A 144,179-nucleotide genomic window follows, 5' to 3' on the forward strand; every position below is an offset into this window, starting at 1 on the left:
CGTGTTGGGGAACTGGAGAAGCAAGTGGATGACCTCCGGTTCGTCCGAGAAACGGAGTCGTTCCTCGACAAGTCCTACAGTACGATTGTTACACCTAAGGTACTGGAAGAGAGAAGGTGGGAGACAGTGAGAACGGGAGAGAAGCATGGAATGCCAACGTCCCCGGGTGTTGTACCACTTGTGAACAGGTTCACCCACTTAGAAGCTGTCGGGACAGAAGAGGTGTTTACACTGGGCGGCGGACTGGCTTGTGATGCGAATAGGGCTGTTGAGCCAAAACCAAAAAGGCCTAAGGCAGGCAACGCCATTGTAGTGGGAGACTCCATTATGAGAGGTACGGACAGGGGTTTCTGCGGCAACAGACGGGATGCGAGGATGGTGTGCTGCCTTCCTGGTGCCAGGATCCAGGATGTCACGGACAGAGTGCAGAAAATCCTCAAGGGCGAAGGTGAACAACCGGAAGTGGAAGTGCATGTCGGCACAAACGATGTCGGAAAGAAGGGGATGAATATTCTGCAGCGTGACTTTAGAGAGCTCGGAAAAATGCTGAAAAGCAGGACCTCCAGGGTTGTTATCTCCGGTTTGCTTCCAGTTCCTCGTGCTGCCGAGAGCAGGAACAGGGAGATACGGGACCTGAACGTGTGGCTGAGGAACTGGTGCACGGGGCAGGGATTTAGATTCTTAGATCACTGGGATCTGTTTTGGGGTAAGGGGGAACTGTACAAAAGGGACGGATTGCATCTTAACAGGTGTGGGACCAGCATTCTGGCAGGCAGGTTTGCCACTGCTACACGGGTGGTTTTAAACTGAATAAGGGGGGTGGGGTGTCGAATGGGATAGTGGAGGATGGAGTTAAAGGGAAAGGGTTTCTTAAATGTGTGAGCGTAGAGACAGAGGGGTGTAAAATGCGGGTAGAAGCAATAGGTAGCAAGGTGAAAAGTAAAAGTGGCAGGCACACAAAACCAGGGCAAAAATCAAAAAGGGCCACTTTTCAACATAATTGTATAAGGGGTAAGAGTGTTGTAAAAACAAGCCTGAAGGCTTTGTGTCTCAATGCAAGGAGCATTCGTAATAAGGTGGATGAGTTGAATGTGCAGATAGCTATTAATGACTATGATATAGTTGGGATCACGGAGACATGGCTCCAGGGTGACCAAGGCTGGGAGCTGAACATCCAGGGATATTCAATATTCAGGAGGGATAGAGAAAGGAAAAGGAGGTGGGGTAGCATTGCTGATTAGAGAGGAGATTAACGCAATGGAAAGGAAGGACATTAGTTTGGAGGATGTGGAATCGGTATGGGTAGAGCTGCGAAACACTAAGGGGCAGAAAACGCTGGTGGGTGTTGTGTACAGGCCACCTAACAGTAGTAGTGAAGTTGGAGATGGTATCAAACAGGAAATTAGAAATGCGTGCGATAAAGGCAAAACCGTTATAATGGGTGACTTCAATCTACATATAGATTGGGTGAATCAAATTGGCAGGGGTGCTGAGGAAGAGGATTTTTTGGAATGTATGCGGGATAGTTATCTAAATCAACATGTAGAGGAACCAACGAGAGAGCAGGCTATTTTAGACTGGGTATTGAGTAATGAGGAAGGGTTAGTTAGCAGTCTTGTTGTACGTGCCCCCTTGGGCAAGAGTGACCATAATATGGTTGAGTTCTTCATTAGGATGGAGAGTGACATTGTTAATTCAGAAACAATGGTTCTGAACTTAAAGAAAGGTAACTTTGAGGGTATAAGACGTGAATTGGCCAAGATTGACTGGCAATTAATTCTAAAAGGGTTGACGGTGGATATGCAATGGAAGACATTTAAAGACTGCATGGATGAACTACAAAAATTGTTCATCCCAGTTTGGCAAAAGAATAAATCAGGGAAGGTAGTACATCCGTGGATAACAAGGGAAATCAGGGATAGTATCAAAGCGAAGGATGATGCGTACAAATTAGCCAGAAAAAGCAGCATACCGGAGGACTGGGAGAAATTCAGAGACCAGCAGAGGAGGACAAAGGGCTTAATTAGGAAAGGATAAATAGATTATGAAAGAAAACTGGCATGGAACATAAAAACTGACTGCAAAAGTTTTTATAGATATGTGAAAAGAAAGAGATTAGTTAAAACAAATGTAGGTCCCTTGCAGTCAGAAACAGGTGAGTTGATCATGGGGAACAAGGATATGGCGGACCAATTGAATAACTACTTTGGTTCCGTCTTCACTAAGGAAGACATAAATAATCTGCCGGAAATAGCAGGGGACCGCGGGTCAAAGGAGTTGGAGGAATTGAGTGAAATCCAGGTTAGCCGGGAAGTGGTGTTGGGTAAATTGAATGGATTAAAGGCCGATAAATCCCCAGGGCCAGATAGGCTGCATCCCAGAGTACTTAAGGAAGTAGCTCCAGAAATAGTGGATGCATTAGTAATAATCTTTCAAAACTCTTTAGATTCTGGAGTAGTTCCTGAAGATTGGCGGGTAGCAAGCGTAACCCCACTTTTTAAGAAGGGAGGGAGAGAGAAAACGGGGAATTACAGACCAGTTAGTCTAACATCGGTAGTGGGGAAACTGCTAGAGTCAGTTATTAAAGATGGGATAGCAGCACATTTGGAAAGTGGTGAAATCATTGGACAAAGTCAGCATGGATTTACAAAAGGTAAATCATGTCTGACGAATCTTATAGAATTTTTCGAGGATGTAACTAGTAGCGTGGATAGGGGAGAACCAGTGGATGTGGTGTATCTGGACTTCCAGAAGGCTTTCGACAAGGTCCCACATAAGAGATTAGTATACAAACTTAAAGCACACGGCATTGGGGGTTCAGTATTGATGTGGATAGAGAACTGGTTGGCAAACAGGAAGCAAAGAGTAGGAGTAAACGGGTCCTTTTCACAATGGCAGGCAATGACTAGTGGGGTACCGCAAGGCTCAGTGCTGGGACCCCAGCTATTTACAATATATATTAATGATCTGGATGAGGGAATTGAAGGCAATATCTCCACGTTTGCGGATGACACTAAGCTGGGGGGCAGTGCTAGCTGTGAGGAGGATGCTAGGAGACTGCAAGGTGACTTGGATAGGCTGGGTGAGTGGGCAAATGTTTGGCAGATGCAGTATAAGGTGGATAAATGTGAGGTTATCCATTTTGGTGGCAAAAACAGGAAAGCAGACTATTATCTAAATGGTGGCCGACTAGGAAAAGGGGAGATGCAGCGAGACCTGGGTGTCAGGCATGCAGGTGCAGCAGGCAGTGAAGAAAGCGAATGGTATGTTAGCTTTCATAGCAAAAGGATTTGAGTATAGGAGCAGGGAGGTTCTACTGCAGTTGTACAGGGTCTTGGTGAGACCACACCTGGAGTATTGCATACAGTTTTGGTCTCCAAATCTGAGGAAGGACATTATTGCCATAGAGGGAGTGCAGAGAAGGTTCACCAGACTGATTCCTGGGATGTCAGGACTGTCTTATGAAGAAAGACTGGATAGACTTGGTTTATACTCTCTAGAATTTAGGAGATTGAGAGGGGATCTTATAGAAACTTATAAAATTCTTAAGGGGTTGGACAGGCTAGATGCAGGAAGATTGCTCCCGATGTTGGGGAAGTCCAGGACAAGGGGTCACAGCTGAAGGATAAGGGTTTAAATCCTTTAAAACCGAGATGAGAAGAACTTTTTTCACACAGTGGTGAATCTCTGGAACTCTCTGCCACAGAGGGTAGTCGAGGCCAGTTCATTGGCTATATTTAAGAGGGTTAGAAGTGGCCCTTGTGGCTAAGGGGATCAGAGGGTATGGAGAGAAGGCACGTACGGGATACTGAGTTGGATGATCAGCCATGATCATATTGAATGGCGGTGCAGGCTCGAAGGGCCGAATGGCCTACTCCTGCACCTAATTTCTATGTTTCTATGTAATGTCATATCACATGATATACGTGCACTCATTCATGTATTTATTAACCACAATCCAATCCATGGCGGTAGATTTCCCCCTGTTCCATTTTTAACAAAAATGAAATGGAAAAGCAGGACTCCACTTACCGCAGGAGTTAAGATTTCTTATGGGAAGACAGACCAAAAATGAAGGATTACCTCAGCGGGTCGGGCAGCAGCTCTGGTGAAAAGGAATAGGTAACGTTTCGGGTCGAGACCCTTCTTCAGAATCAGGGTGATTCCTTATTGATGAGCAACAAGACGAATTATTTAACTTTGTATCTCTCCCCACAGCGGCAATCCGTTGTTTTCGCGTTCTTGTTTTGTTTTGCTATTTATTTTCTGGCTGAATTTAGTAGTTGCTTTCGTTATTTATATTAAAAGAAAAATTGTAGGGTGGAAACGTTCGGGCATTTTCATCCCTACGGTGGTACCATGTAACCCGAGCCTTTGGTAGAAATCTAGCTGACTGACCGATCGGCCCCAGTTTTCCTCCGACGCTTGAGGCTTGACGCTTGACGGGCACGCGGCACAACCGACGCCCACAGTTGGGTGGGGCCCGACGCCATTGGCCGATTCGTGTCGACGCCATTGGGCTGGTACTGACACGTGGGCGGGGCCCGATGTGATTGACAGGATAGGCCCGCTGCAACAGGGCGGGGCCTTGTGTGATTGACAGGTGAAAGGCCGGCGGACGGCTGCTGTGTGGCGGCAGTTTGAAACAAACGGCCGAACTGCTAAAGCTCGCGTGGTGGGTGCGGTGCAGTGCGGGCGGTAGCCAGCCAGCCAGCCAGCGGGAATGGCCAAGACGGACGAGAGGAGGAAACAGATCTCCATTAGCGGCATCGCCACTTTGGAGAATGTGGCGGGGTTGAAACTTGGGTTTAACCGGCACCTGCATTTCACGCTGGCGAAGGACCGCAACGTGGCCAACACGAGGGACTACTACTTCGCCCTGGCCCACATCGTCCGCGACCATCTTGTGGGACGCTGGATACGCACCCAACAATACTACTTCGAGAATAACCCAAAGGTAAAAAGCACATCGAGTTGCACAATGATCCTTCACACCAGCAGGAGCCCAGGAAATGGGCAAGCACAGGCTCAAGGGTCTGAAGAAGTGTCTCGACCCGAAACGTCACCTGTTCCTTTTCTCCAGAGATACTGCCTGACCACCAGCTTTTTGTATCTATCAAGTAGCAATGTTATAACATTTTGAGATTTTAAAAATCAAGTCTGCAATTTATCCCATCAGATAAAGCATAAAAAGAAGTTTAATTTGACACCTAATTCATTTTCATATCTTCAGTATTAAAAAGGTTAGGGCCATTTCCATACTCGGAAATTGACTTAACACAAAAGCTGAGATCGTGGACAAAACAAAGCCCATAACTTTCTTAAAAATTAAGAGAATTGAATGAAATTTTCAGTTATTATAGATTGAAGCATTTTGAAACAAATATAAAACATCTTACTTGGATGACCTGAACTTAAAGCATATAATTAGTTAGTTACCTAATTGTAGCTAATTACAAAATTGACTGTTGGAAATAGTAATAAACTCCCAGACTGCCTTGAAAATTCAAAAATGTGATATTTTTAAGATCAGAAGTTTAATATTATTGTTTTATATGCTGCAAGTCTGTAACAGATAGGTAAATAAATTACAATTTCTAGCAACAGACCAAGTCTTTATGGAGAAGATCAGTTGCTAGCTGGTACATTGGCATATCATAATCAGTAGCATCACCTTACTCCTCAGATTGTAACTAATAAGAAAATATTCTTTTGCACAATATCCCTGTTGTGGATATTTAGTATAAAAATATTGACTATGGATAGACAATTACACAAAATATATTTAGATGCTCTTATGACATGATTGTCGGGAAAAAAAAGAGTATTTAAATCATCTTGCGAATGGGTGTTTCTGGAATGTGGTCGATTTGAACGTTGCATTTGCCGTGCATTTGAACCCTATATCGGCAAGAAAGACACTGCCGAATCATATGGGGCCCAAATAACATTTTCGCAAAGTAAAATTAGATTAAAGCCACCCCAAGAAGCAAGATTATATGTATTATAAACGACTTACTCTTTGTTTTGTCCTGTTTTTGCGATCCGTCATGTTGAGGGCGTTAGAAGTCGCTTTTTACTTTAATCCAACTATTAAATTGTCCAGCGATTTAATTAAAAACATTTTTTTTTAAATCCGGGAATGGAAGTTCGATTGATTTTTCTTCATCGACTAGCAACCCGAGGAAATCCCTTTCCGACAAGCGATACAAACCTGCATTTTAATCCCGCCCCCCCCCCTGCCTCAAAGGCGCCAAAGTAGCGCACACAGCCCGTGACAAATCTGCAGTGCCACTGAAGGTAGGTTTTGTAACATCGCTATATCAAGGGTGATGAACATGGACGAAGATGATTGATGTGGGTTGGACCGTGGATTTTGTCTATGTGGATTTCAGTTAGGCATTTGATAAAGTCCTCCAGAGTAGGCTGATCCTGAAGATTAAGATGCAATGGATTAATGGTGACTTGGTCGTATGGACTGAGGAAGGCTGTCAAGGTATACAACGGGATATAGGTCAGCTGCAGAAATGGGCGGATGTGGCAGTTGAAGTTTAATCTGAGTACGAGGTGTTGAACTTTGGAAGGTCGAACTTATGGGGAAAATGTAAAATTAATGGCATAACCGCATTGATGTACAGAGGGATCTTGGGGTCCAAGTCCATAATCCCTGAAAGTGGCAACACAAATAGATAGAGTGAGAAAGATGGCGGATGGTATGCCTGCTTTCATAGGTTGAGACTGAGTCAGGAAATCATGACGCAGCTTTTTGGGACTTTGATTGGGCTGCATTTGGAGTGTTATGTGCAGTTTTGGTTGACCCGCTACCAGGAGGATGTGGAGGCTTTTGACGGGCTGTGGAGGAGGTTTTGTGGAATGATGCCTGGATTAAGTGGCATTAGCCACAGGGAGGGGTTTGACAAATTGTATTGTTTTCTCTGGAACGCTGGAAATTGTGGCAAAACCTGATAGACATATACAATTATGGGAGGCATAGAGAAGGTAGATAATCTGAACCTGTTTTTCCCAGGATGGAAAAATCAAATTCTAGATGGCTATGGTGAGAGGGCCAACGTTTAAAGGAGAGGTGCAAAGCAAATGATAGTCTCATTTAAGGGACCTTTAGGTAGACAGATGGATACACTGGGAATAGAGGTAATATGGATTATTGGCAAGTAGAAAAGAGATGTTGGCATCATGTTCAGCACATATATTGTGGGTTGAAAGGCCTGTTATTGTGCTGTGCTGTTCCATGTTCTATAGAACAATACAAAACAGGAATAGGCCCTCCGTCCCAAGAAGGTACACCAACTTTACTTTGTCAGCAGACTGAGAAAAAATTGGCATTTCTCCAATGACCCGTACAAAGTTCCATACATGCATCCTTGAAAGCATAATGTCGAGTTGCATCACAACTTGGTTTGCAACAAGCTCCGCCCAAGACTTCACAAAATTGCAGATAGCTGTGGTTGTAGCCGTCCATCAAACAGACCAGATTCCCCACCAATGACTCAATCTACATTTCACTCTGCCTCAGGAAAACAGCCAATATAAACAAAGATCATTTCCACCCTGGTCATACCTTCTCCCTCCTACCATCAGGCAGAAGATACAGAAGCTTGAAAGAACCCACCATCAGAGTCTGGAACATATGATACTTGAGTTTGGCATGATTGTGTTTACGTAAAATATTGTCTATCCTCCATAGTAGGCTGATCCAGAAGATTAAAATACAATGGATTAACGGTGACTTGGTCGTATGGATTCAGAACTGGTTTACTGACAGAGTTATGGTGGAAGAGCAATATTCATGATGGAGGTCTGTGACCACCTCAGTGCACATGAAAATAATAATAAAACCTAATTAAAAAAAAAAAAAAGTTCAATGTTATTCCACTTTTGCATTCACTCTCTGCACACTATGGGTAATTTACAGTGGGCCAATTAACCTACAAACCTGCACGTCAATGGGTTGTGGAAGTAAACTGGAGCACCCAGAGGAAACCCATGTGGTAATAGGGAGAACGTGCAAACTCCACACAGACAGCACCCGAGATCAGGATTAAACCAGTGTCTCTGGCACTGAGTCAACAGCACCAGCCACACCACTCGATTGCCCCTAATCTTGACGTCCTTGAGGAATTTTTATTTGCCATTACAGCCCTCTTTTGGCATAAGAATCATTAATGATATTGCAATACTCACAACTCATTATTAGTAATTTTCCAACTCATTGGAGCAAAAGAACAAAAGCTCTGATTACAGAACCACCAGCTTTTACTAACCCTATTTCTCCCGAATCTACAGGACTAATGGGAAACTTCAAACTGTTTTATTTTCACTCTCAGAATAAAGGTTATCCTGATCTTGATGAGCAACCTGCAGGGAAGCAGACAATACTTGTGTCTTAAAAATGATCTTCAAACTGTTTGCCTGCTTGTTCACTTTCTCCGTCGATGCACTTTTTCTCTAACTCCCCCCTCCACTCATAACCCATCGACTGAATGATCTTATTAATATTTTACGCCCACAACAAACTGTTATCCTATCAGTGTATTTCTATTCCCAACTCTTTGTCTCACACCTTCTGCCTTTTCGTTTCTGTCCCATGTCTACATCTGTCTATCAAAAATACCCATCCCCTATATCAACCTATTACTTGCCAGGCTTTGACCTTCCTCTTTCAATCAGTCTAAAGAAGGGTCATGACACAAAATTTGCCCCTCCATGTTCTCCGAAGATGCTGCTTTACCCACTGAGTTTCTCCAGCATTTTGTTTCTTTTTATGCAAATTAGCATCTGCAATTCATTGTATCCAGAAATACTCCCTTGTTCATATCCATCACCTTACTACTCCCTCCACTGTCCATGCAATTTAGAGCTACCCTTTTTCTCTTTCCCAGTTCTGAAGATGAGTCTTTGCTCTGCATGACCTGCTGAGTTTTTCCTGTGACTTTATATTTCAGATTTTAGTGTCTGCAGTTTTTTAAGGGCTCATTTATTATTAAAAAAAACATTGATCCATGTCAGGATTACTCATCACCTGGAGGAAAATATGAAAAAATAACACGTCAGCATGGACTTGACTTGGGCATGAAGTTCAAAAATGGGTTTCATAAGACTCTGCAGAATACGCATATCAGCAAAGATGAAACGCATCAGATAAAAGGGACATTGGTAGTACGATTATGAAGTGCCTGAGTAAGATGTCACTGGGAATCTTGGTGCATGATTAATTCTTGGAGGCAGGTGCATAGTGGCATCCATTAGATAGTATTTCAATTAATTTACATTACAAAACCCTGTTTTTAATTCCATTAAATATGTGTATGGTATGATTTGCCTCGATTGCATGCAAAATAATGTTATTCACTGTATCTTGATGCATGTGACAGTAATAAACCAATTCCAAATTTTAATATAGGACAACAATATGACATCAAATCTATATTGGACTTAAAATAGCACTTGCATTCCCTCTCTCTTCATTCCTTCCCCCGTTCTCCCACCAGTCTTACTGTCTCTGACTACATTCTATTCCTGTTCTGCCCACTCCCCTGACATCAATCTGAAGAAGGGTCTCGACCCGAAACATCACACATTCCTTTTCTCCAGAGATGCTGCCTGTCCCGCTGAGTTACTCCAGCATTTTGTGTCTGCCATCTATATGACAGATGGAAAACCAGTGTTGAGGAATAATGAACAAAATTGATTGAGCTTTTATAATTAAGGCAATCCAGTTGATATTGTATATATAATATTGATAAAGAGAAAGATAATAAAATATTAGTAAAGATGAAGTCACAGAATTAAACATGTATCTTGTATACAAAATTGTCCCAAGAAAGCATAGTATGGTGGTGTGTATCAGTCCAAAGGAAAGTATAAAATAATATTCTGATGGTAGCATGTTACCTTTGATACAGTGCATTCAGAAAGTATTCAGACCCCTTCACCTTTTCCACATTTTGTTACAGTCCTATTCTAAAATGGATTAAATTCTTTTTTTATATATCAATCTACACACAATACCCCATAATAAAAAAGTGAAAACAGGTGTTCAGAAATTTTTGCAAAGTAGTTAAAAATAAATAACTGAATCATCACATTTACATAAGTATTCGGACCCTTTGCTCAGTACTTTGTTGAGGCACCTTTGGCAGCGATAACAGCCTTGTCTTCTTGGGTATGACGCTACAAGCTTGGCACACCTGTATTTGGGTAATTTCTCCCATTCTTCTCTGCAGATCCTCTCAAGCTCTGTCGGGTTGGATGGGGAGCATTGATGCACAGCTATTTTCAAGTCCCTCCAGAGATGTTTGATCGGGTTCAAATTCGGGCTCTGGCTGGGCCACTCAAGGACATTCACAGACTTGTGACAAAGCCACTCCTGCATTATCTTGGCTGTGGTATGGTATTGACCAGGTGATGAGCAGTGCCTGGTGACGCTTGGCATTCAGGCCAAAGAGTTCAATCTTGCTTTCATCAGACCAGAGAATCTCGCTTCTCATGCCTTTTGGCAAACTCCAAGCGGGCTGTCATGTGCCTTTTACTGAGGAGTGGCTTCCATCTGACCACTCTACCATAAAGGCCTAATTGGTGGAGTGCTGCAGATATAATTGTCCTTCTGGAAGGTTCTCTCATCTCCACAGAGGAACTCTGGAGCTTTGTCAGAGTGACCATTGGGATCTTGGTCACTGTGATGTAAATGCTAGTGCCATCTTAAAACATTTGTACTTCCGGTGGCGCTATGGAGGCTTGAGTCCAGCGCCAACTAGCTCCGTGCCGAAGAAACTAAAAACGGGAGAAAATCGTGTCTTACCTGCAGCGATCGCGATCTGAACGGCTGCCTGCGTGACGTCATCAGGCGCGCTACTTTATGGTATGTCGTTACAACGTACCCCCCACCGTGTGACACAAAAAAAAGCCGTTAAAGGGAAACCGCAGATGGAAGAGGAAGGCCCTACAGAGGCCTTGGCCTCAGTTACAACGACAGCCCAGGAAGACCCTCCGAAGAAAATGAAACAGAAAACGTCTGAAATGGAGGATCTTAAAACCTTTCTCGCTGCCGAAATGAAAACCTTTGGAGAGAATTTTAAAGAGGAACTTGACGCTTTTAAGGTAGATTTTAAAGCAGAAATGCATTCTACCGTTCAACAAATGCTGGAAATCTGGAAGAGGACGAGGGAGGAAGAGGTCAAGGATCAGATGGAAGTGCTGGAAACTGGAAACGAAGGTTAAAACGGAGGTGGACCCCATTCATCACGAACTTGATCAACATAGAACAGCGATAACCGAACTTGAGAAATGGGCGGCGACAAGTGCGGAAACTGTAAGTCAACTCCTTACTGAAAACCAACGCCTCTCCGATATGGTGATCAAATTAAGTGATAAATGTACCGATTTGGAGCGGCGTCAAAGACGTAAGATTTTAAGAATTGTAGGGGTGAAAGAAGGAAGTGAGAGGGAAATGGGCACTCGGGATTTTGTGGCAGACCTATTACAAAAAGCCTTAAAATTGGATCACAAAACCTTCACTCGGTCGAGCTCATAGAGCGCAGCGACGTCGTACACAAGATGATGCCCATCCAAGACAAATTATCGTAAAGGTGTAACTGGATCATGAATTTGACGATATAATGAAGAAAATTGTTCGAGGCGGACAGCTCCTTTTTGAAGGTGTGAGATTCAGTATTTACCGAGATTATCCGGCAGAAGTCTTCAAGAAAAGAGCGCTGTTTACTGAGACAAAAAGAGTACTGAAGAATGTACCTGATTTGAGATACGGCTTGCTTTATCCCGCAAGACTAAGAGTCTCCTACAAGTCCAAGGAGCACTTTTTTACAGACCACGAAAAAGCACTGGAATATGCCAAAGAAGTCGGTAACATGACCATAGACTGAAGAATTTACATTACTCCTTAGGAGTCATGGACTAACAGGACCGCCAGATCTAAAAGGACCTTTAAAGTTCTTTTAAGAGCTTTAAAGACATTCGGAAACCGAAATGGACGGAGGACATTGGATAAAACCGTGATCTTTGTATTTAAAAAAAAAAAAAAAATTTTGTTTTTTTTTGTTTTGTTTACTAATCATTATTATTATCATCTGTATATTCATATCTAACTATATATGTAACAACTAATACTTATTAAATATCCATATTACCACTAAAATTATTAACATTAACATTTCTCATAAAAATTTAATACTGTATATGATGGATAACAATGATTAATAATTAATAGTCTTCGATTAATGTAGAAATGAATTACATACTTATATTATATAGAAGATATGCAAGAGGTAAATTTGCCTACGTCATAATAAAGTTTGACGGTTTTTCTCTTTATTTTTCAATTTAAAATTAAATTTATAGATTTAGCGAAAAAATTAATATGATATGTAGAGAATAATAACGTTGTGAATTTTTGCTGTTCTTGAACTTTTCTGCAGGGTTACGTGCTTATGTATGTATATATATATATATATATATATATATATATATATATTGTGTGTGTGTATGTATGGGTATGTAAATAAGTTTGTTACTCCCAAAGAAGTTATTTGAATGTTAGAAATAATCTTTTTTTTTCTTCGGGCACGGAGCTGGGAATTTTTTTTTCTTACAAAGGCTACGGAAGTGTTTAGAATTCTAGCCACGTTAGTGTGGCTATCACTAACTACACTAATTGTAGATGTAGTTCTTTTTTTTTCACCCTATACTAATCAACTCTATCACTTTTTTCACTTTATATATTTTTATAACTTAATGTTTGAATGGAAAAATAAGACTAATACAAGGAGATGTGTTCGGAAGAGCGACGTATATGATTTTAAATTCATCTATTTGAGGTTCGGGAGCAGGGTCAGGTTCTATGTGTTGTACCTTCTGCTCGGTTATAGACCACCTTAGAAACAATATGCAAGATGTTAACATGACAAGAGGGGGTCAGGGAATAACATTTTGTAGTTGGAATGTCAAGGGAATCAATGAACCAATTAAGAGAGGTAAAGTTTTGGCACATCTAAATTTAATCAAAACAGATATAATATTTCTTCAAGAAACACACCTTAAAAAGGAATCTCAACATAGACTTAAAGCTAAGTGAATCGCTGAATCATATCATTCCTCCTTTTCCCATAAGTCCAGAGGAGTTGCGATATTAATTCGTAAAGGAATACCTTTTACGAACTCTTCAACAATAGTGGATATTGATGGTAGATATATTATATTAATTGGAGAGTTAAATGGAGAAAAAGTGATTCTTCTTAATGTTTATGGGCCTAATTTTGATAACCCCACGTTTTTTAATAAAACATTTAATAAAATTCCTGAATTTACACAATATAAATTAATAATTGGAGGAGACTTCAATTGTACATTAGATTCATACTTAGATAGATCATCAAGGCAAAAAAAATTAAAATCTCAATCAAGTGTATTTCTAAATTCATTTATTAATACCACTAATATTAAGGATGTCTGGAGAATAGAAAACCCAACTGGACGGGAATATTCATTTTACTCACCAGTACACAAAACATACTCAAGAATAGATTATTTTTTAGTTGACTCTACGTTTATCCCATTTATTTATAATTCAAAATACCATAACATTATAATCTCAGATCACGCACCTGTAACATTCATGATTAAATTAAATGGAATGTCCGAGAAACAAGCATATTGGAGATTTAACCCACAAATTTTGAACGAAAGATCATGCCAGGAATATATTATTAAACAGATTCAAATATTTTTTGAGGTAAATGACAACCCTGACACACCTACTTCTCTTATGTGGGAAACGTTTAAAGCGTATGTTCGAGGTACATTAATTTCTGCTCAAGCATTTTATAATAAAGAGAACAGGATTAAGCAACAAACATTGGAAAGTGAAATCAAGCAACTAGATATAGAAAATGCGAGAATGCCATCTACGTCAAAACAATAAAATTGCTGTATTGAAATATAAATTAAATAAAATGTATTCAGAACAAGTAATAAAACTTTATCAAAAAACCAAACAATTACATTTTGAATTTGGAGACAAACCACAAAAACTATTAGCACGTCAGTTACGAAAAATGGAAGGGGAAAAAACAATTCATAAAATTAGAACAGAGACAGGAGAATTATTAAAAATGCCCAAGGACATAAATGATAGATTTCTCCAATACTATCATAACCTTTATTCAACTAAAACCGTAGAAGGAATCAGAAGGAATAGCAGATTTTTTAATAAAATGTAATTTAAAAGGTTTAGATTCAAATGATAGAGAATTATTAGAAAGGGAGATTACGATAAAGGATATTGAGGAGTCTATTGGCTCTTTAAAAAATGGTAAAGCAGTAGGACCAGATGGTTTAGGCTCCGAATTTTATAAAAATATTTATGATTTGCTTTGCCCGCATTTACAAAGACTGTATGAGTATATCTATACTCAACAGAAACTTCCAGACACTTTAAATGAATCTATAATAACACTTATTCCTAAAGCTGATAAAGATCCGGAAGACCCGGGATCATACAGAGCAATTGCACTTTTAAACACAGATCAGAAAATATTAACTAAAATACTAGCGCATAGATTAAGTACAGTGATGAATAAATTAATACACCCTGACCAAACAGGCTTTATTCAGAAACGGTACTCATATTATAATCTAAGAAGATTATTTAATATTATATATTCCAAGAGAATTATTAATGAAGATCTAGCAATAATCTCACTTGATGCTGAAAAAGCATTTGATCAGGTCGAATGGTCTTATTTATTTTCGGTGATGGAAAATATGCAGCTAGGGGAGAAATTCTGTACATGGATAAAACTGTTATATACAAATCCCACGGCTAGAATATTTACAAACCAAAGGTTGTCATCTAAATTTAGCCTATCTAGAGGTTGCAGACAAGGATGCCCGTTATCTCCATTATTATTTGCGCTTGCTATTGAGCCACTGGCAGAAAGAGTTAGGGGGCATCCGGAAATACATGGGTATAACACAAAGGACACAGTGAATAAAATTTCTCTATACGCAGATGATGTATTAATTTACATTACAAAACCAGAAATTAGTATTCCAAACTTATTAAAGCTAATAACCCAATTTGGTTCACTTTCAGGATACAGAATAAATTGGAATAAAAGTGAAATTATGCCAATAAGGGAACATAACAAACAGATAATACAACAATTTCCATTTAAAATAGTAAATGAAAAATTTAAATATCTAGGTATTTATGTAACTAAGATATATACATCATTATTTAAAGCAAATTTTCCCCCATTACTGAACAAACTACATAAGAATATTCAATACTGGAAAACACTTCCTATCTCAATGGTTGGCAAAATTAATGCCATAAAAATGATTTTTTTACCGCAAATATTATACCTTTTTCAGACAATTCCGATATATCTGGCAAAAAACTTTAAAAAAAAATTGGACTCTATTGTTAATGATTTTATCTGGGATTATAAGAATCATAGGATAAACAAAAGACACTTGTGTAAATCAAAAATAAATGGAGGCTTGGTTTTACCCAACTTTTTGTTTTATTTCTGGGCAGTTAATATTAAAAATATGAATTTCTGGTTGGAAGAAATAGATCATCAACCAGACTGGTTAAAAATGGAAAAGGAAGATTGTTTACCTTTTGATATCGGTTCGATATTATTTGCTACGTCTAAATTAAACAAAAAAATTTATAGGGAAAACCCTATAATATTTAGTGCTATACGAATTTGGAAACAATTAAAAAAGACATTAAAATTAGATAATTTATCACTTTTTCTTCCAATTGTGAATAATCCTTTGTTTAAGCCTTCATGGTTGGACGGGGGTTTTACACAATGGAAGAATTATGGAATTAAAAATATGGGACAACTTTACAAGGAAGGCACTTTTCTGACATTTCAGGAGTTGCAACAGACTTATGGACTTCGAGGAAATGATTATTTCAGATATCTTCAACTTAGAGATTATGTAAAATCGAACTCTCAAAATTTTCGAATTAGAAATTCAGAAATTCTTGATGAATGTTGGAACAAACATCCTAATACAGAAAAATTAATACCTTATATATATAATATCTTATTAGACAGTGACATTCCTACGACGGACTTACACAGACAAACATGGGAAAAAGAATTAAATCAAGTAATAACGAAAGATACTTGGGAAGAAAGTTTGCAACACATACATCAGTGTTCACTAAACGCCAGACATTCTCTAATACAATTTAAAGTAATACATAGGTTACATTATTCAAAAACAAAACTACATAACATTTTTCAACATATCTCACCTATATGTGATAAATGTCAACATTTAGAAGCTACATTATCTCATATGTTTGCAAACTGTATAAAAATTAAAAAATTCTGGGTAAATATTTTCAGTATAATATCTAAAGTAACCAACACACAATTGGACCCAGATCCAAAATTAATAATACTCGGAATATTAGAATTAAATCAAACATTTAGAACAACACAAAGAAACTTTATTGATTATAGTTTAATAACAGGAAAAAAATTAATTCTAAAATTTTGGAAAGGCCCTACGGCCCCCACAATCAAAATGTGGATTATAGAAATGACGGAGACCTTAAACGTGGAAAGAATCAGATTTTCCCTGTTGGACAAACAGGAATTATTCGTTGGAACATGGTCTCCTTTTATTGATTACGTAAAGGGTCAGAATAGTTCAGCACAGGAACCTGACTAGCACGGGCTATAAAATGGATGAAATGCTATACTCTGAAATGTACGAATATATCTCGAATGAAGTTTTTTATTTTAATAAATTTTTCCATTCTTCTTTAACTATCTTTTTCCTTTTTTTTTTGTTTTGTTTGTTTTTTGTTTTTGTTTTTCTTCTCTTTCTTTTCTTTCTTTACTTCATCTATCTCTTTAGTTCTATCTAGTTTAAAAAAAAAAAAAAAGGAAGAAAAAGGCAAAAGGTATTGGAGACAATGTAATAATAATTGACAATATTATCAATTTAAAAATGTAAGACTGTAATGTAAATAGGTTATGTACCTATCTCCAATAAAAAATATTTTCAAAAAAAAAACAAAAAAAACATTTGTACTCATCATCAATGTGTAAATGCCAGTGCCCTCTGGAGGCCAGGAGTAGAAGCTGCTAGTTTTGCCTGGACCTTGTGACTGATGACGAGTAACCTTCTAGTAGTTTCTGTTGGTTGTGGAAATAAACTCTTCTTGCAAAATGTCGTCGGTGTCGGGCATGTATTCATTGTGCTAGCCACAACAGGATCTTACAGCAGACATTACATGGTGTCAGAGTAAACAAAATCGCAGGACTGACCACTCTTCCATACAAGGGAACAGCCAAGAATTGTAAGGACTGGATAAGGGTATTCCAGCTGTACGAGACAGAAACAGAGCTGACGAGTAAGCCAGATAAGATTTGGTGTGCAATATTCCTCCACGTGGCGGGGCCGGCTGCTCAGCAGATTTATGAGACCTTTCAGTTCGCCCCGGTAAATGTGACAAAATATAACCGCTGAAGGAGAAGTTCCAGACATACTGTGAATCAAAAAATAACTTAACTGTCACAAAATACATCTTTAATACATGTAATCAGTGGCAAGGGGAGACCTTCTCCAGCTATCTGACTGCAGTGAAGTCTTTAGCTAATGATTGCGAATTTGGCAGTCTGCATGATTCGTTGCTGCTTGACAGAATAGTCTGTGGCATCACCAGCCAGCCGCTCCTGGAGAAACTACTTCAATGCAATGACTTAACATTGAAAAAATGTAGACATGTGTATGATCGCCGAAGCATCAGCCGAGCACATGAAACAGATTGCCCCAACCGCCATCGCCTCCGAAGAGACAGTTGATTACTTCAAACGAGACAGCGGCAGTCGGCCATGGGGCCGAGGCAGGGATTCGCGACCCAGCCAACACATACAGAAACCCGTAATCATGGTAATTATGCCATCTGCCGGTCATGCACCCATGTGCATAAAACCAACTACTGCCCCGCTCAGGACATGAGATGTCACACATGCGGAAAGATCAGACATTTCTCCGGATCCCCCGATTGCCTGAGAAATAGAGCGCCCAACAGCCGTCCACGTTCCCGACAACATGATCGGCTAATCAGACAGAAGGCCAGGGACAGGAGCCGTGACGTCCGCGACATAGAGTTCGAGATGACCGCTTCACCGCAACCTGAGCCAGTGAACGACGACGTTGATGCATTCTACATTGATGCCGCGATTGATTCGACGTGTGAATGGGGACAGCTGGGCAGCATTAACAAGGTGGACATTGAGTTCAAACTTGACTCTGAAGCTCAATTTGACATACTGCCAGAGAACTTGTTCAGAAAGACTGGTCTTGCCTTAATGAACACTAATGTAACTAAGGTCGTACTCTTAACACACCATGAAGCCTGTGGGCCAGACAAAGGGGAACGTTAAATTAGGTTAGACGGAATATATTTTCAAATAGTGAGGGGGGATGCGAAACCCATATTTGGGAAGCACGTGAGAAGTTCGGGCTTCTTGTGCAAAATGAGGTGGTTGATGGTGTGAATGCGAGCCCATCATACACTGCGAAAAACATTGAGGAAAACCGTGAGCTTTTCCAAGGGCTGGGAAGGCTAAGAAAACATGTGTATAACATAGCGCAGCATGAAAACGTGCAACCTGAACAAAACCCGCCCTACACTATCCCGTGGATAAGCTCAGGGATAAGGTCAAAGCCGAATTAGAACGCATGGAAATGTTGGGTCATAAAGCCCGTGAGCGAACCGACAGATTGGGTGAATTCAATGACTGTTGTTAGCAATCCTAATGGCGAAGTCCGCATATGCCTTGACCCGCGTGACCTCAATGCGGCCTTTCGGATCGAGCATTTCCCGATGCCGACGTTCGAGAACATTGCAGCCCGCATGACGAAGGCAAAATGGTTCTCGAAATTTGATGCTACAAGTGGGTACTGGCAGTTCCCACTGAGCAACGACAGCTCGCGTCTGACCACATTTAATGCTCCTTTTGGGAGATACCGATGCCTCATGCTTCCATTTGGAATCTCATCTGCAAGTGAGATTTGGCAGCGTGCGATGCAGGAAGAGTTCGGTGATTTAGAAGGGGTGGAGATAGTTGTTGACGACATTCTCATTTGGGGTGAGAACGCAACCCAGCATGACACAAGGGTGAAAGTCCTACTCGCGCGTGTGAAACGGTCCAGCCTAAAGCTCAATCCCAGAAAATCGGTAATGCGCTCAAACGAGATTGAATATGTGGGACACGTCATCTCGCAAGCAAGCGTGTCACCAAGCCCATCTTGTGTCAGTCGTGTGCTACAAATGCCATACCCGACAAACAAGGCTGAAGTGCAAACGTTCTTTGACATACATGGCCAAGTTTATTCCAAACCTTTCGGAGATCACTGCCCCACTTAGACAGCTAACAGAAAAGGGTGTAGTGGCATTTTGAGCAGACATGCAGTAGACAAGCTGAAGCGTCTTCTCACATCGACACCCATGCTCAAACTGTACGATGTGAATGCGCCCGTTACAATTGCCACAGATGCTTCCAACAGCAGATTTGGAGCGGCCCTAATGCAAGACGAGAGGCCTGTTGCCTACGCATCACAGTGTGTGAACACGGCCAAGAGCAACTATGCGACTATAGAGAAGGAGCTGTGCGCCATATTGTACTTTTGCAGAAAGTTTCATGACTTCATTGTCGATCAGCCCACAGTAATCCTTACTGACCACAAGCCATTAGTAGGCTTGCTCGCTAAGCTGCTACACAAACTAAACCCCAGACTCCAGTGCATGCGAATGCACCTGCTACGGTACGACCTGGAGAGATGGTGGAAGCCGAGACATTAAATGTTTGTCCCCGACGCACTGAGCCGGCAGTCCAGTGCAAGCACGCCTACGGAAAAGCACCTCAAACTGCCGTACGTGATACATGCTGCAGAAGCCATCCTACACATGTCAGACGAGCACCTTGTGCAGTTCAAGGCTGAAACAGAAAAAGATCAAACCCTAACACTGCTGCGCGAGTACATAAAAAAGGGTTGGCCAAGTAACAGGCGTGATCTGCCCTCGGACTTGAATCCGTTTCCTGCATACCATGACGAGCTGGTTGAAGTAGACGGATTAGTCTTAGGGAAAACAGAATCGGCGTTCCCCAAAGCATGCGCCGGCAGATGCTGAATGCGCTACATGAATCACATCTGGGAGTAGTGAAAATGAAACAACGAGCCCGCAATTTATTTGCGTGGCCAGGAATGAATGCGCAGATCGAGGACACAGTGGGAACTTGCTCTAGGCGACTAGGAAAGCACAAGCAACCGAGCTGCTACAACTGCACTTCATCCCCAGCAGACCGAGGTCTAAAGTTGGGGCAGACATCTTCCATCTGGATGGAATAGACCATTTGCTAGTAGTGGACTATCTTCCAAGTCCCCAGAAATATCGCAACTACCAGACATGACGTCACATTCGGTGATACGAGAGATGAAGGGCATGTTTTCCAGGAATAGCATTCCTGACTTGGTGATGTCAGACAACACGAGACAATTTGACTGTGCCGAGTTTCGCAAGTTCAAGGATGAATGGGAATTTGCCCATGTCACCTCAAGCCCCATATATCCACAGCAATGGGCAGGTGGAGCGCTGTGTGCAAACCATAAAAAAATATGAAGAAAGCCAAACGTGGCGACCGTGACCCGATGTATGCCAACCTCGAATACCACAACACCCCCCTGGACGGGACATGCGGTTATGCCCCCTCACAGCTACTGAACAGTAGACTGATAAGAAACAAATTGCCGTTGCCTTTATCGCTCCTACAGCCCCATCCTGTCCCTCCCATGGGACTGCAACTGGCTGTCCGGCAAGAAAAATAGACAGCATACTTAATTGAAAAGTCTCCCAGACTCGAGAACAATCACAGCCAGCATCACAAGGTAATGTGGTGGTGGAACCTGCTCGCAGCGTGCCAAGCCACACTCACACACACAACAGAAATACAACACAGACGAAGTCGGAAATACGACTCGCACGAGAAGTGGGTAATTGTCAATACCCCCAACTCGATTTATGTAAAATAGTTAGGCAATGATATTGTGGTATAATGTTCGATGTATAAAGAGCACTGTGTTAATTGTGGTACTTTATCCACATTAAATTGATTAAAGGTTAAATTTATTAGCATTGAAGATAGTTTGTATTGTACATGAATTTGTGACCCCAAAGTTGAAGGGGGAGATGTGATGTAAATGCTAGTGCCATCTTGAAACATTTATACTCAGCATCAATGTGTAAATGCCAGTGCCTTCTGGAAGCCAGGAGTAGAAGCTGCCCGTTTTGCCTGGGCCTTGTGACTGATGACAAGTGACCTTCGAGTAGTTTCTGTTGGTTGTTGAAATGAACTCTTCTTACAAGGTGTCGTCGATGTTGGACGTGTATTCATTGTGCTAGCCACAACAGGGTCTTACAGTCACCTCCCTGACCAAGGCCCTTCTCCCCAAACTGCTCAGTTTGGCAAGGCGGCCAGCTCTATGAAGAGTCCTGGTGGTTACAAAGTTCTTCCATTTAAGAATGACAGAGGCCACTGTGCTCTTCGGGACCTGCAATGATGCAGAAAGTGTTTTATACCCTTCCCCAGATCTGTGTCTCTACACAATCCTGTCTCGGAGGTCTGCAGACAATTCTTTCGTCTTCATGGCTTGGTTTTTGCTCTGACATGCACTGTCGACTGTGGGACCTTATCTAGACAGGTGTGTGCTTTTCCAAATCATGTCCAATCAATTTAAGTTACCACTGGTGGACTCCAATCAAGTTGTAGAAACATCTGAAGGATAATCAATGTAATCAGGATGAAAAGCTCAATTTTGTGTGTCATTGCAAAGGTTCTGAATACTTATGGGTAGATTGGTTATTGCTTGTGAACCAATCAGAGTAGTATAGCATTATTAACTCCACCTTACTGTACACTTTATATTAACACCCATTTCCTACATTAGGTAGTCATGGAAGCAGTAGTGATGAACTAACAACCTACTGTACCACGCTACTATGTTATGATTAAAGATGATTTAAACTTCAGGCCTGTGTTTATTAAGTCATTTAAATGTGATATTTTAGTTACTTTTTTATTACTTTGCAAAAATTTCTAAACATCTGTTTTTGATTCTTCATTCTGGGGTATTGTGTGTAGATAGATGATAAAAACATGAATTTAGCCCATTTTAAAATAAGGCAATAACATAACAAAATGTGGAAAAAGTGCTGGGGTCTGAATACTTTCTGAATGCACTGTATTTACTTGCAAAGTCAGTTATTTAAAAGACAATCCCAAGAGGTTTTATAAATCTCTGTTTTTACCAAGGAGAAAGACAGGAGGATGGAGGAACTTGGGTCAGTCAATAGAAGTGTATTGAGAGCAGTCAGTGTTATGGTTGAAGAGGTGCTGAAGGTACTATCGTGTATGAAGGTAGATCAATCTCCAAGGCCTGATCTGATATATCCAAGGGCATTGTGGGAAATTAGAGAGGACATTCCAATATACATGTATTTAGGGCTGATTAGGGATAGTCAGCATGGTTTTGTACGTGGGAGGTGGTGTCTCACACATCTGAAAAGTTTTTTGAAGATGTGACCAAAAAGGTTGACTAAGGCAGAGTTGTAGATGTATATATGGAGTTCAGCATAGCACTCAACATAGTTCCACATGGTAGGCTGTTCTGGTTAGATTGGATGGGATCCAGGGAGAGAAAGCTGAATGGATAGAAAATTGGCTTCATGGAAGCAGAGGGTGATGGTGGAAGAATGCCTCTTGGATTGGAGGCTTGTGACTAGTGGTGTGCCTCAGGGTTTGTGCTGGGCCCTTTACTGTTTGTCATCTATATCAATTATTTGGATGTGAATGTACATGGCAAAATTAGCAAGTTTGCAGATAGTGAGTAAAATTGTGGCTGGACCTGTTTTTCGCCTTTGCTTTTTAAAACTGCCTTTTTATCTTTTTACTTGCCAAATTAATGCGTAATTTATGGATAATTTATGTTTTTTTGTGTTCGCTGAGTCTTGCCAGTGATGCACCTACAAGTAAGATTTCCATTGATATGGACCTGTCCCACTTAGGCGACTTTTTAGGCGGGAGCAGGAGACTATGTGGTCGCCACATGGTCGCCACATGTTCGCGAGTGGTTGCTGGGTAGTCGCCTTCATGGTCGTGAGGATTTCCAGCATTCGGAAACTAGTCGTGGCCTCATTATGGTCGCTGCGAATTTTTCACCGTTGAAAAATGAGCGCCGACCAGAATGAAGTTGCCGTGGAGCGTAGCGAGAATTTTCATGCCGTAGGTGGGTTGCCAGGAGGTCCTAGTGGCTTTGCCAGGAGGTTGAAGGTTCTCATAGGTTCTCGTAGGTTGTAGCCGGTGCTGACCGGTGAATTTCATTGGCTCATTGGGGAAAATAAATGTAAGCAGTAGTTCTCAGAACCAAGGATAGTGGAGCCATTCGGTAATGTTAATGTCCGCCGAGCTTCACAGCCGTGTATCTGTGGCTTTTTAAAAGTTGTCTCCACTCCTTCTCCCTCCTTCCCTCCCCCTCTCCCCCCTCTTTTAAAGGACTTACCGTACACTGTGTTCATCGCAGTGTGTGTCTGTATCACCTTGGCTTTGCACCATGTGAATTTCACTCTTGACAGCGCTCCCCCCGCTTGCCCTGTCCGCCGCCTGCATAACAGGCTGGTGAAGGAAGCGATGTGTGTGTGTGTTCCACTCTGACAGTCGCCGTTCCAGTTGCCGGTTTTTCAGGCGACTCCCAGTGACTTAACAGTCGCCTGAATATTCGCTTGAACATATGGCAGTAAACCTCACTACGCTTGAGTTGAAGTTCTTTGGAGAGAAACTGGGATTATTTCCATCCATGCAGCGAAGAGTAGTATGAATTTAGTGGAGCCATTCAAAATTATGAGGGCTTTTGATAGGAAAACAAAGTTTTCATTGATGGGAAGATTTATAACCAATAGCAACGTATCAGCAGTGTCTTTTTCACTCAAAGGTATGATAAGGAACCTACCACCAGAGAGGCTAATGGAACTAGATTTGAACAATCAAGATATCAATGGATACTTTCTAAAAAAGAAGAAAGTTTCAGGGCAACAGGCAAATAATAGGGGCATGGAATTAACTGGATAGTCTTTCAAAGAGTAGACAGAGGTACAATGGGCTATATTTGATTCTATAAATAAGTTTGGAAATACAGCTAAAAATTCTAAATTAGTTTTGCTGTATAATTTGCAAATGATAAATGACTGATAATGTATTTTTCAGCGGATTTACTATTTGTCTCTGGAGTTCTACATGGGTCGTACCTTGCAAAATACGATGATTAATTTAGGTCTGGAAAGTTCATGCGATGAAGCCATGTATCAGGTCAGTAAAAGATTTTGTTTTAAACAAAGAATTTGACAAAATGGTATAATATTTGCCGGTTCTTCAAACACTTGCTTTGTGAGAAATTTGCGCAACAGCAATTAGGCATATTCACTTTTTAATCATTACAGCCTAGGTGTGGCTGCCAAGTTTTACATTGAACAATCAGAGACAGCTGGTGAATGATGTATTTAGCTTTATTCAAATTCTTACTTGCAAAGACAATCTTCAAGCACAAACATTGTGCACAGTATACTATCCATCAAAACACAAGGTAATAAGTTAGACTTGTGTCTACTCTTTGTTGTTATGTGTTGTTTTTTGTTTCCAGGATCATATGCTGATACAGGTTCAGTAAAGCTTTAGATCCTGTTTCCAAATCATTTCCCTCATATTCCTTCTGTTTTCCACCAATGAGATGGTATTACATCAATAGTTCAGTCCGAGTCCAACCCATTTCATCCTACTTCATCCAATTGCAGCTGGACTATTGGCTGCCACCTCTCCTCCATTTTTACCTTACTAGTTGTGTAGCAACTAATGAGCTAAGCAGGTACAGAGGAGTATGAAATTGATTGCTCCTAATAGTTTACACAAATACCCTGTTTGCCACGTGTCTCGAGACAAATGCTGTTTTACTGTCTCAACCTTGACATCTTGTTATTTCTTATTACCTTTGTATAGCTGGATTTTCTGTCTACCTTGAGGTTTTGGAAGCCACTTGGTTTAGAGATAGATCATGGAAACAGGCTCATTGGCCCACCTAGTCCATGCTGACCATCGATCACTCATTCGCACTAGTTCTAAGTTATTCCACTTTAAATGCACTCCCTACGCACTCAAGGCAATTTACAGAGGCCAATTGACCTACAAACATGCACGTCTTTGGGATGCAGGAGGAAACCGGAGCACCTGGAGGAAACCCACACAGTCAGGGAGAACATACAAACCCCACACAGCACCTGAGGTCAGGATCGAACCCGGGTCTCTGGCACTGTGAAGCAGCAGTTCTACCAGCCATATATCTTATAAAGAAGCCTTTGTTTCTTATCTGATTACAACCAGATGGTTAGTCTTGTTGTTTCTGTTTTATTAGGCCACTGAGGCTTAGGTGTTAGTGAATAAGCTAACTTCCCATTTCATCACAGCTACTTAATGGGGGGGTGAGAAAATATTACACAATATTATTGTCCCTGATCTCGGGACCAGTTCTTCCTAAAGTCAATTAATCCCAGAGAATCACTCCTTCAATTAAATTATTACACATCTTGTTGCTTATATTTTAGTTTCTTATTTTAATATTGTCACATGTACCGAGGTAGAGTGAAAAGCTTTTGTTGCGTGATATCCAGTCAGCGGAAAGACTATGCTTGATTACAATGAAGCTATCCACAGTGTACAGATTCAGGGTAAAGTGAATAACATTTAGTGCAAGATGATGTTCAGTAAATTCCAATTAAATTTAGTCTTGCGGTCTGTGATGAGGTAGATGGTAGCTCGGGATTGCTCTCTAGTTGGTGATAGGATAGTTTAGTTGGCTGACTACACCTGGGAAGAAACTGTCCCTGAATCTGGAGGTATGCGGTTCGCACTTCTGTACCTCTTGCCTTATGGGTCAGGGGAGAAGAGGGTGAGACTTGCACTTGATTATGCTGATGACCTTGCTGAGGCAGTGTGAAGTGTAGATGGAGTCAATGGAAGGGATGTTGTGTGATGGTCTGGGCAGCATGATTGTCTGGGCTGTGTTCACAATTCTCTGTAATTTCTCTTGACATTCTCAGAGAATTTCATAAACCCTATATGTGGCAACTTTCAATGGTTGGATCAATTGAAAACCCTGTACATTCTTCTCTTACGGAATAGATGTTTCAAACTCTGTTTCCCACACAAGGACTAAAGAAGTGGAATCTCACTCAAACCCATCCTACCTCTCTTTACTACTCCAGGAGCTTCTTGAAACCAAACTTACCTGTACCAATATCGCATGATTCAAAATTATTTTTATTTTGCCAGTAAGGCATTTGGGACTGGTTTGCTGCATTAGAGGTATTTATATACATTGCTGTATAGGTAGTCGTGGGTACACGGAGATAGTCGTGGTACTCATAGCTCGGCAACTGGACAGAGAAAAAAATGTGAGTGAAAAAAAAAAAGCTAAAGTCAACGTCAGCAAGTGACCTCTGTCACTCCAAGGCTTTCCCACTCATTGCTGGAGAGTCTTTTGGAGCGGGAGCTTGTGTGGAGATGGCATCTAAGAGACAGCAACGAGGGGCAGAGCACAACCCTCCAGAAAACCTGCAATGAAGGTTTTGCCTACCCAGGAGGAGGAGTGGCAGGAGCAGATGCCACAGGAGGAGACAGCCCTGCATGAGTGCTCCCTGGAGCAGGAGACCAGGGAGGCAGGCAATGTTCCGACCACCACCCCTTGTGCTGTGTCTGACACAGCATCAGAGGTGGATGCCCCATTGGTGAGGGAAGGATGGAGGAAAGTCAAGCCGTATACCTTCAAGGGAGGTCTCTCTCTAGATCCTGCCATCAGCGACACTTCCAGGTGTGCCCACATCCACATACAGGAAGTTGTAGTTTGAATCCACCACAGCTAACAGTACAATCGAATGAAATTTCTTGTGATTAAAGTATTTTGACGCTCCCTTGGCTTGCCCTGCACTGCCCCACATGTGTGCTTAAAGTTCCATCTTTTGTCAAAGCCCAGTGCCACTCTCTTCCACTCATCTGGTGTACTGGGGCAGTCCATCACATTATCTCCATATACCTTGATAATGGCCTCACAGGTCTCTCGGACAATCTTGCTGATGGTGTTGTGGGCAACCAGAAAGTTGTAGGAGAGACTCTTATATCACTCCCCTGATGCCAAGTAGAGGAGGGTGATGGTTAGGCGCAGGCCTGGTTCCAGCACCTTTCTTATATAGGTGTCTTTATTTTCAGCAGTGGCCCCACGTTTGTCTTCAGATTAAACAGCTCAGGTGGTATCCTTGTGAAGTTTCTAAATGCAGAGAAATCTTCTTCATGCAGCACATTAATCAGGTTCCCATACTTGTCCAAGCCTGAATCTTCTTTGAAAGGGGCTTCACCCACTGAGACCTCTTCTTGTGCTTCCTCTTCACCCTTGTCCTTTCCTACTGCCTTTATGCTGCAGAAGCAAAAGGGATGCTGCATACAGCACTAGTACTAATTTCCCTGCCCTCCTCCTCACCAGTTCCCTACTTGCACGCATGATTTGCAGAATGATTTAAAAAAAAAACCTGGGATGCTTCCTTCAAAGGTGTCAAACAGATCGATTCAATTCTTTATCAACTTACCTTGCTGTGACTGGGCACAACATAGATTGATGATTGAAGATTCAAGAGGAAAAGACCCATGCTATGGCCATGTCATGATAATTTTCAGTCCTTCACGGAAAATATGCTTGCATCAATCTGTCGTGTGTATGGTTAAGCATATATGTTAGCATGCTCCAGGATTTATTGACACAGGTTGATAATACGCTGAATAATCCAACCACATTTTTGTTTGGAAGTGGAAAGAAATAATAGTAATTGCATTCATTGCAACGTGTGAAAAGAGTTGAGATACTGTATTATAATTTTGCTGCATGTCATTGTAGTATATATCATGTTTTGATTGGTGAATATGTTTAGTTTGTGGCTTTATTTGAAGCAGAAATAATATGTGAATGCTTCATTGAGCATAATTCCGACTTCGTCCGAGCACATTATTGCACACGTCATGCAAGCCGTCTTAAATGACCACCTAAACTGTCATTCGGCAACCTAAAAAGCTGTCTAGGTTGCCCAGCTGGCAACAGTGAAAAAAAGTTAAGTGAGAGCCCTGAATTAAGTTATTTTTAATATGCATGTTCCATACTTTAAATTTATTTACTATGGTAAATAAATTTGTTTTCTTATTACTTCCTTGATTTGTTGTATGTAATCTTGTTGGGACCTGTCTATTTCAGGACTGCTTTGAGTCGGTTGTCCAAATATATTCAACACCACTTCATCCAACCTGAATGCATATACTTCAGTCATTACTGGTTTCATGGAGAAATACGTTCTAACAAAGATAGTTAAGGTCTATCCTAACCCAAAATCTTGGATGAACAGAGAGATTCACTCTTTGCTAAGATCCAGATCCAAGGCTTTCAAGAAAATGACACTGTATTGTAGTAGAATGCCAAAAATGATCTATGTGATGCTGTTGGTGAAGCCAAGAGAGAATCCCAGAACAAATTAGAGTCTTAATTCAATGAAGTGGATGCCAGGTGACTATGGCAGGGCCCGAATACCATAATGAGTGGCAACAAGCTGAAATTGGGGCAGAAGTCAAATGTACTTTTCAAAGAGTAAATTCTCGGAAAATGGATGGAGCCCTGGAAAACTTCTGGAATCATGCCACTCAACTGGCCAGTCTTCATCAACAACTTTTTCAACCTCCGACTTCAATACGCTACCATCCCTATCTGCTTCAAGAAATTTCCATCATTCCAGTCCCCAATAAAAGTAACGTGATCTGTTTCAGTGGCTCAAACATCGATCATAAAGAAACGCATGGAAAGGCTGGTAATGGTCCATATCTATTCTAGGCTTCCAGACAATCTAGACTCCTTGCAATTTGCGTGCAGGAAAAATAGGTCTCGAAATTATGCCAAATCCTTTGTTCAGCACTGGATCACCTTGGTAATAAGAACATAATAGCTCAGCCTTCTACACTTTCATAACAAATAAGCCCATCTCTAAACTCCTGCAGCTGGTTTAGTTAGAGATACAGTATGGAAACAGGTCCTTTGGCCCACCGAGTCCACACTGGCCATCAATCACCCGTTCACACTAGTTCAATGTTAGTCTACTTTCTCATTACACACTAGGGGCAGTTTACAGAGGCCAAAAAACCAATGAAACTGCATGTCTGAGATTGCTGAACGGCGGACCTCTGTCGGTTAAAATTGGTTTAGCTGAAAAAATCAGAACACACCTGGATATTTACGATTATAATACAAAATATTCAAATAACAAAATACCTTTATATGCAGACAATGTACTACTGTATTTCACAAAACCCCAAATCAGTATACCAAACATATTAAATCTAATTGAGGACTTTGGATCTTTCTCAGGATACAGAATAAACTGGAACAAAAGTGAAATTATGTCGATAAAACCGAAAGACTCAACACATCTCTTGAAATTCCCCTTTAAAATAGCCAAAGAAAAATTCAAATATTTGGGAATTGAAATTACTAGAAACTATCACGCTATGTTTAATGCCAATTATAGTCCCTTACTTAAGAAACTAAATAATCTAATTAAATTCTGGAAAACGCTCCCGATGTCTTTAATAGGTCGAATAAATGCTATAAAAATGATCTTTTTACCACAAATCCTATATTTATTTCAATCAATACCTATATATCTTCCAAAAAAGTTTTTCAAAAAACTAGACTCGGACATTACAAATTTTATATGGGATTATAAATCCCACAGAATACAAAGAGCACACCTTAGTAAACCAAAAGAGATGGGTGGTCTAGCGCTCCCTAACTTTATGTACTATAATTGGGCAGTAAATATTAAAAATATGATTCACCTGCTGGCCAACTCTGCCCAGCAGGTGGACTGGATTGTAATGGAGAGAGAGGACTGCTCTCCGTGTAATACAGGAGCGACTGTCCTCTCACCAATGGATCTGAATAACAAAAATTACAATAAAAATCCAATGATACATAGCACAATTAGAACTTGGAAACAAATAAAACAGAATCTAAAATTAAGAAATCTATCTCTTTTAATGCCAATAGTCAATAATCCGTCGTTTAAACCTTCAATTATAGATAAATCATTTACACAATGGGAAAGAATGGGAATCAAAACGCTCGGAGTCTTGTATGAATTGGGAACATTATTATCATTTCAACAATTGCAACTGAAATATAATTTGAAAAATAATCAATATTTTAAATATCTTCAAATCCGTGACTATCTGAAAAAATACACAAAAGACTATCATAACATGCCTCCAGACTTATTGGATGAAGCCATGAAGACAAAGGCTGAATCAACAAATCTAATATCATAATTGTACAACATTATTTTAAATATAGAAATACCTACAACTGATGGTATTAGAAGAGACTGGGAACAAGAACTAGCTATAAAAATTTCAAAAGAGAGCTGGGATAAACACTTACTATATGTGCATAAATGCTCGATCAACGTACGACATACTCTAATTCAATTCAAAACATTACATAGACTATATTATTCAAAAACCAAAATAAATAAACTTTTCCCCAATGCCTCACCCATTTGTGATAAATGTCAGTCACAAGAAGCTACCATAGCTCACTCTTTTGTTTTTTGTATAAAAATCCAAAAATTCTGGAACTAAATATTTGAAATCTTCACAAAATTAATTAAAATAAAACTTGTACCAAAAGCAGAATGGATCATTTTTGGAATATCGGAAGGTAACCCCGAACTAAACGTGCTTCAAAAGAACTTACTTAATTACGGGCTAATAATGGGAAAAAAAGCTTATACTCAAATTCTGGAAAAATGCTCCAATACCAACAATAAAAATGTGGATTTCAAACATGTTCGAAACATTACACCTGGAAGAGATGAGACTCCTCCTAGCAGGCAAAGCAGACCACTTCCAAAAGACGTGGTCTGCATTTATGGAACTATTACAAGCATAAGGTGCAATAGTAATTTAAAAAATAAATGGTACCAAGATCTGGTAACGGGGGGTAAAAAAAAACAAAAAAAAAACACGGTTGGTATATCTTTTTGCGGAGTTTTGTGTTATAATAGAGCGATTGTTTCTCCTTTTTTTTTCTTTTCTTTCTCGGGTCTATTTCCTTTCTTTACTTCCTTCTCTAACTTCTTTTCTAGGGGGCTTTCTTTTCCCAGCACTTTCCTGCACCTTCACGACTTGCTCACTTTCCTTACTTCTTTTATTTCTACCTTTTTTAAAGCTTGAAAAATGAAGTCGTACAACAAATGTAATAAGATATATGTGATGTGTATTACTGTAATTTACTGTACAGGTGCACAACCTTTTATCCGAAGATCCAAATAACGAAAACCTCCGAATAGCGGACATTTTTTCGGTCCTTGAAGAAAGGTCCTTGAAAACGTTCACCAAGGGCGGCCCGCAGAGGTGACAGCGGAACCTCCGGTCGGTCCTCGAAGAAAGGGGAACTAAATCCCCATTCATAAAAGAGAAGGTGAGGGTATATTGCGCGGGAGGGTTAATAATTGACAATATGCTGCTGCCTGCCCGCTGAGTTAAAAAGTTCCCACGGTAGACTCACGATACACAGTGTATCGTGAGTCTTGCGTGGGAACTTTTTAACTCAGCGGGGCAGGCAGCAGCAGCAGCAGATTGTCGCTCCCTTCAGTTTCACCCCACCTACGCCCCTCTGCTTCCCGGCCATGTGTGTGACCCCTTCCCTCCCCTCTCCAGCTCCCCGCTCATTGCACCGGCGCGGGGGCTTTGCACTGTCTTCATGTCGGCGAAAACAGCAGGTCAGTGCCAGTCACCGGAGACGTCAGGACCAACGGGACACCGACTCCCAGGCCCACTGCAAGCACGGAGATCCCAGAGACCCACAGCCAGCAGCAGCAGCCCAGCCCCGTTCCAACTCCAGAGGAAAACTGCAAACTGGCCGGAGACGTCAGGACCACCAGAAGCCGTTCCCCGAGCTGCGCCCCCTCATCGGGACACCGACCCCCAGGCCCACTGCAAGCACGGATATCCCAGAGACCCACAGCCAACAGCAGCCCAGCCCAGCCCCGTTCCAACTACAGAGGAACCTGGGTTGCGGATGACGGGGCGCAGCTCGGGGCGTCGTAGGGGCCCATCGGGGAGCGGGTTCCTGTTGGTCCTGACGTCTCCGGTCACCTGCCATCCTCCGGGAACTGTACCGCCCTTGCAGGAGAGTGGGGTTGTTTGCAGTTGCAGAGGGAGGGGGCAAGGGCGGTACAGTTCCCAGTCTCAGCTCCAGTCCAGGGGGTGGCCGGAGACGTCAGGACCAACGGGACACCGACCCTCAGGCCCACTGCAAGCACGGAGATCCCAGAGACCCACAGCCAGCAGCAACTCCAGCCCAGCCCCGCTCCAACTCCAGGGGAACACGTAGGGGCAGAAGCTGATGGTGTGCAAGGTACGTCTTGTTCTTGGGGTGGCGGATGAGGGGGCGCAGCTCGGGCTGTGGGCAAACTGCCACTTGTCGCCGTAGCGGCCCATCGGGGAGCGGATTCCTCTGGAGTTGGAGGGGGAGGGGGGTATTGTGCTGTTTGATCGCCCCCTGCTATCCCAGGGACAGGGAGACACAGCGGCTTTTTAGACTGGTGGGCAATCACTTCCAAAGTTCTGCCCACAGTCAGTACACCTCTCCTACACTGCATTTCATACAAACATTTATTCTGCAAGAAAAAACTACATTGAAGACTCAAACTCGCGACCGAGTTTACTGCCGGGATCAAGGCGCAAACTCGCGACCTTGCGGATATGAGCCGAGCACTCTACCACTGAGCCAGCCATTAAAATCTACGCTAAAAAATTTCCATTCCGAAGACTGACAAATTCTGAATTACGAAAAGTGTCTGGTCCCAAGGCTTTCGGATAAAAGGTTGTGCACCTGTACGTCTAATTAAAAAAAAAGAAAAAAGAAAAAAAAAAAAAATTGTTTAAAATCTGTCCTCCAGCCTGATGCTTGTGTGCTCAATCCTCTGCTTTGCTTCCTGTAAGCCCATGACTTAAGTATAGCACTGACTCGATCTTTACGTTCACTGATGATTCTATTGTTAGATGGATCAACAATAACGATGAGACGAGAGTGCAAGAAAGATTGAGAACGTCATGCCATGATGTCAGAACAACAGCCTAGCTCTAAACGTCAGCAAGACGAAGTAATTGGTTGTTAACCTGAGGAAGTGAGGGGGTGTACACAACCCTGTCCTCATCAATAGATTTGCTGTAGAGCTGCTGTCAGACTCACAAACCATCATTTCTTTCACACCCATTTCCTGGAGATGCTGACACCTACTCCACAGGGCCGGATTTTGATGAAGAGAGGCCCTACGCTATTTCACGTGTGAGGCCCCCCCCCCCCCCTCCCAATCCCCCACCTCCCATGACTAGAGGACCATGACTACTCGACAGTGGCAGTGTGGCACTTTTAGATCCTACTGTATGTTGTTTTTAAACAGTTGGTTTTAAAATACATATTGGATTCACCGCAGAGCGAGCGATGCTTTACCTGGATCGCCGTTTGAAGCTCTGGAGTGTTGGGCCTGCTGCTTCAACATCATGGAGCTGTGGTTTGCGGAGCTCCCAGCCTTGGGCCGCGCTGATTTTAATATCACGGAGCCCTGGGAACCCTTTGCCGAGGGCCGCCAGCGTGAATCTCCACCCAGCTCAGCCTGTAGACTTAGGGAGCCGCGGTCTCTGGTAGGAAGTGGCCGATTCGGAAGTCCAAGCTACTGTGAATGTTCTCCCGTTCCGACGTCGGATGGTGACCCCCAAATTTCATTATACCAATGGCCATGAGGGGGGGGGGGGGGTCCAAGAGGAGGGGATCCGTTGGAGACGGGAAAGGGGATCATCAATGGGGGGCGAGGACACCTTCCCATGGAAGAATGGTGTGAGGCAGAGGCGACGGAAGAAGAGCTCCAAATCGCTGTGGGCGCGGAACTCATTGAGGTGGGGATGGAGGGGGACAAAGGTGAGACCTCTGCTAAGGACAGACCATTCGGTATCAGAGAGGGGGAGGGCAGGGGGGATGGTGAACACACGGCAGGGATGGGGGTTGGGGCCGGAGGAAGGCAGGTGAGTGGACTGAGGCCGAGGCGATGTCTGGTGGTGGGTGGTCAGGGGGTAGGGGGGTATGAGGACTGTAGTGAGGGTGGGGAAGAGCTGATTTGGTCACATGGTTTGAGGGGAATGGGGAAGACCCAGTGGAACAGCCACTGAGGTTACCAGGGTTGGGGAGACTAGCACTGGGACCCAGCGCAGTCAAACCCAGGGGAGTGGGAGTCAGCACCGTGGAAGCTTCAGGTCCAGTTCTGAGTCCAGGCTGCAGGTAAGGCGACGTCTGCGGGCTGCTGGAGGGCGGTGGAGTGGCCAGGGTCAGCGGGCAAAAAGTAGGAGGTCCCGGTGGGCGGATGGTCAGTGGCAAAGATTATAGAGCAGAGCAAGATGCGCCACTCTGCGAAAAAAGCGTATTATGACATGGGTATGACATGACGCCATTTTATTGAGCGGCAATTTACAATAATATTAATAAAATTTACAATAATATTGACTAAATATGTGAAGTCATAGATGCTATATAAAACATTGTTCCCTGCAACACTGATTACACCAAAGATGATAGAGCGGATCAATCTTTGGAACGGATTACATCAAAGATACTACAGGAGCATTGCCCGCTGCCTCGGGAGCGCCGACCGTGGGCAGACGCTTGAGGCTCTCCCGCCGGCCGCCTTCATCTGGTATTGGGGGGGGACCGAGAATCAGTCCTGGATCAACTCAGGAGTGGAGGAAACGTCGTCTTCCCCAAAGATACTAGAGGAGCCTCTAGTATCTTTGCTTTTCCCTGCGACCTGATGTAAGAGCAGATTGTATAACTGTGGAGTCCGTCCCCGCTACCAAAGATGTCGCATTTGGCATAAACAAATGGCGGCCGTGACGTTCCGTTACGTACTACACGTAAGTGCATTGGATTTCGGAGGAGTGGTCTATCTTCCTCTGCTCTATAATCTGGTCAGTGGGGCGGGGAGGTTCGACGGGTCCGATGAGGCAGCGAGGTGAATAGGCCCCCCTAGATCTCGAGGCCCTAAGCTTAAGCTTGTCTAGCTTATACGTAAATCAGGCCCTGCTACAACACACATTCTCTCCCTCATTTGATTATTCCATAATAATACATCAGTGTTTTTTGACACTGCTTCAAATCGAACTACAATCTGCATCTTTTGTTGCTTTGCGTTAGTGGTTTTATTCATTTTTGTACCACTTGTTACCATGTATACTGTGAGCTTCATGCGAACAAGAAAAAAATATTGCACCCTGATGTATAGGATAATAACCTAACCTGAATCTGCATAAATAACACATAATAAAATTTGCCTATATAAAATTGTGCTTTGGATCTTAGCATTACTGCCCTGATCTAAATAATTTGAAGTTTGTGTGATGTGAAAATTCATGTACAGAATTGGCTTTTTGAATCTACATCTGGTGCTGCTGCATTTTTTGTTTGTTTTAGATTGGTTTGGACATTGAGGAACTGGAGGAAATGGAAGAAGATGCTGGTCTCGGCAATGGAGGCTTAGGAAGGCTTGCAGGTAATTTTATTCTTCCATTCTTCTGCTTTTTATGCTTTCCCAACACAGAAAAAAATTGTAACTTCATATTTTTTATATATGAAATACTTGTACTCTATAAAGATTTTTATGGAGAATTTTATACTTGCTCCACAAAAAGATGGTTCTTAATGTTTGCAGCCATTTCACAAATTTATGCTATCACGTCCTGCCATTTTCATCCATTCTCCGTCCAAAGCTCGAATGGATTCTTCTGCCCTCACACCTCGCCTTATAAATTTACTTTTTTCCATATTTGAAGTTTGAAATTCTATACATCTAGGATACATTCATCATTAGGTAGATTTATTCAATTGGCATTGGAACTGTTCTGTCCACGGCCTCAACGAGACCCGGGTGTCTTTGTACACCAGTCTCTGAAAGTAAACATGCAGGTACAGCAGGCAGTGAAGAAAGCTAATGGCATGTTGGGCTTCATAACGAGAGGATTTGAGTATAGGAGTAAGAGTCATTCTGCAGTTGTACAGGGCCCTGGTGAGACCACATCTGGAGTATTGTGTGCAGTTTTGGTCTCCTAATTTGAGGAAGGACATCCTTGCTATTGAGGCAGTGCAGTGTAGGTTCACGAGGTTAATCCCCGGGATGGCGGGACTGTCAAATGAGGAAAGATTAGAAAGACTGGGCTTGTATTCACTGGAATTTAGAAGGATGAGAGGAGATCTTATAGAAACGTTTAAAATTATAAAAGGACTGGACAAGCTAGATGCAGGAAAAATGTTCCCAATGTTGGGGGTGTCCAGAACCAAGGGCCACTGTCTAAGAATAAAGGGGAGGCCATTTAAAACTGAGATGAGAAAAAAAGTTTTCACCCAGAGTTGTGAATTTGTCGAATTCTCTGCCACAGAAGGCAGTAGAGGCCAATTCACTGGATTAATTTAAAAGCGTGTTAGCTAGAGCTCTAGGGGCTAGTGGAATCAAGGGATATTGGGAGAAGGCAGACACATGTTACTGATTGTGGATGATCAGCCATGATCACAATGAACCTATTTTCCTGCACCTATTTTCTATGTTTTTATGTTTCTAATAAAGTATCAGAGAGTTATGAACGCAGCCCAGTCCATCTAACAAACTTGTCGTACCCCCGGCGTCCTTCACTTCATGCTACCTCATGAAAACAGCCAACATTATCAAAGACCCCAATCATTCTCTCTTCACCCTTCCCCTTAGGGGAAGATGCCAGGTCTTGAAAGTACATATCACCAGATTCAGCTGCTACTCCACTGCTATTAAACTCTTGAACAGAAATAACTGGTGTCTTTTTTTCAAAATTCCAAAATTGAAAAAAATAGCATTTAATTTCTTTGGTGTTTCATTTGGTTGATACGATACGATGGCACTTTATTGCCAGACCGGGGTCTGAAATTTGTTTTTGCATACAGCCATACAATAAAATAAAGAAACACAACACACAATAGAGTCCAATATAAAACATCCCCACACAGCAGAATCAAAATGTTTCCCACTGTGAGGGAAGGCACCAAAGTCAGTCATCTTCCTGATGTTCACCCGTGGTCGAGGCCTCCGGAGCCCTCTGCAGTCGCCGCTACGGGCAGCCTGCCGCTCAGGCCCGCTCGCCGGGATGATGGAACTCCGACTTTGGAACGGGAGGCCAACCTCAGCGGCTTGGACCTCCAAAACGGCCGCTTCCCACTGGAGTCCACAGCTCCCGACGTCCCCGGGCCGCGCCGGGTAGAGATTCACCCTGGACGCCCTCGGCAAAGGGCCCCAGGGACTCCACGGTGTTGTTCAGCACCGCCCGCGATGGGAGCTCCGCGAAACCACAGCCCCGCGATGTTGGAGCAGCGGGCCCAACGCTCCGGAGCTCCAAACGGCGATCCAGGTAGGTATTGCCCGCTCCGTGGTGAATCCAGCGACGCGCCGCCGCTGCCGAAGCTCTGGTCCAGTCCCCAGTCTCCGGTAGGAAAGGCCGCTCTGATCCAGCTGGTAGGCCGCGAAGAGGGGGGGCGAGGACGCGACCCGGAGAAATAGTCGCATCCTCGCCAGGAAGCGACTGGGAAGTAGTTTCCCCCTACCCTACCCCCCTCCCCCACATAAAAAACTAAAGAAGTCTCCCAAACAAACTATTTAGACACACTAAAATTAAAAAAAAGATCGAAAAAACGGACAGGCTGCAGGCAGAGGCTGCTAGCAGTTCAGCGCCCCCAGTGGAATATCCCACCAATCTGAATTATGGAATATACAGTGTTGTTTCTTATCAGGGATCATTTTTTTGAAATGTATACAGTATTTTCATTAGTAGAATTGGTGTTAGTATATCAATAAGTTAAATAAAAATATTTTATTGTATTTGCTACAATTTTGTTTACATTCTTAAATTTTGTTTCTCCTGTACTTTTCCAACAGCCTGTTTCCTTGATTCCATGGCGACATTGGGCCTGGCTGCATATGGGTATGGCATAAGATATGAATATGGAATTTTTAATCAGAAGATCAAAGATGGGTGGCAGGCATGGAATTAATTAATTGCCTTAATTTTTCTGTTTTTGTTTCAATTCTGTATTACTTCCTGACTGCGATTTTTAGTATTTTTATTAATATTGCAGATTAAACATTTTGTGATCACAGACTAGAAATATTCAGCCATCTTCCCTTCAGCAGAACTCCATATCCAGAAAGTTATATGTGCAGTCAGGCCTGTTGTCTCCTTGGGGTCAAGGATGCTCGGAGGAGTTAAGCCAGAGGCTATGGTCCATATTGGTACCAATGACGTAGGTAGAAAAGATGATTAAATCCTACCAAAAGACTTTAGGATGTCAGATAATAGGTTAAAAAAAAAACAGGGCTCCAGGGTTGTGATCTCAGATTACTACCCATGCCACCTCCTTGTAAGGCAAGAAGTATAAGAGTAATACGTTTGAATATGTGGCTGAGGAGTTGGTGCAGGAGAAAGGGCTTCAGATATATGGATCATTGGGCTCTCTTCCAAGGCAGATGGGCCTGAATGAGAGGGAATGGTTGCGCCTGAACTGGAGGGAAATCCACATTGGGGAGGTTTGCTGGTGCTACTCGGGAAGGCCTAAACTAGAGTGGTGGAAATGCAAGAAATAATGGGAAGGTAGAAATTATGACCAGAAAGTCTCAAAGGGCAGGGTGAGAGAGGTTAATGAATATGGTGAAACTGATGGGCTGAAGTGTGTTTTTTTCAATGCAAGGGATATCATGGGTAAATTGGATTAACTTAGTATCAGTATTTGGAACCATGTGCTTGGTTGTTAGAGGCACAGGACTGGCAGTTTCACCATTTCAGATGTGATAAAGAAGGAGGTAACGGAGGTGGAGAAGTTGCATTACAAATCAGAGAGAATGTCACTCAGAGAGGACATACTGGAGAGTTTATCCACTGAAGCAACATGGATAGAGCTAAAAAATAAGAAAGGTTCAATTGAAGCCCAGTGTGAGAAACATAAAGACTTGGCCCGAGGGCGCTGCCGCCCAACTTCAGGACTGTTTTGAGCGCACCGAGTGGGACCTGTTTGCAAACCAGGACATACATGAATATACATCCACAGTCATGTTCTATATACAGAACTGTATTGACAACGTCACTGTCGACAGGGAGGTCAGGTGCTACCCAAACAACAAACCATGGATGACCAGGGATGTCAGGAAACTGCTGAGGGAACGCAACTCAGCCTTTAGATCTGGCAGTGATGAATTGTACAGCACTGCCAGATCTAAACTAAAGAGAGCCATTAAAGAGGCAAAGACAGCCTATGGAAGAAGGTTAGAGGGGTATTTTAACGAGAGGGACCCTCGGCGTGTCTGGCAGGGCATTCAGCAACTCACAAACTACAAGGGCAAGGGGGGGCCGATCATCTGCAGCAGTAACAACTCGCTAGCTGAGGAGCTCAACCATTTTTTCGCCCGTTTTGAGCTGAATGAGGCGGAGCCTGCACCTGCAGCCGCGCCCAGCACTGACGACCTGGCACTCACTGTGAGTACGGAGGACGTCAGAAGAACACTCCACAGGGTCAACCCCAGGAAGGCTGCTGGCCCAGATGGCATCCCAGGGAGAGTATTGCGGGACTGTGCAAACCAGTTAGCGGAGGTTTTCAGCGACATCTTCAACCTCTCTCTGTCAACGTGCACTGTCCCTAAATGCTTTAAGACTGCTACCATCGTGCCTGTACCCAAAAAAACAGCCATTACCAGCTTGAATGACTATAGACCTGTTGCTCTCACTTCAACGGTGATGAAGTGTTTTGAACGGCTGGTCCTGGCCCACATTAAGTCCTCACTCCCATCCACCCTGGATCAGCATCAGTTTGCATATAGAGCTAATAGGTCAATGGAGGATGCCATCAACGTAGCTCTACATTCTGCACTGACACATCTGGAGCGTCCTGGCTCATATGTGAGGATGTTATTTGTAGATTTTAGTTCTGCATTTAATTAAATCATCCCCAGCAGAATGGTGGACAAACTGTCTGATCTGGGTGTTAATGCAAACACATGTGGATGGATTAAGGACTTTCTAACAGATCGCCCACAGACTGTCAGGATGGGGTCCAATTACTCCCCAGTCCTGACGCTCAGCACAGGAGCGCCACAAGGTTGTGTGCTGAGTCCCATCTTGTATACAATATACACTTATGACTGTATACCAACACACAGTACAAACAGGATCATCAAGTTTGCGGACGACACGACTGTGGTGGAACTGATAAACAACAACGACGAGTCTGCCTACAGGGATGAAGTCCAAAAACTGACTGTCTGGTGTACCAAAAACAACCTGGTACTCAACCCATCAAAGACAAAAGAGCTGGTCGTTGACTTCAGGAGGAAGAGGAGAGAGGAACCTGCTCCCTTATACATCAAAGGAGACATGGTGGAGAGAGTCACTGGCTTTAAGTTCCTGGGAATAAACATCTCCCAGGACCTCAAATGGCAAATGAACACCGTCACTCTCGTGAAGAAGTCACATCAGCGGCTGTATTTCCTGAGGTCTCTGCGGAGAGCAAACGTCTCACAGCCGCTGCTGTTGTCCTTCTACCGATGCGCCGTGGAGAGTATCCTCTCCTATGGAATCCTGGTGTGGTTTGCTAGCTGTACTGTGGCTGAGAGGAGGGCGTTGCAGGGAATTATAAAAACTGCGCAGAACATTACAAACGCCCAACTGCCCTCCTTGGATGACATATATAGGGCCCGATGCTTGCGCCGGGCCACAAATATCAAGCAGGACACATCCCACCCTGCCAACCACCTTTTTACTCTGCTACCCTCTGGGAGGCGATTCAGGACTCTGAAGGCTCGCACCGGTAGACTAAAAAATAGTTTCTACCCATGTGCGATAAAAGAGCTAAATTCCAACAGAGAATGCTGGGGAAGCAAAATGTAATTCCAAGAAATGCCGCCAAATTCTTTTAAATTCTTTTAAAATACCTATTTATTTTTTACTAATAAGTGTACATATGTGTTAATGGTTGTCGTGTTTGTATTTTTTTTAACCGGAGGAGATGTAATGGAATTTCGTTGCACAGTATTGTGCAATGACAATAAACGTATTCATTCATTCATTCATTCATTCAATTGAAGAGGTGACAAAGGTGATTGATAAGATATGGCAGTTGATGTTGTTGACAGATTTTAGTAAGGCATGTGATATAGTCCCCAATGATAGTCTGATTGAGAAGATTAAGATGCCTGGGCTTCGCACTGACTTAATGTTTGGATTCAGAACTGACTTATCCACAGAACATAGCGGGTAGTAGAGGAATGGTATTTAAAAGCAAGTCTTGGTGCAGAATGTGATTACTTAAGTAAGGAAAAACAAATAAACGAGGGCTTTGTACTTCATGATGTAGGTGGAGGAACCTGATGCCTGGCTGCGACATGGCAACCCTTGGGAGAAAGCTCGGCCTGAGTACGTAATACCTATTAGCTTCTATGGTCATGTACATCATTCCAAAAATGGAGCCAAATGGGTGAATACCGAGGTAGAATTTGTTTTTCTTTATGTTGGTCATGTTTGGTATTTTTGCAATGTGTTTTGAATCTGAAATAAAACATATAATCTAATTATAGTGTAGGTAATTGTATTGACCTATATTCCTGTTGTCATTTATAACTTGGGGTATTTGTTGGTTACAAACTTTAACGAGGCAATAATCAAAAAGCAAGAGACTGCAGATGCTGAAAATCTGAAGTAATAGCCAAAACATTTAATAAAAACTCCACAGGACAAGGCGGCAAGACGGCACAGAGGTGGAGTTGCTCCTTTACAGCGCCAGAGACCTGGGTTCGATCCCGACTACGGGTGCTGTCAGTACCTTCTCCCTGTGGATTTTCTCTGAGATTTTCAGTTTCCTCCCACATCCCAAAGATGTACAGGTTTGTAGGTTAATTGTCTTGGTATAAATGTAAAATTGTCCCTAGTGTGTGTACGATAGTGTTAAGGTGCGGGGATCGCTGATCGATGTGGACTTGGTGGGCCGAAAGGCCTGTTTCCACGCTGTATTTCTAAACTAAACTAAACTAGACAAGACAGGAGAAAACATTTCAGATTTAGGAAAAGTTAAGAAATGTGGTAGTATTGATTGTTTACAGCTTGTGAAACTACAGATTTCAAAGTGTTTTATTTCTTCCACATAACTGTTTTCTAAACTACCTAAATCTAGCTCACTTTTCTAATTTCCTGACCTGTAGCAGGGAAAGCCAAATTTAGTTTAGTTTAGAGGTACAGCGTAGAACAGGCACTTCAGCCCACCGTGTCCATGCCAACCATCGATTGCCCCTTCACACCCTGCATGCTCACTTCATACTAGGGGCAATTTAGAGGCCAATTAGCCCACAAACACATGTTTTTAGGATGTGGAAGGAAACTGAAGCACCGGAAGGAAACCCACCCTGGTCATAGGGAGATCGTGCAGACTCCACACAGACAGCAACCGAGGTCGGGATCAAACCTGGATCTCTGCTATGAGGCAGCAGCTCTACCAGCGGCAGCATTGTGCTGCCTTCAGTTGACATGCAACAATTAAGGAAAAGTGTGTTGGAGAATTAAGTGGAATAACATCCATTGGTCTGGAAAATCTGCTGGTGCAGCATATTAAAAGTCCAAAGCATGCTTGATTAACAGACTTTATGTAATTCATATATATATTTTTTTTTTCAATAAGGGAATAACACTCGATCTTTCATCAAAAATATGTTTTTTTGTTTTGCTGAGAAAATCTATAGATAGTTCTTGCCATGCCATATGATACACCAATTCCAGGATATCTGAACAATACTGTGAATACTATGAGGCTGTGGTCTGCCAAAGCTCCAAATGACTTCCATTTGCATCGCTGTAAGTTATTTATTGCAACAGACATTTATTCCACAGGTCAAACTCTGTAAAATACCACTAAACATAAATGGTTAATAGATACATGGGTTGTATTTGTATTAGGAACCTGGAGCAGCAGCTCGATGACCTCTGTCTGGTCAGGGAGAGTGAGGAGGTCATCGAGAGGAGTTATAGAGAGGTGGTCACTCCAAGACCACGAGAGGCAGACAAGTGGGTCACGGTTAGGAGGGACAAGGGGCAGAGGCAGGGACTAGAGAGTACCCCTGTGGCTGTACACCTTGACAATAAGTACTCCTGTTGAGTACTGTTGGGGTGGATAGCCTACCTAGGGGTAGCGACAGCGGCCGGCCCTGTTGCTCAGAAAGGTTGGGAAAAGAAGAGGAGGGCAATAGTAATAGGGGACTCTATAGTTAGAAACATAGAAACATAGAAATTAGGTGCAGGAGTAGGCCATTCGGCCCTTCGAGCCTGCACCGCCATTCAATATGATCATGGCTGAGGGGGTGAGATAGGCGATTCTGTGGACGCAGTCAGGAGACCCGGATGGTAGTTTGCCTCCCTGGTGCCAGTGTCTGGGATGTGTCTGAACGTGTCCCAAGATATCCTGAAATGGGAGGGAGAGGAGCCAGAGGTCGTGGCACACATAGGTACCAATGACTTAGGTAGAAAAAGAGAAGAGGACCTGAAAGGAGAATTTAGGGAGTTAGGAAGAGAGTTAAGGAGAAGGACTGCAAAAGTAACAATCTCAGGATTACTGCCTGTAGGAATGGATTGAGGTGGAGGATAAATGTGTGGCTGAGGGCTGGTGCAGAGGGCAGGGATTCAATTTTCTGGATCATTGGGACCTGTTTTGGAGAAGGTGTGACCTGTACAAAAAGGACGGGTTGCATTTGAACCCGAGGGGAACCAATATCCTGGTGGGGAGATTTGCAAAGGCTACTGGCAGACTTTAAACTAGAACGGTTGGGGGGAGGGACTCAAATAGAGAAAGCTAGTAGACAGTGTGTGAGGCAGGAGGCAGAGAAGGGAAGCACTCAGACCCAACATGTAGGGGAGAAAGAAGAAAAAGATAATAAACAGAGAATAAGAGGTAGTGGGTTTCTTAAATGTGTATATTTTAATGCTAGGAGCATTGTAAGAAAGGTGGATGAGTTTAGAGCCTGGATTGACACCTGGAAGTATGATGTTGTGACGATGAGTGAAACATGGTTGCAGGATGGCTGTGATTAGAAACTAAATATTCCAGGATATCGTTGCTTCAGGTGTGATAGAATTGGAGGGGCAAGAGGTGGAGGTGTTGCATTGCTTGTCAGGGAAGATATTACAGCAGTGCTTTGGCAGGATAGATTAGAGGGCTCGTCTAGGGAGGCTATTTGGGTGGAACTGAGAAATGGAAAAGGTTTAGCAACACTTATAGGGGTGTATTATGGACCGCCTAATGGGGAGCGAGAATTGGAAGAGCAAATATGTAAGGAGATAGCAGATATTAGTAGTAAGCACAAGGTAGTGATTGTGGGAGAATTCAATTTTCTATACATAGACTGGGAAACACATTCTGTAAAAGGGCTGGATGATTTGGAGTTTGTAAAATGTGGGCAGGATAGTTTTTTGCAGCAATACATAGAGGTACCTACTAGAGAAGGGGCACTGCTGGACCTCCTGTTAGGAAATGAGACAGGTCAGGTGACAGAGGTATGTGTTGGGGAGCACTTCGGGTCCAGTGATCACAATACCATTAGTTTCAATATAATTATGGAGAAGGTGGACCAAGGGTTGAGATTTTTGATTGGAGTAAAGCTAACTTTGAGGAGATGCGAAAAGATTTAAAAGGAGTGAATTGGGACATTTTGTTTTATGGGAAGAATGTAGTAGAGAAATGGAGGACATTTAAAGGTGAAATTTTACGAGTACAGAATCTTTATGTCTCTGCTCGGTTGAAAGGAAAGAGTAATAATTGGAAAGAGCCATGGTTTTCAAGGGAAATTGGACACTTGGTTCGGAAAAAGAGAGGTCTACAATAATTATAGGCAGCATGGAATAAATGAGGTGCTTGAGGAGTATAAAGAATGTAAAAAGAATCTTAAGAAAGAAATTAGAAAAGCTAAAAGAAGATATGAGGTTGCTTTGGCAAGTAAGGCGAAAGTAAATCCAAAGGGTTTCTACAGCTATATTAATAGCAAAAGGATAACGAGGGATAAAATTGGTCCATTAGAGAGTCAGAGTGGACAGCTATCTGCAGAGCCAAAAAAGATGGGGGAGATATTGAACAATTTCTTTTCTTCGGTACACAAAAAAGCTGGAAAAACTCAGCGGGTGCAGCAGCATCTATGGAGCGAAGGAAATAGGCAACGTTTCGGGCCGAAACCCTTCAGGATTTCTGAAGAAGGGTTTCGGCCCGAAACGTTGCCTATTTCCTTCGCTCCATAGATGCTGCTGCACCCGCTGAGTTTCTCCAGCTTTTTTGTGTTCCTTCGATTTTCCAGTATCTGCAGTTCCTTCTTGAGAACTTCTTTTCTTCGGTATTCACCAAGGAGAAGGATATTGAATTATGTGAGGTAAGGGAAACAAGTAGGGTAGCTATTGAAACTATGAGTATCAAAGAAGAGGAAGTACTGACACTTTTGAAAAATAAAGAAGTGGATAAGTCTCCAGGTCCTGACAGGATATTCTCTAGGACATTGAGGGAAGTTAGTGTAGAAATAGCAGGGGCTATGACAGAAATATTTCAAATGTCATTAGAAACGGGAATGGTGCCGGAGGATTGGCGTACTGCGCATGTTGTTCCATTGTTTAAAAATGGTTCTAAGAGTAAACTTAGCAATTATAGACCTGTTAGTTTGACGTCAGTGGTGGGCAAATTAATGGAAAGGATACTTAGAGATAATATATATAATCATCTGGATAAACAGGGTCTGATTAGGAACAGTCAACACGGATTTGTGCCTGGAAGGTCATGTTTGACTAATCTTCTTGAATTTTTTGAAGAGGTTACTAGGGAAATTGATGAGGGTAAAGCGGTGGATGTTGTCTATATGGACTTCAGTAAGCCTTTGACAAGGTTCCACATGGAAGGTTGGTTAAGAAGGTTCAATTGTTGGGTATTAATAGTGGAGTAGCAAGATGGATTCAACAGTGGCTGAATGGGAGATACCAGAGAGTAATGGTGGATAACTGTTTGTCAGGTTGGAGGCCGGTGACTAGTGGGGTGCCTCAGGGATCTGTGTTGGGTCCACTATTGTTTGTCATATACATCAATGATCTGGATGATGGTGTGGTAAATTGGATTAGTAAGTATGCAGATGATACTAAGATAGGTGGTGTTGTGGATAATGAAGTAGATTTTCAAAGTCTACAGAGGGATTTAGGCCATTTGGAAGAGTGGGCTGAAAGATGGCAGATGGAGTTTAATGCTGATAAGTGTGAGGTGCTACATCTTGGCAGGACAAATCAAAATAGGACGTACATGGTAAATGGTAGCCAATTGAGGAATGCAGTTGAACAGAGGGATCTCGGAATAACTGTGCATAGTTCCCTGAAGGTGGAATCTCATGTAGATAGGGTGGTAAAGAAAGCTTTTGGTGTGCTGGCCTTTATAAATCAGAACATTGAGTATAGAAGTTGGGATGCAATGTTAAAATTGTACAAGGCATTGGTGAGGCCAATTCTGGAATATGTTGTACAATTTTGGTCGCTAAATTAAAGGAAAGATGTCAACAAAATAGAGAGAGTACAGAGGAGATTTACTTGAATGTTGCCTGGGTTTCAGCACCTGAGTTACAAAGAAAGGTTGAACAAGATAGGTTTTTATTCTTTGGAGCGCAGAAGGTTAAGGGGGGACTTGATAGAGGCCTTTAAAATTATGAGAGGGATAGACAGAGTTGACGTGGATAAACCTTTTCCATTGAGAGTAGGGAAGATTCAAACAAGAGGACATGATTTGAGAATTAAGGGACAGAAGTTTAGGGGTAACATGAGGGGGAACTTCTTTGCTCAGAGAGTGGTAGCTGTGTGGAATGAGCTTCCAGTGGAAGTGGTGGAGGCAGGTTCGATTTTATAATTTAAAAATAAATTGGATAGGTATATGGACGGGAAAGGAATGGACGGTTACAGTCTGAGTGCAGGTAGATAGGACTAGGTGAGAGTAAGTGTTCGGCACGGACTAGAAGGGCCGAGATGGCCTGTTTCCGTGCTGTAATTGTTATATGGTTATATTTGGTTGTGCTGATGACCAGTGTTACAGACAATGAGACAAATGATCTATTTCCGCCCTTGAACCTTACATAAATTTTTTTTAAATCGGAGTTATTTATTTGTGTTATAAACCTGACAAAATGTTAGGCTTGTAAATACCACATTTAACTCTGGAATGTGTTATGTACAATTAATTACACAAATATATGTTTTCAAATATATAATTTGGGGGACATCAGGTAAATTATATTTATTATGATCACATAATTTATTCTCATGAGTATGCTGATTCACAGCTCTGCATTACAAAGCCTTTAGTTATTTTGATTAATTCAGATTATGTAATACGTTTTTTTGATCAATGTTTATTATGGGAAATAGAAGCTCAAGGTGTTAGATAAATTGTATTGGTGGCGAGAGGATAGGCTGGCTAACTGGAAACAGAGGGTGGGATAAATTAATCTTTAGTTGGTTGGTAAGATGTAACAAATAGTGTGCCACTAGATGAAGAACATGGGTATGGTTATTAAATTTGCCGATACCACAACAATTGGAAGGATATGAAAGCAGGCTACGTAGAAATATAGATAAATGAATAGGCAAAATCTGACAAATAAAGTCCAGTAAGATGCATTTTATCTGTAATCTGACCATTTTAAAATCCCACTGGTTGCACATCTGGCTCACCAGGTGACTTATTTGAAACTCATTGGAGCCCTGGCTCTGGTGCTCCCTTGAAAGTTATATGAGCTACGGTGAATTTCAAGGGAGATGGATAACTTGTGCTTGGGTGAGTCTCAAAGAAGCACAGGATCCAGGTGAGCTTCGTGGGGCAGCACAGGATCTAGGTGAGATTCAAGGGACCTTTTGAACCAGTGTTCAAGGGAGCTTTGGAACCAGTGCGCAGGTGAGATTCAAGGGAGCATAAGAACCAGTGTCCAAGTGAAATTCAAGGAGGTATGGGAACCAGTATCCAGATGAATTTCAAGGGAGCTTTGAAACCAGTGTCCAGTGGAGTTTCAAGGGAGCTTTGGACCCACTGCCCAGGTGAGATTCAAGGGAGTATAGGCACAGAATAGGTGAGTTTCATGAGAGTATTGGAACCTTGTGCCCAGATAGGATTCATAGGAGCCTGTGTCAAGTTGAGATTCCAAGGAATATGTGAATTGGTGTCCAGGTAAATCTTAAAGGAGCACAGGATCCAAGTGAGTTTTAAGGGAGCTTGGGAACTAGCGCTCATGTGAGATTGAGGAGAGCATGGGAGCCAGTGTCCAGGTGTGATTCAAGGGAGCATTGGAACTAGTGCCCAAATTAATCTCAAAGGAGTACAGGATCCAGGTGAGTTCCTATAGAGCTTGGGAACCAGTGCTCGGGTGATATTCAAGGCGGTGCACAAACTTGGACCGTGTTGATTTTTAAGGGAGTATGGTGAGTTCCTGAAATCACCCGATCCCAAAGTTGATGTAAAGATGACTGGCCTTTAATGCAAGGCAGCATTTGAGAGAATGTCATTGAAGAACCCTCGTAAAATTGATGTAAATGAGAAAGGCTGGAGTTATATGTAATGCAAGGGTCGATTTGTCATCTTTTGGTTTTGGGCCCTCAAAGGCTTAATGCTATTCAGAGCTCTTTGCTGAGCTTCAAGTGTCCACAAGTACAGCAAACCATGCCTTCCAAATGTTGTACCCATAAGCGAGTGTGTGCATCGACTATGGACTGCGACTCCAGGCAGTTGACACGACTCCGAATAATCAAATCCATTACTTATTCATTCATACCATGTCACATCCATTGTGTTGAGTGTAAAGCTGCCATTGGTGCATTCATGTTTACAATATTTATTTTCCATTATTACTAACAACTGCTTTTGCTTTGGTTTTGAATTGGAGTCATTAATGCCATTGTACATATGTTAAACGTTGTTTTCATTCTGACCAGTTAACGTTGGGGACTACATCGAAGCTGTGTTGGACAGAAGTATTGCTGAAAATATTAGCAGAGTTCTCTACCCGAATGACAATGTAGGTAGTGAGAGCATTTTCTAGAGGCTTTTATATATTTATACAATGCAAACAACTGCTAGTGATTTTTGATTGCAACTTAAAATTAACTACTCCATAGTGCGGACACAGGAAAATTAATTTTGAAGTTCAATATAAATTGTTGGTAGACAAAAATGCTAGAGAAACTTAGCGGGTGAGACAGCATCTACGGAGCGAAGGAATAGGTGACGTTTCAGGTCGAGACCCTTCTTCAACTGATGTGGGGGGGTGGGAAGAAGAAAGGAAGAGGCAAAGACAGTGGGCTGTGGGAGAGCTGGGAAGGGGAGGGGGAGGAGGGAGAAAGCAAGGACTACCTGAAAGTGGAGGTCAATGTTCATACCGCTGGGATGTAAACTACTCAAGCGAAATATGAGGTGCTGCTCCTCCAATTTGCGGTGGGACGCCATGGAGGAGGCCCAGGACAGAAAGGTCGGATTCGGAATGGGAGGGGGAGTTGAAGTGCTGAGCCACCGGGAGATCAAATTGGTTAATGCGAACTGAGCGGAGGTGTTGAGCGAAGATATCATCAAGCCTGCGCTTGGTCTCACCGATGTACAGCAGTTGGCACCTAGAACAGCAGATGCAATGGATGAGGTTGGAGGAGGTGCAGGTGAACATCTGCCTCACCTGGAAAGACTGCTCCTTGGATGGAGTCGAGTGGGGAGCTAAAGCGACAAGTGTAGCATTTCCTGCGGTTGCAAGGGAAAGTACCAGCCTCTTCCTTTCTTCTTCCCGCCCCCCCACCCCCACATCAGTCTGAAGAAGGGTCTTGACCCGAAACGTCACCATTTCCTTTGCTCCATAGATGCTGCCTCACCCGCTGAGTTTCAACCAGCATTTTTGTCTACCTTCATTGTTTCCACCATCTGCAGTTCTTTCTTAAATATAAATTGTTAAATCAGATTAGATATCTGTGTCAGACAGCCGTTTCTTGAAGACTTGTAGTTTTCTTTTGGATTTGTAAATGTTTATGGAATGACTTATTTTGATTATTTTCCTTCATCTTTATATTTTACTAGACTAAGTGGGACCTGTTGGGTCCCAGTCACCAGGGGGGTGTTTGGTGGGGGGGTGGGGTGGTAGAGGAAGTGTGTATGTGGGCTGGAGGGATTTGCGAGGGGGGGGAGAAGGAGGGATGTGGGGGGGGGGTGTAGAGGAGGGGGTGTGGTGGAGGCAGAGTGTAGAGGGGAGGGAGGATGTGGGAGGGGTGGTTTGGGGGAGCGGTGTGTGTAGGTGGGGGGGTGGAGGGATGGGGTACGTGTGTGGGCGGGTGGTATGTGTGAGCGGGGGGGATGTGGGGGGAGGGGGTTGTGGGGGGAGGGCAGTTGTGGGCAGTGGGGTTATGGGCAGGGGGTGTTGTGGAGGAGGTGTTTGTGGGTAGGGGAGGGGTGTGTGGGGGAGGGGAGTTGTGGGGGGGGATGTGTGGGCGGGGGGGTTGTGGAGGAGAGGGATGTGTGGGCGGGGGAGTTGTGGAGGAGAGGGGTGTGTGGGCGGGGGGGGTTGTGGAGGAGAGAGGTGTGGGTGGGGGAGTTGTGGGGGGAGGAGTGTGTGGGCGGGGATGTGGAGTTGTGGGGCGTGGGGGTGTGTGGGAGGAAGGGTTGTGGGGGGAGGGAAGGGGTGGAGGATCGGGAGAGAGCTCGGCAAAAAGACAGGAAAGAACTATGGGGGATGTGCGGTATTACAGGGGAGGGGAGGGGGGCAGGAGCCTGCGAGGGGAACCAGAGGGGAAGGGATTGGGGGTGCGATGAGGACTCGCAGCGAGTGCTGGTCGTTTCACTGGCCGCTCTTCGCTGCTTATTCTCCTCTGCACGGCTCGCGGACTCACTCAATCAATCAGCACGGCTTGTGGACTCAGCCCTGCCTCCGGGGTTTTATTCTCCTCGCCCCACCTAACACATCAGGTGCCGGAAGGGGCGTTAACTTCATGGTGACGGACAGGCAAGAAGACCAATCTGCTGATCTCACGATTTTTTAACCCTTCATAACCTTTCTAATATTTCACCGATTGGAACAAAACTTGGTGCACTTGGAGCTGAGGAGAACGGTGAGTAAGGTGGCGAAAAAATCCTAGCCATATAGGTTACCGTTTTTGCGCAAATTTAAAAAACGCAAACCGGAAGTGGTCTAGATGAGAGTGTTAGTAAAAAAAGATAGATGCTCAGCTAAATTCAGAGTTTTTCCAGCTTTCGGTTGGGTGTGGTATTGACTGCCTATAAAAGTGGCTGCCCATTTTCATTCAAGTACCCATTGTGTGCAAAATTAGAGCACATGGTATTGGGGTAGGGTATTGACATGGATAGAGAACTGGTTGGCAGACAGGAAGCAAAGAGTAGGAATTAACAGGTCCTTTTCAGAATGGCAGGCAGAGACTAGTGGGGTGCCGCAAGGCTCGGTGCTGGGAACCCAGTTATTTACAATATTTATTAAGGATTGAATATAGGAGCAAAGAACCCAGTTATTTACAATATATATTAAGAATCGAATATTAGGAGCAAAGATGTCCTTCTGCAGTTGTACAGAGCCCTAGTGAGACCACACCTGGAGTATTGTGTGCAGTTTTGGTCCCCTAATTTGAGGGAGGACATTCTTGCTATTGAGGCAGTGCAGCGTAGGTTCACGAGGTTAATCCCCGGGATGGCGGGACTGTCATATGAGGAAAGATATGAAAGATTGGGCTTGTATTCACTGGAATTTAGAAGGATGAGAGTGGATCTTATAGAAAATTATAAAATTATAAAAGGACTGGCCAAGCTAGATGCAGGAAAAATGTTCCCAATGTTGGGGGAGTCCAGAGCCAAGGGGCCACATTCTTAGAATTTAAAACTGAGATGAGAAAAAAACTTTTTTACCCAGAGAGTTGTGAATTTGTGGAATTCTCTGCCACAGAAGGCAGTAGAGGCCATTTCACTGGATGAATTTAAAAGAGAGTTAGATAGAGCTCTAGGGGGTAGCAGAATCGAGGGACATGGGGAGAAGGCAGGCATGGGTTACTGATTGTGGATGATCAGCCATGATCACAATGAATGGTGGTGCAGGCTCAAAGGGCCAAATGGCCTCCTCCTGCACCTATTTTCTATGTTTTCTAAACAACTTACTGAGGACTTTATTGGTTAGGCAGCAAGGCAGAGCTTGATGCATGTACTTTCTTTATTTCCTAACACTAAAACTCCCTAAGTAAAGGGAAACCATTGTGTTTGATCCCATTGGCCAATGGGTCAATGGTTATTTGGAAATGTCAGCTATTTATTGTACACTAGACCCAGTGGGACCAGTTGGGGGGGGGGGGCGTTTTGCGGCGTAACACACACACCAACCACCCCACACACACACACACCCTAACCACCCCCTTGATATTATATTAATATTATTCATTTGCTCCTTTTTGCCCCATCTCCCTCTCTATCCACTCACGCAAAGCCCCCAACTGCGCAGGTGCGGCTAGAGAGGGAGGGGGTAGGGAGAGAGGGCAGGGGGAGAGGGAGAGAGGGCAGGGAGAGAGGGCAGGGGGAGAGAGAGAAGGAGAGGGGGCTGGGGAAGAGGGACAGAGGGCAGTGGAGAGGGAGAGGGCAGGGGGAGATGGACAGAGGGCGGTCGGGCGTCAACCAGAGACCCGAGGACCGAGAGCTCGGCGGCTCCAGTACAGGGCCCGACTCGCTCGTTCTTTCTGCGTCTTTTGAATAACTGGGAGGGGGGAGGTTGACATCACTCGCAGCACGTGGAAGAACGGCGCGCAGAGCAGACCCATTGTGACGTCATCAGCGAAAGGCAGTCATTTTTAAATTCAACGTTTTGCCATATGTTTAAACATTTTCTGTAGTGTCGGGAAATAAAGCATGAAATCTCCAGATAAGTATTTTGTGGAGTCGACGGGACAAATGTCTACCGGAATATGTGAAAATGTTATCGTTACCGCGTCTTTTTTTTTGCAAAAATGTGATCACACACACACACACACACACACACAAACACACACCACACACCACACACCACACACCACAAACCAAACACAACACACCACACACAACAAACACACACACACACACACACATATCTCCACATACAAGATCAGACTTTTAATAGTTACATGTTGGGACAATACTGCTTAAATCATACAAGATTGACTCAGTCACTGCTCTTGATTTTAATCACATGATGGACAAGAAATGTTAAGGAAAAAGAGATGCTTGAAACTGGGAATAGGAAAGCTGGAGAATGAGTGTCACATCCCTTCTTTCTCCTTTTATATACTGTTATTTATTGGCATACTTCCACACATAACCACCAAATGACAAAACAACTCTGATTTCCTATTATGTACTTCCCCTATTCAAGCTGCATGTTAATAATTAAAAAATCAAAACATTGGAAGTCTGAGTTAAGAGTAGAAAATGTTGTAAACATCCTGCACGTTAGGCAGCATCAGTGGAAAGAGAAGCATTTTGGTCAAAGGTTCTGGTGAAGGTCCTTTTTCCATAGATGCTGATTTAATCTTTTGCTCTATTTTTCCCTTAGTTGACTTGATTAGTGGATTTTAACTCATTGTTGGTAATAACAAACATGGTTGTGAAAATGCAAACTGAATTGTACTTACCATGTCAAGCTCCAGTCCTGTGTTCTCTTTTGCAGCACCTTTCTCAGTACTTAATTGTTGAAATGCTCATTGCAGTTTTTATCCTCTGTCTCTCTTGTCTATGTGACTTAATTACAGCTCCTCATTCTGCTTTATCGTACAGTAATGTTGGAGAGGTGTGGGACAGGGCATTGATTTTCTAAAGATATTAAGTCTACAACTTACCGAGTTCTCATTGTGCAAACTAATCCTTCATTTATAAGTAGGAAGGAACTGCAGATGCTGGTTTAAACTGAAGATAGACACAAAAAGCTTGGAAGCAGTGGAACAGGCAGCATTTATAAGGGCAGTGAAGGGAAATATAGGTTAATGATTTCAAAGACTTTGAAATGTTTCTGAAAGTGGTGACTATGGATTAGATGCATGTTTCATTTTATTCAAATGAGCCTTTGAACCTGTTTTTGTTTTTAGTTTTTTGAGGGTAAAGAGTTGAGACTAAAGCAGGAGTATTTTGTTGTGGCTGCCTCTCTCCATGATATTGTTCGTCGTTTCAAGGCTTCGAAGTTTGGTTGTCAAGATAATATTCAGATTTGTTATGACACATTCGCTGACAAGGTAAGTTTTTGGAAACTCAGAAAACAACTGTTTATTGTTCAGACAGAAACCAGTTAATGGAATGAATTACAGGCACGTACAGCACATAAACAGGCCCCTTTAACCAATTATCAAGAGAGGTTCAGTTCCATGGATATTTACATACTGTAGCTTTGGTTTGTGCCACCAATGAGGATTGAGTTGACCTGAAATGGCATCCAATGGCTGGCTGCACAGACAAGTAACCGCAGAGCAGTGAGGCACAATCTTGACACGACCCTCAAACCATTTCAAGCAGACGATCAGTTTCCCTGACATGTCTGAACACCAGTGTCCCAAGAAGCTATGTTATGACAGATGATGGCTGGCAGCTGCAATCTCATCACTTGAGGACCTACTGCCTACTAAGCTTGGTAACTACATCTGACCAGCAGGTGTCAAATTTTACCATGTCTCCAAGCCGTTTCAATCTGATGGATGCATTTTGTTGCATGACTAAGAGGGAAGATCTGTATGTAGGCAGTGCATTTGGTGAAAAGTGAGAGGGTGTGGCAATGGATAAATGGGGATTTGAGGAGATGTGTAGAAAGGCAAGATGGGATGTACTGACAGGGTGAGTGGAAGTATGTTTAATGTTGGGCTTTGCTGTAAATTACATTGTTCATCACTGTATTCAGTATTCATTGCTTGTAAAGGTGGTACTGAGCCATCTTCTTGAGCCACTAGTTTCGACATGAAGGTTCTCCAACAGTGCTGTTTGGTGAGAGTACTGGATCGGTTTCAATCAATCATATTCTTCATGGTAGTTGTGTTGTTGCATAATGTTCAAGGGAGCATGTATCTGTGCAGTGATATATGGAGAAGAGCTGCTACAAATTATGGGACACCTGGCAACATGGATAGAAAATTGATGGTTTTAAAAAATGAATTTGAGTTACAGAAACCAATAGATCAATGAAACAGTGAGAACCATTCAAGTCAAATCTCCTTGTCACTCTGTTGTTGGAATTGCTTTGTTTTTTTGTTAATTATAAAGACAGGTTATGGGTAACACCTTAGCACCAAATTTCTGAGAGTAAATGCAGAAATGATTGTTGCATACTGGATAAAATTGTAAGATGTGCATCTGACAGTTTGTAGATGTCTAATATGCAAAAGTAAACTGCCATTCCTCCCATTTTATCTTTTAGAACAGTACTGGAGAAGTAAATTAAATAGAAAAGAGACATTCTGGGTCACATACTGACTTGTGCAAATGGATCCACTGCCTAGGTCTAATACCTTTCCCATTGAACATTTTAAGTCAGAAAATTGATTGGAAGTCAATTAATTTTTTCTTCCGTTACTAAAACCTTTCCAATGCTAAAAACCTTTGAGAAATGATTAATTACATTCATTTATGTTATGATCAACATTTGTTGGGTAACAGTACAGACGGTATTCTTAAACTTTTCATCTCCTGCAAATATCAACATTTTGTTTTTTGGTACCATATAACAGTGCTAATTGCTTACAGGTAGCTTGTGCTGTTGCTTAGGAAAGGTGATCATATCAAGTACTGTAGAGGAAGTTGGGTGTAGTAAGAAGATCCTTAAAATCTAAATGGAGAAAGAAACATTGGGTTATTGTTTGAAAACTGGAAACTTTTGAAGCAGATCAGGATCAGGAAAAGAGGATCAAACACAAATAATTTTGTTTTTGGACAGAAGGCAGAAGGTGATAATATAACAAGAAATGGTGTGGGTCAGAAATAAGTGAAGATTACACAAACAAAATGCCTTCCAAAACACAAAATTCAACAGGTACTGGTAGAATTTTTCATGTCAGATTTCCAGCATTGCCATATTTTGCAATTGTAGGTGTCCCTAGAAATAATTGAAGTAGTAGAATCGGAGGAAAGCATGGAAAATCTGGGTAATGTGATGAAAGACAAGTAAGTGTCTTTCTTGTGGCTCAACTAGTGGCTCAAGAAGATGGCTCAGTACCACCTTTACAAGCAATGAATACTGAATACAGTGATGAACAATGTAATTTACAGCAAAGCCCAACATTAAACATACTTCCACTCACCCTGTCAGTGCAATGAGAGAGCAGGCTATTCTAGACTGGGTATTGAGTAATGAGGAAGGGTTAGTTAGCAGTTTTGTTGTGCATGGCCCCTTGGGCAAGAGTGACCATAATATGGTTGAGTTCTTCATTAGGATGGAGAGTGACATTGCTAATTCAGAAACAAGGGTTCTGAACTTAAAGAAAGGTAACTTTGAGGGTATGAGACGTGAATTGGCCAAGATTGACTGGCAATTGATTCTTAAAGGGTTGACGGTGGATATGCAATGGAAGGCATTTAAAGACTGCATGGATGAACTACAACAATTGTTCATCCCAGTTTGGCAAAATAATAAATCAGGGAAGGTAGTGCATCCGTGGATAACAAGGGAAATCAAGGATAGTATCAAAACAAAAGATGAAGCGTACAAATTAGCCAGAAAAAGCAGCCTACCAGAGGACTGGGAGAAATTCAGAGTCCAGCAGAGGAGGACAAAGGGCTTAATTAGGAAAGGGAAAATAGATTATGAAAGAAAACTGGCAGGGAACATAAAAACTGACTGCAAAGGTTTTTATAGATATGTGAAGAGAAAGAGATTAGTTAAAACAAATGTCGGTCCCTTGCAGTCAGAAACAGGTGAATTGATCATGGGGAACAAGGACATGGCAGACCAATTGAATAACTACTTTGGTTCCGTCTTCACTAAGGAAGACATAAATAATCTGACGGAAATAGCAGGGGACCGCGGGTCAAATGAGATAGAGGAACTGAATGAAATCCAGGTTAGCCGAGAATTGGTGTTGGGTAAATTGAATGGATTAAAGGCCGATAAATCCCCAGGGCCGGATAGGCTGCATCCCAGAGTACTTAAGGAAGTAGCCCCAGAAATAGTGGATGCATTAGTAATAATTTTTCAAAACTCTTTAGATTCTGGAGTAGTTCCTGAGGATTGGAGGGTAGCTAATGTAACCCCACTTTTTAAAAAGGGAGGGAGAGAGAAAACGGGGAATTACAGACCAGTTAATCTAACATCGGTAGTGGGGAAACTGCTAGAGTCAGTTATTAAAGATGTGATAGCAGCACATTTGGAAAGTGGTGAAATCATTGGACAAAGACAGCAGGGATTTACGAAAGGTAAATCATGTCTGACGAATCTTATAGAATTTTTCGAGGATGTAACTAGTAGAGTGGATAAGGGAGAACCAGTGGATGTGTTATATCTGGGCTTTCAGAAGGCTTTCGACAAGGTCCCACATAAGAGATTAGTATACAAACTTAAAGCACACGGTATTGGGGGTTCAGTATTGATGTGGATAGAGAACTGGCTGGCAGACAGGAAGCAAAGAGTAGGAGTAAACGGGTCCTTTTCAGAGTGGCAGGCAGTGACTAGTGGGGTACCGCAAGACTCAGTGCTGGGACCCCAGCTATTTACAATATATATTAATGATTTGGACGAGGGAATTGAATGCAACATCTCCAAGTTTGCGGATGACACGACGCTGGGGGGCAGCGTTAGCTGTGAGGAGGATGCTAGGAGGCTGCAAGGTGACTTGGATAGGCTGGGTGAGTGGGCAAATGCATGGCAGATGCAGTATAATGTGGATAAATGTGAGGTTATCCACTTTGGTGGCAAAAACAGGAAAGTAGATTATTATCTGAATGGTGGCCGATTTTGAAACGGGGAAATGCAACGAGACCTGGGTGTCATGGTACACCAGTCATTGAAAGTAGGCATGCAGGTGCAGCAGGCAGTGAAGAAAGCAAATGGTATGTTAGCATTCAAGGCAAAGGGATTTGAGTATAGGAGCAGGGAGGCTCTACTGCAGTTGTACTGGGTATTAGTGAGACCACACCTGGTGTATTGTGTACAGTTTTGGTCTCCAAATCTGAGGAAAGACCTTCTTGCCATAGAGGGAGTACAGAGAAGGTTCACCAGACTGATTCCTAGGATGTCAGGACTTTCATATGAAGAAAGACTGGATAGACTCGGCTTGTGCTCGCTACAATTTAGAAGATTGAGGGGGGATCTTATAGAAACGTACAAAATTCTTAAGGGGTTGGACAGGCTAGATGCAGGAAGATTGTTCCTGATGTTGGGGAAGTCCAGGACAAGGGGTCACAGTTTAAGGATAAAGGGGAAATCCTTTAGGACCGAGATGAGAAAAAACATTTTTCACACAGAGAGTTGTGAATCTCTGAAACTCTCTGCCACAGAAGGTAGTTGAGGCCAGTTCATTGGCTATATTTAAGAGGGAGTTAGATGTGGCCCTTGTGGCTAAAGGGATCAGGGGTATGGAGAGAAGGCAGGATACTGAGAAGGTACAGGATACTGAGTTGGATGATCAGCCATGATCATATTGAATGGCAGTGCAGGCTCGAAGGGCCGAATGGCTTACTCCTGCACCTGTTTTCTATGTTTCTTTGTTTCTAAGTGGACAGCAAGTTCACAGGATAATAGCAATTAAATTACTGGTGATCCTCATCCCAGGCACATAGCCATACCTCACTCATTCCTACTATCTCTTTTTCATCCCTTGTACTCCATTGGACTGTTGAAATGGATAAAGTGACAGGAATGCAAACCTCACTGTTACACTTAATGTTGCCAGAAAAGACACAGTATTTTGTTGGAGTGAGGTACTATTCCTAAGCCATAATTAATCTTTCTGAATTGATTTGACACACATTGTATACGGACAACAAAACTTTTGTCTTTGCAGGATGTGACTAGGTAGCAAACAATTTAATGTTATATTTATGATTTCCTTTATATTATTTGTAGGTGGCAATCCAGCTGAATGATACCCATCCTGCCTTGGCGATTCCTGAGTTAATGAGGATTCTAGTGGACCTTGATAATCTTCATTGGGATCAGGTTAGACTGTGTAAACAGACAGGGTCACATTGAAGGTTAATAGTTCCAAAACGCAAGACCAGTGGTCATAAAGGAACTTTAAGCAATGTGTTAAAATCAGTTTGTTTCTAACAAGATTCAAGATTCAAGATAGATTTAATTGTCACATGTGCCAGATGGCACAGTGAAATGAATTCCCATACGGCCATACAATAAAAAAATAAACAGGACACAACACACTATAGAATTTAACACAAAACATCCCCACACAGCAGAATCAAAGTTCCCCACTGTGTGGGAAGGCACCAAAGTCAGTCTTCTTCCTCCACTGTTCCCCGTGGTCAGGGCCTCCCCAAGCCCTCCGCAGTTGCAGCTACGGGCGGCCCGATGTCCAGGACCGCTCGCCGGGGTGTTATAAGTCCGACGTCGGGACTGCGGGACGTCCTCAGCGGCGTGGACACAGAGTCGGCCCCCTCCTACCGGAGTCGGCGGCTTCCAAAGTCCGCAGGCCGCGCCGGGTGGAGACTGCTGCTGGAGATCCTCTGCAAGGAGCCCCAGGACTCCACGATGTTGTTCAGCGCCACCCGCGTTGGAAGCTCTCCGCACCAGAGCTCCACGATGTTGGAGCAACGGCCCAACGCTCCTGAGCTTCAAACGGCGACCTAGGTAGGTATCGCCCGCTCCGCGGTGACTCCAGCGCTGCGCCGCCACTGTAGCAGCCCTGGTCCGGTACTCGGTCCCCGGCAGGAAAGGCCGCTCCGATCCAGCTGGTAGGCCGCGAGGTGGGGGGCGAGGACGCGACTCGGAGAAATAGTCGCGTCCCCGCCAGGAAGAGACTGGGAGACGGTTTCCCCCTTACCCTGCCCCCCTCCCCCACATAGAAAAGTAAAAGTTTCCCCCTAAAACAGACTTTGGACTAACTGAAAATAAAAAAAAGATAGAAATGACAGACAGGCTGTAGGCAGAGGCTGCTGCCAGTGCAGCGCCCCTAGATCACAAGAGAACATTAGTCTTATCTTAACCAGGTTACTTTAATTGGACTCAGTGCCTCAGGCTAAAAAAGATGAGGGTCTCAGCACTCGACTCAATCTAGTTCCTTCGCATAATAATACCTGTGATTTGACCCTTTTAGTAGCCGAGGATGAAAATGACAAGATAATTGGTTCAAATTGGGAGGAAAATATATGGTGAAAAAACTTTGAATGTTGTAACTCTTGCTATGCAGTATGAATTCATGGATTAAGATGTGAAATCAATGTAGCAAACATTTTTTTCATTTTTCAGGCTTGGACTATTACCAAGAATACATTTGCATACACCAATCACACAGTTTTGCCCGAGGCCCTTGAACGGTGGCCTGTGCAGCTCATTGAGAAACTCTTGCCCAGACATCTGGAGATTATTTACGAGATTAACCAAAGGCATCTAGAGGTATGATTCTACAAACATGCTACAAGTTTTCCACTCATCTGGGCAGGGAAATTGGGGAATAATGCAGTGTAATGGATAGAATCATAGAAAGTAGGTGCGAGAGTAGACCACCAGGTCCGTCGAGCCCGCACCGCCATTCACTCATGGCTGAACACTAAACAGACACACTTACCCACAAACAGTAGACACAAGACACAGAACACAAGACACTACCCTCCCCTTTATACCGCTATCACCCCTCTCCACCCCAAGAACCGCGTGATCTCCTGGGGGAGGCAAAAAACCGGATAAAAACCCAGGTCCAATTCGGGAAAAAAATCCGGGAAATTCCTCTCCGACCCCAATCCAGGCGATCGACACTTGTCCAGGAGATCACTCAGGTCTTACTATACTAACCATACCTAGGTCCATATCCCTGCCCTCTCCCCGTAGCCCCTTATCCCCTTGGTAGCTAAAAAAACATCTATTTTTGACTTAAATATATTTAACGTTTCTGCTTCCACTGCTCCCTGGGGCAGTGAATTCCACAAACTAACCACCCTCTGGGTGAAGAAGTTCTTCCTCATCTCAGTTTTAAAAGAGCCCCCCCTCACTCTGCAACTATGTCCCCTAGTTCTAGCCTCCCCGATCATTGGGAACATCCTCGGTGCATCCACCCGATCAAGGCCCCTCACGATCTTATACGTTTCAATGAGATCGCCTCTCATTCTTCTAAACTCCAAAGAGTAGAGTCCCAGCTTACTTAACCTTTCCTCATATGTCAATCCCCTCATTGCAGGAATTAATCTTGTAAACCTTCGCTGCACTGCCTCCAGGGCTAGTACATCCTTTCTTAAGTATGGACCCCAGAACTGTACACAGTATTCCAAATGTGGTCTCACTAATACCGTGTACAGCTGCAGCAAGACCTCCGTGTTTTTATACTCAATCCCCCTAGCAATAAAGGCCAAAACTCCATTGGCCTTCCTGATTGCTTGCTGCACCTGCATACTGACTTTTAGTGATTCATGTACTAATACCCCTAGATCCCTTTGCGTTGCATTACAACGCAGCTCCTCCTCATTTAGAAAATAACTTGCCCTATCATTTTTTTCCCCAAAGTGAATGACTTCACATTTATTAGTATTAAATTTCATCTGCCAAGTTGTTGCCCACTCACCTAGCTTATCTATATCCTTTTGCAGACTCTTCCTATCCTCCTCATCCCCTACTTTCCCTCCCATTTTCGTATCGTCCGCAAATTTTGATATATTACACTTGGTTCCCTCCTCCAAATCATTTATATAAATTGTGAACAACTGGGGTCCCAGCACCGACCCTTGCGGAACCCCGCTAGTTACCGGTTGCCATCCCGAGTATGAACCATTTATCCCCACTCTCTGCTTCCTATTTGTTAGCCAATCCTCTACCCATGCTAATATATTACCCCCAATCCCATAATTTTTTATTTTTAGCAATAGTCTCTTATGTGGCACCTTGTCAAAAGCCTTTTGGAAGTCCAAGTATACCACATCCACCGGTTCCCCTTTATCCACCCGGGTTGTTACTTCCTCAAAGAATTCGAGCAGATTCGTTAAACACGATTTCCCCTTCACAAAACCATGCTGGTTCTGTCTGATGAAGTCATGTTTATCCAAGTGCCCCGTTAGTGTTTCTTTAATAATTGTCTCTAACATTTTACCCACCACCGATGTTAGACTAACCGGTCTATAGTTACCCGCCTTCTGTTTACTTCCTTTTTTAAATATAGGTGTTACATTGGCCATTTTCCAATCCACTGGGACCGTTCCTGCCTCCAGGGAGTTTTGGAAAATTATCACCAATGCATCCACAATCCCCACTGCTATCTCCCTCAAGACCCTTGGATGTAATCCATCAGGCCCAGGGGATTTATCCTCCTTCAGTCTCATTAATTTCCCTAATACCACCTCCTTGGTGATCTTAATAGTATTTAGCTCCTCCATTCCTACCGCCTCCTGTTTATCCAGCGTTGGAATATTTTTTGTGTCTTCTATGGTGAAGACTGATACAAAATACTCGTTTAATGCCTTTGCCATTTCCATGTTCCCCACCAACAACTCTCCAGTCTCACCCTCCAATGGACCAACGTTCACCTTAGCCACCCTTTTTCTTTTTATATAGCTATAAAAACTCTTACTATTAGTTTTTATGTTGTTCGCTAAATTCCTTTCATAGTCTATTTTCCCCGTCTTAATTAATCTCTTAGTTACTTTTTGCTGACCTTTAAATGCTTCCCAATCCTCTACCCTCCCACTATCTCTGGCTACCTTATATGCCCTTGCCTTCAGCCGAATACTATCCTTTATAGTTTTACTGAGCCATGGCTGATGATAGCACAGTATGATTCATTAAATCACTGATGCTGGAAACTTTGCCCTTATATTCTGGCAATGATATATGGCAGTAATGTAAATTAAACATCTTTCCACTGCTTGACCTGCTGTTTACTCCCAATATTTTCTAGGTCCGGTTGTCGTGTTTTGATTTTTCTTTGATATGGGGCTTGATTGGAAATTGCATGCTCATGGTTGAAGGCAGTGGTGAACTATCATCTTAATCTTCAATCCTTAGTGTATATTAGGTCTCCAGATTTTAGCTTGGGAAGGAATCAGGATTTTAGCTCAATATTTTTGATGAAAGAACTAAATACAGAAAATGCTGGAGATATTCGGCACCATCCATCAGCATCTGTAGAGAGAGAAACGTTTTCACTCGATTTTTCAGCCAAAAATGAAACATTAACTTCGATTCTCTTTCCACGGATTATTTTCTGATTTGCTGAACATCTGCACCATCTGTTGGGATTTCAGATTTTCAGTATTTGCAATATGCAAGGTTTTTGTTGCTGTTAACGTACAGCAACATAAATGTATGATCTGCAGACAGATTCCTACCTCAGTGGTAGAGTAACAGGGTTGAGAAATGCTCTTGATTCACATCAAAAGGAAGGAGCAATGTTATTTAAAAGTCATATTAGTTGTTGATTCGACAGGTAGATTGTGCTTTCTACATTTTGCTCTAAAGTTGGAGTCAATACCTCCTTGGAAAGGTATTGACTAATGCTTCTGTGCTAGCTTGTTGTTCCCAGATTTATTTTCACTTCCCTTGCAGTATGTCTGAGAGAGTGAACAGTGGGTACACTCAAGCTGCTAGACAAGGGAGATGGAAGAACAAGTGAAGGTGTTTCAATAGTAGGTCTTATCTGCCCAGGGTATTCTTGGAGCAATTCTCCCAACTGGATCTGAGCACAGAATGATGTCTGACCTCAAAACATTAGCAAGGCCATCTATCTATATACTTTTAAAACTCCCTGTGTGTGGGTGTATGTCATTTTGATTTTGCCTTTGATTTTGCCTTTGATTCGTTACTCCGCGAAAACCAGACGCAAAAACGCCGAGATTTTTACCATTTCGCTAGTGATTTTACTTTTACAATCGCATATCCACTCCTCATTAAATTTAGTCAAATTTACAAATTTTTAATAAAATCCTTCACCCCCCCTCCCCCAATCACTAATTTTTTTGCCTCCCGCTGCCCACCTTCTCATCGCTTGCCCCGCGCGAATGCCTGCTGTCGCCCGGCTCTCCTCCACTCCCCCCCCACCCCGGCCCGGCTCTGTCACGCTGGCGGAAGCCACAGATCGGCTGGTCCCCCCGCTGCTTTTCGCCGTCCTCGCTGGCGGCCCGCAAGCTCACACGGATCACGCTTACCCGCCCACTCCACCCCCTCACCCCCCCCCCCCTCCCTGTACTCAGGGTCTGAAGCGGCGAGGATGCGAGGCCATGGAGCTGAGGCTCACTCTGAGGCTGATGGCTGCTGGGCGGCCCTACCCCTCCCTCCCTTCTTAATATAATATCAATGGGGGTCGTTAGTGTGTGAGGAGTGGTTAGAGTGTGTGTGTTTGTGTGAGAGCTTGGTTAGTGTGTGTGTGACGCCTCAGGCCGCCCCCTCCCCTCACAACCGCCCATTGCGGGAACAGACCCAATGGGTCTGCACTTGGTCTAATATACTTTTATATATTAAAACTGTGTGTGTGTGTGTGTTTCTGCCTGACTTGTGGGTGCCAGTCTTTGATTCGTTGCTACGCCAACATCACACGCAGAAACGCCGAGATATTTTCCATTTCGGTAGAGATTTCACTTTTCATTCCAAGTATCCACTCCTGATTAAATTTCGTCGTGTTTATGTACACATTTTTAATAAAATCCTTCTCCCCCCTCCAAAATTTCAAAATGTAAAAAAAAAACAGCTCTCACCCATAACATGTTGGTGAACGTTCCATCGTGTGATGTCACAATGCCCAATGCTCACTATTTCACCTCTCTCCCCCACCCCCTCTCCCCCTCCCCCTCCCCCCACCCCTCTCCCCCTCCCTCCACACTCTTCCCCCTCCCTCCCCTACCCCATCTCCCTCCCTCCCCCCTCCCCCACACCTCTCTCCCCCTCCCCATCCCTCTCTCCCCCTCCCCATCCCTCCCTCCTCCCCCTCTCCGTCTCCCTCTCCTCACCCCTCTACCTCTCCTCCCCCTCCCACCCCATCCCTCTCTCCCCCACCTCCCTTCCCTTCCCTCCCCCACCCCTTCCCTCTCTCCCCCACCCCCCATCCCCCATCCCCTTCCCACTCTTCCCCCTCCCTCCACACTCTACCCCCTACCCCATCCCCTTCCTCCCCCATCCCTCCCCCTCTCTCTCCCTCCCCCCCTTTCTCTCCGTCCCCCTCTCACTCTCCCTCCCCCATCTCCTCTCTCTCCCCCTTCTCTCCCCCTCTCTCTCTCCCCCCTCTCTCTCTCTCCCCCCTCTCTCTCTCTCCCCCCCCTCTCTACCCCCCCCCCCTCTCTTCTCCCCCCCTCTCTCGCTCTCCCCCCCCTCTCTCTTTCCCCCCTCTCTCTCTCTCTCTCTCTCTCTCTCTCTCCCCCTCTCTCTCTCCCCCCCCCTCTCTCTCTCCCCCCCCTCCCCCCCCTCCCCCCCCCCCCCCCTCTCTCCCCCTCCCTCTCTCTCCCCCCTCTCTCTCTCCCCCTCTCTCTCCCCCCCTCTCTCTCTCCCCCCTTCTCTCTTCCCCTATCTCTCTCCACCCCTCTCTCTCAACCCTTTCTCCCCATTCCTTTCCCCCTCCCCTCCACACCCTTCACCCCACCCCTACCCCCTTCCCTCCGCTCCCTCCCCCTTCCTTCCCCCCACCTCTACACCTCCCTCCCCCCCCCTCAGCCCTCCTCTCTCTCCTCCCATCTCTCTCTCCCCACCTACCCTCCATCTCCTCCTCCTCTCCAACCCCTCTCCCTCTGTCTCTTGTTCTTCTGCCTCTCTCTCCCCATTCTCTCTCTGCCCTCACTCTCTACCCCCCCCCCCCCCCCCCCACCTTCCCTCTCTAGACGCACCTGCGAGTTGGGGGCTATGTGTCAATGGATAGGCCGATTATGGGGAAAAAGGAGCAAATTAATAATATTAATATAATAGCAAGAGGGGTAGTTAGTGTGTGTGTGGGGGTGGTTAGTGTGTGTGATGCCGCATGCCGCATGCCGCGCACCCCCCACGCAAACGCAGGTTGGGGGAACAGACCCAACGGGTCTGCACTGGGTCTAGTCTTCACTAAAAGTCAAGGCCTAGCAGATACTGGGAATTTGTAAGGAAAACAGAAAGTTTTAGAAACACTCTGCAGGTCAGCAGCATCTGTGAAAGTGGAAGGGTCTGATGCAGTGTCTTCGTCTTGAAATGTTAACTTTGTCCTTTTTGTAAATGGTGCCTGATTTGCTGGATGTTTCCAGTATTTTCTATTTGCACATCTTCTCTGATATTTAAAACTACTCCATTGCAACTGCAGAGCAGGCATCATATTCCCAAAAACTAAAGGTTACAATGAGCTATTATTTGTTTTTATCAATTGGACAGAAGTAATTTAAAACCGTCTCTCTGCCATCATGTGCACAATAACATATTCAGTGGGAGCTGATTAATTTCATTTTGAAATTAGCAGGACATGGAGCGTGTATCTCTGTAGTTTGCAGACTTTTTTACCAATTATTTAATTTTTGATTGTTTGCACATGTCACTTTGTGGCCTGATGCTGAAATGCATCATAACTGAATGATTCCATTCCATTGATATCAATTAATTGTCAGCTCACAAGTCTATTATACGCTGCCAACATTATGGTTGACAGGAGAGTTTAGATGACAGAAGAGGTGAAGTTGCAAGGTAACCAAAGTCAAGAGGAGGCCTAAATGAAGGAATAATTATTTGAAATAATTGAAGGAACGCATGAGATCCCACCTGGAAGGCTGGTCCAAAAGATTAGAGGCCGTGGTAACCAAGGCAAATTGTCAAATTGGATTCAAAATATACCTGACAAAAGGAGACCAAGTACGAAGCTTGGGACCAGCGATGCACCACATGGATCAGTGATGGGACACTTACTGTTTGTTATATATTACCGAGATATAGTGAAAACTCTTGTACGTTATCCTGGCAGATCATACTGTACACAAGTACAATCAAGACATATATAAGTACAGCAGGTAGTGAAAAGAGAAAAATACCAAGGGCAGAATATTGTGTTACAGCATAATAACATTACAGATATGGAAAAAAAAATCACAGTCCGCAATGAGGTAGGTTGGGAGATCAGGACTTCACCCTAGCTTATGGGAGGAACATAGAACAGCACAAGAACAGGCCGTTCCGCCCACAATGCCTTTGCCGAACATGATTCCAAAACTAGCTCTTATCTGCCTGCACATAATTCATATCTCTTTGTATCCATGTGCCTATCCAAGTGACTCTTAATTGCCACTTTTGTATGTGCATCCACCACCATCCCTGACTGCGCGATCCAGGCACTCATGAGCGGTCATGGTAGCACAGCGGTAAGAGTTGCTGCCTTACAGCGAATGCAGGGCTGGAGACCCGGGTTTGATCCCGACTGCAGTTGCTGTCGGTATAGAGTTTGTACGTTCTCCTTGAGACCTGTGGGTTATCTCTGAGATCTTCCGTTTCCTCCCACACAACAAAAACGTACAGGTTTGTAGGTAAATTGGCTTGGTAAATGTAAAAATTGTCCCCAGTGTGTGGGGTAGTGTTAATATGCGGGGATCGCTGGTCGGCGCGGAACCGTTGGGCCGAAGGGCCTGTATCCACACTGTATCTCTAAACTAAAAAAAAAAATTACTTGCCTCACACATCACCCTTAAACGTTGGCCCCTCTCATCGTAAAACTATGACCGTTCAGTGGTGTGATATCACATGGAAGAAGGTTTTTCTGAGCTGAGTGGCTCATGCTTTCAAGCTTTTGTATGTTAATGAAAATGGGAATGTAGTGAGTATATTTTGTAAATTTACAAATTATCCAAAATTAGTGTACATGTCCAAGGATCCCTAAAGGTAAGGCATACACAAATAAAGTGGTGAAGAATACATATTGTATGCTTCCTTCATTTGCTGGGGCATGTAACATAAATGCAGGGAGATCTTGGAACAAATTTAAAAACACTGCTGAGGTCACATCTGGAACATTTTGTGCCCGTTTGGTTTCTATGGTGTAGAAAGAACATAATTGTACTCAAGAAGGTGCGGAGCAGTTTCACCGGGATTCAACATGAGAGACTGAGTAGGCCAGATGTGTTTTCCTTGGAGCAAAGGAGACGGAAAGACCTGGTAGAGATACACAGAAATGTGTAGATAGCAAATGTTTTCCCAGGGCAGAGGTGTTGAAGGCAAGAGGATGTACATTTTGGTGATGAATAAGAGATTTGAAGGGGATCTGAGGCAAATCTTTTTGAACCAGAGGATGGTTGAAACCTGGAACACACTGCCTATGAAGCGTAGGCACAAAACTCCCAAAATATTTAAGCAATATCTGGACACACACAATTGCCAAGGAATGGTAGGCTACAAACCTATTAAGTAAATGAGATTAATATTGATAAGTAATTGATGTACAAAATAGGCACGGTGAATGAAAGGGCCTATTTCTGTGCAGTATGACTATTGATTGTATGAGATTACATAACAGAATTCTCTTTACAGCTATTTAAAATGTCTTCCACAGAATATCAAAAATTTATTTCCTGGTGATGAACAGCGTTTAATGCGAATGAGTTTAATAGAAGAGGGTGTGGAAAAGAAGATAAATATGGCACACCTCTGCATTGTGGGTTCACATTCAGTGAATGGCGTAGCCAGGATCCATTCCACAATCATCAAAAATCAGGTGTAAGGATATTCTTGAATAATATTTACATACACTGAAAACTATCAGTAATACTTCATATGTAAGAAAGAACTGCAGATGCTGGTTTAAAGCGAAGGTAGATACAACATGCTGGACCAACTCAGCGGGAGAGGCAGCAATTCTGGAGAGAAGGAATGGGTGATGTTTCGGGTCAAGACCCTTCTTCAGACTCTAAGTAATACTTCATGTCATAGGAACAGAATTAGGTAATTCAGCCCATTGAGTCTACTCCGCCTATACAATCTACTCAATCGTAGCTGATATATCAAGTCCTTTTGAATAAAATGCTTACATTGCATTTGCCTTCCTTATTACTGATTCAATTTGCAAATTACCATTTTGGTTGAAAGACCTTTATCAATTTGTAATTGTCTTTATTTGGAAGATACTGTTGACACCATTCTTACATTGCTAAAAATGTTAGCAAAAAGAGGCAAGACCTCTTTTAAAAAGCGTGGGAATCATTAGGCTGTTGAATGATTCAAACACCTACAGATTACCATTTTAGAAACATGTACAATGGAGCAAACATTGCATTGTTCAAAACAGTCCAGACAAAGAATATGTCCCGTGAAATCCAAAATATTCTAGATGCAAGAAATCTAAAATAATATGGAAATTGCTGGAAGCCCTCAGTAGGTTAGGCTACACCTGTGGAAAGAGGAACAGAGTTAATGATTCATTTAATGATCTTGCATCCAAAGTTAGAGAAGGCCTTACATTTCCTGGGTTTTGTTTTATTTAATTATGGGATGCAAGAATATCTCTGTGGCCCATAAATGTACCACGTTTACTGATGCCAACTTGGTTTCCTCTCCATGGTCTTGTCTGTTTCCCACTCTCTCGGGTCTACTGGTGGAACAACAGGTGCCCCACCTTTATTTTTTTCTGTAGCTGACTAATTAGATTCAGTGTCACTGAGGCAGCTGATTGATGTGATCCATTAGTTATTTAACAGTGAAGTAAAGCGGCTCGGTGGCACAGCAGTAGAGTTGCTGCCTTACAATGCTTGCAGCGTCAAAGACCAGGGTTCGATCCTGACTACGGATGCCGTCTGTATGGCGTTTGTATGTTCTCCCCGTGACCATGAGGGTTTTCTCCGAGATCTTCGGTTTCCTCCTACACTCCAAACACGTACAGGTTTGTAGGTTAATTGGCCTGGCATAAGTGTAATTTGTCTCTAGTGTGTGTAGGATGGTGTTAATGTGCGGGGATGGCTAGTTGGTTTGGACTCAGTGGGCCGAAGGGCCTGGTTCCCTAAACTAAACTAAACTAATTAAGGTTTGTAGCCAGGAATCTGCTGGATTTTGTGATTTGATGCCACATTGCAAAGTAAGCCCTGTCCCTTGGTGAAAATGAAAGTGATTGGGGTCACTGCACCACAGGAAAATGAGAATTTGAGGTGTCCCACCAGAATTTTAAATGTGGACCACTGAGTGAGCAAAATAGTGACTGTTGAACACAAGCCTTCAGTCTTAAGGGCCTGTCCCACTTTCACGAGTTATTCACGAATTCTCCCGAGTTTTCCCCTTGATTCAAACTCGCCGAATGTTCGTAACAAGTCCGTAGGAGTTCGTAGATATATAGTGCCGGCTCGTTATGCTAGCCGTAGGTACTCGTGACATCAGGTAAGTCGGGACGTTTTTTCCATCCGATAAAAAATGTCCACGAGTAAAAAATGGTCGGGATGAAAGAAATTGCAACTTTTTACTCGTAAGGAGGGCATCCAAATAGTCGTGGGAATTCGTAGACATAAGCGTTCGTAGGAGTTCTTGAACATAGTCGTGGAAGGTCGTAGATTACCACAACTAAAAAAACTTTTTTTTTAGTTCCTTTAAACTCGGCAGAGGTTTTGAATTAAGTCGTGAAAGTGGGACAGGCCCTTTAACATCCCCAAGGTGATTGCATCTGGTTTTAGTTTAATTTTGTGTATACTGTGGCGTAGGATTATTCAAGATGCTTGACTACTGACATCTCATTAATTACATCTCTCAAGCTCTCTCCAGTAGAACCAGATGTCACACTCGTATACCATTGGCAGGGAACAGTGAGGGGCATGGACTAAGTTGCGGCATGACAGTTTCCCAAAAAAGATATCCACTTTGGTGGCAAGAACAAGAAGGCAGGTTATTATCTGAATGGTGTCAGATTAGGAAAAGGGGAAGTGCAACGATACCTGGGTGTGCTTGTACATCAGTCACTGAAAGTAAGCATGCGGGTAGAGTAGGCAATGAAGACAGCTAATGGTGTGTTGGCCTTCATAACGAGAGAATTTGAATATAGGAGCAAAGAGGTCCTTCTGCAGTTGTACAGGGCCCTGATGAAACAACACCTGGAATATTGTGTGCAGTTTTGGTCTCCTAATTTGAGGAAGGATGTTCTTGCTATTGAGTAGCAATGTTACAAAATTTTGAGATTTAAAAAATCAAGTCTGCAATTTATCCTATCAGATAAAGCACAAAAATAAGTTTAATTTGACACCTAATTCACTTTCATATCTTCAGTATTAAAAACGTTATGGCCATTTTCATACTCGGAAATTAGCATCTTGTGGAAATTGTGAAATTGATTTTCCATTGACTTAACACAAAAGCTGTGATCGAGGACAGTGAAATGGCCATAACTTTCTGAAAAATTAAGAGAACTGAAAGAAATTTTCAGTTATTTTAGATTGAAGCATTCTGAAACAAATATGAAACAATCTTACTTGGATGACCTGAAATTAAAGCATATAATTAGTTAGTTACCCAATTGTAGCTAATTCCAAACTTCAATTACTAGATCTAAACGTCTATCCATTTCTTAAGAAAATATTAACATTTTTAAATAGCCTAAGTGTCCAAACAACATTCACAAAGAATTCACAATAAAACATGATTTTTAAATCTCATTTACATTAATTTATAGGCCAAATGGAAGTGTTCAATTGCTGTAAATTAATGGCAATTTAAATCAGCTTTCGAGTGGGACTCTGTGGACCGCGCTGGTTTGGAACGTTCCCATTGAGGTAGATTTGTACCCCCATATGCCCAGAAAAATACTGCGGGATTTAATGGGGCTACTCGCAACATAAAACTTTGTATAAAGGGATCTTAAGAAGCCCTTTTTAATGTAAAAATAAACAACCTACCTTCCGTTGTCCCCTGTATGAGATCCGTCCCGTTGTCGGCGGTCGCGGGTTTAGAGGATAATTTTTAACCTACTATAACAATTAAATTAACCAATTAAGTTTAAAAATAGCTCCAGCAAATGAACCTCCCAGCGATTTTTCGTCAGCAACTAAGTGGGCTGAACAACCTCGATTTGAATAGCCTAGGGAAAATCGCGTTTTAAACCCGCCCCCCTCTCAACGGCGCCAAAATCGCGCACACGGGCTGGGACAGGTCTGCAGCCCCGCTGAAGGTAGGTTTTGCAACATACCTATATTGAGGAAGTGCAGCGTAGGTTCACGAGGTTAATTCCTGGGATGGCGGGACTGTCATATGATGAAAGAATGGAACGACTGGGCGTTCCACTAGAATTTGGAAGGATGAAAGGTGATCTTATAGAAACATAAAATTATTAAGGGATTAGACACGCTGGATGCCGGAAACATGTTCCTGATGTTGGGGGAGTCGAGAACCAGGAGCCACAGTTTACGAATAAGGGGTAGGCCATTTAGAACTGAGATACCCAACCCTAGTCGTCCTACCTGTTTCACTGGTCTCCCTCTTGTTATCTCACCTTCCGCAGCCAATAATATGCCAACGTGGGCTGCACCCGACCTGTGGTTATCTTTGCCAGCCCTAATTTGTTCTGAGGAAAGACATTCTTGCCATAGAGGGAGTACAGTGAAGGTTCACCAGACTGATTCCTGGGATGTCAGGACTTTCATATGAAGAAAGACTGGATAGACTCGGCTTGTACTTGCTAGAATTTAGAAGATTGAGGGGGGATCTTATAGAAACGTACAAAATTCTTAAGGGGTTGGACAGGCTAGATGCAGGAAGATTGTTCCCGATGTTGGGGAAGTCCAGACCACAGTTTAATGATAAGAGGGAAATCTTTTAGGACCGCGATGAGAAAACCATTTTTCACACAGAGAGCGGTAAATCTTGGAATTCTCTGCCACAGAAGGTAGTTGAGGCCAGTTCATTGGCTATATTTAAGAGGGAGTTAGATGTGGCCCTTGTGGCTAAAGGTATCAGGGGTTATGGAGAGAAGGCAGGTACAGGATACTGAGTTGGATGATCAGCATGATCATATTGAATGGCGGTGCAGGCTCGAAGGGCCGAATGGCCTACTCCTGTACCAATTTTCTATGTTTCTATGCCCATTTCTTTCCTCCAGATTAGTTACTCCCCCCGGACCCCCCCACCTCTGCTTTCAGTCTGAAGAAGGGTTCCAACCTGAAACGTCACCTATTCCTTTTATCCAGAGATGCTGCCTGAACCGCTGTTTTATCTTTATTTTTTCGGATTCTTTCCCAACTATCAACTTTCAGCCTACGGTGAAGTGCTTGCTTCAGGCTGGAAGCCGTTATTGGAGACATCTTTACTCAAATCTATCCCATCATCTCCATTGTCTGCCAGTTAGGAAGTAATGAAGCATTCAGCCTTTATTTTAACCAGAAAATCTGCCTTTCCAGCTATTTGCTTTGTGTGTCTGTGGAGCAAAAAACACACTAATAGGTCTGTGCTTGGGTGAAACAGGGATGTTTTAATGGATTGATCGATTGACGGCAGGAAGGAAGGGTCCAATTGTCTTCTGGAAATGGTCCACACATTCTCAAGAGTGCCATTTTATACATATCATGAGATGAGGTACTGCATTTCATCAATAGATGGACTCAGTTATCACTTTTTTACCAACCCAAGGCAAGAAGGCACTAGATTAGTCACATCTGAAATTATCTTCCCTGGATGATCATCATGCCTTATAAATCGTTTGCCTTTGGTCAGGAACTTTACCATTTAACAATTTCCTCCAATGATCTTGTATCTCTTACTGTTTGCCCTGTCAGCTAATTCGTCCCATCACAATGATTTACTTGAGACAACAAGAATTACTGGAGACTCTAAAAATGCTATTCTAGTTGTTTTTTGTTGTTTTTTTTCTTACTATTTCTCTGTCTTTTTCTCTCTTAATCTAATCTCTTTCTTTATTTCTCTAATTTGACATTAATTAATCCACTCTAATTGACCATTCTTCCAAATTCCCGATCTGTTTATTTCCGACATATAATTTTGTGTTTGGTGGCAATTGTTGGAAGAGAAACTTAACGATTCAGTTGAATGGTCTTTCTGCTACTTGACTTTCTTTGGCATTTTCAGTTTTTATCTCACATTTCTAGCATTTGCAGTTTCTTGATTTTTCTCTTTCTTCTTTTCATCTGGTTTAACAAGAAATCCAATTATCTTTTTCTTTTCTATCTCGGCCTTAGCCCGAGATTCATCCACGTGATTCCGGTGGCGGCACCGACGCCCCCACTCACCCAGTCCGTTCCTGGCAGGGGTTAAAACTCCATGAGGTGTGGACAGAGTGGCTGACGGACACAGAGCTGCTGGAGGTGAGGGTGGGAGGTGTGAGCGGTGCCTTGGGGGGGGGGGGGGGGGGGTGGGGGGGGTTGATGCTAGGACCGCTGCCGTGTGTCTCACTATCACACCATCTGCAGGGGAGAATCTAAACTTTTTTTCCCTCCAAATCATCCCGCGGGCCGGCAGTTTGACAGCCCTGCTTTAAACTAATGCACTCTAGTTCTTGAATCACATATCTCGGGAAAAAGACCATGCATTCACCTTATATATTTCCTTCATGATTTTTACTCACCTCTAAAACAAATTTTGCTTTATTTTGAATTTCCAGCACCTGCAGATTTTTGAGCGTGAGAAATTTGTGATCAGCGTGAGAATTTTGTGAAATGTGCGAGTCTCATGCTCAATGCGTGAGAGTTGGCAGCCCTGATTGTACAATAGGTTTTGTTTCAGCTTTATCTGTACTGTACCATTTTTTTCAGAAATGCTTGGGCAATGACCTTTATACCAAGGCATTCCTTTAGTTGATTTCATCTCAATTATCTCTATTAGTGCCATGAAAATATTTCTGGAATAAAGTTGCATTTAGATATTGAAAATTAAATGTTTTCTGTGTTTTTTGTTGTCTTTTTTTCTATCATTTAGTTTTAAGGACTTTAGTGACATTGAACCAATAAAATTTCAGAATAAAACAAATGGAATTACTCCGAGGAGATGGCTTTTGCTCTGCAATCCATCACTGGCTGCCCTCATAGCTGAGGTAGGTAGCATCTTGTCCACGCATTAGAATGGTAAGTTTCTGCAGTATAAGGATGATATAAAAAATCAAATTTCCTTTAGACATGTCACAACATTTTATTTTCCAGTGCAGTTAATCAAAAGGAATAGGTTTAAAACCAATCCCCTGCCACTACAATAAGTTCAGTAACTCAGTGAAAGTGATTGCAATGCTTTTGTGATCGATTCTGTTACTGTTAATCACTAAATAGGCTTCTCCGTTCAATGTTATCTCATTAACTGCACACCCACCATAAATGTAGAGGAATGAGGATGAGAAGTGTTCGCAATATACAGCAGAAGGTAGGACCACTAAATTCAAATGTTTGCAAATTGTTTGCTAATTGATGGCCTATTGCTACAATTCTAAGTGTGTTATGCTTTCTATAGTTTTTTAAAACATATTAGGACCCAGATGACTTTAAACTTCTGTGCAAGCTGGTTGTTTATATATTATAAATATATTTCCCGGTGAAATTTGCAACATGACCTGGGGAATGAGGAAATGTGCAACATGACCTGGGCACACAGATGAGGAGAAGGAAGAGTGAAGGTATACCAGCACTTAGCCACATCTGCCCGGGATAATCTTGAAGCAATCCTCCTAACTGGCTCTTTTCAAGCAACAATGTTGGAGCTCAAAACTACAGTGAAAACATCTTCACTGAAAATCAGAAAAAACTGCTGGTGCTGGAAAACTGAACCAAAACCATAGAAAACGCTAGAAACACTCAGCAGGTCAGGCAGCATCAGAATTTGCTAAGTAGGTCTATGATGTGAAACATTGACTCTAATTCTCTTTCCACAGATGCTGCCAGACCTGTTGAATATTTTTTTTAGCATTTTCTGCTTTTATTTCTTTGTCCAAGTATCTGCATTGTTTTTAGTTTTCATGCTCAAGTAGCTGGTTGATTGATGTAAAGGTCCAACTGCTGTTTCTATCTCATAGAAATAGCAAACTCTTAGCTCAACACTAAGCTCAAGTGAACTAAAAGCCTAAACTAAAAGTTTAATCAGGTTGTTAGAAAGAAAAACAAGAATACAAGTGATGGTGGAAAAACTGAGCGGTTGAGGCGGTATCTTTGGTGAAGGCAATATAGTTGAAATTTCTTGTCAATGGCATTTAATCTGAGCTGTGAAAGGTCCACCACTGATTTTCCAGAGCCTTTTAGATTATCCCTTTCGCCTGACCAACAGAGGTCTTGGCCTCTGAGAGGAGGCAAACAGTGCCAGAACAGTCTGCCTAGACTGCTGAGGGACTGAGATATCAGCCCGCAAATTTGACCTCAGAAGTCGGCTATGAGAATGGACCTGCCGGCTCTGGCCGGGCCCCAGAGTTTCAGAGCCCTGGCCTTTGGGGGCACTCTTGAACAATCAATCGGCGCAAATGTCCCGATGAGGTTGAGATAGGCCGCCTCACCTCGACTCGGCACCACATTTTCAGAGGGAATTCTGGGAAGGATTTCAAATACGCTCCCTTGATTTTGTCCGGATTAAAGAGGTGCCGGGCCATCAGTTGTCGGAAAATCGGTGGTGGACCTTTAGTTTTTATAATGAGTTGAGTCAAACACATATCAAGATACAACACATGTTTATTAAATCTATTGCAGCATCGATCTGCAGGACATTACATTTCCTAGCTGCTACTCATACTAACTAGCGTAGGCAAGCTCTTGATAATATAAAGTACATAATAGGCGGAGTCACTACTAACAAGCATTATAATTGACTAGTATGAAATAGCCAATCTACATCTTTCCTTGTAGAAAGAAAAGAAACATCAGTGGCTAAGCATTATAGGTGGAATGTTAATAACACATTTGGGAATTTGTAAAATTACCCAAAATCACTATCTAATGGGTGGCCTGCAAACCCGTCCGGCGCGTGTGTTGTACGAATCCGCCTCACCTCCTTTCACTGGAAAAAATACCGGGGAGAGAATTGGGGAAACGACCGGCGACCCGACAGGCAGGGAGGGTGATGAGATAGGCGAGCTAGTCGCCAAACGCCACGGGGAGGCTGCGGTGGAAACGTTCGTTGGCAGTGGGGCCGCGGGACCGACTGGGAGTGTATACGAAATGCGAGACATCTGGATACGGAGTCGCAGGACGCGGTTCCTTCACCGGAAGGATATGTTGACGGTTGCATGTAGATGGCTCCTTCAGCTTCAACCAGATAAGAGCGCGGTTCTTTGGCAGGGCCGTAGATGTGACTCAGACGTGCGTGGCCCTTGTTGGTTTGGAGACGGACCACTTGTCCTCGTGCGAGAGCTTTAAGTGGCTTGCTGGATTTGTCAAAGAAGCGTTTCTGTGTGTCACGTTTGAATTGTAGTTGTAACTGGACTGCAGGCGGAGAACGGACTTGTGGCTGCAAAGGCTGCTGGGACACAGGCAGGGGAGCACGGGTTTGGCGAGACATCAGTCGTTGGGCTGTGGAACCCAGTATGGGAACCCGTGCAATGTTCCTCAAGTTGAGCAGGTCCAGGTATACGTCCGATTTTGCAAGGTAGGACCGCTCCATTAGTTGTTTTTGCACTTCAGACAGCACGTTAGGCTAGTCCGTTGGACTGCAGGAACTCAGGGCTGCTGGTAATATGTCGAACGTCCCATTGTTTTGCAAAGTTTTTGAAAGCTTGGCTGGTGAACCGTCTGCCGTTGTCGGACAGGATACGTGCAGGGGAGCCAGGGACGGAGAGGTGATGCTGCAACTTCTCGATAACCGCTTCAGAAGTAATGGTTTGAAGTAAGTCAATTTCGAACCAGCCCGAGTAAGAGTCACCAAGAACCGGATAGTGTTTCCCATGCCATTCAAATGTGTTGGTGGCTAACGTGGACCACGGGAGAGGAGGGACCGGGTGCGGCAGTAAAGGCTGCTTCTGCTGATGTGGTGTCAGGGTTTGCAGACGGGGCAAACTTCATTTCTTTTGCATACGTATTTGGTCATACCAGGCCAATAAAATACGCTTTGTGTCCTTTGGAGGGTTGCCTCCATGCTGGGGTGGCCCCGGAGGACAGATGGGACCACTGCCTTGTGGCCCTTAACTATAATCCCGTCCTGTAATACCAATTTGTCGCAAACCAGGAAGTATGGGCGGATTGCGAGCGGGTGTTGTGTTGTTTGTCCGGCCAGCCACGACTGCAGACAGCAATTGTAAAGTCTCATCAGCCGCCGTGTGTTCTGCTAGGCTGCTCAAACAATCAGTCGGAACATACGATACCTTCTTTACTGAGAATTGGTCTGTTCAGCGAGTTGTTGTTCGTTGGTTTTGCGTGGGGTTCTTGATAGCGTATCTGCAATGTGCATGTTTGCCTTTCTTATAGACGATTGTTGAAATCAAACCGCTGCAGTTGCATCACCATTCGTTGTAGCTGGGGCAGCGTGGATGGGTTTGTTCAAAATAGTGACCAGTGGCTGGTGGTCAGTTTCTATAGTCAAAGACTTCCCAAAGATAAAGTCCTTGAATTTCGTGCAGGTGAAAACCACTGCGAGCAATCCCTTTTCGATCTGGGCGTAACACTGTTCAATGTCAGTTAGAGTACGAGGTGTATGAAATGGGCTTGAAATTGTCGTCGGTAATGGTCTGTTAATCGTTACTGGTAACTCCAAAGCAAAGTAGGCGAGAGTAAGTGTGCTAGCCAGCTGCAATTTGTGAGTGTCAAAAGCTCTTTGGTGCTGCGGATACCAGGACCATGCAGCATCCTTGTGTGTCAGTTCTCGCAGGTAGGCAGATATATCGCTGAGGTTGGGAATAAATTTGCCACGGTAGTTGACCATTCCAAGGAATCTTTGTAGGCTCACGACGTCAGCAGGAACCGGCATTTTGTTGATAACTGCAGCTTTTGATGGGTCTGGTCTGAGAGCATCCGACGTAAGTAACGTCTGGAACTTGAAACTTGCATTTCAGGGCATTGAGTTTGAGCTGAATGTCTTTGGCATGGTCAAGTACTTTCTACAGATTAGCGTCATGATCACCCAAATCGCATCCGTAAACGAGAATGTCATCAACAATGATGGCGCATGGGTACTCGGCAAACAATTGTTCCATCGTGCACTGGAAAACTTCGCTGGCGGAGTTGATGTCAAAGGGCATTCTCAGAAATTTATATCAGCCAAATGGGGTGCCGAATGTAGTGAGATTGGACGAGTGTGTCCAGTGGAATCTGCCAAAACGAGCTTTTGGCATCTAGAAGGGAGAATACCGATGTGTTGCCTATATGAGCTGCAACTTCCTCTACTGTTCGCATTGGGTAATGCAGGCGTTTGATGGCAGTGTTAAGATTTCTGGGGTTTATGCAGATACGCATCTCCTTGATTTTCTTTGTTGCGACCACCATGGTGGAAACCCAGTCAAATGGGTCAGTAACTTCAGCAATAACACCCATGGAGACCATCCGCTTGAGTTCATTGTGTACTCTGTCATGCATGGCATACGGAACACGATGTGGTGCTCGGACCACAGGAGTGACCTCGGGATCAACAACGATGTGGTATTTGATAGGCAACTTGCTAAACTCGTCGTTAAACAGTTCTTTGTAATGAGAGTGTACCTGTTGAGTGGGCCCGTCAGCGAGAAAGAGTTGATGGACAGCGCGGCCAAAGTATACCAGGCCTAGGTCGAGACATGCATTGATACCGAGCAAAGTCTCTGAATCCCCTTTAACAATATAAAATTTTAAGGTACGGGTCTGCGCGTCTATGGTGCACTTTAAATCAGCTTGTCCAAGTGGGTGTAGAACATCTTCCCCGTAAGCCCGAAGTGTGGTGGAGGCCTTTTCAATACGTTCAGCATTACGGATTTTTTTAAACTCTGCTAATGAGATGACGTTGCATTTTGCGCCAGTATCAACCTTCGCGATCAAAGACCTGTTATTCACAAACATTGTTACCTCAGGGTCAAGTTGTTTGTTAGATGAGGGGAAGAGAGAGTGGATGGCAGAACTAGTATCTGCACTTTCTGAGAGCGGAGTGGGGGATGACATGTCAGGCTCTTGGAAGTCATTATCAGCAAGTTCATGTTGTAGCAGGTGCAGGCTCGTCCTTGAAGTTGCTGGGTTCAGACGGGAACGGCAACATCGTGCAAAGTGGTTTACTTTCTTGCAGAAATTACAGGCTTTCCCATAAGCAACGCAGAACTGACGACCCGTAGCATGGAAATAGTTCAAATTTTCGCTCCGAACATTAGACCCCGTGCGGGTGTTACGAGAGGAGTAGTCTGTAAGATTAACACTATGCTGCGAACGGTGACCGAAGGGCACAGACTCTGTGTGGGAAGATGTTATCTCAGCAATCCGACAGGCATGCTCTACTTGATCAAGGGTTAGGTCAGTATTACGAAGAAGTTTACCCCGTTACTTGCTATCAAGCACGCCTCCAACAAGTTTGTCGCGGATGAGCTCATTGCGTAAATCATGAAATTGACAGCGTGCAGCCATGTGCTTTAAACATTGATAAAACATTAAATCGGTTCACCGACCCGCTGTAAATGAGCATAAAACTTGGTCCTTTCAATAATGTAGTTTGAGGGCAGATCACACAGCTCCCTGAAGTTTGTAAGCAAGATGGCAGGGTCGTCGATTGTCTCAGCAGGCACCAGGGCGTAACCGTCATCATCCAGAACAGCAGGCGCAAAAGTGAAGTTGTCGGTACGATTCATTGCCACAGGTCCCGCCATGTTAAGCAATATGGAAGCACACATATCTGGTGAGTCATTGCGATGAACGATGCGAGCATAATGAGTAGTCGCGCTCGAAAGGACGCCAGCGTTCAGCAATGTCAGAGTCAAAGATCAGAGGACTAGGATGGCGACACGAATTTGCCATGATGGAGATAGTAATCACACAAACCCATCAAAAAAAATACAAAACCCGATAAACATGAACGAAGTGGGCAAGATTCACTCTCTGACACAATGTAATGAGTTTAGACGAACACATATCACGATACAACACATGTTTATTAAATCTACTTACAGCAAGGATATGCAGGCATTACATTTCCTAGCTGCTACTCATACTAAATAGCGTAGGCAAGACCTGGAAAAAGTCGCCTCTCCATGGAGGAGGCGACCGAAGCGGTTTCCCCCTCACCCCCCCACACCACCCCCCACACAAAACACACGAAGGAACATTAAATACATACTTTAAAACATACAAAAAAATTTAAAAAAGTTGAAAAAACTAACGCGCTGCTGACATGGCTGCACACAGAGGAGTGCCCCCTACAGACTATATTGAATTTAGATAAAAAGCTACCACTTACGGCTGTGATTTTTGGCCCCCTCCGCTCATCAGGTGCAGAGGATTCTTCCCTTCAATGAAAAATAAAAGTGTTGAGAATCTCTCTCCTGTCAATCATGCCATGAAGGCCATGCCCCTTCCGGTGGTAGGGGGGAAGGTATTATAAAACCCGGATGTGTGGGTGTGGCTCAGTCTCTACAAGATGGGGGAAGGAGAGGTCGCGACTGTCTGAGTTGTGAATCATCTGAACACATTGAATGTCTACTGAACTGTGAGTGGTGTTTATGTGGTGTTTTTGGTGGTTTTATTTTGGTTTCACCCTGCTTGAAATGGTATGAAACTGCATTTGAATGTGGTGGCCTTGCTCATACATGAAATGGTATGAAACTGCATTTGAATTTGGTGGCCTTGCACCCTGTATGAAATGGTATGAAACTGCATTTGAATTTGGTGGCCTTGCACTCTGCTTGAAGTGGTATGAAACTGCACTTGAATTTGGTGGACTTGCACCCTGCATGAAGTGGTATGAAACTGCACTTGAATTTGGTGGCCTTGCACCCTGCTTGAAGTGGTATGAAACTGCACTTGAATTTGGTGGCCTTGCACCCTGCTTGAAATGGAATTTCAAGGAATAGCCGCGAGTCAACTGCCAGCCCACCAGCCGTGAGTGAGCTGCCAGCACATGTGGCTTGACTGCCACTCCAAGAATCCATTTGGCCCGCAATGTCCATACCAGCACTCTGGAAACCAGTCCCTTGAGCCCACAACACCCATACTAGCGCTCCAGAAAGCCCCCCCCCCCTCCCACTGGCCACCAATATTGGAATATTCCCGTGTGAACATGGGACCCAACGGGTCCCACAGTCTAATTTATAATAAAACCATAGAATGCCTGCATGCCAACAGGTATAGCAACATCTGTGGGAAGATAAATCAAGTTAATATTCTAGTATCATATGTGAATGACTGTAAATCTGAACTCGATCTTATCGATCAGTATTAGTAGCTGTAGCTGCTTTATCCTGGAAAGAGAACATTTCTCCACTATATTAATTTCTTGTTGAGACATATTGATTGTAGAGTTTCACAAGAATCCACCACTTACTTGATAGGACTTCATTCCTCAAGCCTTGGTTGAATTGCATTCGCAAACCATTGTAGTTAACAGCCTACAATTTACCCGAGCTTGTAGGGTCAAAATTAACTGAAACATTTGGAGAGTGGCTGAACATTTACTTTGGGGAACTGGTGGCTTAGTACCAAAGTCAGCAGAAATACAGTACCCGCCTTAATGTTTGGGACAAACACCCATCATTTATTTTTTTGCCTCTGTACTCCATAATTTGAGATTTGTAATAGAAAAAAATCAAATGTGGCTAAAGTGCACATTGTCATATTCTTTTTAAGGCCATTTTTATACATTTTGGTTTCACCATGTAGAAATTACAACTGTTTACCAAAGATCATAGAGTGGAGCAAGATAGTCCACTCGTCGAAAATGCCGTAGTAGGTCATGGTTAAACTTCAGCGCCATTTCCGTAACCGGCTTCGGTCTCCACTCCAATCTATGATCTTTGGTCATGGCGTACGCTCTATGATCTTTGGAGTGGACTATCTTGCTCCGCTGTATGATCTTTGGTTTACACCGAAGATAGACACAAAAAGCTGGAGTAACTCAGGGGTCGGGCCAGGCAGCATCTCTGGAGAGAATAAATGGGTGACGTTTCTCATCCAGGTGTTAAGGTTCATGAATTTTCTTTTGATTACTTATAATTGTGTCGTACTCTAAAACTGCAGACGCTAGCTTCAGCTCCTAGCTCAATATGTATGAAATTGTTGCAATGCAGAACAGTTCTGAATCGCTAAAGACCGATGCATTTCATTTGCCCACGTGTGTGCCGCACGCAGAACTGTCGCGGTTCCTAATGGATCGTATTGGGAGTCTAAAATTAAATTATAATCCAATGTCTATTGATGCAGTTTCTTGATTGTAAATTAGGAATTTATGCACTCAGGACATTTTTCCTCGATTTTTGTTTTGTGAAAATATAATTGGTTTCTATTTCAAACGGTTTACACCGTTAACTAATCACAACTGAAGTAAGCTCTTTTAAAGGCACGTTGTTCCTGCAATTTATAATTTACGCGGTTTTTAAAAAATATATATGAATACAAATTAGCAGAATATAGGGTAACCAGCTATGACCATGTGTAACTATTTATTTTACAGCAAAGATATATTTAGATTTAAAAATGCACGCATTTTAAGTATCGGATTACAGTAACGGTGCCTCAACATTAAATGTTCCATTTCTCTACAAATCTCCAAAATGCTATGCATAATAAAAATAATATTTCGATTTCCGTGTAAACGTCTATCACTTTTATTTATTCAATCCAAAATGAAAAGGCGAAATGTTAATAAAATGCTAATCATTACAAGCTATTTTGGTTGTTTGTGGCAAGAATCTTCATGTTGTATTGTCATTTGCTTTTACGCGCGTTGAAACAGGTAAAGAAAATAACTGTGCTGGGCTAAGTGCAGCGAGATTCGGAATCGCTGTATTTTTCACCCATTCAAATGGGCCCCAAAGCATTGTGTGTGCGGATTTAAGAAACTATCATACATGTAATGAAAAGAGGGGAATGAAGCATGTATTTACTGGTGATTAATACATCCCAGGATCGGTTTCAACGCGGGATGAAGTTAAGTACATAAACTGGAGCCAGGTGCATTAATTATCCTTGAACAGAAAGATCAGCTCCGCTCTATGATCTTTGCTCGAACACTCGCTGTTGTATTTCGATCGCCAATTGTACCCTTGACTGGACAGACTGATGTGTGTATCGGAAGGGACTGCAGATGCTGGTTTAAACTGAAGATAGACACAAAATGCTGGAGTAACTCAGCTGGATAGGCAGCATCTCTGGAGAGAAGGAATGGGTGACGTTTTGGATCGAGACCCTTCAGACTGAAAGTCACGGGAAAAGGACTTTCAGTCTGAAGAAGGAACTCGACTCTTCAGTTTAAACCAGCATCTGCAGTTCCTTCCTAAGCATTCCCTCTCCTTCATGCCATTTTTAATGTTTGAATTGCAGATAAGGGAGGTCATTGAAATATTGCTCTGACAGCAAGCAAACATTTGCTAAACTTAATTCCATCCTGGGCTGTAAGCCAAAGCTCCCATCCGTCCTCAAAAAAGATAATTGTTGCATGCTCCGATTCCATTCTAAGTTAGTATTTAAGAAACTTTTCAATTACCATACCAAATCATCCCCTTAATAGTTTTCCTCGTTTCTATTTTCAAATAAAGAAACCAACCCAACCCGACTCCGCTCTATGATCTTTGCTGATTACACATTCCACAGAAGTCGGGTCGGGTTTGATAAAATGGCAGACGTTCCGCTCCATTACGTACTACACGTTAGTCCATTGGATTTTGAAGGAGCGGACCATCTTGCTCCGCTCTATGATCTTTGGTTTATACATAGCCCCCCCATTTCAGGGCACCATAATGTTTGGGACACATGGCTTCACATGTGTTTATAATTGCTCAGGTGTGTTTAATTGCCTCCTTATTGCAAGTATAAGAGAGCTCTCGGCACCTAATCTTTCCTCCAGTCTTTCCATCACCTTTGGAAACTTTTATTGCTGTTTATCAACATGGGGACCAAAGTCGTCCCAATGAAAGTCAAAATTATGAGACTGAGAAACAAGAAAAAAACACTGTTAGAGACATCAACCAAACCTTAGGCTTACCAAAATCAACTGTTTGGAACATCATTAAGAGAGCACTGGTGAGCTAACCAATCGCAAAGGGACAGGCAGGCCAAGGAAGACCTCCACAGCTGATGACAGAAGAATTCTCTATAATAAAAAAACATTTCCAAACACCTGTCTGATCGATCAGAAACATTCTTCATGAGCCAGGTGTGAATTTGTCAATGGCCACTGTCCACAGAAAACTTCATGAACAGAAATACAGAGGCTACACTGCTAGATGCAAACCACTGGTTAGCTGCAAACATAGGATGGTCAGGTTACAGTTTACCAAGAAGTACTTAAAAGAGCACCCACAGTTCTGGAAAAAGTTCTTGTGGACAGATGAGATGAAGATTAACATATCAGAGTGATGGCAAGAGCCAAGTATGGAGGAGAGAAGGAACTGCCCAAGATCTAAAGCATACCAACTCATCTGTGAAACACAGTGATGGGGGTGTTATGGCCTGGGCATGTATAGCTGCTGAAGGTACTGGATCACTTATCTTCATTGATGATAGTAGCATAATGAATTCTGAAGTGTGCAGAAACATCCTATCTGCTCAAGTTCGAACAAATGCCTCAAAACTCATTGGCAGATGGTTCATTCCAGCAAGACAATGATCTCAAACATACTGCTAAAGCAACAAAGGTGTTTATCAAAGCTAAAAAATGATCACTTTTTGAGTGGCCAAGTTAATCACCTGATCTGAACCCAATTGAGCATGCCTTTTATAATGAAGAGGAAACTGAAGTGGACTAGACCCCAAAACAAGCATAAGCTCAAGATGGCTGCAATACAGGCCTGGTAGAGCATCACCAGAGAAGACGCCCAGCAACTGGTGCTGTCCATAAATCACAGACTTCGAGCAGTCATTGCACGCAAAGGATATGCAACAAAATACTAAACATGACTACTATCATTTACATTACATTGCTGTGTCCCAAACATTATGGTGCCCTGAAATGGGGGAGACTATAAAATCGAAGATGGACACAAAATGCCGGAGTAACTCAGCCGGTGAGGCAGCATCCATGGAGAGAAGGAATGGATGACGTTTTGGGTCAAGACCCTTCATCAGTCTGAAGAAGGATCTCGACCCGAAACGTCACTCATTCCTACTCGCCATAGATGCTGCCTCACCCGCTGAGTTACTCCAGCATTTTGTGTCTATCTTTGATTTTATCCAGCATCTGCAGTTCTTTCTCACAAGGACCATGTATAAACACTGCTGTAATTTTTACATGATGAAACTAAAATGTATAAAAATGGCCTTTATTAAAATCTGACAATGTGCACTTTAACCACATGCAATTTTTTTCTATTACAAATCTCAAATTGTGGAGCACAGGGGCAAATAAATAAATGATGGGTCTTTATCCTGCACATTATGGAGGGCACTGTGGATGTTATGATAATTTTCATTGCAGATTAACATCAAGCAGCTTCCATCTTGCACCATGGAAGATTTTTAATATATACTAGACTAAGTGGGACCCGTTGAGTCCCATGTTCACACGGGAGGGCTGGTCTCCCAACGCAATATTCCACCTCTCCACCAATTCCAATATTAATGGCCAGTGGGGGGGGGGGCTTTCTGGAGTGCTAGTATGGGTGCTGTGGGCTGAACGGACTGTTTTCCAGAGGGCTAATATACAATTGTGGGCCAAATGGATTCTTGCCGTGGCAGCTCAGTCACTCAAGCCTGATGTGCTGGCAGCTCACTCACGGCTGGTGGGCTGGCAGTTGACTCACGGCTATTCCTTGAAATTCCATTTCAAGTAGGGTGCAAGGCCACCAAATTCAAATGCAGTTTCCCACCATTTCAAGCAGGGTGCAAGGCCACCAAATTCAAGTGCAGTTTCTTACCACTTCAAGCAGGGTGCAAAGCCACCAAATTCAAGTACAGTTTCATACCACTTCAAGCAGGGTGCAAGGCCACTAAATTCAGGTGCAGTTTCCTACTACTTCAAGCAGGGTGCAAGGCCACCAAATTCAAGTGCAGTTTCCAACCATTTCAAGCAGGGTGCAAGGCCACCAAATTCAAGTGCAGTTTCATACCACTTGATGCAGGGTTCAAGGCCACCAAATTCAAGTGCAGTTTCCTATCACTTCAAGCAGTGTGCAAGTCCACCAAACTCAAGTGCAGTTTCCTACTACTTCAAGCAGGGTCCAAGTCCACCAAACTCAAGTGCAGTTTCACAGTTCAGTAGACATTCAGTGTGTTCAGTTGATTCACAGCTCAGACAGAGTCGTGACCTCTCCCTCCCTCATCTTGCAGAGACTGAGCCACATCCACACTTCTGGGTTTTATAATCCCTCCCCCATCCCACCAGAAGGGGCGTGGCCATGGTGTGATTGACAGGAGAGAGTTTCTCAATATTTTTAAAATACGAATAACACTATTATTTTACATTGATGGGAAGAATCCTCTGCCTTTGCTGAGTGGAGGGAAACTGAGTAAGATGGCCAAAAATCACAGCCGTACGTGGTAGCGTTTTATCTAAAATCAATATACAGTGCAAACAGGAAGTTGTCAAGTTTACATTTTTAATCATGTGCTTTATTTCAAACCAACCACCACCAACAACCATTTGCTGTGCTTTATTTGAAACCAACCGCCACAACCAACCATTTGCCGTGCTTTATTTGAAACCAACCGCCACCACCAACCATTTGCTGTGCTTCATCTCAAAACCAACCGCCACCAACAACCATTTGCTGTGCTTTATCTCAAAACCAACCGCCACCAACAACCATTTGCTGTGCTTCATCTCAAACCAACCGCCACCAACAACCATTTGCTGTGCTTCATCTCAAACCAACCGCCACCAACAACCATTTGGTGTGCTTCATGTCAAACCAACCACCACCACCAACAACCATTTGCTGTGCTTTATTTCAAACCAACCCCCACCAACAACCATTTGCTGTGCTTTATTTCAAACCAACCACCACCAACAACCATTTGATGTGCTTTATTTCAAACCAACCACCACCAACAACAATTTGCTGTGCTTTTTCAAACCAACCACATTTTCATTTTCAAACCACATTAAGGGAACTCAAGGTCAGTAAAACCACACTCACAGTTTAGTAGACATGTGTTCAGTGTTATTCACAGCTCAGACTGAGAGACGTGACCCTCTCTCTCCCCCATCTTGCAGAGACTGACTGACACACTCAACACTTCCGGGTTTTATTGTCCCTCAGGATGGGGCGTGGCCATCAGGAGAGAGAATCTCAACATTTTTAAAACACTAATAACTCTTATTTTTCATCGATGGGAAAAATCCTCTTGTCTGCGCAGCGAAGGGGGACTCTGAGTAAGATGGCCAAAAATCACATCCGTAAGCGGCAGCGTTTTTTCTAAAATCAATATACAGAACAACAGGAAGTGATCAAGATCAGACTTTTAGTAATATAGATTTTAAAGAATAAAGATCACCCAATATTCAATATATTTGTGAGGAATCCAGCTAACAAAACATTACCATTAAAGATTGTTGTATGTATAGGAAGGAACTACAGATGCTGGTTTAAACCAAAAGTGGACTCAAAATGCTGGAATAACAGCGGGACAATCAGCATCTCTATCTTACATCAGATAGGTGGAATGGGTGACTTTTCGGGTCGAGACCCTTCTTCAAACTGAGTCTTTATTCAAATAAAGCATATTCAAATAGGTCTTTATTCTTTGGAGCGCAGAAGGTTAAGGGGGGACTTGATGGAGGTCTTTAAAATGAGAGGGATAGACAGAGTTGACGTGGATAAGCTTTTCCCACTGAGAGTAGGGAAGATTCAAACAAGAGGACATGACTTGAGAATTAAGGGACAAGTTTAGGGGTAACATGAGGGGGAACTTCTTTACTCAGAGAGTGGTAGCTGTGTGGAATGAGCTTCCAGTGAAGGTGGTGGAGGCAGGTTCGATTTTATCATTTAAAAATAAATTGGATAGTTATATGGACGAGAAAGGAATGGAGGGTTATGGTCTGAGTGCAGGTAGATGGGATTAGGGGAGAATATGTGTTCGGCACGGACTAGAAGGGCCGAGATGGCCTGTTTCCGTGCTGTAATTGTTATATGGTTAATGTTCTGTATCTGTTTGATATCATGCTCATACCTAAATTTCAGTCTCAGGAACAATTTATTTTTGTGATTTGTAGCTTTGATAATTTTTTTATATTGCAAATTATCTGCTTAATATTTCCTCTGTTTGGCTTAAATGAAAGTCTTGGCATAGCAGTCCAGTATATAAGAACAGAACTATTTTGAATTCATATTGTATCTTATATAAAACCAGGAGAATTGTGAATTTATTTTAACTGTAGAATAAGAATATTAATCCCCTTTAATGTGTTATAGAAAATAGGAGTGGACTTCATTAAAGAACTGGACCAGCTACAGAAACTGCATGCCTTCGTAAATGATGGTCAATTCGTTGAGGAGATTATGACGGTGAAAATGGTAGAGATATTTAAATGATGCAAATTCTGCATTCTTGAAAACTAGTTATTGTGTATATAGCAACGTTTCTCATTTTTGTCCTGTTAATAGAGAAATAAAATCAAACTTGCTACCATGCTGGAAAAAGACTATGGGATCCCAATCGATGTAACGTCCATGTTTGATGTTCATGTGAAACGAATCCATGAGTACAAACGGCAGCTCATGAATTGCCTTTATATCATTGTCATGTACAATCGTGAGTATGAAATCAGAAAACAAAGTTTTAATATCAATTATTTTATTGTGATGTCAGTATGGAATCCGTACTTAAAATACATTATTTCATGAACAATGTAGAAATCACATTGATATTATTCGATTTTCATGAGGACTGTTCATACTTGCGATATACCTTTGTGAAAAGATCATCCACGTTATTGCAAATTTCCTCCTGCCTTTAAATGTTTTTCCTACAGTATAAGAAAAACGTAATTTGATTGGTTCTGTTAAAAATATTGCAATGAATTTCATTCTCTATTTTCAATTTTTGGATACAAAATGAATTGAAAATATTTATTTCCAATATAGATTGTGAAAACTAAAAGTGAACTATATTGGTTGCTACATTATTAAGAATGCAAGAAAATTACAAAATTTCTGTGTGCATAATTTTATTTTATGAAAATTACCAGATATTTGTTTTGAATGAAACCTACACACTTAAATGCAAATCTTAAATTTAACAGTGACAGATTTCTATTTATATTTGTTTATATCTTGTGTAAGGAATTAGGAAGAACCCAAACAAGCCGTTTGTTGCAAGAACTGTTATGATTGGGGGTAAGGTAAGATTTATTTCCTTCTTTATCTATCTGCAGCAATCATCACGTCATCATCAAACAAATCATCAAACAAATACTGATATAGATTGCAGTATTTTGCCAAATTCCATGCACTGCTTCAAATTGTGAGCAGTGCTTGTGGAAGACTTGTACCGTGGGCAACCTGTATTCCAAACAAAATATTAAACTAATTAGGAAATAAAAGACATGATTTGGATAAAATCATGGATATTCTTTTACTTTTCTTAGCCAAGATTTATTCCTATACCAACTTTTTTTTAAATAAAAAAATAAAGTTTATGCAAAATGAAAAATATGCAAAACAAAGCCGGACAAAAACTGTATACATTTTTTATCATTTATACATATTAGTCATTCTTACTAATATTGGCATCTGTCCGCACAGTGGCACAGCTGGTAGACCTATGGCCTCACAGCGCCTGAGATCCTGATTCATTCCTGACTTTGGGGGCTGTTTGTGTGGAGTTTGCACATTCATCCTGTGACCGGTGGGTTTTCGCCAAGTGCTCCGGTTTTCTCTCACATTCCAAAGACATATGGGTTGTAGGTTAATTTGGCTTTGGTAAAATTGTAAATTGCCCTGAGTGTAGGATCGTGTTGGTGTACGGGGTGGTCAGCGTGGACTCAATGGCTCTACAATCCTCGAAATGTGGTAAAGCCTCAGCATTACTACCCTGCATTTATATTCTAGTCCCCTCAAAAGGAATGCTAATGTTTCATTTGCAATCTGCAGCCTGCAAATTAACTTTAATGGAGTTATGCACCAGCACTCCCAAATCCCTTTGCAACTCTGATTTCGGAATCCTCTCCACATTTAGAAAATAGTCTATGCCTTTACACCAAAGTGCATGACTGCACACTATGCTATGCTGCATTCCATCTGCCACCTCTTTGCCCATTCTCCCAACCTTTCCAAGTCCTTCTGTAGACTCCCCGCTTCCTCTACCTGCCCCTCCACCATTCTTTGTATCATCTGCAAACTTAGCCATAAAGGCATCAATTCCATCATCTAAATAAATAATTTACAATATGAAAAGTAGTGGACCTAACACCAACCCCTGTGGAGTACCACTAGTCATCAATAGCCAATCAAAAAAAGTCCCCATCATTCCCACACTTTGCCTTCTGTCATTCAGCCAACCATCTATCCATGCTAATATATTCCCTCTAATACCATGGGCTCTCATCTTGTTGAGCAGCCTCAAATGCGGCACTTTATCAAAGGCTTTCTGAAAATCCAGATAAACAATATCCACTGACTCTCCTTTGTCTATCCTGTTTTTTATGTCCTCAAAGAACTCCAATTGATTTATCAGGTAACATCTCTCCTTCACAAAACCATGCTGACTTTGGTCTATTTTATCATGTGCTTCTAATTACTTGGAAACCTCATCCTTAATAATGATCTATAAATTCTTACCAACCACTGAAGTCAGGCTAGATTGCCTATTGTTTCCCCTCTTGCCTTGCTCGCTTCTTGAACAGTGGAATAACATTTGCAATTTTCCATTCCTCTGCGACCGCTCCTGACTCTAGTGATTCTTGGAAGGTCACAACTAATACCTTCACAATCTCTAAAGCTACCTCTTTCAGAACCTTGGGTGTAGTCCATCTGGTCCAGGTGACTTATCCACCTTCAGATCTTTCAGCTTCCCAAGCACCTTCTCTTTAGTAAAAGCATTAATTTCTGCCCCCTGACTCCCTTGAATTTCTGGCACATTACTGATGTCTTCCGCTGTGAACACTGACACAAATGTTTTAATTAAATTTGTCTACCATTTTTATTCCCACTACTTCACCAGTATCATTTCCACAAGATCCAATGTCTTGTCTCCCTTTTACTCTTTATATATCTGAAGACATTTTTGGTATCCTCTTTTATATTATTGGCTTGCTGACCTTCATATTTCATCTTTTCTCCCATTGACTTTTTAGTTGCCCTCTGTTGGGTTTTTAAAACCTTCCCAATCCTCTAGCTTCCTAGTAATCTGCAAAATATATTATATGCCTTCTCTTTTATTTCTATGCTGTCTTTGACTCCCTTTGTCAGCCATGGTCGACTAATTCTCCCCTTAGAGTCTTTCTTCCTCTGGGATGAAAGGATCTTGTGTCTTCCAAATTATCCCAGAAACTCCTTCCATTACTGCTCCACTGTTCTTCCTGGTAAGGTCCCTTTCCAATCAACTTTAGCCAGCTCCTCCCTCATGCCTCTGTAGGTACCTTTACTCAACAGTAATACAGAATACAGTATGTTGGGTTTGAAGAAGGGTTCCGGCCCGAAACATCATCCATCCATGTTCTCTAGAGATGCTGCCTGACCCACTGAGTTTCTCCAGTACTTTGTGTCTGTCTTCAATCAAATGGACACATCTGATTTCATCTTCTCAAACTGCAAGATCCTTTAAGCTACCTAATTAATTTTAATGTGCTTTTATCACCACATATTTTGTGACAGTTCAATATTTCAATACTTAATTTATTTCTATTCAAAAAATATGTAACTATCATTCAAACTGTACACGTCATGGAAATATCAAACAGCATTTAAAATATATGCTATAATTATACAGATATCAGCAGAAAATTCACTGCTGTAGACAAAATGTACACATTTTTCCTCAACCTTTGGCAGTAATTGGATTAATCAAAGTTAACTGTTTCTGGTTAAAACAAGAAGGACTTTGTGATGGCTCGCATGTTACCAATCTTTTCTTAAGGTCAAACATTCTTTTCTCCTAGGCTGCTCCTGGCTATCATATGGCTAAATTGATTATTAAACTTATCACATCTGTGGCAGATGTAGTGAACAATGACCCTGTAATTAACAAGAAGTTGAAGGTTGTTTTTCTGGAAAACTACAGAGTTTCACTTGCTGAGAAAGGTATTACCAATTTGCAAAACAGTATTTTTCTTTATATGTTTGTTGACCTTTTCAGATGTGTGGTAGTACATTTTGCACTTATAAATGAGTATATTTACCATAAAATTGATCAGCAAGAAATCTTTGAATGTTAAATTGAGCATAATATTTCAAAAATAATGGAGTGAATTGAGAAAGAGATAAAAACGACCTACACTGACACAAGCGAGTTGATAAAGCCTTACCATTACTTTTGTACAATCACAATTAAAAATATTCTTCTTTACTCTTCTATTTTATTCCATGTGACATCTTTGATACTCTTGCCTTTTACAGTTTTATCCATGATTCTTCAAAATGGATTTATTTATCATTTAATTTGCCTATTTAATGACATTATATTGAGATGCATAATGTTTGACTTTTCACACAGCTCCCCCATTCGTAATTTCCTAATCCTTTGATTATCACAGTGAGTTACCAAACTTCAGTGTCCAGAGTACACCATGATGAGGAAAACTGAAAATCTCTACCGCATGCTCAGAATAAATATGATCAGTTAAACCAGGGGTCGGCAACCTACGGCCCACGGGCTGAATCCGGCCCATAACCCGAAATCATCTGGCCCGCAGATGGGTTTTTTTTCAATTCGTTTTTGCGACCTGGGAACTGCAGCCAGTTCCGGGGCACGCAGGTGACCTGGGAGCTACAGCCAGTCCCGGGGCAGGTGAGGTGACCTGGGCGCTACAACCAGTCCCGCTGCACGGCCATCAGACACAAACGATTTGTTAACTAGTACTGTTAGCACTTCTTAACAGCAAGTAGTTAACACCTTGGTATGCCATGTCATCAATCTGCATCCATCCGCATTCCTCAGTAAATGTTATTGTGTTTTGAACAAGAATTAATGACGCCATGTTCCTTTGAATAAAATTCACGCAACGTCAATAATACTTGTTTAAAACACAATTACATTTACTGAGGAATGTAGATCGATGACACGTTGAGAATTTCAATAAACTCATCATCATGAGTGAGGGCCCCGGACCGCGAGAAGGGTTTGCAGGTTAGTCATTCATCTACCGACCCACGTTGTGTCTCTGTGTTTTGCTCTCTGCCTCCCTCCCTCTTTCTCTTGCGCTCTCTCCCGCTACCCATCTCGTCTCTCTCTAGCTCTCCCACTCCCTCTCTATCAGCCTGTCGCCTCAGCATTCCCGGAATCATTGCCGTTTAGCGGTAGACAAAAATGCTGGAGAAACCCAGCGGGTGAGGCAGCCGCCTGGCCCGCTGAGTTCCTCCAGCACTCTGTGTTTTTTGTTTGGCTCTGAAGTTGAAGCTGGCTCAGTGGGACGGGCAGCGGCTCTGGGGAGAGGGTTGCATTTCTGGTCGAGACCCTTCTTCAGACAATCACAAGTACTCTCACCGATGCGACTTCAGTTCAGTCTGAAGAAGGGTCTTCTCTCCAGAGTCGCTGCGCTGCCTGTCCTGCTGAGTTACTCCAGCTTTATGTCAATCTTCAATTTCAGAGAATTAAATAAAATAAACGTCTCTAAACCCCTCTGGGACCCTCTGAACACCTCTAAACCCCCTCTAGCCCCCCTATTCCCCTCTAAACAATTCTAAACACACCTGAAACCCTCTAAACATCTCTAAACCGTTCAAACCTCTCTGAACTCGGAGGCTGCAAGGTGACTTGGATAGGCTGGGTGAGTGGGCTAATGCATGGCAGATGCAGTATAATTTGGATAAATGTGAGGTTATCCACTTTGGTGGCAAAACAGGAAAGTAGACTATTATCTGAATTGTGGCCGATTAGGAAAGGGGGAGATGCAACGAGACCTGGGTGTCATGGTTCACCAATCATTGAAAGTAGGCACGCAGGTGCAGCAGGCAGTGAAGAAAGCGAATGGTATGTTAGCATTCATAGCAAAAGGATTTGAGTATAGGAGCAGGGAGGTTTTACTGCAGTTGTACAGGGTCTTGGTGAGACCACACCTGGAGTATTGGTACAGTTTTGGGCTCCTAATCTGAGGAAGGACAATCTTGCCATAAAGGGAGTACAGAGAAGGTTCACCAGACTGATTCCTGGGATGTCAGGACTTTCATATGAAGAAAGACTGGCTAGGCTCGGCTTGTACTCGCTAGAATTTAGAAGATTGAGGGGGGATCTTATAGAAACTTACAAAATTCTGAAGGGGTGGGTCAGGCTAGATGCAGGAAGATTGTTCCCGTTGTTGGGGAAGTTCAGAACAAGGGGTCACAGTTTAAGGATAAAGGGGAAATCTTTTAGGACTGAGATGAGAAAAAGTTTTTTACACAGAGAGCAGTGAATCTGTGGAATTCTCTGCCACAGAAGGTAGTTGAGGCCAGTTCATTGGCTATATTTAAGAGTGAGTTGGATGTGGCGCTTGTGGCTAAAGGGATCCGGGGGTATGGAGAGAAGGCAGGTACAGGATATTGAGTTGGATGATGAGCCATGATCATATTGAATGGCTGTGCAAGCTCGAAGGGCCGAATGGCCTCTACTCCTGCACCTATTGTCTATGGTTCTATGACTGCGTCCATCTGCTGTCTGGTTCGTTGATCGGTTTGCTAGAGATGAACTGTTTTGGGAGAGAAAAATGCTCACGGCAGACCAAACGTGTTAAACAGAAATTGGTCAGATATTAAGCTTTACAGTGAGATCATGTGAAATAATCACTGAATTTAATTTTAAATGAATGTACCTGCATGTTATACTGTTTAGTTTGGAGATACAACCTGATAGTCTGGTTGATACAACCAGATTAATTTGGAGATACAACCAGATAGTCCACTGAGTTCGCACCGACCAGCGATTTTTGTTACAGATTTGACTATTTTATTTGGCGGCCAATCAAACGCTGTCTCTAAGGGGGTTGCATCCAATCACCAACCAGCTTGCCTTAAAATTCCCGTCTGAATCAACAAATAGGTCTCCTCCCGTCCAATCAACCGCTGTCTCCAAGGGCATTGTGTCCAATCACATTCTTCAGTCTGAAGAAGGGTTTCGGCCCGAAACGTTGCCTATTTCCTTCGCTCCATAGATGCTGCCTCACCCGCTGAGTTTCTCCAGCTTTTTTGTGTACCTTTGTGTCCAATCACATAATTAGCAACTACGGTAAAGGTTGGAAGCCAGCGGAGCTACTGACAGGCAAACGGGAGGGAGCAGGAGAGATTCACATAGTGTATAATCCATAGCACCTAGTGTACAATTTCATAATATATACTAAATAACTGGGCTGACACACCTTGGCTAGGAAACTGGGGTTCACCAAAATTGTTCCCAATTGGGCACCGCACCCCCTAAGGCCGGCCCTGAGGTCTCCCCATAACTTCCAATATGCCAGAGAAAACTATTCAAATGTGTCCAATCTCTCCTTAGAGCAAACAGTCTCTAAACTAGGTAAACTTTGGTTTGGGTAGGAAGGAACTGTGGATCCTGGTTTAAACCATAGACATAAAAAGCTGTAGTAACTCAGCGGGACAGGCAGCATCCTTCTTCAGACTAGTTAAGGGCAAGGGAAACGAGGACTGACTAGTCTGAAGAAGGGTCTCGACCCGAAATGTCACCCTTTCCTAATCTCCAGAGATGCTGCCTGTCCCGCTGAGTTACTCCAGCTTTTTGTGTCAAACTTTGGTTTGGTTCTAATTGAGTACATTTGTCTTTGAGAGATTTTTTTGCATTCACTGTAAACATCACAACAATCTGCAATCGGCAATTCATATGTCCCGATAGTTTGACATCTGGCCACTAGGTAATGGTCTCTTCACAGGAGTCTCAGTTCTCCTCTGTATACACCATGGAGAAAAACATGAAGAGTGGGGAACTGGAGGAAAGTTATTTGAGAGTTATTTCTTGGGAATAGTTCGCATTACAGTAGAGGAGCTTTTGGATTTTTAAATGTATGAAGGTAGATTAATCACTGAGGCCTGACCAGGTATATTCAAGAGCACAGTGCCTGGCTGAGATGGACATAATTTTTAAACAAGGGTGAGGTGCAGGATGACTGGAGGGTAACTAATGACCCCCTAGATTCTGCAAATCCATGTCCAGCAGTCGAACAATCTCAGTCTGTGATCTCCCCCCCCCCCACCCCCCAAGAGCCTTAGTATGGTTGCATCAAGCTTCAGTGAGTCCCTCAGCATGAATTGCTGCAGTCTGGAATGGGCCAATCAGCACCATTCCTTGATGAACATTTCGCTGTGCTGGTAGACAAGTTTCAAGCAGACCAAAGAGCATTTTTCACTGAGTTGATGATCTTCTAGTGGCAATTGCTGTCCATCTCTGAATTTGTCCCTGGGAGCAGCCCGTAAATCAGAGACCCATTTTTTAAGGAACTGTTTATGATAAATAGTTAAGGGCCTGTCCCACTTAGGCGATTTTTCAGCGGACTGTCAAGTTCGTGGCTCGCCTGAAAAACCAGGACTGGAACGTCGCCTGTCAGAGTGTAACACACACACACACACACAAATACACCGCAAAGGCGGGGGCCAGGGAAAGCGGGGGAGCGCTGTCTGAAATTCACACGATGCAAAGCCAAGGTGATACAGGCACACACCGCGATAAACAGGAAGGTTAAGACGGCTAGCACAGTGTACGGTAAGTCCTTTAATAGAGGGGGGGGGGGGGAGGGCGGAGAAGGAGCAGAGACACTTTTAAGAAGTCAGACAACTTTTAATAAGCCAGAGATACACAGCTGTGAAGTTTGGCGGGCATTTAACATTACCGGTTGGTTATCCTTGGTCCTGAAAACTCGTGCTTACGTTTTTTTCCCCAATGAGCCAATGAAAATGCCCGGTCAGCAAACTAAAACTATCTACAACTACCTTGACTACCCATAACTACATGGCGACCCCATTCCAACTGCACCTATGACTACAGGATTATTGATTTTCTCCATGGCGACCAAATTTTGGTTGCAGAAAAATTTTCAACATGTTGAAAAAGTTATGGCGACCATATTGAGGCCGCGACTAGTTCCCAGAATGCAGGAACTCCTCGCGACCATGAAGGAAACTCGCCAGAGACCACCAGCGAACATGTGGCGATCATGAGGCGAGCGCAGAGTCTCCTGCGCTCGCCTAAAAAGTCGCCTAAGTGGGACAGACCCTTGACAAGGTCCTTTCCATCATTCTCCATATCCACTTTGAAAATCCACATCTGCGAAGAGGTGGGCAACCGTCTCTTCTCCGTAGCAGCCATCTTGTGAGCAGCGTGAATCGTTAGTAAGACTCCGACAGTACAGGACGGATCTGACTGGGAGGGCCCCTCTCACCGCCAGCCAAGTGAAGTCTTGGTGCTTGTTGGTGAGTTCTGACAATGAGGTATTTCACAAGATAAACTGGGCAGTCTGCTCAGGGAACGATGCCTCAGGATAAAATCGACTCCATGTCCTGCAGTGCCTGCAGGATGTTCCATGCTGACCACTGCCTGATGGACTCATAGTCAAAGGTGTTGGTCTGGAAGAACTTTTCCACAAAAGACAGGTGGTGCTGCAATGCCGAGGACAGGTAGAACCTTGGCAGGTAATGACACATTTGACAGGCACTTGGATTGGTATTGCTTAGAGAGATATGAGCCAAACATTGGCAAATGGGACCACCTTATAATTTTGATCGATACGGATGAGTTGGGCTGAAAGGTCTATTTTCATGCAGTATGACTATGTCAAATTACAACGTTTTTTCGGTGTTAATAAAAATGGGTTCAAATCATCTGGTAAATCTGCTAGTTCGGCACCAGTAGTCCGAAGAATGGCAGATTGTCGGAGTTTTACTGCCTTATGCTTGATTCATTTGAGAATTTTGTTTATTTTAAAGAACGCAACCAATCAGGATAATGATTTGAGATAATAAATTGCTAATTTTTATGAAATGGGTTAATAATTCTATCAATAGATGTGATTATCCTCTCAGTCTACCATTATGATTAGGGTGCATATAGAACAAAGTAAAGGTATTAAAAGTTAATTACATTAAAATTAACCTCAACAAATATTAAAAGGGGAGTGAACATCATTGCTGAATGCGAGTTCCCCTTCTCTTAACTAATGTAAGCATGCGGGATATTTTCTAAAGTATGAAAATCTTCTTGGATTGAGTATTTGTGCGTGAGAATTACGATCGCAAGTGGTCTGGGATTATGGTTTGGCATATTTATTTTCAATTCACGACACCATGCTAAAATGCTACGATTGCAATCCAAATAGACACTCGTTAGAATTTATATTATCTGCTCAGATCAAGGATTGCAATCCGTGATGTGAGCGATTGGCAATGAGTGCCTGCATTGTCACAGTTCTGATGGCATCGGAGGCATTGCTGGATATCACTACCTGGCAAGCCAAAGGTTTGTCCCTTTCGTTTGCTATTTCTTCAAAAAGAGCGTACAAATTTTCTATTTCATAAATGTGTGTGAGGCTTGGATGTTTACTAAGTCAGAAACAGGTATGCCAGCATTAAATCTATTTCATTTAATCTACAGTCATCCCAGCAACAGACCTGTCACAGCAAATCTCTACAGCTGGCACAGAGGCCTCTGGCACAGGGAATATGAAGTTCATGTTGAATGGTGCTCTGACGATTGGCACCATGGATGGCGCAAATGTGGAGATGGCAGAAGAGGCTGGTGAAAACAATTTGTTCATCTTTGGCATGAGGGTTCAAGATGTAGAGGAACTGGACAAGAAGGGGTGTGTTTTCAGTAACAAAATACTAGTTAACAAGTATGAAATGAATAGGAAATTACTTGCCTTGTGTTACAATGAAAAAGATCACTGCAAATTGGTTGCGCAGTGAGTGTATATATAAATATACCATTCTTTTCCATTGTTAAATGATTATTAACATCTCAAACCTGTTATATTGTTCTGTAAAGTTAACCATCACAAATTGTATTAACTTGTTTACTTAAATTGGCATTATTATTGTTTATCCATCAAATGGTAATAAAATTATTATGCATAATTTAATCATTACACATAAACATTAGCTTTGTAACATAAACATTAACATCTATGGAAAGAGAAACAGAATTCACGTTTCAGACCAAAGATCCTTTGTTGGGTACTAGCAGAATAAAAACGAGTTAATTTGAAGCTACAAGAGTGGGGTGTGATGGTTAGGGCAAAGGGACATGGTGAGGTCAGGATTGCTATGGATATAAGTTGTAGAGATCCTCCTGTGCATAGGTTAATAGGCCTATGTTTTCCTTTGAAATACTGCTGATTCCGCCACACCTAAGTATTGGGATTTAGGGTGATTGTACAAATAGCGAGGTATAAAATATAAGACTGAGACATGCCCATTAGGTCAAATAATGGAAAGAGAAAACAGCCAATATTTAACTATTTTGCTCATAATATCCAATTTAAGATTATCCTCATGGTGGTAATCTTGTGTGATGGCATCAGGCCTTGTTGCCTACATTTTCCATTCTTCATGATATATAAAAACAAGAATGAAAGAGTCAGTTGAAGAGGGGAGCTGTGGTACTAGTGTAAGTAACAAATAACTTGGCAGTGGGTAGAATTTGTATCAAGAGGGACAATGAGGGCATTATGTACCAACAAATGAAGTAAGAGGAGAAAGCAGTTCGGTGTGAATATCTTGGGTCAAACGTGAAGGTTATGTTAAAATATATCCATTGGAATGGCAGGATGCTCAAGCAGTAGACTAGAGAGAAAAGCGCAATAAATGTGGTTGTTACACGAGGGACTTTTTATTCCAGATATTTCTATCAGTGTCAGGAGCAAAGACCTGCAAACGAGTCTTCATTCTCCATATTGTTTTTTCATTTTTACCTTGAAATATGATTGAATAAATGCTTTGTCTGATTGCAACTTAAGCTAGAAACTGGCAATTATTAACCATTCAATTGGAAAAATAAACAGAATCTTAGACATACTGCAAGATTGCCGTTGCTGCAGATTTTAAGTGTATTTTGAGACGGTAGTTTGAAGGGTTTGTTTTGCTAAATACCTGCTTGTCAGGCTGGAGATGTGGCCTCAATTCTCCAGTTTCCACCCAATTTTGCTGCCAACTCTATCCAGTTATGAATAAGATAACAGGCTAATCAAGAAACCAAAAATAGTGTTACTTTGCAAAGGTGATGACTACTTGGAAAGAGGACGAAGATGAAACAATGAATATGAATTAAGATCACTAAGCGACTTTCTAAGATTGGAAATAGATCTCACTATATTTCTTGTAATATCTCTGTATAACACTTCAGTTGCTCTCAATAATCCTCCATCCATAGCAACTTTTAGGGTAACATTGTGTATGATGAAATAGGAGGAAGGAATGGTGGTAAACATAGATTCATTTACGTAATACATAATATTTCTGTTAGAAATATTTTTGACTCCCCTCTATTGGTCACACCCAACTAGCTAATATAACATTGGATGGCCTGGTAAAGGATAACTATAAATAACAGTACAAAGAAAAAAACCTTGGAGAAACAACACCCCATGTTCCACCTGGGCAGTCTACATCCTAATATCATGAACATTGAATTTACCAACTTCAGGCAACTTACTTCTTCCCTCCCCCCCCTGCATTCATATCCCGATCAATCTCCCTTTTATTCCCACTCTCCTCTCTCCCATTTCTCTCCCCTATCAATCTTGGTCCATCTGCCCTCCATCTCTCCTGTGATGATTGCCTTTATTTGTCAAACCTCAACACTGGTAACCTTTGAGTTCCTGCTTATCACCTTCCAGCAGCTGTCTAGTTCCATTTGTTTCCCCTCGATGTCTGTTTCCACCTACCACTTACCAGTTTCTGTCTCCCAACTTCATTGCACCCCCTTTCACCTGGCACCATCTGCCCATCATCCCTCCCCCCCACCTTTGTCCACCTATCACCGACTGCCCGACTCCCATCCCTTACTCTCTCTGTTCTCAGTCCCACTGCAGAACCTTGACCCGAAATGTTGGCAGTTCCATTCCCTCCAAAGATGCTGCTTGCTCGTTGAATAGCACGAGCAGTTTGTCTTTTGTTCTAATTCCAATATTTACAGTCTCTTGTGTCACTGTGGTATTATTATTACTGAGGATAATGATTTACTACTAAAACTGAAAATAAAAAAAGTGGACAACAATTAAAAACTCTTAAATATTTCTGCTATTTATCAAATTATATATTTTTAGCAGTCTAGTGTGTTTGATGATCTGTTCTGCCATGTCTTCCAAGGACAGGTTTCCTAATATCTGCTGATATTTTTACAGATATAATGCTACGCAATTTTATGAAAAGATTCCAGAACTGAAGCAGGTGATCGATCAGATTGCGGGTGGATATTTTTCTCCTGATCGACAGGATCTTTTCGGAGATATTCTGTCCATGCTCTTTCACCATGATAGGTAATTATTGACCAATCATTAACTTCCTTTTGTTTTCATCTCTGTCCTCTGCCACATCATGAAGGCTCAACCCTCAATAATCTGCTACTGAAATGGTGGCAGCTCCCAATTGACCTCCAGCAGGTCACTTGAAGTTGTGCTTCTGCGTCACTGTCATGATTTCAGTCAGTATCAGTACCTGTACCAGTTTTATTCGTGAATTGATTTGAATCCTGGTTGATGGTAGGTTTTATCCACAGGATCCAGTTTCATGAATGACCAGTTCCAGCTGAAACTAACCAATACTAATTAAAGCTGTACTTGGATCACTTAAATATTTCCATCTCCGTGCACGTGACAGTGGAGAAAGTTTTGTTTGAGATCACTGTCAAACTTGAAGCCCCCATAGGACATTGATGAGGTGATCAAGATCAAAGAATAATCATCAAATGCTGTGTATCTCAGGAAGTGACCCAGGTCTTACATGCTTCTCATGTTGTATACTTCATCATAATCTCTACCAATTATAACTCATGCCATTCATTAAAATACATTCATACCTTGTACTTATTCAAGTCTCACACTCACAGCTTCCACACAATGGCACTATTTAATCAGGACAGGCTCATTATCTAAACTCATTACAAGACAGTTGCTAACACATTTCACTTTCTCTTTCAGAAAAACACGGTATATGATTAGCAATAGGAAATGGAGAATCAAACTCTGGCTTGGAAGAGAAATAATTAGTACTTGGTATAACAGTGCCACTGCTGCCTATTGTTTTGATGGCAGAGTTCATGCAAGCTGACATACATACCTAATTTTCTTCTCATCAGCTATGCCTTCATTCTCCACATCATTCTAATTCCAGATTTATTTATTTTTTTAAAGTTGCAGATTAAGTATAAATGCAGCTCTTACTTGACACTATTCCTTGGCAAGACCTCCCCCTAGACCCGTTCTCCATTCAAACACCAAGAGCTTACAACCTGGCCTCTGCTGACCAAGAGACCTCTGTGACAAAAAGCATAACTGGAGGTAATTTATTTGGAATTACCTAGGAGGTCTGGAAACACTATAATATGACAGAAACAGAAGTGTAAACTACATTGTGCCTAAAGTCTTATTATAATTATGGTGTGGTTATTCCACAATTTAGTTGATTAATTATTACTTGTTTGGTCAAGCAAAACCTGAAATTCTAGGTGGCTGCTGAGGTAACAGAAACAGATGAGGGTGACTGGCAAGACCACTGGTTTGTCTAATTCCACACTATCAGCAAATTGTATGTGCTTTGGTGTTCACCAAGGTTGGTTGAATAATCAACTCCCATCAACTCCAAATTTATAAATTCAATACTCATTCAAAAATAATTCCTGCATTTTTAGAGTTTCTAATTACTCTTTTACAGGTTCAAAGTGTTCGCTGATTTTGAATCGTACATGGAATCTCAGGAGAAAGTTAACCAGTTATATCAGGTCAGATGATCTTACTGTTTCTTGTAACATTTAATTTTTCATTTCCCTGTTCCAGTCCATATTTCTAACCTCTACTATATTATAGATATACACATATACACAATATTATCGATAAAACACAATTCATAGCAAAAGCATTTGAGTATAGGAGCAGGGAGATTCTACTGCAGTTGTACAGGGTCTTGGTGAGACCACACCTGGAGTATTGCGTACAGTTTTGGTCTCCTAATCTGAGGAAAGACATTGTTGCCATAGAGGGAGTACAGAGAAGGTTCACCAGACTGATTCCTGGTATGTCAGGACTTTCATATGAAGAAAGACTGGATAGACTCGGCTTGTTCTTGCTAGAATTTAGAAGATTGAGGGGGGATCTTATAGAAACTTACAAAATTCTTAAGGGGTTGGACAGGCTAGATGCAGGAAGATTGTTCCCGATGTTGGGGAAGTCCAGAACAAGGGGTCACAGTTTAAGGATAAGGGGGAAATCTTGTAGGACCGAGATGAGGAAAACATTTTTCACACAGAGAGTGGTGAATCTCTGGAATTCTCTGCCACAGAAGGTAGTTGAGGCCAGTTCATTGGCTATATTTAAGAGGGAGTTGGACGTGGCCCTTGTGGCTAATGGGATCAGGGGGTATGGAGAGAAGGCAGGTGCAGGATACTGAGTTGGATGATCAGTCATGATCATATTGAATGGCGGTGCAGGCTCGAAGGGCCGAATGGCCTACTCCTGCACCTATTTTCTATGTTTCTATAACACAGAGTGCTGGGGGTACTCATTGGGTCGGGCAGCATCTGTGCTGGAAATAGACATGACATTTCAGGTCGGGCCCCATCTTTAAACTAATGGGAGGGTAGGGGGTCCCAACCTGCCCATTCACTCCACAGATGCTGCCTGACTCACTGAGTTCCTCTAGCTTTTTTTTTGCTCAAGATTTCAACATCGTTAATTTCTTCTGTCTCCATATATTAAGCAGTGATAAAGGGGAAGATTATGAGTCAGAAACACTGCACATGCCAATTTGGTAAAACCAAAATACAGTGTTCAATGGATTGTGAACCTAAAAATATTTTTAAAAAGAGGTAGAAGCAGGCCTCCATGGGTAGGCCACGTGGACCTCCATTTACTGATTTTTCGAATATGTATCTACTTCCAGCCTGTACTTCAGCCAAACTAAATTGAAATTTCTACCCTTTGACTGTGTAGGAATAGCCATATTTTGAAGAAAGAGTTGCACTAAAGTGGAGTTTGTGATTAATATGGGGAGAATTAAAACCCCAGCTTTGGGTCTTGACTGCTAGTTTCAGATAATTAACTGGGTAAGAAGAAAAATTTGTAATAGGGACAGCTTTTCAAAGGCAAAGCAGCTTGATGAGGGTGGATATTCAGTCCTCTTTTGTCACCATAGAATCATATAGAAATTACATTAGCAATGTTTATATTTTAATTTATCAATAACACATTTGTTTACAGAACCCACGTGAATGGGCCAAGGTGGCTATTAAAAACATTGCTTCCTCTGGGAAGTTCTCCAGTGATCGTACTATCACTGAATATGCCCGTGAAATCTGGGGTGTAGAACCCAAAGCCTTGATGATTCCTCATCCAAATGAACCAAAGGATACCTAGAACTCTATAAGCCTTGGGCATTTTATGTGATACAATTCAAGGCGCAGAGGGGAATAACAACATTTTGATTGCCTTTTTTTCCAATTATAACCAAATCTAGTATTTTAAGCTTGAAATTTAGTAATGCTTCAAATTGTTTGCCATTTACAGTTGGAAATATTTAGCAATTAGAGGACTTAATTTCCATTGACTGTCAAACAGTTTTTTGCCTGTGCATCACAAAGGCATACGCAGTATTTTTACTGAAAAAAATAGAATTTTAATTGAAATAACCTTTTTAGAAAACGTGTTTATTGGAAATAGATGGCTTAAGAAAATAACAATGACTACATTTCTGGGTGATTAATCCAGCATCTAATTCAAAGATTTAAAAAATGTAATTGTTCAAATTTTGACGTATAAAATTACTTGATCTCCATCATTATAGGAAATATTTGCTTAATCAATCAATTTAGTATTTTAGCCCTTAATTTTATTCATTGTTTTAATTTGAGGTGAGATTTGTGACTTGGATACAATTTTTATTATTGATTACATTTTGAAAGTTCTGCATTAGCTAGTTTATTTGTAGAAATACATTTATATAATCTGCTGAAAAGCATTACTTCATGTTCATTTATGTAACAGATAGATTGGAGAATACACAAGCATCAATTTTTCTGATTGTTCATACCATAAATGTCAGCACCACCCAGATTAAAGAGGGTCTCTTCACTACTCGCCAGAAAATCTCCACATATTATTTCTAAATGCGCTGCATGTTTGCATTAAAACTAATAATATGCACATCTGTTGTGATCAATTGGAGTTTTGAACTTCATATCCAGATCATCTCTAAACTTACCTGTTTCCATCCTAGCAAAGTCAGCTATCTGCATTTGCGTGATATCCAGTGCACTGAAACCGTCTTCTGCATTTGATAGTTCTAGAATCATTTGCTGAAACACTTCATCATTAAACTCCATCCTGAACTTCATCATTAAACTCCATCTGAATTTCTGCTACCTGTATACTACCCATGTACATCAACATTCTCACCAGCAACTGTCTTGGTATTTTCCAGTATTTGAATTCCAAGACTTCCATCTAGATCCTGTAAATCTCCCTCACCTCTGCACCTCCTTCACCCCTATTTGATTTCTGTTCATTTTAATTTTATCCATTCATTATCTCCTGCCATCAATAGTAACCAATCAGTTGTTGGTATCCAGAATAAAGAGGCAATCGGATAATTATTTCAAATTCATACCCGATAACAGAACAGCTGACTTAAAATAGCTTTTGCTTACAGCAGGGGCCCAGTGCAGCTTGTTGTTTTAATATGAAATGTGGCAGGAAATTGATTAAATCTAACTCTGAAAGTTATATGCTGTTCATTCAAGTATTTAATGGAAAATAAACTGCTTGCTTGGCTTATGATTAGTTTTGTCTCACTAATTTCAAAAATACCATCCAAAAAGAGGAGCAGACATGTGACATAGATGTTGTACAATAGGGTAAGATTTGTAGTCTTCACTTACAGCAGAAGTAAAATCAGCATGGCATCTGTGTTGTAACATGTCATAAATATTGCAGTTAACGATTCAGTGATTTAGCCCTCACAAAACTTTGTTTACATTCTATTAATTTAAAAGTTATTATTTTATTTGTGCTTTCATACAAATTACAGCACAAGTAATTACATCCTCAATAAACACAACATGGACTCGTATTTTTTCCACAGATCTGCACTGTGCATCTCCGATCCAAGTTCAATATCTGCCAGTGGTCTTAAAACACTCACTGGAAAAATAAAATAAAATCTGATCATTCAAATGCAGTATTTTTATACCTGGAACTAACCCAATGACCACTGCTTGAAGTAGCAGCAGATTGATTAACAGTAATCTACTTAATATCCAAAACGCCTTGTAAAGGTAAATTGGAAGTTTGAGATTATCTTCCTTAGCATATGAGAGGTCTGTTTCGAAGTCTAAAAACAGCAGAGAAGAAGCTGTTTGTGAATCTCTTGTTACATGGTTTCATGCTTGTCTGTCCGTGTCTGTCTCCAGAAGATATGCATCACAAGATCATCAGCAGATTCAATACACTGGTTTCAACAAAATGCCTTGTACTAATTTTTACACAGTCATTCTTTGAGAGATTTTATGTATAATTTACGTGTTAGTTCTACATGCCTGTGATGCTACTGCAAGGAGAATTTTCATTGTACCTGTACTTTATAACAATAACTTAAGGGGTTGGACAGGCTAGATGCAGGAAGATTGTTCCCGATGTTGGGTAAGTCCAGAACAAGGGGTCAGAGTTTAAGGATAAAGGGGAAATCTTTTAGGACTGAGATGAGAAAAACATTTTTTACACAGAGAGTGGTGAACCTCTGGAATTCTCTGCCACAGAATGTTGTTGAGGCCCGTTCATTGGCTATATTTAAGAGGGAGTTAGATGTGGCCCTTGTGGCTAAAGGGATCAGGGGGTATGGAGAGAAGGCAGGTACAGGATACTGAGTTGGATGATCAGCCATGATCATATTGAATGGCTGTGCAGGCTCGAAGGGCCGAATGGCCTACTCCTGCACCTATTTTCTATGTTTCTAAACTCTGCTTGATTGTGGCAATTAGTTTTGTGTACTCCAAAGTGCATTATGTAATGTTTCACTTGGCCACACGGTGGTGCTGCTGAGCTGAAAAGGAAAAAATCAGGTTTCTCAAAAATGCTCACTGCTTTTTGCCAGTTCTGAATTAATCAACAGCTAGTTAGTGAACTAATCACTGTGCTAAGAGTGAAAACAAAACATTTGAATGCAATTCAAAGAGGGTTAACAACTTGGGGAATTGGTCAGGCAATATCTGCGGGTGAAATGGATAGATCCATTCAGTGTCGAGACCCTTCATCACACTCTCAGTACAGTTGAAGAAGGGTTCCAATGTGAAACGTCGTCTGCACATTCCCTCCATGGATGCTGCCTGACCCGCCGAGTTCATCTGGCACTTTAATTTTTGTTCAAGTTATCACCAGGAGAGGCATTATATCGCAGAGGCGCAGCAGTAGAATTGCTGCCTTACCTGGGTTCGATCCTAACTACGGGTACATCTGTGCAAGGTCAGAGATGAATGGATGATGAGTTGCTATTGATCCCCCAATCGTGGTGTTTCCCCATTGACCGAACAGCTCGGTTACCTATCCCTCTATTCCTCATACTGAAGGTCAAGAGCATCCGACTGATGACTTCCACCTTAAGGGCTGTCCCACTTGGGCGATATTTTAGGCGACTGTCTCAGCAAAAACGACGACTGGACCCCCCTACGACAATGTCTATGACAAGCTACAACAACCTATCACCAGTCGACGTCAAGCTACGGCAATCTACCACCAAGTCGATGTGAAGCGACGTGAAAGGATGTCCACCTCCAACACCTACACAACCTATGACGACACTTACGACAATCTACGACCACACAGGCAACAACCGAAGTCAACCTACGTCCACCTGCGACAAGCTACGACGCTGTCGGCGACAACTGAAGAGCAGAAGACAATTCACGTCATTCACGCCTTCAAAACAATGAATTCACACAGTTTTTCTATAAAAAGGGTTGTGGAGTAGAGGTTTCCAATCATTCTGCATCATGACTACCATGGAGCAACATCAGAGGAAGAAGAAGCCCTGCTGCTTACAGCAGCCCTCATGTTTAAAGATCAGCAAAACAGAAGGACAAGAATGGGGAAGAAGAAACCCAAGGAGAAGTCTGTGTGGTTGAAGCCCTTGTCCCTGAAGAGACCCGGGTTGGGCCAGTATGACAACCTGATGACTGAGCTTCAGCAAGAAGATGAGGCTGCCTTCAGAAACTTCACTGAGTTCCCCTGTGAGCTGTTTCAGGAGCTCAAGACATGGTTGGGCCCTCCTGGAGAAAAAGGGGACCTTCATGAGGAAGCTACTGGAACCAGGCCTGTGCCTAGCCATCACCCTCCGCTACCTGGCATCAGGAGACTCCTACAAGAGCCTCTCCTACAGCTTTCTTGTGGCCCACAACACCATCAGCAAGGTGGTCCGAGAGACCTGTGAGGCCATCATCAATGCTTATGAAGATGAAGTCATGGACTGTCGTAGTACGCCAGATGTGGAAGAGAATGGCGCAGGGCTTTGATACCAGTTGGAACTTCCAGCACACATGAGGGGCAGTGGGCGGCAAGTATGTGGCTATCAGGTGTCCACCCAAGGGAAGTTCTATGTACTTCAACACCAAGAAGTTCCATTCCATCATACTCATAGCTGTGGTAGATGCAAACTACAACTTCGTGTTTGTGGATGTGGGCACATCTGGCAGTGTCACAGATGGTGGGATCTGGAGAGAGACCTCCCTTGGGCAAGCACTGGAAGAAGGAAGAGCAGGTTTTTCTGATCCAGAACCTCCAGAAGACAACCCTCATATCCCATACACACTGGTTGGCGATGACGCCTTCTCACTCAGATCATGGATGATGAAGCCATACCGTCACAGGCAGATGTCAAGGGAGCAGAGGATCTTCAACTACAGCTTGTCCAGGACTAGGAGGGTCATGGAAAACGCCTTTGGCATCCTCACCAGCAGATTCAGATGCTTGCTGACTATGATGGAGCAGGAGCCCATGAATGTGGAGACCATTGTCTGCGCAGCATGTGTCCTCCACAACCTGATCCGCACCAGAAGTGCAGCTGCAGCAGCCATGTGGAGGTGACCAAGTGGACAACCAGCCAGGCAACATCACACCAGGCTCATGGAGAACTGGAGGACAGGGTACACCGATATTGTCAGGAAAAACCTCCAAGAGAGCCGAGGACCGGAGAGACCATCTCTGCACTTACTATAACTCCGAACTAGGCAGTGTACCATGGCAGACTGACATGATCTGAAGACCAGCAGCAAACAACCCACAACACAAACAGAAGTCCACCACTCCAGGAAAAGACCGCACAACAGACCACAAGAAAAGGCCCTTTTCAGCGACACACACATCCTCCCAAAAGAGTTTAATTTTCAATGCAGTACAATGCTTGTGTTTGTGTTTGTTTTATTGATCAAAATATATGAAAATAATTTGCTTTTCAATGCAGTGCAATGCTTGTGTTTGTGTTGGTTTTTATTGATCCAAATATATGAAAAGTGTCTGCTTTCCAATGCAGTGCAATGCTTGTGTTTGTGTTTGTTTTTATTGATCCAAATATACGAAATTAAAATATTTGAAAGTGATGCCATAAGACGCTACTCTGAAATATATCTTCATACATCAATTTGCTGTCAAAATGTCAAGCATTTCCTTTATTGATATTGAAACAAACAAAAGTCTTAACAACAAAAAAGTTTATAAGAACATACAACAGTGCATACAAAAATATTATAATCACATAAAAGTTGTAATTATCTATAATAAGTATATAATCACATTAACAACAAAAAAAGTTTGAATTATTATTAGATTAGAAAGAATACAACAGTGCATACAAAAATAAATGTATTATCTATCATATCTATATAATATTAAAACTCTGTGGCTGCTGGCTGGCTGTGTTTCTGCCTGACTTGTGGTTGCCAGCCTGTGGGTACCAGCCTTTGATTCGTTGCTACGCCAACACCAGACCCACAAACGCCCAGATTTTTTCCATTTCGGTAGAGATTTCACTTTTCATTCCAAGTATCCACTCTTGACTAAATTTTGTCGTGTTTATGTACACATTTTTAATAAAATCCTTCTCCCCCCCCTCCCCACTCACTCAATTTGTCGCCTCCTGCTGGCCAGCAACCATAACGGCTGCTGGCGCCCGCCATTTAAAGACGCCATTTAAAAACAGCCGCACTGCTGAGTCCTGAACGGCTCGAGTTGGAGGACCATGTCTTCCGTGGTGGCTACGGGTAGGGAACGGCTGCGTTGGGGGAGCAGACCCAACGGGTCTGCACTTGGTCTAGTACTTATTAAAACTGATCTTGTTAGTGTGTATATGTGTGTGTATATGTGGTTGTCTTTACATCTTCGCCAAAAAACTACGCAGTAACGATAACATTTTTACGTATTCTGGTTGACATTTTCCCGTCGAGGCTGGGATCACCTTATATGAACATTTCTCGACATTACTGATTAAAGTTTAAAAACATCAAAAGACTTTGAAATTAAAAGCAACAGCTGCAAATGATGATGTCAAAAATGGCTCAGCTAGCAGGGACCAGCCTGAATGAAGATTTCATCCTATATTTGACACATTATTTGTGATTGAAGCTTTAAAAATGCCTACTTTCACAAGATTTTTACATATTTTGATTCACATTTTTCCACTCGAGATCACTTTCACTAAATATTTTATGCTTTATTTCTCGACTTATTGCTGATTAATTTGATTAATACTGATTAACCTTGAATTTCAAAAAGACCAGCTTCAAATGATGACATCTTTGAATTTCAAACCAACCAGCTTCCAATGATGACGTCACAATGGCTGGACTAGAAGGGGGAGGGCTAATTGCTATTGCAACACGCAGGGCAGGTGCAATTGGATTTTTTTGACGTCACAATGGCTCGAATAGCAGAGAGGGCGAATTGCTATTGCAACACGCAGGGCAAGTGCAATTGGATTTTTTTTTTTAAAGATCAATGCTGAGGAAGGCAAGGAGAGTGCTGGAATCTTACTTTCGGGAACGGCTTGAGTTGAAGGACCATGCCTCCCGTGGGAGATACGGGTAGGGAACGGGTCTGCAGTTGGTCTTGTATACTATTAAAAGTGTAATTTTATATGTATGTATATGTGCGCGTGTCTATGTTTTTCTACCTTCGTCAAAAGCTATGCGGTAGCGCTTAAATTTATACATATTCTGACTCACACTTTCCCCCTCCATGCAGTAATCAGGTCCACTTAAGATTTCATCCTATATTTCACAAGTTATTGACGATTCAAGTTTTTAAAAAATGGCAAAAAACGGTTCTCATACACACCCTTTTTCCATGACTTTCGAATGATGATGTCACAATGCCACTCACAATGCACTAATCACTATGGGCTCTCAAGCTACCGAGTGCCACAATGACATCACAATGAGACGTTGCCAACAGTAACCGTGTTAATTCTGGCCAAATTGGAGAGGCCAGGACACTAAAATTGAGTAAAGGCTTCTCTGCTGCAAGGCCATTTGGTCAATTTAAATGTGCCTTCTGCAGAAAAGGGACAAGCTGCAGAATGGTGCCAGTTTGTCTAGAGTCTAGATTAGAGCTGCAGGAAGAGAATGGAACATCTGCAGAATATGACAATTAGGTGCAAAATGCATTGAATGGATTGGATGAATGCTAACCAGACATACACATTGTAAATAATGTTGCAAAGCTTTACTTTGCTTGATGTTGATTGGATTAAGTATTGAGCCTTGTCTGGTTTTCTTGAATATCAAGGCACATGTTGCGATGTTTGTTTCCTTTGAGAAGCACCGTTTGAATACAATGTATTAGTCACTGTGTTATTGGGTTGGGGAAATGTCTATCATGTACTGGGTTAATCGATATCTGTTATTGGACTGCAAAGAGACCATCCCCGTGTGGTTCGGCCCCTCGAGGTTCGAGCATCTATAAAAGTCCGCTCCCACGAGGTTCTGTGTCGATCGTCTGGGAGAACGCTTGGGACTGCGTCACCTTCTGGAGTGTCTGCTTGAGCGAAGCTCGGAGTGCTTGATCAGGCAGATACGAGGATCGAACCCGCGGTGGTTAGATATAGTAGTGGAACTGTAATTGTGTTTTGTCAAAATAAAGTTTAGATGCGCAAGTGCTTGACTCAGTGATTTTTGACTGAAACTAGAATGGGGGAAGCTTAGAACGACCTATTTGCAACTGCAGCTTCTCACAGACAACCTTTTTTCCAGGAGCTTCCAGTGATGGTAATCACAATGAGCTTTCAAGCAGCCGAATGCCACCCCCCCACGCCGCCCCCCCCCCCCCCCCCCCACGCCGCCCCCCCCCCACGGGTTGGTCATACCCCCCGCCCTCTCCCCCCGGGTTATTCACACTCCCCGCCCCCTCTCCCCCCCACGGGTTGTTCACACTCCCCGCCCCCTCCCCCCGGGTTATTCATGATTATAGTTTCAAAAAAGCCAACCCCACCTTTTAAAACACCAGCTTCCAGCAATGTCATAATGCCCCCCCCCCCCCCCGCAACAGTACAGTGAAACTGAATATTCTGCCACCTTCCATGTGACGTCAAGGGGAGGGCCTCATTTCAAAAACAGCTTCATCAGCTCCGACCCAACGGGTCTGCACTTAGTCTAGTAATCACATAACATTTGAAATTATCTGTAAGAATCATCAATATAAGCACCTCCTTCAGTCTGATCCGTCCCATCAATCTATAATAAAAGGCAAGAAATAATATCAAATAATGGCACATCTGTGTCATTGTATATACATCTATTTACAACGTTCCCTGTATTTCTCTCCATAAAACTTGCAACTTCAACAACTCTGGCAGGCATGTTACAGATACCTCTAACTAACATTTTGCAAAAAGACTGCTTATAGAAAACTCACTACTACAAAGATGTGAGCTACAAATAAAAATACAAAAATTCAAAACTAGAATACACTTCAATGCTCAGGTTATCTTTCTTTGTTTCTTCATTTTGCTTGTACTGTTAACGAGATATTGTATGACTTTTGTATATATGTATTGTTTTTCAATTATTTATGTACTCCCATACCCCAAGGAGGGTTGTTGAGTTTCAATAAACTTAAAACTTTAAACTTCAAGCATAATACAAGTACAAAAACATACAAGACTTAACATAACTCATGGATACATTACACTGATGGGTGATCTGTGTCTATTAATCCTGTAAAACTCAAACTCAAGTCCCCACTTGCGTCCTGGGTCTCTGTTCTGGGGGTACCCCCTGGTGTCACTGGTGCAGGCCTGGGTGTGTCAAGGCTGGGGTAGTCTGAATGCAGTTGAGAGTGCAGAGAAGCGATTAGATCTTGCAGGCTGCAAGGCAGTGTATGAAAGAAGTGGCTGCTTGCTGTGATGGTGTTGATGGAGGCTGCCGCTGCAGTTTCTGTGAGTACTGCTGCTGTGAGTAGGACTGATGCTGGCCTGTGGAACTGGGTGACCAGCCCATGGGCGAGGTGGCCATCGGTGAGCATTTCATCACTGGTGGTGGCATCTGTGGTGGTCCCATCAGTGACTGGCACAGAAACATATCAATATTAAGTGGGAGGCAAATAAATCAAAACTTTTCACAAGCTGTGTGACAAAGAATTTCAAGTCCAATTCACAAAAAGTATTATAAAATTAGATACCTGGTGAGCCTGCTGATGTGGTGGTCCCATCAGTGGCATCTGTTGTGGTGGTTCCATCAGTCCCATCTGTGGCTGTCCCATGTGTCCTATCTGCTGCTAAGTCTACAACACATGAATTCAATGTGAATATTTCAAACAAAAAAATAAATATTAAAGTCAAATGTTCACAAAATTCCACAAAAATTGCTTAAAATATTCATCAGGTGGGAGAAGTTATGGGCCATCGTCATGGCAGCCATGGTGTAGTTGAACCACACATTCTCTGGTATCTTGAGCAGCTCAGTCTTTAGGAATCCCAAGAAGGTGTCAACAGCCCTCTCATGTGGTGTCTGGGGCTGTGTCATGGCCTTTCTGGCCTCCCTGGCCTCGGTTGCCTGTTGCATGAGCTGCAACATAAATTAGTATGATACAGGTAAGTAAATTTGGGGGGGAAAATGGATGGATGGATGAATGGATGGATGAACGGATGGAGAAATCTGCCAAAAAATGTCCCCAAATGTACTTACCACCTTGATCAGCTCCTGCTGACTTGCCTCTCTCTCCTCTACCTCAGTTGCTGTTGGGGTGGAGCTGGCAGTGGTCCTGCTCCTCTTGCTGTGCTGCTGACTGGTGGAGGGGGTGGATCCAGAGGTTCCCTCAAGTGTATCAAACTCCTCTTCACTGGACATACTGGGCAGTGGCTTCTTCTTGTCAAACTGGAAGAAAATAAATGTGTTTTACAAACTTTCAAGACCATCAGGACATGGCAAGCAAGATGACAATCAAATTATCAATTTCACAATAACTATTTTATAATAATTACCTTCTTGGTGCTCTGTCTCCTCTCCACTCGTACTATGTGTGAATTGATAAAACCCCATTTGTCGATGATCCACTGCTGCCTCAGGGTAAAGTTTTTGCCAACTTGTTCCCACTCTGAGACAGCTTGCCATATCTTGTTCTCTGGCTTTTGAACCACAGACAGAGTTGAGCATCTGTTAAAAAAAAAACTAGAAATAAATACCAGTGTGAATAGCTTGCCTGCAAAGGAATGGAAGAGCTACTGCTAGAAACTTGCAAGTTTTAACAGACTGTACATGTTACCACATATGAAAAAAAAAATACACAGAAAAAAAAATAACCCCAAAATATACAAAATGCAACAGGCAGGCAAAATGTGCAGGAAAACTTGCTGGTGGCTGATGGCACTATTATCTGTCCACAATTTCATGTCATGGCAAACAAGATAACAAACACATTTTTATTTTCATTATATTTATTCTGGATCAGGAGACAGCAGCAGCAGTGGTATTAGTAGTTTTCATTTTATTTTTATGGCTGCTACACAACATAAAGTTGCAAATTTCAGGACCAGAAATACAGACAAACAACCCAGTAAGTAGGTACTTACATGTGCAGTCATGGAACTCCTTGGCCTTTGTGTCAAGTAGTGAGTTCTTCCTGTCCTTGTTTCTATAATGTTGGTGGTTCTCTGCAACTCTGGGTTTGACCGATACCACTCGACCAGCTCTCGTTTTTGTTCCCTGCTGAACTCATAAGGAACTACGAAGGTACACAAAATTGCTGGAGAAACTCAGCGGGTGCAGCAGCATCTATGGAGCGAAGAAAATAGGCGACGTTTCGGGCCGAAACCCTTCTTCAGACTGATGGGGGGTGGGGGGGGGGAGAAGGAAGGAAAAGGGGAGGAGGAGGAGCCCGAGGGCAGGCGGATGGGAGGGTGGGAGGAGACAGCTAGAGGGTTGAGGAAGGGGAGGAGACAGCAAGGACTAGCAAAATTGGGAGAATTCAATGCTAATGCCATCCGGATGCAAGGTCCCCAAACGGAATATGAGGTGCTGTTCCTCCAATTTCCGCTGTTGCTCACTCTGGCAATGGAGGAGAACCAGGACAGAGAGGTCGGTTTGGGAATGGGAGGGGGAGTTGAAGTGCTGAGCCACCGGGAGGTCAGGTTGGTTATTGCGGACTGAGCGGAGGTGTTCGGCGAAACGATCGCCCAACCTCTGCTTAGTCTCACCGATGTAGATCAGCTGACATCTAGAGCAGCGGATGCAGTAGATGAGGTTGGAGGAGATACAGGTGAACCTTTGTCGCACCTGGAACGACTGCTTGGGTCCTTGAATGGAGTCGAGGGGGGAGGTGAAGGGACAGGTGTTGCATTTCTTGCGGTTGCAACGGAAAGTGCCCGGGGAGGGGGTGGTGCGGGAGGGAAGGGAAGAATTGACGAGGGAGTTGCGGAGGGAGCGGTCTTTGCGGAAGGCAGACATAGGGGGAGATGGGAAGATGTGGCGAGTGGTGGGGTCACGTTGGAGGTGGCGGAAATGGCGGAGGATTATGTGTTGTATTTGCCGGCTGGTGGGGTGAAAGGTGAGGACCAGAGGGACTCTGCCCTTGTTGCGAGTGCGGGGATGGGGAGAGAGAGCAGTGTTACGGGGTATGGATGAGACCCTGGTGTGAGCTTCATCTATGGTGGCGGAGGGGAATCCCCGTTCCCTGAAGAACGAGGACATTTCCGATGCCCTGGTATGGAATGTCTCATCCTGGGAACAGATGCGGCGTAGGCGGAGGAATTGGGAGTAGGGGATGGAGTCTTTACAGGGGGCAGGGTGGGAAGACGTGTAGTCCAGAGAGCCATGTGAGTCAGTGGGTTTGTAATGTATGTCAGTCAGGAGTCTGTCCCCTGCGATGGAGATGGTGAGGTCAAGGAATGGTAGGGAATGGTCGCAAATGGTCCAGGTGTATTTGAGTGCCGGATGGAAGTTGGTGGTGAAGTGGATGAAGTCAGTCAGTTGTGTGTAGGTGCAGGAGGTGGCCCCAAAGCCGCAAAGTACATTGACGACTGCTTTGGGGCCACCTTCTGCACCTACACACAACTGACTGACTTCATCCACTTCACCACCAACTTCCAACCGGCATTCCAATACACCTGGACCATTTCCGACCATTCCCTACCATTCCTTGACCTCACCATCTCCATCGCAGGGGACAGACTCCTGACTGACATACATTACAAACCCACTGACTCACATGGCTATCTGGACTACACGTCTTCCCACCCTGCCCCCTGTAAAGACTCCATCCCCTACTCCCAATTCCTCCGCCTACGCCGCATCTGTTCCCAGGATGAGACATTCCATACCAGGGCATCGGAAATGTCCTCGTTCTTCAGGGAACGGGGATTCCCCTCCGCCACCATAGATGAAGCTCACACCAGGGTCTCATCCATACCCCGTAACACTGCTCTCTCTCCCCATCCCCGCACTCGCAACAAGGGCAGAGTCCCTCTGGTCCTCACCTTTCACCCCACCAGCCGGCAAATACAACACATAATCCTCCGCCATTTCCGCCACCTCCAACATGACCCCACCACTCGCCACATCTTCCCATCTCCCCCTATGTCTGCCTTCCGCAAAGACCACTCCCTCCGCAACTCCCTCGTCAATTCTTCCCTTCCCTCCCGCACCACCCCCTCCCCGGGCACTTTCCGTTGCAACCGCAAGAAATGCAACACCTGTCCCTTCACCTCCCCCCTCGACTCCATTCAAGGACCCAAGCAGTCGTTCCAGGTGCGACAAAGGTTCACCTGTATCTCCTCCAACCTCATCTACTGCATCCGCTGCTCTAGATGTCAGCTGATCTACATCGGTGAGACTAAGCGGAGGTTGGGCGATCGTTTCGCCGAACACCTCCGCTCAGTCCGCAATAACCAACCTGACCTCCCGGTGGCTCAGCACTTCAACTCCCCCTCCCATTCCCAATCCGACCTCTCTGTCCTGGGTCTCCTCCATTGCCAGAGTGAGCAACAGCGGAAATTGGAGGAACAGCACCTCATATTCCGTCTGGGGACCTTGCGTCCGGATGGCATTAACATTGAATTCTCCCAATTTTGCTAGTCCTTGCTGTCTCCTCCCCTTCCTCAACCCTCTAGCTGTCTCCTCCCACCCTCCCATCCGCCCGCCCTCGGGCTCCTCCTCCTCCCCTTTTCCTTCCTTCTCCCCCCCCCACCCCCCATCAGTCTGCAGAAGGGTTTCGGCCCGAAACGTCGCCTATTTCCTTCGCTCCATAGATGCTGCTGCACCCGCTGAGTTTCTCCAGCAATTTTGTGTACCTTCGAACTTCCAGCATCTGCAGTTCCTTTTTGAACTCATAAGGAACTACCTTGGGTCTCCTGCCCTTCTTCGCCTCCTCCTGGACAGTGGACACATTAGAGACACTTGAGGCATCAGTGTCCTGAGCATCATCTGATGGTGAGTGGGTCAGCAGCAACAGTTGTACCTGTTGTCTTGGCAGGGCGGCCAGTCCGGGCTAGGGTGGTGGTGGGGACACGGGTCGCCTCCCTGGTTTCCTCCTGGGTCTACTCAGCCTCCACCTGCCTGGTGGGTGGGGGATGTGGGTTGGGGCTTGCCCTTGGGCTGCCCCTTCCTTCTCCTCTGAGCCATGTTGCACTATCCGATGTCCAATATCACCAACACAAAATGCACTTCTGTGGACTTAGTGTCAAGTAGTGACTTCCAATGCCTGTCGCTACTTGACTTCTGTTGATGCCGGTTACTGTTGCCGGTTGACGTAGGTTGATGTAGGTAGTCGCCAATGGAATTCACTGGTCAGCACCGGCAACAACCTACCTCAACTGGCGACAACCTATGACAGCACCTACATCAGGCAGTTAAGCTACACTCATAAGAGAGTTCAATATTCCGACTGTGCATGCCCAGGTCATAGGTCACTTGCTATAACCTGGAATTCTCTTTCCTCAGAGGGCGGTGGAGGCCGGTTCTCTGGATACTTTCAAGAGAGAGCTAGATAGGGCTCTTAAAGATAGCAGAGTTAGGGGATATGGGGAGAAGGCAGGAATGGGGTACTGAATGTGGATGATCAGCCATGATCACATTGAATGACGGTGCTGGCTCGAAGGGCCGAATGGCCTACTCCTGCACCTATTGTCTATTGTCTATTTACCCCTGTCCAACATGTGCTCATCCAAAGTTAAGACCCAAACTAAGTTTGTCCAAATTTGCAAGCATGATCCTGCCCAGTTAGAAAAATTAAACTTCATATTTGATTCACGTTAAGCTTGTTAATAAAGTAATGTTTAAAGAATTTTTGATTCTAAACGCAGTACACTGAAACAGCAAGAAGTCAATGCCTGACTGGTGAAAAATAGTGATGGGCTGAACAATTGGGTAGATGTTAAATCATTGAATTGTTATCGTGCGGTAACAATTAATTGATTTAATAATTACACCCAATAAAGTGTGAAATATTTCAGGAAATACACAGAGTGAGGAACAATTATGCATAATAATTCATGTTTTTAAAATGTCCAAATGTTGTTTCCAGATGTGATTAACCAATTATCTTCATTCTGTTTAGGAATATAGATGTTACTGTTCAAAAGCAGCTGTAACCTCTGATGTAGGATATTCTGCACATGGTAATATTCTCTTGATTAAAACATTAGTGAGGCATTAACAAGGGAGAATTGCTGCAATGTTGCTTTTATTTAACAATATAGAGCTGTAAGGCAGTTACACCTGGTAGATTCTGCAGTGAAAAGTGCATATTGAGCACATCCTGAATTATTTATACCACGAGAGTCTCTCTCTACACAGTCTTACGGAATATTTTGCTCTTGTAGCTAGTTTAAAAAGTGCAAAAATGTAGCTGGAGATTATTATACAGAACCACTTCCATTTACAGGAAAGACACAAGATGCTGGACTGTCAGGCAGCATCCCTGAAGAACATAGATTGGTCACATTCTTGGAATCTGAAGAAGGGTCCCGACCTGAAACATCACCTATCCATGTTCCCCAGGGATGCTGCCTACACCACTTAGTTACTCCAGCATATCATATCTTTCCATGGTAGGCCAGCATCTGCAGTTCTTTGTTTCTTGATTTATTGGAGCGCCTTTACAGATTTTGATGTTTTGCTAAAAGATATGTGTTATAACGTTAGCTACCACTAGATGGCACAACATCAGCATGTTTTGTATTTTTTTTCAGTTCCACATCAAGAGTGTCTTTTAACAGAAGCACTTGGTCACCTTTACAGAAAATCTGGGGCAAATATCAGCTGATGCTAGTCAATCAACTGCACAGTATGACTTACCCTTTGTAATTCTAGAAACAGGTTGAATTCAGTTTATGTTCTAATTATTGCATTTATTCTACATTTTTCTTAAACTGTTTCCTGTCCACATCTGCACTGAGATGGGCGTAATATGTTGCTCCATTTTCCATCCTTTGCTTATGCTTGGGTTAGTTTAAAATCTTGGGTTTAAATTCCTTTTATACAGTTCAAGTTATTGATTTGAAGTACAGGCTTTACTCAGGGTACAGGATACTGAGTTGGATGATCAGCCATGATCATATTGAATGGCGGTGCAGGCTCGAAGGGCTGAATGGCCTACTCATGCACCTATTTTCTATGTTTCTATGCTAGACTTATCCAAATGTGTTTTAAAATGAAACAAAAATCAGTTTATATGATTTTTTACAGATGCTTACATGGAAGCAGGAACCCACCTGCAGCCACATGTACAAGACGTAATTATCTTCAGCATTACAGTCTGTTCTTGTTGCCCTATGTGTAGTTGGTTATTATGTCAAAGTGATTTCAACTTTTACCATAGATATAGAACAGTACAGCACAGGAACTGGCCTTTTGGACCACAATGTCCACACGAACATGAAGCCACCTTAAACTAATCTCTGCCTGCACACGATCCATACCCCTCCATTCCCTGCATTTACATGTGTCTATCTTAAATGCCACTTCGATTTCTGCCTCCACCTCTACCCCTGGCAGCACAATCCATGTACCAACCACTCTCATTGTAAAAAAAATTGCCCTGCACATGTTCTTTAAACTTTGCCTCTATCATCTTAAAGCTATGCTCACTAGTCTTTGACATTTTCACCCAGGGAAAAGGGTTTTGTGGTTGGTTATGTCTTAAGGTGTTGGGAAGAATCAACAATGAAATCCACTGTGATTACAGATAGCAATCAGGAGCATTTATGGAAATGGGAAAATGATTAACCCTGTATGTAGAGGATCAAAAGCAATGCTGAATATTGCTCAGCCTCATACAGATCCAGGAGAAGGCTAAACTCCTCTCCATTTTTTACAGATGCTGCCTAATCTGTTGTTTTTTTCCCAGCTTTTATTTCAGATTTCCATAACCTGCAGCTTTATTCATTTTGAGTGACAACTTTGTGTTATCTATCCATCCGTTGGAACACCCAGAATAATGAATGCCTAGTCTTGCTTGAAACATAAAGCAATCGATAAAGGAATAAACAGGTTTTTGATTCAACAGGGAACTCAGCAGTAATTGACTTGCAGCCAAAGAAACATAAACTTAAAGTAGGTTGATGTATAGACCTAAATAATAAAAATCCATGGGAAATATGCCTCTCTTCAGAGCTCAGATCCACAGGAGTGATGGCTCTTACATCTCCTTTACATCTTCCACATTTTCTTGACACCTTCTTTTCTGCCAGTAAGTGTGTACACAATGAGGTCAATAATCAATGACAATTGAGAAAAATTCAACTCACATGATGAAATCTGCAACAGATGTTGCCTTCTGTAGCAAACTTCACACCAATACTTTTTTGGTTAAGTAGTATACATATTGAATGTGTGAATAAGGGTGTACGTGCAAATAAGTCACTCGATGGATACATTTAAGGTCAACTGCTCCAAAAACCTTGCAGAGAAAGTTGTATGATGCATTAAGTAGCTAAGATAAAGTGGGCTTAATTTTGGAATTCAGCACCACATGACATGGAAAACAATACAAGGGTAACAGCAAAAAAGATCACAACCCGAAACGTCTTCTATACATAGGTGCTGCTTGTCTCGCTGAGTTGCTCCAGCATTTTGTGTCGATCAAAAGTTAAAGATTAACGTGAAGATTCTTCTGTTGCAGACAAGTGTTTTACATTGCAAATGTTATGAGGGGAACGAGAATGTACTAAAGATGTTTCCCTGGAGTAGGTCACTCTTTTTTCAACATTAAAATTTCAAATTAATGTTTCATTTGAGAAGAATGTCTGGAAGCTTTGAGACTAAAAGAAGTGGAAGGGTGTGCTCCATGACCAGCCAGCATTTTATCATTGATACATTGTATGATTTGCACAAAGTTAAAATGTCCAAGCACATTCACTGTCAAAAGTTCCAAAAACGGATCCAAATTTTTAACGCAGAGGAGTCAGTGACTACGTCCACTGGCTCTCCCTTGTCCATTTTCCTAGTCACATCCTCAAAAAATTCCAGAAGATTAATCATGCATGATTTCCCCTTCGTAAATCCACGCTAACTCAGACCGATCCTGTTACTGCTATCCAAATGTGCTCTAATTTCATCTTTGATAATCGACTCCAGCATCTTTCCCACCACCGATGTCAGGCTAACAATTCCCTGTTTTCTCTCTCCCGCCTTTCTTAAACAGTGGGATAACATTAGCTACCCTCCAATGCACAGGAACTCCCACGTCGGGATGGTCGAAACTCCCGCAGTTTGGAGTTCCCGAAGTCAGAGTTCCTGATGTCCTCCCCCCCCCCCCCCCCCCCCACACATAAAACACACTAAAGAACACAAAAAACATACATTTAACGCATACAATTAAAACACAAAGGAATGGACAGACAGACTGTTGGCGAGGCAGCCATCGCAACATTTAGGAAACAGGTACATGGATAGGACAGGTTTAGAGGGATATGAGCCAAATGCAAGCAGGTGGGACAGTGTAGATGGGACATGTTGGCCGGTGTGGGAAAGTTGGGCAGAAAGGGCTTGTTTCCACGCTGTAATGCCCCTGTCACACTTAGGAAACCTGAATGGAAACCTCTGGTGACCTTGCCCGCGACCCAAGGTTTCCATGAGGTTGCCGGAGGTTTTGGTCACTCGCCTGGAAAGCCTCGACCTGCATCTACCGATCAAAGATCCTATAGGATCTTTGCTACCGACCGCACACACACACACACACACAAACGCATCGCGAAGGTAGGAGCCATGGAGAGCAGAGGAGCGCTGTCTGTGCGATGAAGAGGAAGGTAAACGGCTGCCACAGAGCACGGTAAGTCCTTTGAGAGCGCGGGAGGGGGGATAGAAGGGGGAGCAGGGGAGAGAAGGGGGGGGGGTGAGAAGGAGTGGAGACAGTTTTAAGAAGTTTAATAAATTTAGCGGGCATTTTACCTACCGGCGGGTCTTCTAGGTCCTAAAAACTCCAATGAGCCAATCAAAATGACCGGGCAGCGAAGGAGATTGCCTACCGCTGCCTTCGACTGCCTGTAAGTAAATAGCGATCTCACTCCACTGGCTTCGACCAAACGGCAACCTATTTTTAGCCGAGGCCGGTTTTGATTTTGTTGAAACAATCGAAGCAACCTAGATGAAGCCTTGACCACGCGGAAACCACTTTCGACCATTAGGGAGAGTGACCAAAACCTCCGACGACCTCATGGAAACCTTGGATCGCGGGCAAGGTCACCAAAGGTTTCTGTTTAGGTTTCCTAAGTGGGACAGGGGCATAAGAGTCTTCGCAAAGATCTGAAAGTTAAGTACAGTGAAACTGAAGGAACATCTGTGGTGAATCATATTGCTGGAATCCCATTGTCAATCTTTGGGCGGCACAGTGGTGCAGCAGTAGAGTTGCTGCCTCGCAGCGCCAGAGAACCGGGTTTGCTGCCGACAATGGGTGCTGTCTATACGGAGTTTGTCCATTCTCCCTGTGTACGCGTGGGTTTTCTCCAGATGCTCCGGTTTCCTCCCACATTCCAAAATCGCGCTGGTTTATAGGTTAATTGGCTTCGGTAAATTGTCTCTAGTGTGTAGAATAGAACTAATGTATGGATGATCACTGGTTGGCGTGGACTCGGTGGGCCGAAGGGCCTGTTTCAATGCTGTATCTCTAAAACTGAGGAAAAGGATTTAATGGAATTTGAGACTCAAAAGTTTGCTGAAGTCAAGGAGAAAATTAATTCACAACAAAAGGTTTACGGCAATAAACAATCAGAACTACAATATCTCAAGATGATGGGTTCCCACACCATCAGGTTCACAAAGCACTGCACCATCCTTGAATATGGACTGTCATTCTGCATGGCCATCAACAATGAATTAAAAATCCACATTGCAGTCTTCCTGGACAAGATCACCAGGCTACCTACATGCACCCTTAACATTGGCAGTACTGATCACATCCATCGATCCCCAAACCTATCCTCCTTTCCTCAATTCATTAATCACCAGGTATCCTAACCTTGTGCTGAATTCACTCGTATACTAGAAAGGTATATTCAAACTCTCAATTTCAAAGACAATGTACAAACTCTCACATCTTGCACAATAAACACTACCTGTAAGGGCATGAGGTGGAGACACATAGCTCATATTTGGAGCAAAAAACAAACGAGCTGCTGGAGGAACTCAGCAGCATCTGGGGAAGAGGAATAGAGTTAATAGTTTGGGTCAGAAGAATACCAAAAGAGATTGGATAACATTTTCATTAGAGAAAATCATTTTGTAACAGTAGACATAGGAACTGCAGATGCTGGAACCTTGAGCAAAAATAATACTAAAGTGCTGGAGTAACTCAGTCACTCAGGTGGCATCTCTGCAGAATATAGATACCATGGATATTTCTAACAGTACTGGCTTAGTTTAATCGGTCAGGAGGTTAAGGCCAATAAACATTTAACTGGTTACAAGGGAAAAGTAACCTCTGTGATGAGATAATAATTTTATCCCATTTAATTTCATTTTGGAGCAGTTCCAGATAGATGCCTGCAGTTAAATCCTCTTTTGCTTTAATGCTTTTGTCAGGTAGCCATTACAGAGTAGTACATCCATCTGGAAATGAACAATTGTGTTCTCACTTATCGTCCTCCAGTGTCTCCAACCTCACCCTCCCTCCCGCCACCTGGCTCCTTCTACCTCTATCTCACCTTGTCTGCTCCTACCTATCACTCACCTGCCTACCTCTGTCTCCCAACTCCACCCCTCCCCTTGTCCCACCTGCGTCCTTCTTCCCAACATCTTTCACCCCTCCTCGGTCCACCTGCCATCTACTGGACCCTAAATCACTCTTCCCCCTCTCCTTGTTATACTGATGACTCCCCTCTCCACTCTCAACCCTGATGCAGGTTCATGACCTGAAACATTGACAGGTCCTTTCTCCCCACAGATGCTGTTTAACCTGCTGACTTCCTCCAGCAGATTTCATTTTGATATGCATTGTTCTTGTGCAGAATTGGAAATTGTGTTCCAGGACTGCAAGAATAATTTAAATCTGATGAAGCTGTTCATGCTAGGACACTGAGTTGAGGTGAGAAATGATTGACTGCTGCAATGGTAGGGTAATTATTTTTGAAGGATGAAATAAAATGGTTTTGAATATTTTTTCCCCCTCAAATGTGGCCTGCCACATTGGCCCGGATTACAGTTTTGCAGGCTAAAACACACATTTTGTGTGTGTATCTCCATGTGTCTGCACATATCTATGTGTATGAGCCTTCATGTACACATTCACATGGGTTGGTGGTGTGATGGTAGTAGAGGAAATTCAAATTCAACTTTGAGAGAGTTTCAACCACCCCAACGCAGAAGTTTCGATCACCCCGACGGGGGCTTCGATCGTCGACTGCGGGGGCTTTGATCGCCCCGACTGGATGGTTTGACTGCCTGACCGTGGGAGAACAAAGAGGAAGAAGTTTGAACTTTATTGCCTTCCATCACAGTGAGGAATGCGGAATCCACTGTGATGGATGTTTATGTTAACGTTTATGTGGTTGTGTGTCTTGTTGCTGTTCACTTAGTATGGCTGTATGGTAACTCAAATTTCACTGTACCTTATTTGGTACATGTGACAATAACCTGACCTTGAAACCTAGAAATTCAAAAATCATTGCCTTTGAAATCAAGCTCCTGTTATGATGATGGTCAACAGTTTTCATGTTACTGTTTGCGGGATATATGTTGCTGAGGACATAAAAAAATTATTTGCCATCTTCAAAGACTGTCATACAATCTATGGGATTCAAAGACTAGAGGGCATAGCTGTAAGGTGATAGGGGTAAAATGGGGACGTTTTAAACGGGGTAAAGGAGACGTGTAGGGCGTTTTTTTGTACACAGTGGGTGGTGGGTGCCTAGGACACACTGCCAGGGTACTGCTGGAAGTAGGTATGATAGGGACATTTAAGAGGGTTTTAAATAGGCACGGATATGCAGATAATGGAGGGATATGGTTCACGTGCAGGCAGAGGAGAGAACTTTGACTTGGCATCATGTTTGGCAGGACTATGTGGGGCGATAGGCCCATTCCTATATTATAGTGTTCTCTGTTCTATTTTCTGACCGTTTACTGTGGGGATAAGCATGGCATTGGTTTAACCTCTCAACTGGCACTACAGAGTTTCTTGGTGTTACATTGAAATACCTCAGGATTACTGGAGTTAAACTTCACAGGTTTACAAGTTAGAGGAGTAGAATTAGGCCATTTGGCCCATCGACTCTACTCCGCCATTCAATCATGGCTGATCTCTGCCTCCTCATCCCATTGTCCTGCCTTGTCCTCATAGCCCTTGACACCCGTTCTAATCAAGCATTTGTATATCTCTGCCTTCAAAATTTCCACTGACATGGCCTCCACTGTCCTCTGTGACAATGAGTTCCACAGATTAACTACCCTCTGACTAAAGAAGTTCCTCCTCACCTCCTTTCTAAAAGAGGGCCCTTTAATTTTGAGGCTGCAACCTCTGGTCCTAGACTTTCCCACCAGTGGAAACATCCTTTCCACATCCTGTATTCTGTATTTCATTATTCTGTAAGTTTCAATGAGGTCTCCCCTCAACCTTCTAAACTCCAGCAAGTAGAGGCCCAGTGCTGTCAAACGCCACTTGTAATTCTACTTCACTTCATTTCTTTACTTGAGGCCAGGGTGGTAATGTGTCTGATATATTACTATTTAGCCTTCCCTATTTACTTGCGTCACAAATGATGAAAGGAATAGATGTGACCAGAATTATTATTGCTTATGATCAAGAGTAGTGATTATCTTGTTCTTTTCATAGAAGAGATGAAAATAGGCTAAAATAAATTAAGAGGAAGACATTTGTCATGTTGTGTCTAAAATATTACATATAAATATATTATATTAGTAATATTGAAATAAAATCAACAACTCAATTTGAGTTATTGCAATTCCGCATTTAAAAAACTGTATTGATCTCCCAAACCACAGAGTAACAATGATGCAAATCCTCTCAGAATCCATTGAATTATGTTGATATGTAATCTAATGGAGTATTCCATGGTGTTGATTAAGAGGATGATTGCTTTATTAGGTGGAATTCAGTTAGAAAGTATTCTTATTCAGAATGGTGCTATTTAAAGTGGTTCTACAAGCTTTTCTTCCTGTTCCACTTTCTATATTTTGATTGCAATTTCATTATAATTGTTGTAGTCAAGGGAAGATTATTGCAAAGGAAGGTCAAGGTGGTGCAGCAGTAAAGCTGCTGCCTTACAGCAAATGCAGCGCCGCAGACCTGGGTTCGATCCCGACTACGGGACTGTCTGTACGGAGTTTGTACATTCTCCCCATGACCTGCGTAGGTTTTCTCAGAGATCTTCGGTTTTTCCCACACTCCAAAGACTTACAGGTTTGTAGGTTAATTGGCTTGGTAAATGTAAATGGGTTCAGGATGGTGTTAATGTGCGGGGATCGTTGGTCGGCGCGGACCCGGTGGGCCGAAGGGACTGCTTTCGCGCTGTATCTCTAGACTAAACTTCAGATGCTGGTTTACACCTAAGATAGACACAAAATGCTGGAGTAACTCATTGGAACAGACATTGGGTTTTTTAATTAAAAAAAAAAAATTTCCTTGATAGCCACAGTTTTTATTGGTGTTAATGGTAAAGCTGGGTGGGAATCCATGATGTGCAATATGGTGCTCTTTAGTAAGGACACTCCGTCAAGGATGTGAAGCATTAAATTAGTGGCTTGAAATTAGTTATTTGATGATGCTCTGTTATTGGAAAAACACAGCCGGCATTTTGTCCTAATTGTTTTGTGCAGCTGGTGAGAGCCAAACGCTTCCAAAGCATTTACAGTTAAATTTGGGTATCAATGTGTTAGAAGGAAGATATTTTACTTGACAAAACGCACCAGTTCACACTGGTAAATATCTTTAAAATTTGATTTGCTGTTTGGTTTGTTTTTTGTTGTTGTTGTGTTTGTTCAGAAACAGATGGGATAGTTTGAATAATTTGAGTACAAACTCACTGGGAGGTCATAGGATGATTGAAGATTTGTCTCGGACCAGAATGCATTTGCTGAAATCGTGGGGAATTTTTATATTTGAATAATTCATCTTGACAAGCTCAATCTTAGTCTTGCCAGTCCCGGGTAAGTACAAGTCCAGAGTAAAATGGGAACGAGCAGCATAATGATAACAGCAAAAGAAGGTTTAAGGCTCAAGGATTCAGAAATCAGAGGTGCAAAGGGACTGGTGAGAGAGTCTACGACCTAAGGGCACAGCCTCAGGATAAAAGGACATACCTTTAGAAAGGAGATGAAGAGGAATTTATTTAGTCAGAAGGTGGTGAATCTGTGGCATTCATTGCCACAGACGGCTGTGGAGGTTAAGTCAATGGGTATTTTCAAAGCGGAGATTGACAAATTACTGATTAGTAAAGGTGTCAAAGGTTATGGAGAAAAGGCAGGAAAATGAAATTGAGCGGGAAAAATAGATAAGCCATGATTGAATGGTGGAGTAGACTTGATGGGGTGAATGGTCAAATTCTTATGAACTTATGAACATTTATGAACAGCAAGGATTTGAGTCAGGAGGTGGTTTGCAGTGATTTCCCTCTACATTGCACGAATCTCATCGTAAAGAACTAACATTTGTTAGCTATTACTTGACCTTTCCAACAAATTGTTATCACAAGTGTTAAATATTGTGAGATAATAAAAGGGCTACACAATGTTCTTGGTTTTAGTTGCCCTGACAAATATTAACACCAACAAAGCTGGAAATTTACTACAAAGTGCAATTGTTGTTCTGGGAATGTCACTTTGTTAAAATACCTAATATAAGTAATAATATATTGTAGGGACCTGGTAGGGGGTGCCGTCCTGTGTGGTATGGCTGTCCAGTCTGCAACTGTTTGTTTTTCACTCTTTTTTAAATTTTTAGTGAGGTTTGTTTTTGGAGCTCTTGTCTTTTTTATGTGGGGGTGGGGGGGTGGGGAAGGGGGAACTACTTTTCAGGGTCCCTACCTGGTCGGAGAGGCAGCTTTTCTCCGGGCTGCACTTTCGACCTGTCCTTGCGGCCTACCAGCGGGCCTGGAGTGGCGTTTACTGAGGGGACCGCCCAGTACCTCGGCTTCGGCGGCAGCAGCACAGCGCTGGAGCGCTATTGCGGAGCGGGCAATGCCTTGCCAGATCGCCGCGCTGGAGCTCCGGTGAGCTGAAGACCGCCGATGAAGCATCGAGGAGCTGCGGGTCTGTGGAGCAGCGGCGCTGAAATTTTCATCGGGAGCCTGGGATCTCTTGCCGAGATCGCCAGTGGTGGAGCTCCATCCGGCACGGCCTTGTTGGCTTCAGAAGCCGCGGTCTCCAGTAAGGGAAGCGGCCGTTCCAGGGTTCCCATGCCGCTGAGAGGATTCTCCCAATGCCGGCGCACCATCATCTGGCGAGAACGGCCTGGAACATCGGGCCTCCGTAAAGGCAACTGTGGAGGCCTCAATAGGCCCGACTATGGGTGGACATGGGATGGGGACTGGACATTGTGCCTTCCCTCATAATGGGAACCATTGTGGGGGGATGTTTTTATGTTTAAATTTCTTTATTACTGTTATGTCTGTGTTCTTTCTTTATGTGCTGCATGGCAACAAGCATTTCATTACACCTAGGTGTATGTGACCAATAAAATAACCTTTGAACCTTTGAACCTAATAATTTCCATAAATTAGGCATAAGCCTACACTAGGAGCAGGATGGAGCAGCTCAAGGAGCAGCTGAAGGTGGCCAAATCCCAACTCTTTGAGGTGTATGACAAAATGAAGGATGAGGAGGTTGTGAGAATGATAGAGGGAGTAGGAGCAGCCAACGATGGCAAGCGGTATAATGAGGCATGGAGGGTCGTGAACGAGAACAGTGGCAGGAAGAAGGCCAAGTCAGGTCAAGTCAACGGGAACTCTCCAGAGGACCAAATTAACACATGGTTCACCCACTTCTAGAACCTGCTTGGGTCACCTCCAACTGTCACTGAGGAAGATGAGGAGATCGAGACTGTCCTCATGGATGTACAAATCCACGACGGCCCCTTCACCATGGAGGAACTGCAAAAAGTGAAGACCTCGCATAAGAAACTGAAGAGTTCAGGCCCTGATAACGTCCCTCCAGAGGTGTTGAAAAACTGTGAGCTCGATGACATCATGCTTAAGTTCTGCAACACAGCGTTAATGACGAATGACAAGCCAACACTGTGGTCACAATCCAACATCATCCCCATTCCCAAATCTGGGAGCCTGAACAAGACTGACAACAATCGTGGCATCAGCCTGACATGTGTCTTGGCCAAGGTCTGCAACCGCTTGATTCTCAACTGGATTAGGGTAGCTATCGACCTGGAGCTACGTTACAATCAGAACGGCTTCAGAGAGAAGAGGAACATGGTCACACAGATCGTTACCCTCCAAAGAATCACTGTGAAGGTGAAGAATAACAACCTGCCGGCCGTCCTAACCTTCATAGACTTCATGAAGGCGTTTGACTCGATTCATCGATGCAAAATGATGAGGATGTTGAAGGCTTACGGTATCCCTCCTCATCTCCTTAGAGCAATTGAGGATATGTACTTGGGCACCACAGCCAAGGTTGTCACCCCGGATGGCAAGAGCAAAGTGTTCGAGGTCCTCGTGGGGTATTATAGGGAGACATGCTGGCAACTTTTCTCTTCGTCATTCAGGGCTCCAAATTAGCGGTTGCCTGGATGCCACTGACCACTCAAAGCGCCGCCGCGCAACCTAAACACCGAGTCATTTTGCCCGGCTTGGCAACCAGATACTGGTTTGTACCGATGATAGACACAAAAAACTGGAGCAACTCCGCGGGTCAGGCAGCATCTCCGGAGAAAAGGAACGCAAAGTTTTGTGTCGGCGGTGACGGCTGTATTGCTTGGGATACTAGGTGTGGGGTGAGGAAGGATCGGAGCGAATGACGGGCCCCGAACAGCGGCTCCATCTCCTCCTCCTCCCGCCCTGATAGCGGTCGCTGCTTGCAAACCTGCTAACGGCGCTTCCAAAACAAACCCTCCCGCACGCCGAGGCCGGGAGGAGGGAGGTAGGGGGAGGCCTCGGCGTGCGGGAGGGTTTGTTTTGGAAGTGCCATTAGCGCATTTGCAAGCAGAGGCCCTTATTAGGGCGGGCTGGGTGCGGGAGGAGGAGATGATGGAGCCGCTGTCGTGGCCGCTGCTGCCGCTGTTCGGGGCCCGTCATTCGCTCTGACCCTTCTGAAGCAGCTGCACCAAATTACCATAGCTATGGCATCTTTGAGCTGCACCGCTCGGCCCCGCACCTTACTGTTGGCTGGCGGAGGAGGGAGGCGGTGGCGAGGAGTTCCCAACGGCCAAGGCGGCGGGGCGATTTTGTCCGAGGAGCGCTGACCCTCCTCCCTCTCCCTCTCCCTCTCCCTCTCCCTCTCCTCCTCTCCCCCCCTCCTTTCTCCCTCTCCCCCCCCCCCCCCCCCCCCCCCCCCTCTCCCCCCTCCCTCCCCCTCCCCCCCCCCCCTCTCCCCCCCCCCCCCCCCCTCCCCCTTCCCCTCCCCCTCCCCCTCCCCCTCCCCCCCTCCCCCCCTCCCCCCCTCCCCCCCCCCCCTCCCCCCCTCCCCCCCTCCCCCCCTCCCCCCCTCCCCCTCTCCCCTCTCCTGGACCCCTCCTCTCCATCCCGCACTGATCCCCATTCCCGCCTCTATTCAGTCCTCACTGACATCCCCTGTGCTCCCTCCCCATCTACCCCCCCCCCCCAATCTATTCATCCTGCGCTGATCACCCTATCCACCTTGCATTGATTCTCCTGCCACCCCCACCATCCATCCTACACTGGATCCCCAATTCACCCTGTACTTAGCCCTTTCCCAGCCATCCTGCACTTCTCCTCCATTCATCCTGTACTGATCCCCCATTCATCCTGTACTAATCCATGCATTCATCCCGTACTGACCCGCCCTCTATTTACGCTGCAACCTTCCCCTCATTCATCCTGTACTGATCCCCCATTCATCCTGCACAGACCCTCCGATCCACACTGTACTGACCCTTCCCCCTCCCATTCATCCTGCCATCTATCCACCCCGCACTGATTCACACCCCCTCCCTGACCCTATTGTCCTGGGAATGTCTTCAGAGCGAACATTGACTATGTTTGATAACGGAATGCAATCAAATGTGTTTTAATTCCCAATGTTATTATTTGTTTTAATCCATAAAGATGGATTAATTCAATTGTGAACACGTGAAACATTAAAACCGCAGTGTTCGATTGGCACTGCTGCTGTTGACAAGTTATTACAGAATTCATTTTAACGGCAAATCAATGCTCTTAATATGGAGTATCAGTACTGTAGTTATTTAATGAGCAACATTCACAACTATACGTACGCATATATGTTACCATGGTCCAGGATTTATTGACACAGGTTGATCATATGCTGAATAATCCAGCTGTTTTTTATTTGGAAATGGAAAGAACTAATAGAAATTGCATTAATTGCAATGTGTAAAAAGAGTTGAGATACTGTCTTATAATTTTGCTGCATGTCATTGTGGGATATATCATGTCTTGATTGGTGAATATGTTTAGTTTGTGACTTTATTTGAAGCAGAAATAATATGTGAATGCTTCATTGAGTATAATTCCGACTGGTAACTACGCACTTCGTCCGAGCACATTATCGCACGCATCTTGCAAGCCATCTTAAATGACCACCTAAACTGTCATTTGGCAACCTAAAAAGCTGCCATGGTTGCCCGGCTGGCAACAGGGGAAAAAAGTTAAGCGAGAGCCCTGTCATTGCCCTTGATTATGCCATGAGGCAGGCGCTCAAGGAACATGAGGACCTCGGCTTTACAATCACCCCAAGGCGTTCGACAAGAATCAGGCCAGTCAACTTGCCAGACTTCGACTTCGCTGATGACATCGTCCTGCTGTTAGACCAGATTAGGGAGGCACAGAAGCTGCTCGGCAGGGTCGAGACGGAGTGTGAGAAAGTTGGCCTCCACCTCAATGCCAAGAAAACGTAGTACATGACGTACCACGTTGGTGACCATGAGCCTCACAAGACCAGTGGCAGTGCATCTCTCAAGAAAGTTGAGGACTTCAAGTACCTGGGAGCGAGGATGCAGAGCTCAGAGATTGACATCAAGATACGGAAAGTGCTCGCATGGAAAGCCCTCAATGACATGGGGAAAATCTGGACGTCTCAGATGTCTCAGGGTCTCAAAATGAGATTCTTTCATGCAACTGTAGAGACCATATTATTGTACGGGTGTGAGGCATGGACTCTCACTCGAGTACTGTCCATGTCTCTCGATACTATCTACACCCAAATGCTCAGAAAAGTTCAAACTGTTAGTTGGAGGGACCACATCACCAACACCCTGCTCTATGGGGAGAATCTACCTCTGACCAAGAAGATCAGGGTGAGAAGGATGAGGATCGCTGGTCATGGCCACCGCCACCCAGAAATGCCGGCAAACAAGGTTGTGCTGTGGGAACCCACCCGCGGTAGACGTGACCAGGGACGATGCTGAAGACGTTGATGGAAGACGCATGTGTAGAGACAAAAGAGGAGCTTGCCAGCTGCATGGAGAACAGAGATGTGTGGTGCGTCCGTCACCGTGCCCGTCGGAAACCAGCAACACTGCGTCGCTAATGTTTTCAACGATGATGATGATGAACATCAAATTTCTACATCAGTTGTAGGGAGTCAGTTAGCAGAAGTTGTCATGTTCTACGGGAGAGTGATTCCTGGACTTTACTTTTGAGATTTTTATGTATGTCAAGGATCTTCATGCATCGTCAAGGAAGCTATCAGGGGAATAATGAAAAGCTGATCCCCTTCAAATAAACTAGATACGATTTGTAAAAGATACCAACCATCAAAACAGTGCTTGAGGGAGAGGGAGGGAGTATTCAGAAACTTGGATAAAAGCCAGTTGATTTTTGCCACCCCAAAAGTATAAAATTGTGAATGCATTCTTTTTAATCTTTCAAAGTTTACTAGATTAAAGTTGGTTTACCTTTTATTCAATAAAAGTGAAAGTCCAAACTAAAAACTACACAATGGGGAGCTTAATGCTGGTGATGGGTAGATTATTTGAGAGAGTCAGCATTGTTTTGTTTAAAAATAGGTGCTGACTAGTTACCTAAGGATATATCAATGCCAGAACTATTTAGTTGTTGAATGATGCATAATGATTTTCAGGAGGAAATTAGCATGGTTCCACAATTAGCTGCAATTGTGCTAGATGGACTTAAGTGGCAACATTATGGCATGGATAGAAAATTGGTTTGGAATTGGAAAATAATTAGGAAGAGGCTTAAGTAAATATTATTCATAGAGATACTTCTGATCTTGGGGTAGATACTAAATTTGGGGGAGGAAATACAACACCATTATTAGGCAGGAGCTAGGGAGAGTAAAATTTGGAATAACAATTGTGTCATTTTTCATTGGACATGTGGGAGTCATTTAAAGAACAGCTGATCATAGTTCTGGACTAGCATATTTTGGGAAGGAGAGTAGACCAGGAGTGGCAAGATAAGGGAAGCTTTGATGATGATAGATCAGCCATGATTGAGTGTCAGAGTAGACTTGGTGGTCCGAATGGCCTAATTCTTCTCCTATCAATTATGAACATTAAATTTAAAGGGAAAGAAAAAGGAAACATAAGTGAGATTTAGGAAGATGAAATCAGTCATGGCCTTTGAGGAATTTAAAGAAAGCAGGAAACAACTCAAGCAGGGAATTAGGAAGTCCAGAAGGGGCAATGAAATATCATTAGCAAATCACATTAAAGAGAATCTCAAGGATTTGTATGCAATATTTAACACAAAGGGTAACCAGGGAGAGGGTAGGACCACCCAAATAAATATAGGAATTTATACATGGTTAGGATTAGGCAAAGTACTAAATGAGTACTTTCTTTACCACCTCAGCTTGCAGGATCCTTCAGCATTCTGTAGCATTCCCTCCCACTGCTATGGTTGTGATCAACCATCTTAATGGAATCTAGAGATTTAACCTTGAAATGTATTCATTTTGTTCACATCAGAGCTTCAAATGGAATATTTAATGCATGAATGAAAAATGTTATCATCTTGAAAGGAAGGAGCGGTTGCATGATTCTCCCTCCTCACATCTTCATGAGATTTATTCTGGAGGAATTAAGCAGCACCTCAGTTAAAATAAATTTGAATTTTGGAGTAAGATATCTCTCTTCTCATCGGTTGCAAAAGTGTAATTAAAGGAAGAGCATAAGATTTTTTAACGTTGTATGTGGAAAAACAAAACCAGATGGCCTTTTCATATAGAAACATACAAAATTCTTAAGGGATTGGACAGGAACAGATGGAGGAAAAATATTCCCGATGTTGGGGGAGTCCAGAACCAGGGATCACAGTTTAAGAATAAGGGGTAGGCCATTTAGGACTGAGATGAGGAAAAACGTTTTCAACCAGAGAGTTGTGAATCTGTGGAATTCTCTGCCACAGAAGGCAGTGGAGGCCAATTCACTGGATGTATTCAAGTTAGATATAGCTCTTAGGGCTAGCGGAATCAAGGGATATGGGGAGAAAGCAGGTACAGGGTATTGATTCAGGATGATCAGCCATGATCATATTGAATGGCGATGCTGGCTCGAAGGGCCGAATGGCCTATTCCTGCACCTATTTTCTATGCTCTATGTTTCTATGTTTCTACATAGAAACATAGAAAATAGGTGCAGGAGGAGGCCATTCGGCCCTTCGAGCCAGCACCGCCATTCATTGTGATCATGGCTGATCATCCCCTATCAATAACCCGTGCTGTTTTGTTTTCCTATTTATTGGCTCATTTAATATGATTCCACAAATGAACGATACTGAACAAAGGAAAGTTGTTAAAGCTGGATTTTAATAGTTTTGTTTTGTGCAATAATTGTTTTTGCCACTCATTGAAACTTTCTCCAAGCAATGTTTATATCACATTAAAACTTTTTTATTCACATTGGCTCACAAAATACAGAGCTATGGACAGTTAATTTGGACTCAGCCAGCATGTCCTATTCTGTTGGAGATAAGTGAAGTGTGAAAAAAAGATTAATAAGTTTAACAATGTGACAGTTTAAATTCAAGTGGCCAGAGAGTATAAATGAGGTGGAAATTCAATTGATTTATGATTTTGAAATGTAAATCTATGAACGTATGTGAGAGCTTGCTTCAGAGATAGCTGAGGCATGGCAGATTATTCATCTTAATCAAACGGTTTCAGAGAAGGAATATAAACCATTGGTCTAGGGTTCATTTAATTGATTCAAATTGAAAACGATAGCATGCAAGAAACAAAAGTGGGTCAAAGGACAATTTAGATTCACTATCTTAAGTATTTGATATCATAAATGAATCAGAGAATTGGAACACTGCATATAATGAGGAATAATAGGAATCGAAAAATGCATTGTCTTGTCCCAAGTAATTGTGCGTTTAGAAAAGAAAGTGTGATTAATTGCTTGGGTAAGTGAGAAATAATGACATGTTTTTAGCAATGAGAATTCAGAACTAATTACTATTTCGCTCCAAGTTAAGACCATTTCACATCCCCAAGTGGAGGTGCATTGTGAAGGTACTGGCAGGTGGCTTTCAACTAATTTTCATCATTATTGTTCTTTTTTTCTTTTCACAAGGCTGGCTTTGTATTTTTTGGTGCAGAATAGATGTCTATATACCTCAGAGGTTGGATATCTTTCAGACACACACCAAAATGGCAATGGGAAGAGGAGGCTGTGATGGTCATTAATAAGATTCATGCCGTGAGATGCTGAATACTCTTCCCAAGGAAGGCTAGGATACCAAACACTTTCTTTCCCCACTTCGATCGAATTTGCCATTGTTAGGGAACCATGCACCTGCACTCCCACATGACTTTGTTATGCTACACTCTTCAGGGCTCTACCATTTACTGGTAAGTCTTACCCTGGTTTGACAAACTAAAGTGCAACACCTCACACTTGCCAGAGTCATATTTGATTTGCCATTCATTGGCTCACCTCCTCAACTGATCTAGATCTTAATGTAACCTTGGGTAGCCTTCCTCACTCTCTACTAGGCCACCTATCTTGGTGTAGCAATGTTAGCCACATTATCATCCAAGTCATTAATGAATACAACAAACTGCAAGGTACCCAGCATTGACCCTCATGGCACCCCACTGGTCACAGGCCGTCACTCAGAAAAACCACCCTCCTCAATTACCCTTTTTTTCAACCTCTTTTTTCTCCAAGCCAACTTGGAATCAATTTGGCCAGCTCACCTTGGATTCCATCTTGGAGACAATCCTACCATGAGGAACCTTGTCAAAGGCCTTGCTAAGATCCATATAGACATCGTCCACTGACCTTCCCTCATCAAATCTTGTTGACCACTTCAATAAAACTATCAAGATTACCCATGCACAAAGACATGCTGACGATCCCTAATTAGTTTGTTCCTATTCAAATGCTAGTAGATCCCATCCCTTCCGGTAACATTCCCACCCTGAAGTCTCCCACCCTGGATTGTCCTTGCTGCCCTTCTTGAATAACGATACTCATATCTGCAATTCACAGCTTGCATACATTGCCAGCTATTCAACAATGACAGGAACATCATTCAAATATAGTCATTCAAATATACATATGGGACCCTTCATCAGTCTGAAGAAATGAAACATCATCTGTACAATGCCTTCAACAGATGCTGCCTGACCTGCTGAGTTCCTCCAGCACTTTATTCTTTGCTCGAGACTCCAGCATCCGAATTCTCTTCTGTCTCCACATTGTGTGTTGCATTGTGCCCTCTTGCATGGCTAGATGTTACAAAGCCTGAAGTGGGAGCCTGTGCCACTTCAGGTTTGCTGTCAATGCTAAAGATTTTTTGGTGCAACACTTGTCCTTTCACTTTGGCCTTACACACTGTCCAGAGTCCCTAATATTCCTTCAGGCTGAAGCAGAGATTTGCTTCCACTTGTGCTGGTGCTATCTGGTGCTTCTGACATGGTCTCCTCCACATTGGAGAAACCAAACACAAATTGGGTAACTGCTTTGCAGAACATTTACATTCAATTGAGAGGGGCAGCTTTGAGCATGCAGTCACGTCACTTTAATTCTCCATACTGTACACATTCTGACTTTCTGCCTTTGCTCTCACCTCCAGTGATGCCCGATGTAAGCTTAAAGTGTTGCATCTCATCTTCCATTTGGTCCTGTTGTAGCCCATGAGAATCAAGACTGAATTCAAAACTTTCAGATAGCTGGTACTTCCTGCTTGTGTCGGGATTGCCTGTAACATCATCCTTCTGTAATGTTATCTCATTTATTTCTCTCTCCACTGATTCTGCCTGACCCTTCAGATAATCCCAGCATTCACTTTTGTTCCAGTTTTGAGCAGTTACTCTGTTCTGCATCCTGCCTGTTTTCTATTGTGTTCTTTTGTGCTTTTTATTTCACTGATGGGCATCATTCATCTATTAACTCGACAGTGCCGAACGCAATGCGTCACCTGATCAACCTTGATCCCCATCCTATCCCAGGCATTCTCTAACATCAACAAACCAGAACTACGCCCAGTGTTGTAACTGTGAAGTTACCCCAGCTTTCTCCATTTTCACTGCTACGCCGATGATACACAACTTTACCTCTCCACAAAACCAAACACCTCCCTTCCCCCAACTGCCCTCACCACCTGTCTTCAAGCTATCAGCAACTGGATGTCACGCAACCTTCTAAAACTCAATGGAAATAAAACAGAAATCATGCTAATTGGCTCAAAGTCCACACTCTCCAAAACCCACCCGTTCACCATTTCAGTTGATGGCTCACCCATACCCACCTCCTCCCATGTCAAAAGTCTCGGCGTCATTCTGGACAGTACACTTTCCTTTGGCCCCCACATCAGCAATATCACACGCTCTGCATACTTTCATCTCCGCAACATCTCCAGACTCCGCCCCTCCCTCTCCAAAGACAATACAAAAGTCCTCATCCACGCTCTGGTCACATCCCGCATCGATTACTGCAACGCCCTCCTCACTTGCACCTCCAATAAACTTCTTCATCGCCTCCAATGCATTCAGAACTCTGCAGCCCGGATCATCACCCGCACCAGATCATCGGACCACATCACACCCATCCTCACTCAGCTCCGCTGGCTCCCTGTGCATCACCGGATTAACTACAAGATTTTACTGCTGACCTTCAAAGCCCTACACCACCTTGCTCCCCAATACCTCTCTGACCTGCTGCTACCCTACACTCCTTCCCGGTCACTTCGTTCCTCCTCAGCTGCAATTTTAACTGTCCCCACATTTAGACTCAGCACCATGGATGCCAGAGCCTTCAGCTGCTCTGCCCCACGTCTCTGGAACACTCTCCCACCTCCCATCCGTCACCTGGACACTATCGATCAATTCAAATCACAACCAAAACACACCTGTTTAGATTAGCATACTCGACATAACTTCCACCATGTTCACCCTGATTTTAATGACTTAAAATGTTTTGTGTATTTTTTGTTTTTTTTGTTTTTTGTTTTTAATCAACTTGATTTTAATATTGATAAATGTATTGTGATTTTATGTCCTGTAAGGTGTCCTTGGGTATCCAGAAAGGCGCCAGCAAATAAAATGCATTATTATTATTAAAATAAAATAAAATTCCTTGCATTTCCATTCTCGCCTTTTGCAATACTAGCTGCTAACCAAATTGCCTTCCTAAATGCTGGACCTGCATATTAATTTGATAGGCCTCCATGTTAATTTTCTGCATTTTGTGTAACAACATCCCAGATCCTTCTATTCAATGAAATGCTAGTTTAAAGATGAAGTGGTCTGCTATTCCATCCACAAATCCCTTCTGCCTTTATCTTCTGCCTCTTTCTTCTTCACTCAGTTAGCAGTTGAATCTACCGCAGATCTCTCTTTCCCACTTTACTATGTTTTTCATGCGACTTGAATTCATTACACTCTGTCCTTTCAAATAACACTGAATATAGATCAACAGATGAGGGTCTAATACTAAACCTTGTGACTCCCCTACCCCTCTCAATTAACAACTTGCCATTTTGATAATGACCTATTTATTCCTACTCTCTGCTTTCTGCCTGGAAACCAATCTTTGATCTGTCCTCATATTTTCCACCTCTTAATCCTTTACTGTGCGAAAAAACATGTTTTGTGTGGCACCTTCTTAAATGCCTTTTAAAATTCCAGACAAACACCTTTCAATGGTTCTCGTTCATCTCTCAAGAAACCTCATTGTATTTATCAAAACCATTTTTCTTTCATAAAACAGTGTTGATCCTGGCTGTGATTTTCCAAGTGCTCTGTTCCCATATCCTTTATACAGTAGATGACAACATTTTGGTTACAATTGATGTCCATCTAAACGATCTATACTTCTCTACTTTCTTTTCTCAAGTCAAGACAAGTCATGTTACCGTCTTATGCTTAAGTATGGTGACAATATTCTTCCATGAGTAGTGATTTTACTTTTTCTATTGTTAATCTATTAGGGCCATTCCAAATATACAGGGAAGCTTTGATGTTCATCCGTTGTGTATTCTTATTGTTAGAAGCCTTGAATTGTCCCATTTATTCATGGATTTGAGGTTATTGTCTAGGCTGCTGCTGTTTCATTACAGAAGTGAGGGCTGAGGCATTGCTGGAGATGGGTCTGAAATAGGCAGAGATGATAGGCTAAGTGAGCCTGAGAAACCACTATTGCAGCTGGCCAACAAGCAGTGTGGTAAGTACTTGCCTTTGCCTCGAATTAGTCCTCGGCTCTCTTTAGTTGCGGGCTTATTTTAAGCCTGGGAAAACCTGTCGCTCCAGGTTTATACTTTGAACATGGTTTAAATCGTCATTGGGTGGTGCAGAGATGGCAGCCTCACCAACAAGCTGTGTGTTATTTCGACTTTTTTGTTATTTTTAGTATGCCTAAAATGTATGTTCTAATGTTTCTCGGTATGTTTTTATGTAGGGATGAGGGAGGGGGAGGGGGAAATAGGGAGAAACCGTTTTCAGTCACTTACCTCGACGGAGATGTGATCTTTCTCCGTGATCTTTCTCTGTGTCACATCGCCGTCCCCTCCCCGCAGCCTAACAACTGGATTGGTGTGGCAAGCGCAGCAGTGACTTACCATCGCGGAGCTGCAGTCCTTTGCCGAGGAACGTTGTGAAAGTGCTCCGACCGCAGGGCTTGTGGACTTTAACATCGTTAAGCTGCGGTCTCCGGGAAGAAAAGTCTGACTCGGGAGCTCCATGCCACATAGTATTTCCGTTCCATCCTGACGCCGGAGTCTCCATCATCCCGTTGAGAGGGCTTTAACATCGGGCCGTCGGCAGAGGCAGTGCTGATGGTTCAAGGCCCCGACCACCACGGGTGAACAAAAGAGGAAGATGACTGAACTTTATTGCCTTCCATCACAGTGAGGAATGTTGATTCCACTGTGGTGGATGTTTATGTTAAAATGGTTGTGTATTGCATTCTTTTTTTACTTGTATGGCAACTCAAATATCACTGTACGTTAATTTGTGCATGTGACAATAAATGTGAACTTGAAATCTGGAAGTGCGTGGCCTAATAATAAGATTGTACAGTCAACCTGCCTCTTGAGAACACATTTGTTGTTTCCACATTGAAAGGCCCCTGGGATACACTGCACAGTTGAACGATCGGTGGGCCGAGAGCAAACCGGCGGGTGTGCTGCCATGTACAAAGAGGGACCCAGCGGGGGCACCAAGAATGAAGAGGGACCCAGTGGTGGGCCGCCTTCAGCCATGTGTGGCAGTAGGTCTGGTTCGCTGCTGCGAGGGGATAAGACTGTACCAACAACTTTTGAAACTTTTATCTGGGAATAAAATTCTCCCCAACCCTCCATAAGCCCCCCACCTCACCATACCCTACCCACTAGTCTCTGATCACAGCATGGACATGAGATTGCAGATGCTGGAATCCAGTCTAGTTCTAGTTTATACTCCTATGCACAAGTACGGTGAGTACAGGTACAATGAAAATCTAGCTTGCAGCAGCATCACAAGCACATGTTTTCAAACATACAAACATAAATTATGCATAGATTACAAACAGAATTCTGCAAAACAATGAAAAGAAAACTGATTGTACCAAAAACAAGACATTAATGCAAAACATAATTTGAAAAAAGACCAAGTCCATGGCAGTGCAAGAGGTCCATGGTGTTCTACTGGATGTCCTATGCACAAGGGACAGTTTACAGAAGCCAATTAAGCTACAAACCTGTACATCTTTGGAACTCGATGGAACTACACTTTAAGATTTTTAGAGGCTCACACTGTACCTTATTTTTCACTGAACTGCAATTTATTGCACTATACAATAGCTTAAGTATTTTATTGCCTTCCCTCACAGTGGGAAACGTTGATTCTGCTGCGTGGGGACGTTTATGTTAAACTCTATCGTGTATTGTGTTCTTTTTTATTCGCATGTCTGTATGGTAACTCAAATCTCACTGTAGCAATTG

General features: G+C 43.1%; 1 protein-coding gene and 1 long non-coding RNA gene across 2 annotated transcripts; both read left to right on the forward strand.

Annotated features, from left to right (window-relative positions):
- Positions 1 to 4,582: 4,582 nt before the first annotated feature.
- On the forward strand, positions 4,583 to 106,483 carry pygl (glycogen phosphorylase L). Its single transcript, XM_033027335.1, has 20 exons — positions 4,583 to 4,957; positions 24,336 to 24,437; positions 35,728 to 35,806; positions 38,210 to 38,313; positions 41,674 to 41,805; positions 43,049 to 43,160; positions 49,290 to 49,372; positions 54,435 to 54,578; positions 59,387 to 59,479; positions 60,743 to 60,889; positions 68,952 to 69,115; positions 75,293 to 75,407; positions 89,787 to 89,888; positions 89,979 to 90,126; positions 90,657 to 90,715; positions 93,473 to 93,614; positions 100,099 to 100,306; positions 102,848 to 102,982; positions 104,376 to 104,442; positions 105,917 to 106,483. Exons 1-20 carry the CDS (start codon positions 4,724 to 4,726, stop codon positions 106,070 to 106,072), a joined length of 2,526 nt encoding a protein of 841 aa, XP_032883226.1. The 5' UTR covers positions 4,583 to 4,723; the 3' UTR covers positions 106,073 to 106,483.
- Positions 106,484 to 114,492: 8,009 nt separating this feature from the next.
- On the forward strand, positions 114,493 to 129,890 carry LOC116977071. The gene is made up of 3 exons (XR_004413111.1): positions 114,493 to 114,790; positions 124,171 to 124,175; positions 129,196 to 129,890. It is a non-coding gene; the product is annotated as an uncharacterized LOC116977071 (long non-coding RNA).
- Positions 129,891 to 144,179: the final 14,289 nt, after the last annotated feature.

This window comes from Amblyraja radiata, chromosome 9 (assembly GCF_010909765.2).
Source record: "Amblyraja radiata isolate CabotCenter1 chromosome 9, sAmbRad1.1.pri, whole genome shotgun sequence".
NCBI lineage: Eukaryota > Metazoa > Chordata > Chondrichthyes > Rajiformes > Rajidae > Amblyraja > Amblyraja radiata.

Bases quoted from the DNA above. Each gene is read 5' to 3' on its own strand.
- pygl (XM_033027335.1), top strand. From the start codon at position 4,724: ATGGCCAAGACGGACGAGAGGAGGAAACAGATCTCCATTAGCGGCATC. The intron at 24,438-35,727 runs GTCAGTAAAAGA...TGTTTGTTTTAG, and splicing joins GCGATGAAGCCATGTATCAG to ATTGGTTTGGACATTGAGGA. The intron at 69,116-75,292 runs GTAAGGATATTC...TCTATCATTTAG, and splicing joins ACAATCATCAAAAATCAGGT to TTTTAAGGACTTTAGTGACA.